Source organism: Asterias rubens, chromosome 2 (assembly GCF_902459465.1).
Source record: "Asterias rubens chromosome 2, eAstRub1.3, whole genome shotgun sequence".
In the NCBI taxonomy this organism is placed as follows: domain Eukaryota; kingdom Metazoa; phylum Echinodermata; class Asteroidea; order Forcipulatida; family Asteriidae; genus Asterias; species Asterias rubens.
The window spans coordinates 14,447,148-14,567,715 of NC_047063.1; the positions used below are offsets into that span (position 1 = coordinate 14,447,148).

General features: G+C 38.1%; 3 protein-coding genes across 5 annotated transcripts; all 3 read right to left on the reverse strand.

Annotated features, from left to right (window-relative positions):
• Positions 1 to 4,078: 4,078 nt before the first annotated feature.
• On the reverse strand, positions 4,079 to 20,541 carry LOC117307194 (leucine dehydrogenase-like). 2 transcript variants are annotated; one of them, XM_033791871.1, is made up of 10 exons: positions 19,947 to 20,541; positions 17,681 to 17,787; positions 14,409 to 14,530; positions 12,158 to 12,283; positions 10,826 to 10,918; positions 9,965 to 10,068; positions 9,293 to 9,388; positions 8,303 to 8,446; positions 6,562 to 6,651; positions 4,079 to 5,351 (listed from the first exon to the last, which is right to left on the reverse strand). In XM_033791871.1, exons 1-10 carry the CDS (start codon positions 20,496 to 20,498, stop codon positions 5,172 to 5,174), a joined length of 1,614 nt encoding a protein of 537 aa, XP_033647762.1. In that variant the 5' UTR covers positions 20,499 to 20,541; the 3' UTR covers positions 4,079 to 5,171. The 2 variants fall into 2 exon arrangements, with proteins under 2 accessions (XP_033647762.1, XP_033647763.1); XM_033791872.1 differs by lacking the exon at positions 14,409 to 14,530 and adding an exon at positions 15,595 to 15,716.
• A 3,624-nt stretch (positions 20,542 to 24,165) lies between these two features.
• On the reverse strand, positions 24,166 to 99,276 carry LOC117306171 (WASH complex subunit 4-like). The gene is made up of 37 exons (XM_033790887.1): positions 99,190 to 99,276; positions 96,936 to 97,075; positions 93,286 to 93,339; positions 86,437 to 86,502; positions 85,446 to 85,491; positions 83,514 to 83,581; positions 81,632 to 81,714; positions 80,756 to 80,798; positions 78,971 to 79,074; positions 77,254 to 77,374; positions 75,815 to 75,932; positions 74,887 to 75,014; positions 59,516 to 59,679; positions 58,622 to 58,739; positions 57,528 to 57,653; positions 56,132 to 56,239; positions 55,905 to 55,946; positions 53,397 to 53,445; positions 52,758 to 52,813; positions 52,381 to 52,460; positions 45,483 to 45,588; positions 44,826 to 44,942; positions 43,710 to 43,878; positions 43,088 to 43,242; positions 41,866 to 41,940; positions 40,309 to 40,503; positions 34,172 to 34,325; positions 33,496 to 33,562; positions 32,453 to 32,539; positions 31,434 to 31,497; positions 30,699 to 30,782; positions 29,605 to 29,701; positions 28,495 to 28,589; positions 27,131 to 27,217; positions 26,636 to 26,732; positions 25,334 to 25,399; positions 24,166 to 24,604 (listed from the first exon to the last, which is right to left on the reverse strand). The coding sequence occupies exons 1-37, from the start codon at positions 99,245 to 99,247 to the stop codon at positions 24,552 to 24,554; spliced, it is 3,540 nt and encodes a 1,179-aa protein (XP_033646778.1). The 5' UTR covers positions 99,248 to 99,276; the 3' UTR covers positions 24,166 to 24,551.
• Positions 99,277 to 101,369: 2,093 nt separating this feature from the next.
• Positions 101,370 to 114,239, reverse strand: LOC117307268 (calcium-independent phospholipase A2-gamma-like). Of its 2 annotated transcripts, none has more exons than XM_033791977.1 (9): positions 113,879 to 114,239; positions 111,862 to 113,168; positions 110,523 to 110,672; positions 109,474 to 109,625; positions 107,684 to 107,950; positions 106,321 to 106,381; positions 104,560 to 104,751; positions 103,306 to 103,504; positions 101,370 to 102,806 (listed from the first exon to the last, which is right to left on the reverse strand). In XM_033791977.1, exons 2-9 carry the CDS (start codon positions 113,101 to 113,103, stop codon positions 102,553 to 102,555), a joined length of 2,517 nt encoding a protein of 838 aa, XP_033647868.1. In that variant the 5' UTR covers positions 113,104 to 113,168; positions 113,879 to 114,239; the 3' UTR covers positions 101,370 to 102,552. The 2 variants fall into 2 exon arrangements, with proteins under 2 accessions (XP_033647868.1, XP_033647867.1); XM_033791976.1 differs by having other exon boundaries at positions 111,862 to 113,171.
• Between the last annotated feature and the right edge of the window lie 6,329 nt (positions 114,240 to 120,568).

Sequence of the window (120,568 nt, forward strand, 5' to 3'; positions counted from 1 at the left end):
TTGGTAAAGATTCCAGATACAATCTTTTGGGGCTAAGTCCGACTTGGCATCCTCAGGGTTTGCTTTAAAACACAAAATAAACATAACTGAACACAGAAACAACACTTTTAAAACATACAACAAACTGAAAACAACGGTTCTAAGCTTACACCCTGACAAACAAACAACAGAAAATGTTTTTATTTATTTAAAATAAAATACAAGAAAAGTTGGCATGAAAAATTGTGCCATAGTCTTTTCTAACAGCACTAAAAAATTAAATGTTAAAACTTATATAATAAAAATAATAGTTATTAATAAATAAAGACACTGGACACTATTGGTAATTGTCAAAGACCAGTCTTTCTCAATATATGCATAAAATATATTTGACCTCAATTGGTCGTCAAAGTTGCGAGATTCGAATGAAATAAAAAACACCCTTGTTGTGTGCTTTCAGATGCTTGATTTTGGGACCTCAAAATCTAATTCTGATGTCTCGAAATCAAATTCGTGGAAAATTACTCCTTTCTCGGAAACTATGTTACTTCAGAAAGAGCTGTTTCTTACAATGTTTTATATACTATCAACAGCTCTCCATTACTCGTTACCAACTATGTTTTTATGCTAAAAAATATTTGGAGTAATTACCAATAGTGTCCAGTGCCTTTAAACATATGAAAGGTGGGGTCATTGTTTTTTGTTTGGTCAACGATATGCTGATTTATAAACAAAATTAGCAAGAAAGACACAATTAAAGTCACCTGTTAGTTTGACTTGAATACAATGTCTAGGTTTGTTGAAAAACCGACAAAAACTTTAATTTTCATCACCAATGTTGAATCCCTATAATCCATCCATGTACCAACTGCATCTCTTGCCGTATGAAGGCAGCATTCAATTGGAGACTTTCCAACGCTAGGTGGCAGCAGACATACCGGGTAAATTTCCATTGTTTACGTAGTTCTGAACATGCGCATAATTCTGAGAACAATGGATTTACCCGGTAAGTCTGCTGCCCTCTATCGTCCCAGAAAGTCTCCCATTGGATACCAAGCACATTATAAAAAATTGCCTAGAGGTGATCTTAAGACATTTTTTTAATTACATACTTTCATCGATTCCTAATTGACAGTGGCACTTCAGATGAATTAGTTTCGCAGAGTACTACCAGTACATCTTTGGAAATCTTTTATAGGCTAGTATATAGTATAGGTTTTCTCTGTCAAATGAGCAGGCAATTTCATTTTCATGCGTTCGAATTAAAGCTGTTTTGCCTCTCCAGTTGTTAATGCATTACAAATTCAGAATTCGGCCATTCAATTTCGTTTTGAGTCGAGTCAAATTCCTTTAGCACTCTGTTCAATTTAGAGTATCATCATTCTTTCTAGTGACAAACACGCATCAAGAAGTGTCTGCAAATTTGAATGCTGCTTTGATAAATGTTTTATAAGCTGAATAATTATTGAAGCAACATTACATTTGACTTATCATTAAACGAAATCGAATGACCCTTTTCAGTAGCATTCGATTTTGCGCAAAAAATAGCTTGGCATTTAAATTGGCTGCTCATTTGCCCAAATTGACCGAGAAAACCTATAATACACAATTTGTGTTCAGGATTATTACCCAAGGTTTTTTTTTTTTATAGGCCACAGGACAAATAAAGTAAGTTTCACACACTATTTTACAACAGTTTTTTAAAAACATAAAAAAATCCAATCATCTACCCCAAACAAAAACTTTTATCTTAGGAAACACATTAAATCTTCCAGTAATTGTTATTTCTGAGTTTGACATAATGTGAACTAATTAATTTAATTAACGAACAACTTGAATGTGTAATCATAATCATATTTTGATGATCGCCTGCCATGTAAAATTCAATTACTTCAACTTGATAATATTTGTTCAAAAAATTAATGGGAATTAACATTTTATTTGAAACCTTCTAAAACTTTCAATTTCTTTTCTTCTTTGAACCATAAATTGTGTTAATGTTATGCAATATAAATGTGAACAAATTTGTAATTGTCAACAACCAATATCTGCACTTTGTGTGACCCAGGTATACATGAAATAACAAACTTGTGAAAGTTGTTGTTTTGGAGATCAAAACCAATTGTTTCTTACTAATTTTAGGGGTAGTTTACCACTATGACCATCTTAATACCATCCAAGTTAATTGCAAATCTGAACATTAAATGTTTGCAATCTTACCAATGTTGTGCACCCCTTTAAAACGTTTATTACATAGAAATTTTTATTTACGAGATTAGTATGATTTTGATTACGTAACTCTACAAAAAGAATAAAACCATTGTAATTTTCCTGCTTTAAAAAAAGGGAAGAATTACAAACATGTCTGAAAGTAATTGTCCTTACTTTCAACTGAGTTGAGTAGGGCTTATGTCTATCAACGTGTCTGGGCTGCAGGCATGCGAGGGCCCCTTTGGCATCCAGCCACATCAACCCACTTGACAACGCAGCACAGCCAGAGATAGGAAAACCAGAGGGGCCAGGAGAAAAACCCTTGTGGTACCACCGTTGTGTGGGGTATTAATAATAGTCGATATTTATATGGCGCTTTATACACACGAAGGGCGTCTCAAAGCGCTGAAACATTTAGTATTTCCTGCAAGGTATGTGGGACTAGGTTTTTGAATTATGAGATCTACTCCTTTTACATAGCACCATGTAATGGTTTACTACATGTAGGTGCTGTGGCACAATATGCCGCCAATCCAGCCAGGAACACCGGGGCGAACCCCTTCTCTTTACGGTAAGTGCACTGGGTTCTTTTACGTCATTACACAACACACGGGACCAGCTTCTTTACGTCCCATCCGAAGGACGAAGCAATGGTTAAGTGTGTTGCTAAAGGACACAAGTGGGAACTAATGCACAACACTACTGACACATGGTCCTAGCCATGAATTGACCCAGGGCCACATTGGTGAGGCTATAGAGAGCTTTATCAACTAGACATCTATGACACCCAATGTACTGCCGGAACTCCTCATCGGGACTCCCCGCCGGGACTCCCCACCGGGACTCCCCGCCAGGACTCCCTGCCAGGACTCCCCACCGGGACTCCCCACCGGGGTCCAAGTCTCAAGACTTAGATGACCTGTAGTACTGTTCATTACCGAGCATTAACACATTTTGTTATTCTGTTGACCAAATGAAACTCTTCATGAAAACTAACAGTTGAAATCCTTCATCATTTTTCTGCAATTCTCCTTTTCAAGGACTAGTCGATATTAATTTCGGGAAACAGCAAAGAAATTGAACTAACAAAGATCTACAAAAATATATGCAAGCCTGTTTTAAGAGAATAAACTTGCAGGTATATATGCAAAAGTGTCACTTTTATGTGATATTGCGAGGTTGAACGTTTGCACTTGCTAATATTGATATTTTAATTTTAAGGTTGTCTTTCTTTATTCACTAAAATTTACTCAGCATTTGGTCATGTAGTCTCATTGGTAGGGCATCAATAAGATTTCTTTGAAAAGTTCTGCGAACAGGTAAAATCCCCAGATAAACTGAGTATCTTTTTTTTTTGACTTGGATTTTATATGCTTCTGAATTTTAATATAAACATTTTTAAGATGTCCCCAGGTTATGAGGTGTATTGGCAAATAATCCAGCACACTGAACTGAATGTTCTAGTGCCAGTTAATTAGACTATGGTTTTAATCTTGGCCTAGTTGGTATTGCTGCTTGAGAATTTAAACAGTGAGGAACTTTCCTTTAAGTGTCCACAAAATAAGACCCTGTTTCCTCATTTTTTTTTTTACAGTGTTTTCTTTCAATGGATAGTCAAAAATGTGATAGTTATTTGAGTGCACTGTGCTTTTAGTGGGCAGAGACAACAACTGTCCAAACACAAAGGCCCAATTTCATAAAGCCTGCAAGCACAAAAAATATGCTCAGCATGAAATTTCATCCTTGATAACAAACAGAATTACCAACCAAATTTCCATTTGTTGCATATTGCTTGTTACTGATAATCAGCTGTTGCTTGCTTATCCTGAAAATCAAGTGAACATTTGGTTGGTAACCCTGTTTTTATTAAGAAATAAATTTCATGCTACGCAAATGTTTGTGCTTACAGGCTTTATGAAATTGGGCCCTGGAAACCAAGTCTACCCTTGCAACAATTTTAACCTCACTCACACTCTGTTAATAACATGTATCGTTCACACATCTAGACTGCAATTAACTAATCAATTTTGGTAGCCATGTTTGAGAAAAAGTTTCCACTTCGAACTTAAAGAGCATGAGTACAGAGTCAAGTGGATAGAGACCGAGTGTGCAATCACAATGTAGTGTAATAATAAAGCTTTCAATTAGGTCAGAACCCACTTTCCTTAAAGCAAGATTTGTAGCTACGATAACAGAGAAATATACATCAGCTAAATTGTATTTCACCATGTTAACAGTGTGTGTACATGCCCGCAATGGAATTGTATTTCACCATGTTAACAGTGTGTGTACATGCCCGCAATGGAATTGCATTATATTGTCCCTCGTCTACTTTCACGAATGGCTGAGAAGTTGGTGTGTAACTTCCTTCACATAAAGGGGCTCTGTCATCGTGATCAAAGCAGGCATGTGGCTATAGACAAATCCAGGCGTGCAAGTCCTGGGCGCCGCCATGGGCGCCGCGCGCCACTGCTGCGGTGTACCTGTGCCTAACTTTGTGCACAAAGACACGAGAAAATCGTTTCCCTTTTCACTTTTTATGGAAATGTAATGTCTTCCTCGACAATTTAAGCATTTTTCTGACATGGCTGCATGTAAAATGACGATTTACTACATTGTTAATTTTTTTTTTAAAATTAAGCACAGAGTAAAATACTGAAATTCTGACAAATACTCATTTTAGTGACTATTTTATGCAGTTTCCGCGTCTTTTCCCCAAACTCACCTAAGACATGACCGTTTTCAAGATGATTCGGTTTCAATTTAGTTGCAAATATTTCTGGTCAGTGATCTAGATTAGTATATCATGATGTCCTGGCAAGGAAATTGTGTAAGTCGATGAGGAAAACATTTAATTTCCATAAAGAGTAAAAATTAACATGATTTCCTCATGTCTTTATGCACAAAACTAGGCACATGTACACCGCAGCAGTAGCGCGCGATGCTCAACACATGTGCGCCTTAAACACTGCTCCTTGAGTCTATACTTTCTGCAGATGCCATTTGTTCTCCACAAGTGAATCGATGATTTGTTGACTACGATGCGGCCATATTGGATGTAGATCCATGCTGAGTTTGTCGGCAATGGCGTTGGCTGCTTCCACTGGAGTGATGTCCTCAGTTGCAGCCTTTTTCAGGATCTTTTTGGTCATCAAGAATATCTAGTACAAGAAATATGTAATAAAAGTTGGTTGAGTTTGAAGTTTATTAAATAATGAGAGGAGACATTTTGTACCAAGGGATTTTATTATATATTTTTTTCAGAAAGTACTATAGCCAAGAATCCAAATGATGTCAAGAAAGGAAGTTTAAAGGCAGTGGACACTAATGGTAATTACTCAAAATAATTATTAGCATAAAACGAGTAATGGGGAGAGGTTGATAGTATAAAACATTGTGAGAAACGGCTCCCTCTGAAGTGACATTTTTTTTGAGAAAGAAGTAATTTTCCACGAAGTTCATTTCGAGACCTCAGATTTAGAAATTGAGGTCTTGAAATCAACCAATTAAAAGCACATATCTTCATGTGACAAGGGTGATTTTTTCCTTTCATTATTATCCCCCAACTTCGACGACCAATTGAGCTCAAATTTTCACAGGTTTGTTATTTTATGCATAGAGATACACCAAGTGAGAAGACTGGCCTTTGACAATTACCAATAGTGTACAGTGACTTTAAGTTTTAGATATGGGAGGAAACCCCATATATTTATTACAGGGAAAACTCTTGCAGTGGGTAGGGACTGAAAACCCAATCCAAATACATGAAATAGTGCCCCTGCAGGATTTGAACCGCAGTTCAAGAGGTGGAAGGTGAGGAAAGATACCACAACCACAACCCCACGGTAACCACTTCCTCAATTAAGGATGGTCTCAAACCAACTTCAAAAACCATGATATCCTGAAGGCTTTGAGAACACACCTTAAAAACAACTTTTAATTCTGTTGAGTATTGGAGTATACTTGCCGAAAATACAAATGAGATCAATCTTTTCTAAAAGTGCTTGCTCAAATAAAAACTGTTTATACGTCAAACTGTGTAGATGGCTTTTACTAATTCTGGTCTTGAAACAAGACTAGTCCTGTGATAACTTTGAGCTATATGACTTGCGATCTTATGGATTCTCGCATAGCCCCAGAGAAAAAGAAAAATAGATAAATAAAACTAAATGATAAAAGTAAATTTTAGCCCCACCAGTAATACCATTATTTATTTCTATTCAGAAAAATCTGTCAGATACTTGTTCTACACGATTACCTGTGAAAAGTGGGGGAGACAATATAGTATCACTGAGAACTTTAACAACAAACTTGCAAGATCAATTGACTTGTTATGATTTCTTTAACCTTCAACGTCTGCTTTTGACTTACTGAGTTCTCCCACTCTCGTCCAAAGTGCCTATTGATGGCAGGATCATCCGGTAGTCTCCCATAGGTTTCATTCGCACAGTTGACAATGCCCTGGAGATCCAAGACACAAATGCAAAACATTCAGTAATTCATTTCAGTTTAGTAACATTTATTTGATACCCAAAACCATCCTACATTTTGAACAAATTAGTTCAAAATACAAAATAGGGGGATCACTCAACTACAAGACAGGAATGGCAAATATCTTGTTTAAGAAACCCAGGTTTTACTGATCATAATAATAATAACAATAATAATAATATTTATTCGGGCAAACACATTTACAAGCACAAGTCAACACATTCAAAATATTTTAGAAAAAAAGTAAAACAACAGTGGGGTGCCCAGGACAGCATAAAAGTAAAAAAAAAAAAATTACCATCGCCAAAAGGCGTATGTCTCCAGACTCCCAATAAATATATTAAGGCAAGAAAGGGCGTATAAAAAAGCACAAAGGATAATACAAATCACTGAACAACTATAAAAAGCAAACAAGCATGGATATACACAGATAAACACATAAAGGAGATACTTTAAAAAGCAAGTATAGACATCAATATGGTTTTGAGCTTACACAAAAATCATGACACAGCTGGGCTATTTTTGTTAACTTTTTTAACTGCAGCTTAGGCTCTGGCCCCAGCTTAGTCGGCTCCATCATCAATTTTGGAGCCGGGTACATTCTGCGCCGTGTTTACAACATCAAACCAAGCCCAGAGCCAGAGATAGAGCTAAAGCCTAAGGGTTGCAAAAGCACCAAGGGGTCGATTCCACAAAGAGTAAGGACTAGTCCTATGAGATATCAACAACTTAAGGCTAGTCCTAAGTTAGGACGAGTAACTCGTCCTAACTCTAGATAAGACCAGCCTTAACTCTTTGTGAAATCAACCACAGGTCTGTTATTAGATTGTACAAGTTTCAATAAACACCCGAAGTGTGCATTTCCTTTCCTTTACAATTAAGAACAATGATGTAAGAGTTCAAGGGTTAAACAATAGATCTAATACACACAAGATATGCAGCTTCTTTTGGTCATAGAAGCTATGTGTAAAAACCAAGCATCAAAGCCATGTTTTGTTACTCTAGGGTGGGGGAGTTTTGAGCCCTTTTCACACGAGCACTGATAACCAACGTCCTCGGTTACGGGCGCCAACTGTCTGGCACCACGATCGTTTGGTATTTCACAGCAGTGTTTTTCCAAGTACCATTTAGAAAACCATAGAAAATGTATAAAAAAATGACTTGGAGTAACGATGATACGATCAACAAAAATGATCGAGCTGATCAACGTCATGGGGACTGAAGACGTGCAGAAAAAGATAACCACAAAATATGGAAGGCTGTCTCAGAAAAACTTGAAGGTAAACATGAACAGTGCCATGGAAAAATGGACGTACATGTACTGGCAAAACCGCAACAAACACATGACTATCTGAGGCACACAGCGCGTTCTGCGCAGGCAGACTCCGACAGCATAACCAGGGTCCTTGGTTGAGAAGTTTCACACGTCCGATCAGTGCGATTATAACGCAGTTTCGATTTGTTATAGTCGGTCTCGATAGTGGTTATATTTAGTCAGGATCGTTTGCTATTTCATAACTAGGATAGCTTTCACACGAGTGGCTTTTGCTATTTTTTATCCTGGTAGCAAGAAATCACAAAATTTGTTGGATCAAAAGCTCCGGTGTGAAATGGGCTTTACCATTCTGTTAGCCAGGTAATCCACGATGTATGTAATCCCTCTCTCCTTGAGTAGATGGTTATCACTAGGGCAGCCTAACTGATTGTTTGCAGCTCCACATACAATCTTAGCTTGTATTGTGGGAATCGTCTCTCCATTCAAAACCTGTGCAGTAAAGACAAGTCAGAAGTTTCATTTGTTTCCACTCTTAAAGTTAAAGCACTTTGGTAACAGCAACAGTAAAAGTGACTTTGGAAACATTTCATTATATCAGTTATCCAGGGTTGAGAGTCATTGCTGACCAAAACAGTCTGCAACAAGGATCTAAATTTAAAGACACTGGACACTTTTGGTAATTGCCAAAGACCATTCTTCTCACTTGGTGTATCTCAACATATGCATAAAATAAAAAACTTGAGCGTGAAAATTTGAGCTCAATTGGTCCTCAAAGTTGCGAGATAATAGTGAAAGAAAAAACACCCTTGTCTCACAAAGTTGTGTGCTTTCAGATGCTTGATTTCGAGACGGTTTTACCCTGCAAGTCTACTGATACCTAACCTAGCTGAAAAACAAGTCACTGTTTTAGCCAATGAGTAGCTACTTTACATTAAAATACTTTTGCAAGAAGAATGAGTTCAGGGCTTAACATCGGAAAATGTCAATTCTGTACATGACTTGCGAGGACCTCTTTCTGTGAATGATAGTAGGTCAAACCTTGTGGCCGTTTGTGGCCACTACAGGCATTTTAGCACAAGCTGCTTGTGGCCTCATTGGCAGAAAGTTGAGGGCTTTGGTTTGAATAAGTAACTAACTCATTAACCATAGCAGATTTCCATGAAGCAGGCAGGAAGTTGAGGGCTTTTGGGTAAATAAGTAACTAACTTATTAACCCTAGTAGATTTCCATCGCCCGACCATCGCGGCTATAAACCGGCCTTTAAGCAGGCAGGAAGTTGAGGGATTTGGTTTGGGTGAATAAGTAACCAGCATTGCTTCAGTGGTGGACACTCACATTGCCGAGGGCACATGGTGAAATGATATCACAGTGATGAGCTAACACTCCATTGTCATCTAACGGTACTTTCTCAACCTGTAGAATATCAGCCGTCTGTACAGAAATACAAGACAAACAAATTGTGTTAATCAATGGTGATGTTTACTAAGGCAGTAGAATGGAATCACTACTCATTTTAAGGCACTGGACACCTTTGGTAATTGTCAAGACCAGTCTTCTCACTTGGTGTATCTCAACAACAAATCAGTGAAAATTCGAACTCAATTGGTCGTCAAAGTTGCGACAGATTAATGGAAGAAAAAAAACACTTGACGCACAAGTTGTGTGCTTTAAGATGCCTTGAATTCGAGACCTCAGCAGAGGCGTCTTATTTAATTCAAATATTCCAGTGATAAATTACTTCCTTCTCATAAACTACGTTACTTCAGAGGGAACTGTTTCTCACAATGTTTTATACTATCAGCAGCTCTCCATTGATCGTTGGGTTTTCCCATTATTTTCTCCCGACTCTGATGACCGATTGAGCCTAAATTTTAACAGGTTTGTTATTTTATATAGTTGTGATACATTAAGTGTGGGCCTTTGGACAATACTGTTTACTAAATGTTGTGCGATTGCTTAAATAGCATATCCACGAACAATTACTTTGATTTTGGGCTAACTGCTTACCCCTGGGAATCTATTCCTCATATCAGTCACTCTGTTCATGTGACAGTCAGTCACATAGATGTGAGACACCTCTTTCTTCAAAAGCTCCTGGACAATGACGGTAGCTGCTCACAAAACAATTAGACAAATGAAAATTAGTCATCAGCCAAAAAGGCCATAAAGGTAATGGACGTCCAGGAGAAAAAAATGGCAAAAGCTTGCAAGAAAGATCGGAAGATTAAAACATCAATTGCTACACAGGAATGTACTTCTTGTCAGATCCACACCTAAAATATACCAAGTTAAAGACGGAACCACTCGAATCGGGACAGTATCTTAAATGATTTATTCTAGACAGTTTTACCCCGTTGCATTCAGATTCCTATCTCGAGTTAGGACGAGTAACCCATCCTAACTTAGGATGGGTTCAATTTGTCCTGACGTCTTTAGGTATGGAACTGAACTCATCCCAAGTCCTAAGATTAATCCTAAATAAGGAAGAGTTTGGTGAAATCGTAGCTGGCATTATAGTTGGTCCTTGGAAAAATTAGGAGCTGACCTACATGCACACATGGTGTAGGTTTTAATAGAAATTTCAGACTATTTAATCATTATTTCTAGAATTTCCAAGGGCAAAACAAGTTAGAAATTAAACAAATGTAGGAAGAATATCACGCCTGTATAAGACGCTTGCTGCTGCTATTGTCTCCATAGGGTTAATGTTGAAAACCATAGTTGGTATTGACCCATTTCACCTGAAGTCATCATCAGAATAATCTTGGATGCGCCATTTTGGTGGTCAATGTCAGCGTGTGTTATTCAGTGAAGTGCGCATTATTAGGTGACATGGCATTTACGTCAATAGAAGGGAGGTGAACTTACAGACATTACCAGCTCCCTGTATGCCGATTCTCTTTCCTACGAGAGAACCCATACATAAGAAATCTAGAGCTCCTTCCATTGCACAGATTACTCCTGTCAAGAAGAGATGAACAGAGACAGTTTATCAGTACGTCAAACAAAGCACATATTCCAGGCTCAATACTGCACAGAGGCAATGGGAGCTCTTGAGACCATAGTAGACGCCAAATCATGTCAAGACATGTCCAAATCAATCAAGACGTGTTTTAATAAACCATTTTTGCATTGAATTGAAAAAAAACCATCAGACATTTTCTTATGTTCTCTTCGCCGGGAAGGCTTTGATAATCCAAGTGTCTTGTTATGTACACTTTTCTTAATAATTAACTTTTTTTTCCATTGTTCAGGATATGTTTGGTCATAGTTAGATGGTGCTTTTAATTTTGTATTATTATTTATTGCAGTTTTTTCCATGAAATTTCAGAATGAAAAACATTCAATTTTACCACCACTCAAATTCATGAATTTCCCCCGTTTACACTAAAACTAGGGCATATTTTGAGCTATTAATGCATTCAATTTCTTTCAGTTTCTCCTGAAGACGAGCAGAGTATACTGTTGGAGATGTCAAGACCAAACCGGCTCTTTTCAGAGCCACCACTCCTTCCAAAGAGATTTTATTCATGGTTGTACCTGCAAGTTTACTATTCATATTTATGTTTATAGTTTCTCTTACATTCAATTTCATTTTTGATGCACACATGATTTCACTTTTTTCATTCAGATTCATTTAAGTCATTCTATGGGTGCATTCGTGAAGCTTCCCTGGGTGTACCCCGCGGTGCTCACTCGGGTGAGCCCCTGACAAGAGCTAATCGAGCGATCACACTTGCCCTCTCGTGGTGACGGCATGCACCTCAGGTCACCCCAAAGTGACCCACTCCACAAGCAGGGCACTGGGGGCTGACCCAGGTGAGCCCGTCAAAGCTATTCGAACGTACCGGGGCAGACCGGGGTCGACCCAGGGAAGCTAAACGATTGCACCCATAGTTATTTCTAGGCATTCAAGGTGTTCTTTGGCCATTCTGAAGTTGAATTTCTACTAGCTATTTACACTTCATGAAATTGAATTGTTGGCCAGCTCTTGCTGTTGGCTTTTACTAAATTGAATGGGTCTCGGGGCCTATTGAAAAGGGGTGATCTTATTTGACCAGTGAATGCTAAACTGGTTGAATAAAATTACTCATTTTCAAAGTTGAATGCACGGGGCATCCATTTTCAAATGAAGTAATGAATGGATTGGTGTTGAAATTGGCCAGTAAAACCTGTGTTATTAGTAGGGTAAAGCCCTACCTTTGCCAGTGGCCACTGAGGGGTTCCCAGAGCCTCCCTTTTCCTCAGAGATGCAAGTCGTGTAGCGGGTATACATGTGAACATTGTCCAGGTCTCTTACGTTAAGACCAACATCCTCTGCAGCAACTGCAACAAAAATTATAGTTTGTATGAAATAGAGTAAAAATCTGAAATATGAAAGGGATGAGAATGCATGGGGGAGAAGGCAGCAACCAAAAAACGAACATACAATATAGAAAATAACTTAAACAAAAAGGGAAATGCAAGAAAAGATTTTGCAAGTATTATTTAAAGGTAAAAAAATTAGTCACTTTGTAAGCATTGGAAACTATTTTCATCTCACTGAATTGTACTATTGGTCAACATCGAGTTATTAGAGACATGATTTGTGCAAGGTACTATTATTCAAGCTTGAAAATTTTTCAAGTTTGTGTTTGGAGTATACCCCATGCATTTGTGTCATCGTTGAGGTCAACCATGCACAACTCTCTGCAAATGATAGGTCTTCATTGGCGTCAGTGACAGCGTTGTTTTGGACATGCGACCTCTACAAGGGGTCAATACAATATAATCAAAGCTGTCCGTCTATTTCAAAACATGGATTCTAATAAGTATAAATCTTCTTTTAAATAATTATACGTGCAAGTGTTCCACTATTGATTACTTTGGTTGTAGCAAATGACACAAGCTTCAAACCAAACACAGTGTGCAGGAAAAACAGAAGTGTGAACACAAAATAACATAGGATGCTAAAGTTATTTTCTATAACAGATGCAATCATGCAAAGAAAAAAGAAAAAAGCAAGAGCCAAGCCACTCCACAATAATAATAATCATAGTGCACGAATCAGCAAGTGTCATCATTGTTAATTCACCCTTATACCCACTTATAAAGGCACTGGTAATTGTCAAAGACAAGTCTTCTCACTTGGTGTATCTCAACATAATATGCATAAAATTTGCATGAAAATTTGGACTCAATTGGTCATCGATGTTGCGAGAGAACATTGGAAGAATAAACACCCTTGTTGCACAAGTTGTGTGCTTTTAGATGCCTAGACTTTGAGACCTCAGCTGAGGCCATTTATTCAATTCAAATATTTTAGTGAGAAATTACTTCTTTCTCAAAAACTACATTACATGTACTTCAGAGGGAGCCGTTTCTCACAATGTTTTATACTATCAACAGCTCTCCATTGCTCGTTACCAAGTCAGTTTTCATGCTAACAATTATTTTGAGTAATTACCAATAGGATCCAGTGCCTTTGAGGATAAACCATGTTTAAATTGAAATTGTGTCCATACTGAACCGTGAATTGCCTATTTTGATTGGGGGAAAACTTATATCCAGTAGTTTTCCAAAGAGTATAGTGCATACAATTTATCAGTTTGTACTCAAAAATTGTGTGGGTTAACAGAATATTAAAAGATAACAAACCTAGGAAAAAAATTGATGTTCAAACTCTGTTTTAATTGAGGAAGATGCCTCTACATTTTTTTGAGGAAAAAACAAACTTTTAAAGGCAGTGGACACTATTGGTAATTACTCGAAATAATTATTAGCATAAAACCTTTCTTGGTGACGAGTAATGGGGAGAGGTTGATGGTATAAAACATTGTGATAAACGGCTCCCTCTGAACTGCCATAGTTTTCGAGAAAGAAGTAATTTTCCACGAGTTTGATTTCGAGACCTCAGATTTAGAACTTGAGGTCCCAAAATCAACCATCTAAAAGCACACAACTTCGTGTGACAAGGTGTTTTTTTTTCTTTCATTATTATCCCGCAACTTTGACAACCAATTGAGCTCAAATTTTCACAGGTTTGTTATTTTATGAATATGTTGAGATACACCAAGTGAGAAGACTGGTCTTTGACTATTACCAATAGTGTCCAGGGTCTTTAAATGAGTGAGTTTCTTAATGTGTGCAGAAATTAAAACAAAGCGCTTTGGAATTTCTTGTGTCCGACTATTTTCAGCAACAGTTTAAATAAATTCAATTCGTTTAGAAAAAAACAAGCAATCTTTGAAATGAGTGAGTTTTTAAATGTGCGCAGAAATTAAAACGAAGCACTTTGGAATTTCTTGTGTCCGACTATTTTCAGCCACAGTTTTAACATTGTTATATTTGTTTAAGGAAAACACAAGCAATCTTTTAAATGAGTGAGTTTTTAAATGTGTGCAGAAATTAAAACAAAGCACTTTTTTGAATTTCTCGTGTTTTCAAGACTATTTTCAGTCAAGCCCCGTACCAAGGCATCCGTTCAGGCTGGACAGAAAGCAACCACAGTCTGCCAGAAGAGATGACCGTGGGTCAGAGACAAGTGATAGACGCTCCCTCGGCTCGCATACTCGAACCACACCACCACCGGCCCTTCATATGGGAGGAGGATAGAGAGAAAGACCAGGTAGAGATGAGGGGTTAGAATGTAGGGGAAGGAGTAGGGGTAGGTTTAAGATGGGTTAAGATGGAGAATGGGTCCAAGTGGTCGGTATAGAAAGAGTAGATTAGAGGGAACAGAAAGAGATGATAACAGGCAGGGGGGGGGGGTGTCTGTTAATTTTTGTACAGGGAATTTTTGGTTTGTTTTTTAGTTTTTTTCCAGAGTGAAATATGAAACATGATGTCACTGGATTGAGAAAATAGAATTAGCTGTTGCAAACTGCTTACCAACCAAAGGACCTATGATACATGTATATATCCATACACAAAATATTTAATGGCCTGACTAATCGACCCTAGTTGCGATAACGTGACCCTCCTCCTGACGGTCGCCAGGCGGCCGTCGGGAGGAGGGTTTCGTTATCACAACCTAATCGACCCTAGCCGAGAAAGACTTTGCGTGGAACCATCATGCCATTAAGTATTATTTATTTGTTTTGATTTTGAAAAGGAGGAATTGTTCATCAGTCAAAATAAATTTCAAATTCAAAGTGGTTTGGATTGAATATCATCGGAAATCAGGATTGAACCCAAATTTCCTGTACAACGTTTACAGACCCATGTAGACCAAAGATAACTCAGAGGATCTGTTAAGATACTGGAAGGGTATAAAATACAATAGCATTGTGAAAATTGGAAAATGAATACGACACAAAATTGAAATAAACCTAGGAGTCTCTCTTTTATCTATTGCGATTCTCTATGTACAATACGTGCAGACTGATTATCGTGGCATAACAAGATACCATTTCAAACCATCGTTACTGTTTCAGTACCACTCTCTTCCATGCATGGATTCGCCATAACCTGATTACATCACACGCCAACAAATTATAACAGTGTGCAAAATGCAGTAACTGGCTCCACTCTAAAATGTTGTAAAACGGTGGTAACTACAAGGTGTGTACATCACAAGCATACACTTTCTATTACTACTTTTATGCCCATTTTGCTCAACTGAGCAGTTTCCGAAAAACATGTTTAAGTTGTCATACCGTAGCAACCATTTAAAGAGGACAAAAAGTCCCCATAATCAAAGAATATCTTTGAGCGGGTGTTTGGATCCAGATGTTCCCCAAGACGTGGTTGTTGAACGACCCCTTTCCCTCCACCAGCCCTGTGAGGATGGAGATGTCAAAATATGGTTGCCAAATGTAGAACAAAAAGAAAACAAAATAAATAAAGGGGAAAGCTTCTGTTAAATAAATCGGCAACAAAAATAGTGATATGCGAAATGTTCACTTCTTGGTATAACTGTTATTGTTGTATTGCAAGTAATAATCTTCTGGAATAAGTTTTCCTTTTTCCTTTTTTTTTTTAACTGACTGAAATGAAATCTAGGCTATACATTTGATGCTCATTTGCAGGCAGCACATGTATGTGAAGTCCACATCAGGGCTCAAATAGAGCTGCTTAAAAAAAACAGCTTAAAATTTTCCTGCTCAGCAAAAAGGAACAGGATACCAGTACACAAATGGTACATGTATGTGGCATGGTATTTGGCTGGTACCCTTATTCTTGTAAGCATATTTGTTGTGCTTAGCTACTGTTGGGCCCTGGGAAAAAAATTAATAATAATATGATTTAGGTGTAAAAGAAAGTCAAGAGATGATAGGAAAAAAGAGAGTTATGATTGAGTTTTTGACAAATGAACAAACATTGTTGATTGTATTTATAAACATTGTGCCCTGGTCGTAAAAGAAACAAAAAATGGATATCAGTGTGACAAAAGAACAGAGAGTTAAATGCAAAGTGTTATGATCAGGTTTTTGACAAAATAAACATATATGGTTGATCGTTTACAAAAATCTGTACGCCTGAATGGTTGGGCTAAATGGGAAATGCATCCATGGTGATTTTCTTTAATATGAGAATGCATTTAAGGTTTGCAATGGTGTGAAATACAACTCCCGTGATGGTGATGCGTGTCAGTCGTCGTCAATCTATTGTACAGAGTTTGTAACTGATAAATTGATACAACTGACACATAAGGGGGCTGGGTGGTGGGGGGGGGGGGTGTAAATGGTAAATTATTGAGCCCTGTAAATGTGATTGTGTTCTGTTGCATTTACATGTTGTATTCAATTTAATACCAATAGTCTATTGCATTGTGTTGCATAGTAGGGTAGGGGGTCTAGATATGACAGATACAGTACTTTTAAAAGTCCCCACCAAACTTTCAATGCATACAGCAAGGTAGGTGTAACCATAGAGTGGAGGAAGGTCCTTCTTCCATTGTCCAGTGCCAATGGCAAGGCTAGTATAAATGAACACGAGCCCAATTTCATAGAGCCTGTGGTAAGCACAAAAACTTGCCAAGTACAGCAAAAATACAAATATTGGTTAGCAGATAGAAACAGGTCACCAGTCAAATTCTATAATTTAACCATACATTGTTGTGACTGGTGCCCATTTTTTTGCTAAGCAAATCAAAGCAGTGATTTCCAGCTCTTAATGAACAGATTAAATGTGCTCAACATTTTTTCCTGTTAAGAAGAAGTTGGCAGAAAACCAGTCACCAGTGGTACAGATTGTATGCTATTTGGCTGGCAACTTAGCTAATTGTTGTGGTTTTAAAAGCGGCTCTATGAAAGTGTTCCAGTTCTCAGTTCACAATACAGAATCCTTTGTATGAATTTAGCTATAGCTTAGCACTTAACAGGTCTGGTCCTGACTTTCATTGTATTGCATGTTGGTGCATTTAGTATGGTACCTAAAAACACCCTATAGGTCTAACATAATAATTATGTTAATTTTGTTTTTTTTACCCATAACCGATATGTGTGTCAGCACTTTATACTCAGTACTTTCCCAAGTCCTGTGAAAAAATATCACAGGCATGTTACTCGGGTGGGATTCGACACTGCACTTGGTAAGACACTGCTCTAGAATCGCAAGGGTCATGGGTTCGAATCCCACCCGAGTAACATGCCTGCGATATTTTTTCACAGGACTTGAGAAAGTACTGAGTATACAGTGCTAACATGCATCGGCGTACGGGTAAAAAACCGTTATCCCTGATGCAAATTTAACATCTCGTATAGTATTATTCTGATGGTGGTTAGGTTTAACAGATATTACCATAAACCAGCCAGAGCTGACTTGACTCCCATTCCTTGACCAAGCCGCAGTCCGTCCCTCAAGTACTGCTCCATGGTTGTGTAGTCCCATAGTCGGATACCACCACACTGGTTGACAAGAGAGATTCAGAAGAATATAACACATTGTCAATGTCAGTTTATATAAGTATTCTTTCTCAGGTCAAAATTCCAGTTGAACCTAGTTAAACTGTGTTTAACTGGAACTAGTTGAAAACCAGTTGATAAACTAGTTAAACACAGTTAAAACCAGTTGGTTTAATATCGAAAATGGACAGAAACCAACTGGTTTATAATTTCAACCTAGCTGAGCACAGTTAAACCTAGTCCAAACCAGTTAGTTAATATGGAAAATGGACGAGTAGTTTGGTCCCTATCCAGTTGAACCAGTTGACCCCAGTTAACTAGGTTCAACTGGAATTTTGACCTGGGTTATCCTGTCAAAAACTAAGCCTGGAATTACACAGAGATCACAGATGACATGGCATCTGTTGCCCTGGTCTTGGCCTTGTTGCCCCTTCAAAAGATCCCAATAGACTTTTAAGATTTTAACTTGAATTGCTAACCCTGGTAAACTCCTGGGAAATGGCCATCAGGAAATAGTTACCCCTGCTTGAGAATAGGGTTTCAAAGCGAGATAACCTAGGTGTTTGAATCGTGGGTGTTCATCCTTCTTTGAAAATATTGCATAGGCTTGAACTGAACATGGAGTTCTGGGCAGGATAAAAAAAAACACAGAAATTTCCTAGGAATTGGCTCGATCCGTTGTGAAATAGGCTTTTGAACAGAAAGTTTCAAAAATGTGTTTCTAAATTCTATTGTACTTCACGGTGCCTGGCTACAGATTGACCTGTCTCCCAGTGTTAGTTATATTATAGCTAGTCTAGACAGGCTTGTAAAAGTTGTTAATACCTGCAAATTGCCATCATCCCAAAGGTTATTGCTTTGGTGCCCCTTGAAATCTTCCAATGTAAACGTTCAAGGAATACATGCCTTGTCCTTGTTGTACAATCATAGAGAAAGGACATATCGGGAAATGTGAGACCATGATTAAGATTGTTAAATACCTTGGAACAAATGTGGTGATATAAATAATCCCAGCAAAAGACACAAAACCACTATCCAAACAGTGCATGCGACCTCACGTTGTGATATGTGACTATCAACAAAAGTGGTGGACACTCATCCAAGGAAGATCGTGATTGGCTTAAATTTTGAAGGCCAAGTTTATTTATTATAGGCGAGTTACTGGACCCAACCAACAATGATTTTTAACCTTTAAACATTATCTGGCATTTTCATATCCAAGTTTAAAATGAATTGCGTGGTCCAGTAACTCAGATAAGTTAACTTCTACTACCCAGTGAAGGCCTACTAACTATTAACTATTATTATCTAAGGTGGGTTTGGTAGAAACCATGGAAAAACTTAGCTCCACTTTTGTGTCCAAGGATATTCAGCTTGGCCAAAAAGTGGGGCTAGGTAGAACTCAATTCTTCTGTGATAAATGATGTGGCCAACGCTTAGGCCCAGTTGCTGTGGGGCGCTGTACTGCTTTTTTTCAAAATTTGTAATTGGCGCTGTGGGCCTACTCCTTTTTTTGAAATTTTTCATTTTTATTGGTCGTATGACTGATGACAAAATTCAAGAAAAAAGAGTACAGCACCCCAGTAACTGGGTCTACAGTCTAGCCAACGCCAAAGCCTGGTCAACTCGGCGGTTGAGACAGCTGGACGATTCGGACAACTCGACTGACGGTTTTTCAACTGTCAGACAACTCGATTTAAGACCAAGACAAGTCGGCGGATGGCCGTGACGGGGGCTCAGCACAGTGCGCGCACAGGGCCGGGAACGGGGTGGGGGGGGGGTAGGTTAGGGTTTAGGGACAGGGTTAGGCTTAGTTACGATAACGTAACTCTCCTCCCGACGGATGCCAGTTGGCGGCCGTCGGGAGGAGGGTTACGTTATCGCAACTAGGTTAGGCTAGGGTAAGGGTTAGGATTAACAGGTTATTCATGTAAACATTGTCAGTAACGGAGGTCGACCGTTCAACCGTCGACTTGTCTTGGCCATCCGTCAAGTTGTCTCAAAGTCGAGCTGTGTCTGACTGAACTGTCGAGTTGTCCGAACGGTCGAGCTGTCTCAACAACCGTTGAGTTTTCCGAACCGTTGAGTTGTCTAACATCCAAAAATACATTCTCATGAAAACATTCTTGCTGTGGATTGGTGTGGGACAGTTTCTTACTTACAGCTTGACCCCTGTTGGTCCTCCAAACGAATGCACCCAGTAAGCAACCCGACCGCTCTCCAATCTCCAGGAACATCGCCTCATGCTTGTCATAATCCACCCGGTCATTGCGAGCAAAATCCCCCAGCTCAGTCAGCTCTGGGTGGGACACCCGAACTTCGCCGGTTTTCCTGTCGTACACGACAAAACACCGCCGAATCTTCTTCTCATTCATGAAGTCGACAAAGTCGTTCGGTTGGAGGTCAAGCAGGGATTTGCTTGCTTTAGCTTCTTCCTTAGAGCGTGCTGTTCCTGATAAGGATAGACTCCGAGCAGACAAAATCGACCTGAATGGTGAAGTTTTAGAAACAGAACTACCTCCACCATGTTGAGTGCTTCGAGGATTCAGTGAGATTTGTCCCGTGACAGACGCACTAGCATAAAACCTCTGAAAATACCCCGAACTAAACTTGAAACTCAAATGTTTAGTTTGCCTCGTGTTGAAAAGAAATACGTTGGAAGCACATGTTGTTGCTTGCCTTAAGCCGACTGAAAGACGACGATAATTTAACATTTTTATAGTTTGCGGGGCAGATAGGTCGAGCAAACGAGAGTGATTCGCGGCTTTTTGTAAAAAAAGAACAAGAAAAAAAGGCAGCTGCCACTAGAGGGCGCTCGACCACTTTTCTTGAACAAAAAGCAGGAATTAAAGGGGCAGTGTTGTTGTCACCGAGTAAATGTTATGGTCATTAATGTTTGAGCATGGTCTATCAAAGGACATAATTTAATGCCAACAATAATCCAATACTGGTAAACAATTAAACACAAAACATCTTGTTTGACTGGAATTAAAATATATTTATTCTAACCACTCTCAAAAACTATGTAATTCATTTAATTGTGTTACTTTAAGGTTTTGTGAGCATTATATAAATCATTTATAATATAAACATATTACACCTTGTAATAGATCATGTGATGGAATGGATGATGTGATACACAGTAAAACAGTTACCATGAAACCTGACATGATTCAGAAATCAGGTTCAAGACAATCCAAAAGTAAGTTTAATAAAATAATGATCTACTTTAATCAGCAACTTATAAAACAAAATTCAACTTTTGTGATATTCATTTCTGAAAAGAAATAATGTATAAAATAACTGTGTTTACTATTTTACTATTTTGAAATGTGTTCTGTTCAGACAGTAGGCTTACAAATATGCAAGTCAGAAACCACCTTCATTTCGCAAGTAAAGGGAAGGTAAAGTTTGGTAAATTACTACAACTTCCTTTAAGGAAGCACTGCAGCTGTTTGTATAACCATTCTAATGAATGTGGCTTAAAGACACTGGACACTATTGGTAATTGTCAAAAACAAGTCTTCTCACTTGGTGTATTTCAACATATACATAAAATAACAAACCTGTGAAAATCGGTTGAGCTCAATCGGTCGCCGAAGTTGCGAGATAATAATGAAAGAAAAAAACACCCTTGTCACACGAAGTTGTGTGCTTTCAGATGCTTGATTTTCGAGACCTCAAATTATAAATCTGAGGTCTCATAATCAAATTCGTAGAAAATTACTTCTTTCTCGAAAACTATGTTACTTCAGAAGGAGCCATTTCTCACAGTGTTTTATACTATCAACAGCTCCCTATTACTCGTTTCCAAATAAGGTTTTATGCTAATAATTGAGTAATTACCAATAGTGTCCACCCTGCCTTTAAGACTGAGAGATTCAACAAAGTTCAAATCTGATAAAATTTGCATTCATGAAATGTTTCTCAGATTGTGTAGTAAAATGAATCTTTCATAGGCTAGTTTGATTGTATACCTACATTGATATAGGATTCAAACAACCAAACACTTCCAAAAACCAAAGATATACTTTGACTTGTTGTTAGCCAAGGAAAAAGCAATTTTTGAAAAGTCCAACAATGGAGCAAAAAGGGAAACAAAAGAAGGTCTTTCATTCACAACAATCACAAAAAGTTTGTCCAATCAGTTTTAAGCGGGGCTGTATTTCCAGGAAAAAACTTTTCTAAACCAAAAATTAACAGTTAACAATTAAACAATTATATATTTGTTAATAGAAATCACATAAATTGGCAAGTTTTAACTTAAACGTTTTAAACACATCACAAACAGACTGAATGAAAAGCACTTTTTTCCTTCAGCATATTTTGCTTACTTTGGGTTTTTAATTATACTTAGCTGCCATTGATTAGAAAAATATCTCAAACAACTTTGTGAAACAGTTTTTCTGGATATAGTGATACCTCGATAATGGCTTCTCAAATTGTTGAACTACAATGCTCAACTTTGGTTTAACTTTAATCTTAAGTCAGTGGCAAATCAGTGAATGCTCAGTTTCCTCTTTTAGTTAAAATTTCCCGATGTAAAAATTCCTTTAAAATATCTCATTAAGTGGTAATGAGCCCTAAATAAATTTGCATGCAGTGGCCATGTAGCATGCATCTTTCATCTTTCATTAATACTGTAAATTGATACTTAATTTTTCATTGTACATTACTGGGGTGATTGAAAGCTGCACTACCGAAATGACAATGCAGCTCAAGAGGTCTTGCAGAGGTGCACGAAACACTGTGTGGAGAAATAGAAAGCTACTCTCTGACCATTGCATCATAGACATGAAAAAAAGAACGACCCCTTAATAATCAGAGCATGAATCTCAATTTGGGGATCAGTTGGCTTAACGATAACGATAACGACGCAAAGAGAATGCATTCTATAGGTTGAATGAGTGTGTGCGTATTCTGCGTGGAGCAATTCAACCAATAGAATGCATTTCCTTTGTGTCGTTATCGTTATTGTTTTATCGCTGCAGTGTGACTCGGCCTTTAGTTGTTTCTTTTCCTGCCTTCCACCTCTGTGGAACCCGGTTCGAATCCCACCTCAGACAAGAGCCTTGCATGTGTATTGGGTTTACAGCCCCTACCTGATTTAGTTTCCCCCTTTGTGGTTTTCCTCCCACATCTCAAACTGAACATATCTTCTCGTTTCCTATTCAATCTGTTATTGGCTTTAAAAAAAATAAAAAAAGCCTTTGGCCACTGGTTTCACACAAAATGGAGTCTGTCCCTAGCTGCAAAAGTATGACCCTAGAGCAATTGAAATGGATGACAGATAAGGCAGAAAGTGGATGGACAAAAGGACTTCCGTTCTAAGCTTGATTCTCTATTGTCTATAAACAGAACAGAGAATATACGCTCACTTGACCCCTGACAAAATAAAGTCAATCTTAACAAGTAAATTATATAATGCTCATACTTTTCATACATTTCATTTCATACTAACATGTAGAGGTCTCATTTTGTCTAGAATCATGAACAACAAGTTTTGAATTTTCCTCAACTTTTCAGTTTATTTAAACTCTATTTCAACTCATGAATAACCAATCAAGAACAGCTCGAATAGTTCCCGCCCAAATGTGCATCCTGCAAGCTCTATTTAAGCTGCATCACAACCAGCGTCCAGGCATGGAACCCGGGTTTGAAAAAGGACATCCGCTTATTGTAAAAGGTACAAAGAAGAGCCAACAAACTTGTGCCTAAAATCAAACACTTGACATACCAATTTATGGACATACCAAGACTGATTGTATGCGCTCAACTTGTACAGCCTAGAGCAGGGAAGAGAACGAGATCTAATCGAGACGTTCAAAATTCTGAAAGTTTTGGAAGGACACGAGCAAGCCGCTTCTTCCAACTAGCTGAGACAGATACAAGAGGACACAGTTTGAAGCTGTTCAAGCCAAGACTAGACAAGTCACTGAAGTGCAGATCTGACTACTTTTCGCAGAGAGTAATAAATCAGTGGAACAAACTCCCAAAGTATGTGATTGGAGCGAAAATCTACAAATGCCATCAAAAACGAGCTTGATAGACATTGGAAAGATATGGGGTATTTAAATGCATAGCCTACCATTTTCCATCAAACTGTAAGTGTAAGTGTAAGTGTAAGCAGTCCAGCTTTCTCCCGAAGATGAGAAGAGTATACTGTCAATTTTGAGACCAAACCAGCTCTTCTCTACGCCAACACTCCTCCCAAAAGAGAATTTACACAGGGTTGTAAGCTTATTACTTTTAGTTACTTCTTATTTTACTGAACTGTGAGGTAGTCATATGCCTTTTTTTATTAATTGCAAAAAATAGTTAATGGCATGAAGTTTCGACCCTAGCAGAGTCTTTCTCAAAGGCTAAACGACAACACAACAAACATGAACAGGTAACTAAGTGAAACATAAGCAGTGAAGTGGAAATACATGAATGGGGTTATTGAATTGAATGGTTTTGTTATTTGAATACAACACCACTGTTAGAAAGCATCAAAGATTAAATTTTCTTCATTCGTTTCATTTGTTTAAAAGTCATTCTTTTCTCCGCACTGATATTGTCCAATTCAATTGAGTACACAACTGCCTTGCTAGAGACAGTTACGCCAAAAAAAAAGAAGGTATTTGAGCAGCCCTTTATAATTTCACTTGATTTTCCTTATTTCTCAGACTGATGTTTTCACTCTCTGAATCTAGCGACTTTCTAAGCTTGAAGCCAGGGTTATCCCAGACAGTCTGCAGCATCAACAATGGTCTCTCCTGGTGCAATTAGCTGGCCATGATGGCTGGCAAGGAGGTCTGCGGTGCTGCTTGTATGGCCGCTGTAAGAAGAAAACAAAATTTGAAATTTGTGAAGTGGTAATAATGATAATAAGTCAATTGATGCTGAACAAAAACAAAATTTACTATAGAGTGGGACTTAAAACAACAACCTCTGGATTAACGTGCCAGGGCTCTACTTGCTCAGCTATCTGGTCCTATGTTGTCAATTGGTCTCCCTATTTTGTCAATATCTTTGTTTGAGGTGCCAGTCAGAAGCCATATCACCGTTAACTGCCACACCCAATTGATCACTGGGATCACACCCAAATTATTACCTGGGAAGCGGATTATAAAGGCGATGCGACTTTTTATTTAATTTGTCTTTGTTCAACCCCAAATCATTTAAAAAGCATCAATTGGAAAGACGTTTTAAAAGTAGAGTATAATGATCCACACAAAAATGCCTCTAAGGCAATTTAAATTGAATTTTTATCTTATACGTCATGAACTAACACGGCATGCCATTTTGTGGAATCAAATTTTTGACTCCACGAAATGGCCAACCGTGTTAATTCGCAAAATAAATGGAAAACAACGCCATTTATCAGTGAGTTCTACTTTTAAAACATCTTTCCAACCATACCTGTATGTATTTCACAACAAACAGTTTCAAAAACTTTTAATAGACCAACTCATCCGATCCAAGGCAACGAGTTCCTTTAAAAATTTGTTCCCCAGATTTTCACAGTGTAAAAAAGTGCAATTCTAATATAATTCATTCAAATGACCTTGATTATTTTGTGCGTCCGTCAGGGCTGCCTGTTCAGGTGCAGAGGCCTGCTCTCCTTGAGGTTCTGTAACAAGAGACAACCAAATTAATGTCTTACAGGCTTGATTAAAACACAACTTTACAAAATGAAGCCCGGTTCATACTTCCTGAAAATTAGAAAGCGAATTTGAAGTCACAGCCCTGTTTTTGCTGCGAATGTTTCCGCAAGAGTTGAACACATTTCAACTGTAGCTAATTATTTGTTGCGAATTTGTGACGTCAAAATTCTTATCGCATTCGCATTCGCAGGAAGTATGGACCGAGCTTAAAGGGAAGGTACACGTTTGGTACCTGTCAAAGACCAGTCTTCTCACTTGGTGTATCCCAACATAAGCATAAAATAACAAACCTGTGAAAATTTGAGGTCAATTGGTCGTCGAAGTTGCGAGAAAATGATGAGAGAACCAACACCCTTGTTGGATGAATTTGTGTGCTTTCAGATAGGAATAAAAGACTTCTAGCTAGAAGTCTTTTATTATTCTAGTGAGAAATTACCTCTTTCTCAAAATCTATGCTTCTTCAGAGGGAGTCGTTTCTCACAATGTTTTATACTATCAGCAGCTCTCCATTGCTCGATACCAAGTCAGTTTTTAAGTTAATATTTGTTTTGAGTAATTATCAAACGTGTACCGTCCCTTTAAGAGGGTGCCCTATGGATACCAGTGAATATCAGAGATTAACACAGCCCTCAATGATTTTTGGTCTCGGACTTCCAAGTTTGGACAATAATACCATCAAACACACTGCCATGTACTCAAAATCAGTTACACAAATTAAAAAAAATGCTAAGTTCTCCTAGTCAAGTTTTCTTCTCACTTTCATCTTTATATTAAAAAAACAAAACTATATAAATTCTATAAAAGTGATTTCTCTGGATGGTGTAGAGATCAATTATAACAAACCAAAATAAACTTACTAGGACTGCACTAGGTGTAATCTTAAATCTAATCACTTCAAATCAAATCACTCCCAATGGAATCATTCCATATCAAATCACTCCAAATCAAGCCAAATCCAATCACTTCCAATGAAATCACTCCAAATGAAATCATTCCATGTCAAATTACTCCAAATCAAGCCAAATCCAATCACTTCCAATGAAATCACTTCCAATGAAACACTCCAAATTAAATCACTCCCAATGCAGTCACCCCACATCAAATAACTCGATAGAAAATCACTCCAAATATAATCACTCCAAATCAAATTGCTTTGAATCAAATTACAAAAATCTTCATTGATTGCCAAACTAAATACTAACCTTCTTTATCTTTATCTTCTTGCTCCTCTGCTGCCGACTTGTCCGCCCGGAAGAAGATACGAGCGCTGCTAAGACTGTAGTACAGCAAGTCAAACTCCTGCAACAGACAGTGTAAGGGTAAATGGAAGTGGTTGGCTGTAAATTGCCCTAGGAAAGTTACCATGGCTGGCTTTGGTGTAATTCTACCGTGCATTCCCATCTGGACTTGTACTCCGCGACATTGCATAGCATTTTTTAGGATGGTCACGGTAGGTTTACAGTGTGGAGGTGGTTCATATTGGACTTTTTAGCGACCCTGATAAGTTACTGTGGCTGCGGGGAAATCTTCCGCAACCTCTTTCGGCTTGTTAGTTTTACATCACGGTCGCGGTAAGTTGACAGGGAGGTCATTTTACCATGCATCCCCATTGGATTTAACTTTGTTATTCTAAAAAAGTTGCAGTACTTTTTTCTAAAAAAAAAGTCAAATGGGAACACGGCTTAAGACTTGGTTACCCTCTGATATGTGTCGAGTCTCTTGATGGTCAAGCTGACAGTCTGTTGGAGCTTCTCATCACCAGCCTGCTGTTTCTTCACAGCCTCCTAAGTACAAAATCAGACTATTCATTTACCATCTTTTCAAAGGTAGGTTCAATCAGCTGTATTTTTTGCCGCATGAGGGTGAGCTCAAGAGTTATGTTTATCACTTTTGGGGGTATACGCACAGTTTCAATAGGCGTTCTGTTACTTATGTTGCCCTGTAGTTTTAAGTTGCTTTAGAGGTGGGTTGTATCGGCTCCTTTAAATGTCTTATTGTCTGTTCCAGTCTCTAATAACTGTTTTGGGTATGAATGAATATACCCCAGAAGTGATTGAGAGCGCCCTCACGTGGTCAAAAATATGGCCCATTGTTTTCAAACTCAATGTTAAAGAAACCGTTGTTTAAATTTAGGGACCATTTAGATTAGTCAAATGTTTGTAATTGTATTGACCCACCCACTCCTAAAGTATTGCCTCAGATGAACCAGATATTTTAGATCAATAAATGTCAACATCAGTAGTTGTATCAGGCTTAAACAAACAACTTTGTAGGTTAATCAAGAATTAAATTTACAATCTTACTCTTAGACAGTTCAGAATTTTTTTTGGTGTGAATATATATTTATATATTATATACATCCTTGCTGGTTATACAGTAAGAGTTTTCCTCCCACATTTCAAACCAAACTTTGATATTCATTTCTTTTGACCAAACCACCCACAATTTTGAAAGAAAAAAACCCACAAAAATCACAGTTTTTAAACAATGACAATTCTAAATAGCCATTAGTATGAAAGCTTTCTGATTTAGTTAACACTTGAAGAAAAAGACTTTCTGTAAAACAGTTCCCTCTGAAACAAAGCTATAAAGTACAGTGTATACAGTGCTTATTACACAATTGGCAATGAGGTTACTAGTGTACGTCTATTCCCCGAGGGACTGTGAGTGACCAGAAGAGGGACCTATTTCCCTCAGCGGTAGGTCCTTTTCTGATCACTCACAGGCCCTCTGGGGAATAGACATACACTAGGTAACGAATTATGCCAGTCAATATGTGATTTATAACCCATCTTGGTCTTAAACGTGAAATAAGAACAGAATTCTGGAAAAGAAAGGAAGTTTTGAAGTTGCTGTTCACGGTTCACGTCAAGAGAGGGCGCTGTAACCAGGCACTATTTTCAAAGACTAGTGCCCGGCGGGCACTATTCCCGCAAAACACGCGCTAGCAATCACTAGACTATATTAGTTCACCCCATGCGACCATGTTTAAGCCAACCAGAATACAGAACAAGCAAGAGGTGTGTTATAATGTACAATAGTGTTGCAGTAAATTTACTACCTTCTCTTTCTGGTACTTGAAGCGAACAGAATGGAACCAGTGAAGAGAGTCAAATTCTTGATACTGGTCCAGCAGTTTCAAAATGTACGCCACTCCTGCAATACAAACAGACAATGAATGCAAATAAATATCCTCAGGCCGAAAAATCCACATTTCCGTCATGCCTTGCATAAAAATGAAAATACACACCAACGATAACTTAACTTAACTTAAATGCATTTATAAAGCGCTTTAACACTGTTTCAAAGTGCTGTACAGTCAAGAAAAACATTAAAATGCAGGATTAAAAAACATGAGAAAAATAGCAATATGTTTTTTTTTAAAATTTACAACAGTTAAAAAAGTAGCAAGAAATTAGTAAAAACATTGCAATACAAACAATCATATTACACAGAATAAAACACAAAATAATAAGCGTCATATAATGATGAACACAATATCATGAATCTGTACTGCATACTGCATTATCCATAAAAATAATATGCATTGCTTGGAGTGTATTTTAAAATTTAAGGACTGGGCACTATGCATTATGCACAGTGCGTGAGGGACACAGGGATTTAAGGCCAAAATCTTGATTTTTTTTTATTTACTCTTTTTGAATTCTGTCAGGATGATAATCACACAGCAAAATAAGTTTTTTTCTGAGGAGTTCAAAAGATGCCATGATTTGAATGATCTTAGAAATAGTCACAAAGTGTTAGATTTGAATGATCTTACAAATAGTCACAAAGTGTTAGATTTGAATGATCTTACAAATAGTCACAAAGTGTTAGATTTGAATGATCTTACAAATAGTCACAAAGTGTTAGATTTGAATGATCTTAGAAATAGTCACAAAGTGTTAGATTTGAATGATCTTACAAATAGTCACAAAGTGTTAGATTTGAAACCCTCTAAGGGTTCTAAATTGGTTCCCATAAAAACATGGGACATAAATAATGTACAATATAGAGTACTTAAATTTTCACAGGTTTGTTATTTTATGCATATGTTGAGATACACCAAGTGAGAAGACTGGTCGTTGACAGTTACCAATAGTGTCCAGTGTCTTTAACAACATTTGACAGTGTACAGTTGCAGAGTGAGAATCAGGAATTATGTACAAACCCATAGCGAATCCATCATCAGTGAAGGCTGCTCCAACCTTGTTCTTCTTGCTGAGTTTGTCCTTGCAGTTGATGGCATGTTCAACAAAGTTTAGCGTCTGTGGAGGGAAAGTGTCGTGATAAAAGATATTTCATTGTTAGTTTGAGTAAAGCTATCCACAAATTGGTATCCTTTTGTCTGAAAGGCAGTGGGCGCTAATGATAATTACTCAAAATAATTATTAGCACAAAACCTCACTTGGTAACAGGAAATTGGGCGAGGTCGATCGTTTAAAACATTGTGAGAAACGGCTCCCTATGAAGTGACATAGTTTTCAAGAAAGAAGTAATTTTCCACTAACTTGATTTCGAGACCATAGAATTAGATTTTGAGGTCTTGAAATCAAGCATGAAAGCACACAACTTTGTGTGTCAAGGGAGTTTTTTCTTTTATTATTACCTTGCAACTTCCGCATACCACAACCATATACAGATTACATAACACATGGGGCATGCACTTTGGGAGATTTTTTCAAGGAATTTGTTAAACCTAAGATAAACACCAAGTAAAAACATTCTGATGACCCTGTGTCAATTCAACCTACTGAGGCCAAACTTCCAAAATTTGAGAACCTTGCTTAAAGCCATTATAAACTTTCAGTACAGAAAAAAAAAAAAAAAAATTACAGATTTACAAATAACTTACAGGGTTTATAGAAGGTAATGGTGAAAGACTTCTCTTGAAATATTATTCCATGAAATGCTTTACTTTTTGAGAAAACATTAAAACAGTTATCAATTCTTGATATCGAGAATAACGAATTTATTTTAAACACATGTCATGACACGGCGAAATGTGCGGAAACAAGGGTGGGTTTTTCCCATTATTTTCTCCCGACTCTGATGAGAGATTGAGCCTAAATTTTCACAGGTTTGTGATACACGAAGTGCGGGCCTTTGGACAATACTGTTTACCGATGTTGTGCGATTGCTTTAAAAGAGTATAAAGGCCATGTTTCAAATATAGTTGAAAAAACTATCGTTGTGTTTAAACAAAAAAAGGGAAGGGGGGATAGGTCATGAGTGGAAAGGACTTAGAACCGTGAACTCTCATACCAGTGGTGGAAGGATCATGAAGAAGTGGCGTAAATGCATGTTTTTGGAGCTGCGGAATTCAGGAGCAAACACATCAACCAGCATCTGGGGGAGTAGAAATTTAAAACATTACAGAAAAATAACTTATAATGTCATACATGTATGAGGCCAAAGCTGAAGGCTAGCGAAAAGGGTAGAATTTGAAAGAACAAAAGAACATCTTTACAACACTGTCCTCTTATATGTATATGCAAATTAATGATGCAGAAACTGGAACCGGTTACCTAGAACCGGTTGCCTGGAACCAGTTGCCTAAAAACGGTTGCGTAGAACAGGTGGCCTGAACTGGTTTCCAAGAACTGTTTGTCTGGAACCAGTTGCCTGGTGGAACTTGTTTCCACAAACTGGTTGCCTGGAACCAGTTACCTGGAACCAGTTGCCTGGAACCAGTTGCCTGACACCGGTTGCCTTGAACCGGCTGCCTGAAACAGGTTTCATGGAACTGATTGCCTGGAATCGGTTGCCTGTAATTTGCCTCATGGTTAACATGGGATGACCCTTACTTTACATGTGGCTTATGAGACCCACAGAGACAAAATAATCTAACAGACAAACTGAGAACAACTTCATACCAATTTCCATCATATCTTGTTTCAGAGTTGTAACAAGTTTACTTTAAAGTTCAGCACACCCCAATTATTTCAAGCTCACATATCACTGGATTTCCAACTCATAGAATCGCAGTTAACACCATACCTTGAAATACTCAGTTCCTTCAGCAAAGTTCTTGGTCAGATTCCCAATAACACTGTCAAGATTGCTGAAAATAAATAAAGCCAATATTTAGTGTTACCAATGCTTTCTTAGTTCTACTTCTATGATTGAAGTTAATAGACCTATCCATTAGGCTCCGCCCACGGCGCACGTGTGAGCAAGAACACGTGCGCCTCTCTAATGCCATTCTGCCCAACTCTGCCGCGCGCACTAAGCAAACGCGCACGCATGTCGGACCTTAATTTGTCTGACTTCTGGTTGCGCAAATGGGTTGTGATTGGTCAATATGTAATGGGGCGGGGCTTAATGGATTAGTCTATTGCTGACAAACCACAGTGATGACCACAGTGTGACAGTGGTAAACTATAGACCGTATTGAATATGACGTCACACGGCTCAAATATCTGACCTACAAGATGGCGTCTGTGCATGTGCGTGTGTGTGCGTGCATGTGCCGTAGAAATCAAATCGGGAATGTTGCGTGCTGCGTGCTTCGATGATGTAGGCGTTTGGACGTGCATACGGTTTGCCCTACAAGATGGCGACTTTTCACAGCAAAAAGGGGTTTTTCAATACGGTCAATAGACCTTACGTATTGACATCATCATGCCACCATCGCAAGCCGTGTTGGCATTGGACTTTTTCTTCCGTTGCCCAGCAGAAACTTACCACGACTGGCTTCAGTGTAACTCTATCGTGCGTTCCCACCTGGACTTATATTCCGCTAAGTTTGCATAGCATTTTACAGCGTGGTTGTGGTAGGTTGACAGGGAGGTCAGTCTACCCTGCGTCCCCATTTTATTTAGTTTTGTCATCCAACAGAAAAGTCGCAGTACTCTAACTAAAAAGTCCAATGGGTATCCGGCTTTAGAGGATTTCAAGAACAGGTATGAATGTGTGCAGGAAAAATGTAACCTTTGGACATGAAGAAGAAGAAAAAAATCAAAAGGAGACTAAAAAAATGCAACCTAGAGTAGCCAGATAAACAATGCATTACTCACTTAGCAGCAACCTTAGCTTCTTCTGACAGATGCTCCTCTGATACTAGTTCCTCAAACTGGATAATATCCTCCAAGTCCGGTACAAACCTATCCACAGTTATTGAACAATTCAATCAAATAGGACAAATTACCAACATTTAAAGGATTTGGGTACTTTTTACAAAATGTCCATATATTTACATGTAACTTGCAAGGTTTGAAGATAATGATAGTAGAAAGCTTCCCTTGAAACATTACTTATTTACTGAGGTGCTGTAGTTTTTTGAGAAATGAGTAAAACAAGTCACAAAATAATTTTCGTCTCAGTGAGGCGAAAATTATTTTAGCAATGTAAAAACGTATCAACCAGTTTATATGATATTACACCATAACATATCGTAACTGTTTTTACATGCTACATGCAAAACTGAGACAAAAAAGTATTTTTGTGACATTGTTTTACTCATTTCTAAAAAGCTACAGCACCTCAGTAAGTTATATTTTAAAGGAAGCTTTCTACTATCATTATCTTCAAACTGCGTAAGTTTAATGTTAATCTGTGGACATTGTGTTTGTGTTAGAAAAAAAGTACATAGAACATTTCAACATATACATGATATACAGGGCCCACCAGGCTAGTAAACTGTGCGTCTTAATTGCACGCAGGAAGTTTTAGGTGACCTGATTTTAAACAAAAATGTATATTTCTGATGTAATGGTAGTGACCACAACAAGTTTAATGCTCAAATGAAAAGCAGTAAACAATAAACTAAACCATTAAAAAAAAGGAAGAATTATGAGCAAGATAAACAAGAAGGCTATAGAAAGGTTGCAGTAACACAATGTAATGACTATCTCTTAATGAGTTGGGGTGGTTCTGAAAAGAACCGTTGGTTACAACTAGACGATTCGATCAGTAGGCTCTGATCGTCTTCTGGAGAAAACGAGAAGGTTGCTCAAGGACACAAGTACCAGTATGACCAGGGATTGAGTCCACTGACAAAGCCACTCAGACGTGACAATTAAACTGCTGTTAATGAACAGAGTCAGTAAGGTTTCCTTACCTGATTGCATTGCTGCAGCATCGCAGTCCACCAGATCGGACCATCCTGATGTAACCCATGGCATTCCCTATCACAATAAACACACAATAAACAGAATGAGTTGTGCTTGATTGCTTTACACAAAAAATTTACGCCACACGTAAGCTCCTGTGTCATGCCTATGTTTAAACACTTTTTACTGTGGTTTATATCATCCGTTTGAAGACACTGGACACTATTGGTAATTGTCAAAGACCAGTCTTCTCACTTGATGTATCTCAACATATGCATAAAATAACAAACCTGTGAAAATTTGAGCTCAATTGGTCGTCAAAGTTGTGAGATAATAATGAAGAAAAAACACACTTGTCCAGTTGTCACACGAACTTGTGTGCTCATATTTTCAGATGCTTGATTTCGAGACCTCTAAAATTCTAAATCTGAGGTCTCAAAATCAAATTCGTGGAAAGTTACTTCTTGCTCGAAAACTACATCACTTCAGAGGGAGACGTTTCTCACAATGTTATATACTATCAACCTCTCCCTATTACTTGTTACCAAGAAAGGTTTTATGCTAACAATTATTTTGAGGAATTACCAATAGTGTCCACTGCCTTTAAACACCCCCACATGATGCCCTCTCGACCAATCAGCATAGATAAAGTGACTTAAAGTAATTATGAATGAACTTTCTAACCTATTTGGCAGATGAGGTTTCGGAACTGATCGAGGTAGCTATCACCGTCTGGTGTCAGACCAAGCTTACGGATCCCCTTGTTGAATTTATCCGCTCGCTCAAACGGGTACATCTGGTGGATCTCAACTTTGTTCTCCTTGAAGAAACGCAAATCCTTAAAAACAAAAGAACATTTTATGAAGCCATATATTTACTTTTTAACAATAGTAATTAGGTCAAATTCTTACATAGCACTTATCGTACACGAGGGCTTCTCAAAGCCAACCCTAATGAAGCTCTATATTTTGTTTATAGTAATATTAATTACGCAGCTCTTACATATAGTGCTTTATCACACCTGAAGGCATTTCAAAGCTTTTTTTTAATTCTTTATTTATCCTGAACTGTGCAAGTGCAGGTCTTAGAGAGATAAATTGAAAGAAAAGCAACCTTCGTCACACGAAGTTATGTGCTTTAGATGCTTGATTTCGAGACATCAAAATCTAATTCTGAGATCTCGAAATCAACCAAGTTGAAAGTTACTTCTTTCTTGAAAACTACGCTACTTCAGAGGGAGCCGGTAATATTTGTATAAAAGTACAAGTTCTCATGGGAACAATAAATGCCTCTTGTTAACGGCTAGGGTAATTGTTATGGCGAATATTTGTATGCACGAATAAAATGAACACAATAGCTTTTCAAGGCTTTTGTCTGGCTCAATGCTCATACTGATTAAATGCGAAGGCGTTTCATCATCATTAGCTTCGACAAGTCAACTGTGAAGTGAGAATTAATAACGTTCTATAACAACTAGATATATTAACAAATGCGTAGGCCTACTAATGCCTATCGAGTTTTCTTTTGATGTTCCTTTTTTTTTACAAACACAAGCTAGCGAGGTTTCCTCGTACCGCACACAAGCTAGCGAGGTTTCCTCGTACCGCAGTAGCTCTATGTACCGCATACAGTGTATCGCTATATGCGGCTGGGCGGTACAGTGGCTAAATGGTTAAGAAGGAAAAACTGGTACTTGTGTAAAATTTGAGAGAGAAAAAGAAGGACAAAAACAATTCCCACCTCCATCATCTACATATCATTGTGCAAACATGAGCTGAAGAACACTAGCAGGATATATATTTTTCATCAAGCAGACTTAATGGAAATGAAACGAAGCTTTTAGCTTTTATGTAAATTATCAACAGCTTGACCATAAAACCTTTTACATCCAGTCATAAATAGTAATTATTTCTAAGTATCTTCCTCAAGGCCATGATAAACCAAGCGAGGAGAAATGAACCATTATTCTTCGAACTGGTACAAAGGGCACGAGCCCTCTAAAATAAGCCACGGTAGTCTCAAGTTACATTTTTAACAGGGGGGGGGATTACTTTCTTTTTTTAGTATATCATAAAATTAAACCCCTGGTTGGTGTGTCACGTATGGTATTTGAGCTAACCAGTCATTTAATAAAGGAATCGTACCAGGTCATTGGAAAAGAGCAATAGTAAATCCCTGTCCCTAAGATCAGACCAGCATTTTTGCATTTCAACTCAGACCAATATCGCTGACGAATCACACACAAATCCATCAAAATACTCATGGCAATAATACAAACAATAACATAATACACGTACAATAACCAAAAAAAGAAGAAACTAAGAAGAACTAAGCTAAGAAGAAATCCAGAATATGTGGTAGAGAAATACAATACAAATGCAATAAATGGCGATCAATACTGGCACGACCTTCAAAATGTTAGGAACTATGACAACCCCAAATTATCTGTGAGGTATTGAGGGACTTTTGTTACTTTAGAATTTTTGTAGCTTTGTCTGTTTGTTTTCTTTTAATACCGTGTCTATTTTCTAAGGCTGTCATTGCAGTTTCATCTTCTCCATTAAGGTTGTCATCTTTGTTATTTCCTCCAGAATATCGGTCAATTACAATTGCTTTTATAGTACATCTTCCTTAAGTGGTTAATTTAAACTTGGTGCTGGATATAGCGTTACTATATTAGCTTTAAGCAGTAAACCATGCGGGAAACTGACTAGGTTTTTGGGGTCTAAAAAGAAACCAATTGATTTTGAACTTTAATGTGCCAGTACTCTACCAACAGAGCTGTGTAAACCTAATGTGGGCGGTCTCCCTCTCTCTTTTTTAATATCATAACCTTTGGTGTGATCCTTGGCTATTACTGTAATTGTCTCTCTGCATAATATGCGCATACTGTTTATTTGTTAGTTATTGTATGCCTATGTGGTTTAAGGGTTTTCTGTAATTTTTGTAATTTTTAGTATTTTTTAGACTCTATTATTATAATATTAATTACGCAGCTCTTACATATAGTGCTTTATCACACCCGAAGGCATTTCAAAGCTTTTTTTTATTCTTTATTTTTCCTGAACTGTGCAAGTGCAGGTCTTAGAGAGATAAATTGAAAGAAAAGCAACCTTCGTCACACGAAGTTATGTGCTTTAGATGCTTGATTTCGAGACATCAAAATCTAATTCTGAGATCTTGAAATCAACCAAGTTGCAAGTTACTTCTTTCTTGAAAACTACGCTACTTCAGAGGGAGCCGTTTCTCACAATGTTTTATACTATCAACAGCTCCCCCATTACTTGTTACAAAGTAAGGTTTTATGCAAAAAATTATTTTGAGTAATTACCAATAGTGTCCACTGCCTTTAACCCTTTAGTCCCTGCACCGCCAGAGTTTGCTGAAATCCAATTTCTCAAGATTCTTGCAGTAAATTACTGGAATCGTAGTTCAAATTATAAAAGATAGCCATGGCTTAATGTGTATGCACAATTTTTTACCCTTTCGGTAAAATTTGTATATAAGTACAAGTTCTCATGGGAACAATAAATGCCTCTGGTTAAACGGCTACGGTAATTGTTATGGCGAATATTTGTGTGCACGGATAAAATGAACACAATAGCTTTTCAAGGCTTTTGTCTGGCTCAATGCTGATTAAATGCGAAGGCGTTAATTTTCGACAATATCATCATAAATGATGAACAGTTTTCTGTTTACTAATGAGCGTTTTATTTTTCGTAAGAGCTAAATTATTTCATCATCATTAGCTTCGACAAGTCAACTGTGAAGGGAGAATTAATAACAATCTATAACAACTAGATATATTAACAAATGCGTAGGCCTACTAATGCCTATCGAGTTTTCTTTTGATGTTCCTTTTTTTCTACAAAAACAAGCTAGCGAGGTTTCCTCGTACCGCACACAAGCTAGCGAGGTTTCCTCGTACCGCAGTAGCTCTATGTACCGCATACAGTGTATCGCTATATGCGGCTGGGCGGTACAGTGGCTAAATGGTTAAGAAGGAAAAACTGGTACTTGTGTAAAATTTGAGAGAGGAAAAAGAAGGACAAAAACAATTCCCACCTCCATCATCTACATATCATTGTGCAAACATGAGCTGAAGAGCACTAGCAGGATATATATTTTTCATCAAGCAGACTTAATGGAAATGAAACGAAGCTTTTAGCTATCATGAAAATTATCAACAGCTTGACCATAAAACCTTTTACATCCAGTCATAAATAGTAATTATTTCTAAGTATCTTCCTCAAGGCCATGATAAACCAAGCGAGGAGAAATGAACCATTATTCTTCGAACTGGTACAAAGGGCACGAGCCCTCTAAAATAAGCCACGGTAGTCTCAAGTTACATTTTTAACAAGGGGGGGGATTAATTTCTTTTTTTAGTATATCATAAAATTAAACCCCTGGTTGGTGTGTCACGTATGGTATTTGAGCTAACCAGTCATTTAATAAAGGAATCGTACCAGGTCATTGGAAAAGAGCAATAGTAAATCCCTGTCCCTAAGATCAGACCAGCATTTTTGCATTTAAACTCAGACCAATATCGCTGACGAATCACACACAAATCCATCAAAATACTCATGGCAATAATACAAACAATAACATAATACACGTACAATAACCAAAAAAAGAAGAAACTAAGAAGAACTAAGCTAAGAAGAAATCCAGAATATGTGGTAGAGAAATACAATACAAATGCAATAAATGGCGATCAATACTGGCACGACCTTCAAAATGTTAGGAACTACGACAACCGCTCAGATTTTCCCCCAATTATCTGTGAGGTATTGAGGGACTTTTGTTACTTTAGAATATTTGTAGCTTTGTCTGTTTGTTTTCTTTTAATACCGTGTCTATTTTCTAAGGCTGTCATTGCAGTTTCATCTTCTCCATTAAGGTTGTCATCTTTGTTATTTCCTCCAGAATATTGGTCAATTACAGTTGCTTTTTTAGTACATCTTCCTTAAGTGGTTAATTTAAACTTGGTGCTGGATATAACGTTACTATATTAGCTTTAAGCAGTAAACCACGCGGGAAACTTACTAGGTTTTTGGGGTCTAAAAAGAAACCAATTGATTTTGAACTTTAATGTGCCAGTACTCTACCAACAGAGCTGTGTAAACCTAATGTGGGCGGTCTCCCTCTCTTTTTTTTAGCATCATAAACTTTGGTGTGATCCTTGGCTATTACTGTAATTGTCTCTCTGCATAATATGCGCATACTGTTTATTTGTTAGTTATTGTATGCCTATGTGGTTTAAGGGTTTTCTGTAATTTTTTGTAATTTTTAGTATTTTTTAGACTCGCAAGTCGAAGTGAATTTCACTGTATATGTATTTATATGTGATTTTTGGGGTTGAACAAAGAATTGACTAGAGTGTGATTCGAACCAAGGACCTCCGGATTAACGTGCCGGCGCTCTACCAACTGAGCTATGTATTTATATGTGTGACAATAAAAAAAACATTTGAATATATGGCAGTTGGTTGAATGGCTTCTGAATGGCACCCCAAACAAAGATATATTGAACAAATAGGAAGACTGCCTGTCCTACTTCCCCAAACACTTAATTTAAGTAAGAGTTACAACTCTTCATTTCATTTCATTTATTAATTTCACAGGCAAAAATTCAAGCACAGACAATAAGAACAGTAAGAAAACAAAAACAAGAACATACAATACAATTACAAAAAAAGCAGCACCCCTGAAGGATTTAAAAAAAGTAAACTAAATTACTATCGAGTTAATCTCCTGATGCCACAATTTACGAAGAGACAAAAAGGGACATTACAGATGGACATTATTAAAACATGGCATACAGTATAAAAATATAGAACTAGACAAGCAGTTAAAACTATAAAAGCACTAATGGGCATTAAAAATACAAAATCGTTAAAAGAGAGATTCTAGTTAATTATGCAAAAGGCACTATAAATTTGAGAAATAAAAAACAGCAGCAAGGTATTCGAATGGGCAAGGCAACTAGAAAGTTAAACTGTTTTGGTCAAGGGGACCTCCTCGCCAGGGACTAATAAATGATTCCTGAGGGAATTTGTGAAGGAGGATAAACTATGGATAATTGTATCTTTAATGCAGGCCGGTAGTTCGTCCCATAATCTAGGGAATCTTGATGGACAAATTTAACAGATTCGATATGTCTACAATTAATGGGAATTAGAGTGTCCGTGTCAATGTCAAATTTGTTATATAAACATTCAATAACAAACGTAATTGAAAGGAAATGAACCCTGTTGATTAAAAGAGGCAGACCCAGCTTGACACACCTGTCAGAATATTCAATTTCATTTACAGAATCAATTAAAACCCTTCTCGGCAGACCCAAACAAAAACGGGTGAATCGCCTCTGTACCTTCTCTAGCGTTTTTTGCTGAGTCGAAAGAACAGGGCACCAGACTAAAGCTGCGTATTCAAGTATGGGTCTGCTAATTGAGCGATAAAGTAAAGTCAGAATGTAAGGGTTTCTAGTTTTAACTACTCTACCAATAAATCTGTTGAGTCTAGTGGCTTTGGAACTCTTAATTAAATTTGTTCGCATTCACAGGAATTAGTATGAACCAAGCATAGTGCTGACAAGTTCTCATAGAACAAATCTACACAGCAAAGAAAATAGACACAAGGGCCCAATTTCATAGAGCTGCTGAAAATTGGTTGGTAATCCTGTTTTTATCAAGGAAGAAATTTCATGCTAAGCAAATTTTCATGCTTAGCAGCTCTATGAAATTGGCCCCTGGTGTTACCACAAACTGATACACATTGATACCTCACCATGCAATCCCTCAAAACCCTCACACATACCTTGATGAGCCTAGACTTGATGTGTTCATCGTACATAAACTGGGAGAAGATGAAGAACTTCTTGCGTAGGAACTGATACGTGAAGTTGACTGTGGTATTCATGATGCCTGTGCCGTGGGTACGGATAGAGTTAGCAACATGTCGGATGTTGATGGTGTTAAGATGCTTGTTGTTGCTGGAACGTTCCACAAAGATCTGTCAGTAGTGTTACAAGACCAAGGGAGTGAGTCATAAGAGTGCATCCAGGTGTTGAAAAGGCTTAAAGGAACACGTGGCCCCCTGGATCGGTCGAGTTGGTCTTTGAAAAGCGTTTGTTATGATATGCATATGGGCAGAAAGATGCTGTAAAAGTAGAATACAATGATCCACACAAACATGCCTCGAAATTGCACGGTTTGCCTTTTACCTCGTCGACTAACACGGTTAGCCATTTATGGGAGTCAAATGGCCGACCATGTTAGTTTGCACAGTAAAAGGAAAACCACGCAATTTCGAGGCAAATTTGTGTGGATCATTGTGTTCTACTTTTAAATTATCTTTCCAACCATATGCATTTTATAACAAACGGTTACAAACGCTTTTTTTATAGACCAACTCGTCCGATCCAAGGCAACGTGTTCCTTTAAGATAGCGGACATTCATAATAATACGCAGCAGATGATAATGAGCCATTATTGCGTGCTGCCATAATTGGGTGAGCACTATTGCAAACAAACAGCAGAATGCAAGACTTACATTGATTTATTAAAACATGGCTAAAGGAAAAGAAACATAATCAATAAAAATAATAATTTATTTTTGCTATAGCGTCTTACATGTACATAAAAACACAAATCTTAAAATGCTGTACATACATAAATACATACATATAGGGCATTTATATAGCGCCACTACATCAAGAACGCAGCGCATTAGATAGGATATAGAGAATGTTTGATACACTTTTTAAATGTTCGAAGAGAGTCGGATTTCCTGATTGAGGGGGAGAGTGCATTCCAGGTGTGTGGAGCAAAATGTGAGAATGTGCGACTTGAGGCCGACTTAAGAAGCTTGATTGAGTTAGGTTCCATGAGGCGAGTAGTGTCGGATGCTGAGCGTAGACTTGAGCGCCCAGGCCGATGGAGAGACAGGCAAGAGGATAAATAGCCAGGTGCTGTGTTGTTGAGGCATTTATACACATAAACCAAGATCTTGAAGGTTATCCTCTCCCTAATCGGCAGCCAGTGAAGATCTTGTAAGTATGGTGTGAAGTGGTCATGCTTTGGGGCACGACAGACAGTATTTTTACATATTATAAACATTAAGCTAAAAAGAGATAAGCAAATTACAGCAAACATACATTGTACAATAAGAAAGACAAAAACAAACATTGAGATACACCAATACAAGACAATCAACAATATCATACCACAGAAAAGGCAATAAAAAATGCAAACATGTAAAAGAATGCCACAAAAAAAACCCAAAAAAAACATTTCCAATCTGTGGCATAGGGTGTGATTGTGTTCCCCCTCCCTGAAATCAATATTAAGTTATAATAATGGTGAGCATTTTTACCTGATTGTTGACATTGTACAGATACTTGGACACAAATATATGAATATTGCGCATTATCTCCAACACGTCCAATCCCTGTAATGAGAAGAGAACAAGTAAAACATGAAATTTAACATCTTTATATGAATGATATTACCATCATAATACAAACAAGTTTGGCGGCGCCCTCTATCTATGAACAAACGCATAACGAGGTGCTGGATAGAAGAAAATTAAGAAAAGCACACATTACAAGATACTTGGATAATTGCTTTTATGGTTCATTTATTAATGCTAAAACATTTCATTGCTCAGCGAGGTACATGCGTCGCTGCTGCGTGCGTCGTGTTGGTTATTGCCAAGTTGCCCTCGACTCAATTTTGTATGATAGGTCAGCAACATAGGCTACGCGCATGCAAGCTACCAAGTAAGTTGGTCATGCATTGTATAAACATTGATTTCAAGCTCAACGACTGTTGCTAAATTGATTGATTTTTATTGACATGATGTACATTTAGCCTATCACTTTTCTCGCTTAATAGTGGCCATTTTTTATTGGCTGGTTAGCTGTCACTTTCGTTTTCCTCCACGCTTACGCACACTGCTAAAAATGGTATCCTTGAAATGTGTCACTCCCTAGAAACTTTTTCTAGGGAGTGACACAAGAAATATTTTCTTAAAATAAGATGTTTTTCTAATTTCAAGAATACCATTTTTAGCAGAGCACAAGTCAAACAATTGATCACTTTCACCCCTTAATTACCACATATAATCATAGCTCAAGTTATCAGGGGCGTTCACTGATCGTGTATTTAAAAAGAACAATTTAAAAACTTTCATTTCGTCACAGTAATCTGCTCTTTACAGGATGTAGGTTTGATTCCCATATTTGTCAATCTTTTTTAATTGAGTGGGCAATAGGATAGTTTTTACAATGAAGTCCAAAGATTGACTGTTGCAGTCGTTTGGAACGACTCTGGAGCGTCTTGATTTCATGAACCCAATGTAAATGTATGTTAAGTCCGCCTGTCTGAACCCAAACTTTATTTGGGTCGACCTAGAGTCGCGCCTTATCTATTTGGTTTGGTGCGACTCCTCTGGCTCGCCTGTCTGAAATGGGTGTAAAGGCCACAGTTTTCAGGCCTCAGCGATGACTATAAACTGTGTTTTTTAGGATCGCACGTCAAGATTTCCATTGCGTGACCGACCTATAAACCGGCCTTAAGGTAAAGTAACTACTGACCTGTTCTAGGGTCTGTGTAGGGAGGTGAGCCTCAGTCATAGTCAGAGCGTACTTCTGCGATGCCAGATTCCGCATCTCCGCATAGGTCTTCCAATCATGCAGGGCAACTGTCGTCAAGTTGTAGAAAGTCTTATCCAGGTAGTGGGTCACAGAAGCTGCAAACAATCAGAAGAGCCAGGTCTCTCATCATTCATTAGTCAATTTGTTACTGGTTGTTAATTGTGAGGTTTGGGGGTTAAGGGATAAGGAGTAAGGTGGGTTGTGGGCTCAACCTCTACCCTCGCAGGTACCCATTTATACCCCTGGGTGAAGAGAAGCAATTATAGTAAAGCATCTTGCTGGGGGACACAAGTGTCATGACCGGGATGCTCTAAACCACTCGACCATGACACCCTCCTTTAGAGGGACCTTTTAAGTTTTTTGTAAACAGCTGTTTATTTTTTGTATCAATGTATGTTTTGTTTTTTATTCATTTTTTTAATTTGCGATAACAGTATGTGTCATATTGATTGCAGTTTTCAAACCAAATGGAGTGGTGTAACTTCCTGGAAAAATAATTTTAAAACAGCCATTCATTTTCAAAGAATTGGATAATAAAGTTTGAAGAGGGAGCAGTTTTTACCTTTGATATCCAAGAAGTTATTGAAGAAGCGTATGGGTCTCATCTTGATGAAGTGTGAATTGTCTTGAAGGGGGACTTTGAAGGGATTACGACTGTCCAGCTGGAGATGGTTGTGTATTGAAAGGCGGAGATCTGTCTCAATGGCACGGCACAAAGGATCAAGAAGATGCTGAAATAAGGAAATAATAGGAGCGTTTGATTAGCTTCCCCTATTGACCCCACAGTGCTCACTTGGGTGAGCCCCTGACAAGAGCTTATCGAACGATCACATTTGCCTCTTGTGGTGACGTCATGCACCTCAGGCCAGCCCCCAAGTGACCCGCTCCATAAGCAGGGCACTGGGGGCTGACCCGAGTGAGCCCCTGGAATGTGTCTGATTTAGCGGGTAATATTGGGTGCATTCAATTAGCAGGGCACTTGGGTCTGACCTGGGTGAGCCCCTAGAATAACGTGTCAAAGCAATTCAAACGCACCGGGATCAACCAAGGGAAGCTAATCGAACACACCCATAATTATTTAATTACCAAGTATAAATCTACAAATTACCAAGTAAGTTGTTGTGGTCATTAATGGTTGGAGTATCTACCAATCTATGACCCAAACTTTGTATAAAATTGGGAGGTTAGGTAAAGTAAAGTAAAGTCTGAACGGCTCATAAGGCCGGTGTTTATATCAATTTCTTTGACTTTCATTAACTGAGAATATTTCTGTCCCCCTGGACAAGATGCCACTACATCGCAGGTTACTCCCCAGCTCTCGCTGGTACCAATTTGTACTCCTAGATGGAGAGAAGCAATTACGAAAACGTGCCTTGGTCAAGGACACAAGTGTTGCAACTGACCAGGCCAGGGGTGGATTTCACAAAGAGTTAAGACTAGTCTTATCTCTACTTAGGATGAGCTACTCGTCCTAACTTAGAACTACCCTTATGTTTTTAATATCTCCTAGGACTAGTTATTAGTTAGGACTAGTCCTAACTCTTTGTGATATCGACTCCAGGACTCAAACCCACATCCTGTAAAATACAGAGCTTGAGTCCTCCGCCCTGAACCACTCAGCCACGATACCTCATGGGAAGGTTAGGATTGAGAGATGTCTACTCCCCCATGGACCCACCTCTTTAAACTGAGCATTGATTTCTTTGTCGAAGGAGTCCAACAGCTTCTGAGGGGATTCCAGATGCTTACACTGGACGATCGGTGGAACGCAATCTGCCAATGCACCAAACATGTACTGCAAGACCACGGAGAACATACCAACAGTTAGTCATACTGGATTATTTACATACTGGATTCAATTTCGATTCAATTCAATTCAATGAACATTTATTTCATGTCGACAATAACAATTTAAGCATACACTAGAAAACAAATATCGATGAATATAATAATGAAGGGCGGATGCAATGTATAGAATTTGAAGATAATGACTACAAAAATTTACATATTAGTCAACATGCAGGGAAAAAATTTAAGCATAATGCTTTTGTATATTTCCTGAGACAGACAAGGAATTGGACGACAAGGACAAAAAAACAACAACAACCAATGAGCCAAGGCAGTTTTCTTCCGGGTGGGTATGTACTTCATATCAACGCAAATATGAGGGAAAATTCTACAAAAAAATCAGATTCAATGAAACACTACTGTTGCTGTTCATGATACTGTCTAATTCTTAAGAATATATTGCCCACACTCAAACCCACACTCTGCTGATCAGAAACACCAAAGCTCCAGTGCTCTTAACTACCCGGCAACAAAAACGTGTACTTACATGAAGGCGATGTGCATCCACAGCATTCTCAAATCTATCAGCCAAGTAGAGGGGGAAGACCACACGATGCCAGTACAGGAAACTACAATCACATGCCTCCCTGAGCCTAAACAACAAATATACAAGCAAATTAAAAAGAAAAGAGTAAACTATAAAATAGTAAACTTGCGGGTACAACCATGCAATCATTACATTTTGAGGGAGTGTTGGCTCTAAACAGAGCCGTTTTTGGTCTTGAGGTCTCGAACAGTATACTCTCATCTTCAGGAGATGTTTTGAGAAGTTTTTGATGGTTTTAAACTGATATTCAATATACAATTTGAATCCCAAAACAGCAGATTAGAGGTCCTGCAATGATCCACCAATTTCCCCTTGCTAGTCTTAAGTAACCCTTAAGTGGTGGATTTGGTGGGCGGGGCTTAATTAAATAGAACATTGGAGATGACATTGTAAATTTTCAGAGGCAAGAGACCTAACAAAAAAAAACATACAAAACTGCAACTTTGTCGGTACCAAAAGCTGTTGCTTCAACAGCATTTTACTCTTATTCTACTTTATACAACTAGAGTATAGGTTTTTACACTGCATCTTGAAAGCTACATACATTGGTGAACCATTACACCATCGTCACAATTTTGGTTGCCCAAAATTTGGAGGAAATACTCCATGTGCATTTTACATGCTTGCTATGATTCTAATTTGCATGTGTGAATTAAGACTCCCAAAATAGAAGCGTACCGTAGTATACTTGTAATATTGACTGCTTCGAGTGCTATGGTTAAAACTATAACTCCCGAGGTGATCTCCGGAGCGTTCTGTTTTCCCGAGCTAAGCCGAGGGAGGAACGAAAGGGTCTGGAGATCACCGAATTGCAATCAGATTGGGCGATTTGGGGCCTTGAAATTTGTTATGAATTGAATATCGGTGGAAAGGTGTTTTAAAGGTCGAGCACAATGATCCACACAAATGTGCATAAAAATTGGGTTTTTTCCTTTTACTTTGTAAACTAACACAGTCCGCCATTTTGTAAAACCAAAGATTTGACTGCATTAACTGGGGGACCGTTGAAAGTTCTTAAAGTTAAAGGAAAACCTCACAGATTCCAGAGATGATTTTTTGTGAAAAATTAACCATTTAGCCACTGTACCGCCCAGCCGCCTCTATGCAGTACGAGGAAACCTCGCTAGCTTGTGTTTGTAGAAAAAAAGGAACATCAAAAGAAAACTCGATAGTCATTAGTAGCTTGTGTTTGTAGAAAAAAAGGAACATCAAAAGAAAACTCGATAGTCATTAGTAGGTCTACGCATTTGTTAATATATCTAGTTGTTATAGATTGTTATTAATTCTCCCTTCACAGTTGACTTGTCGAAGCTAATGATGATGAAATAGTTTAGCTCTTACGAAATAAAAACGCTCATTAGTAAACAGGAAATTTGTCATCATTTATGATGATATTGTCGAAAATTGACGCCTTCGCATTTAATCAGTATGAGCATTGAGCCAGACAAAAACCTTGAAAAGCTATTGTGTCCATTTCATCCGTGCACAAAAATATTCGCCATAAAAATTACCGTAGCCGTTTAACGAGAGGCATTTATTGTTCCCATGAGAACTTGTACTTTTATACAAATATTACCGAAAGGGTCAACCATTGTGCATACACATTAAGCCATGGCTATCTTTTAAAATGCGAACTACGATTCCAGTAATTTACTGCAAGAATCTTGAGAAATTGGTTTTCAGCAAACTCGGGCGGTGCAGGGACTAAAGGGTTATACTCGAATTAAAAAACACCTTTCTAACAAAATTAATTTCATGACAAATGCTTTTATAACTCAAAGCGGTCAATCCGAAGGCATTGGGGCCCCTTTAGCTTCGTCATTGGCTAGGCATAACTACAGAGGCACTGGACACTCTTGGTAGTTACTCAAATAAATTATCAGCATAAAACCTTACTTGGTAATGAGTAATGGGGAGCTGTTGATAGTATAAAACATTGTGAGAAATGGCTCCCTCTGAAGTAATGCAGTTTTCGGGAACGAAGTAATTTTCCGCGAATTTGATTTTGAGACCTCAGAATTAGATTTTGAGGTCTCGAAATCAAGCATCTGAAAGCACACAACTTCATGTCACAAGGGTGTTTTTTCTTTCATTATTATCCCGCAACTTCGACAACCAATTGAGCTCAAATGTACAGGCTTGTTATTTTATACATATGCTGAGATACACCAAGTGAGAAGACTGGTCTTTGACAATTACCAAAAGTGTCCAGTGTCTTTAAAATATAATAATCTGGATGTATATAATGCTCACTCCTGCAGAAAATTTATCAAGGTGCCTACACAAAAAGGAATACAAATGAAAATGAAGAATAAACATAATTGTAGTTAAATAAAACCCAAATGTAAGTCCAAGTGAACAAGTGTATTTTTAGTTCCCTCTTGAAGTTGATTAGTGATGGTAGTTTGTCAAGTGAGACAGGGAGCTTATTCCACAGGGCAGTAGCAGTTTTGACGAAAGCACGGTCCCTGTAATAAATTGATCTTGACCTAGGTTCTACCGGAAAGAGAACTTCTTTTGTAGTAGAATACTGGATTTATCAAACATACAATCCGGTTTAAATCAATGTAACGAATTGTTACAAATAAACACACAGAGGCAAACTGAAAAACTACAAATATTGTACTTCTCTGTCCCATATCAAAACGAGGCTGTATTTTTCTGTAATCCATGAGCACAAAAACAATAATGAATTTATATTCATTCAAACTGGATGCCTAACTTTAAAAAAAAACCACATCATGCAGAGTTAGAACAGAGTTTGATATCTCGTTTCTATGGATAGACCAATCAGAATTGAGCAAGTTTACTTGAAGCTAACAATAAATGCTTCAGCTATTTCAAAAAAGTGTTGTAAATTCATAAACTGCTCAATGTTAAACTCACATGAAAATACACTCAAAATTTTGAACACACTTGCTTTTAAATTAAAACGACAGCAAAATATTGTTTTAAACAGTGAGTTTAGATTTTTAAAACCTTTTAGTTTCACTGATAAAAAAGTTCATACCTGTACAAATCCTTACAAATAAAAAATGGTTTAATCTGAAAGGACCACTTTGCATAGTCACCTGTCACTGTCATCAATCAAGATGACTGACTCATGATAAAGGTGTATTATCCATACCATGCATAGCCTTGTCCAATGCTCTTTCACCCAAGCACCAGCGGCCCACTCTGAATTCGCGAATTGTATAGATACTATACTGCACGGTACACAGTACTTGATACCGTGGGGCCGAAGCTTGCTTTTCAAGGTTTTAAGCTCGTACAACAAGGCCGAATCTGTTGCAGTTTCGTTTGTACAAGGTTCAAGAACCCTGAAAAACCATGCTTCGACCCCACGGTATCAAGTACTGTTTTTCCATGCAGTATAGTTTCAGTTCGTGAATTCAGAGTGGGCCAGTGTTTGCGTAAAGAGCCTTGGACAAGGCTACACCATGCATAACCTTAACAATCACTTTTGAACCAAAGAGTATTATTACAATTACATTATTTTGTTTTTTCCGAAAATTACTTGACTTCTTGCTTGAAAAGCCTTTCTGTAGTGTATCATTATGCTTTTCCAGTAAATTAAATGAATCATAAAACATCAACTGCCTAATCTCCCACTTGATTGAAAAAAAAAGATCAAACTGTTTGTTTATATTATTTTCGAAAGAATGCTAACACTTTCTGCCATGTTGTCCTTGAACTTTGTCGATGTTCAATTTGCACATAAACCACAAACAATGTCCCGAAGGTCAGTTCAACTAACCCTAAAGACAAACTTGCGAAAAGTGCAATGAACACGTGTTCCAATGGAGATGAACCGAAGACTCCTATGTTTACTGTGAGAACAACGGGAATCCATGCAGTAACATAAGCAACAAAGTGGACAACAATGTACACAGTGGTTTTGTTGCTTCCCTTATCCTGCAGTTGAACTGGTTCCGATACCTGACGATCGACCCCGTCTTCTTGTTGTGCGTCACTGCGGCGGATGTGCCCTAACATCTGCACCTCTGTTTGAATTCTTCGTTTTTGAGTCTTGGCGATGCGCACAATACCAGCGATGAAACAAGCGATACATATAACGAGCGGAAACTCTGTTACATCTAAGACCACAGATATGAATATGCTGAATTGATTGTTGCTGATAAGTTCTTCGATGTACAATTCATCTACTTCAAAGCAAGTCAACATAAAGATGAACAAGCTCAGACCTGGGATCAGCCAAATAATCCAGACTGCGACGATAAGCTGAACACATCGTCTGTTGGACATGAGACTGAGATATTGTAGTGGCCGGGCAATCTTCAGGTAGCGATCCGCTGCTATCAAGGCCGCATTCATTAGATAACTGGAAAGTAAACTTAAACAGCAGGACAGAATTGAGGCAAGGTTCAGTACTGAATGCTTCTGAAAGAACACCTGGAAGACATCGCCTATCCAGATGAAGCAAATCCCGATGCAAATCTCACATACGCAGAGACTCGCAAGGAAATAATTTGACGCAGTGTGAAGTCTTTCCGTGACTGCAATGCAGACTACAATCCAAAAATAGATCAGAATTGTTGCTACTCCACTCATTATACACAAAACCGCACCAATCCAGCACAATGTACATGACATTTCAGTTGTAGAAGAAAGTGACGCTGTTGAGTTCTCCATTTCAATCTTTTTTTAATAACAGTCCTTTATATTTCAGTCTAACCCAAAACATACTTATTTGGCTATCAACACTACTAAGACAGTCAACAGCACTTGGCCTTTCTCTTCACAGTGTTTTGTTCTCTATTTTGGTCTCCTCATACGGTGAAACAAAAATCCTCTTCAGTATTTTTTCCTCAAACAATGGTGACCAATAATCAGAGCGAATGAAACAACAAACCAGAATGAACTTTGATAACATCAGCTGCCAAAGAAATTGAAGTTGCAGCCTCAATACAGTACATGCGCAAGCTTTCAACTCATTCAACAGGTCAATTATTCAACACATATGCATCACAGGGCTGGTGTAATCCATAAATAACCTTATATGAAACAACTTCATCATTTATTTACACACAAACTTACAATCAAGTGAACTATTGTCTCCAGTAGCGATTAAAAATAAATTATTTTTAACCACTAATACCTAAATATATGTCTACTTGCAAATAACAATGTGAACGTTATACAGTAAGTATTACAATTTATATAGACAGTGCGAAGGAAACACAACAAGTCAAAAAGGCTTGAAAACGTATTCCCATTAACCAATCCAAGTAAAAAAGTTACACACATGTACAGTGTACGCAAATCCCACCACCCCCAAAACAGTAGCAACATTATCCCATTAGGCCCCCCCCAAGCCCTACCCAAAAGGAAGATAACAGTTACTTTATAAATAGAGTATTTTGCACAAGTTACTTTACCACAACTTAAACTTGTTGGAATGCTTATACCGTCATCCAGCATTTAAATCAGTTAACTGGTCAATGAGGAGAACTTTACAATCTAAAAACTTGGCAATCTCAAAACTCAACTTATAATAGAGTGGAGATGAGATCTTTAAAAGACCTTAACCATGTGTGGCCATTTTGAATTTTTCTCCAATCCAAATCATTGTAACCAAACCGAGGATGGAAGACTAAAATAGTCTGATTCCATTTCTTTTTTAATGTATATTAGCATTCATTATTGGTGATGGATACTGGGAACATGACCAAGATGGCGGCAGTATGATAAAGGTCTAATAACGGCTTAGTTCTTATGAACTATGCTATTAAGATATTGTTTAGAGAGGTCGTTGCGTTGATCATCACTTCCCACCCTCATCTAATATTCATATAGCATCCCATCGTATAATCCTATCGCAAGGACTGCACATACAAAATTAATTGACATGCCTCAATTAACTTTCCATCATCACCCAAGAGTTACCGTTGCCAAGGAGTCACACCATCAACGACAACACAAAAATTAATAAATGCCTTATACATTTATATTGATGAAACAAACTCGGCCATCAGAAAGAATTGTCTGCAAGCGATGTCTTTCAAATACAAAACTAATGACAGTGGCGGCCACTTGGTCACCGAATATTCAGTGAAAACAGCGGCAGACAATTCTTACTATTTGACAGATTTTGTGTCCACGATTGTTCACTACAAACACGCATTCGCAAAACAACATGGTGCTGGCTGGCAGCAACTTAGTTCAAGAAGAGAGATGAGCAAGTGGACTCTTCCCATGAAATATGCTAATGACAATCACGCATGCGTACAGTTGGCAAACGCCATAGAGTTGTGCACTAAGGAGACGTGCAAACGTGTCTGCGTCATGCAGTCATTAGCCATGTACAAAACAGCGCAATGTTTCCTTATTTTTGGTCAACCAAACTATTAGTGCGTACGCGCTTTGTGCAATTTACATATTTCATGGGAAGGGTCTATTGCACCTCAAACCCCTTTTTTCTATCAAACTCACATTGAACTCAAAGACCACAAATTTGAAATAGAAAATCAAATGGAATTTGAATTTAATCCGGAAGATTCTCACGTCTGTTTTGTATTTTAACCTATTGATGGACAAATGGAGACTGGTCATAGGAATGGGCCCAATTTCATAAAGCCTGTAGACACAAAAACTTGCTAAGCACTGAAAATAGAAGTAGAAACTGGTTACCTGCCAAAAGTCCACAGAGTTTACATTGTTGTGACTGGTGCCACACCCATTGTTTGCTTAGCATAGAATTTGCTGAGCAGAATTTTCTGCTCACAGCTGTAAAAAACTAGGCCCGATGACAAACAAACAGACAAACAAACAGACAAACAAACATGTGATAAATAAATGACAAGAGGCAAAAACTCACTTTTCCCTGAAGTCACTGACGAGGAAGAGTTTGTTCATCGTGGTTCGGTAAGATGCCAGTTCATCCTCCTTAAAGGCTTTCTAAAAACACAACCAACAAATAATCTTCATTCTTTCATATATTCATTTATTCATTTATTCATTTATTCATTTCCATTTTATGAACCAGAAATTGTAGACTTAAAATATTCATTTTACAGAGACTGACAACAACAGAGAATTTCTGAGGTTACGACCCGAATCTTGCTTCAGTTTGTAATGTTAACCACTTAAAGTCATTTTTCTTTATTCAAAAATTTTCTGGACTGGCCTCTAAAGAAAGACGGTTTATTATGACTGGAACAACTTTGGATTACCCTCAATTTATTGCTCACTCACCATTTGTGTGCCGACATGCAGTGCAAGATTAGCGATCAGTCTCCTCTCCTTTGTAGCTATAAAACACAATCAAATAAATGCAAATTAAAACAATTGCAATCGTTCCCTTCTTTAAAAAAAAAAGAGAATCTTGAACCATCTTGTTCTAAACCTTTTCTTAACTAAGGATTTTGTATGGCAACAGGCTCCCGGTAATCTCCAATAAAATATTACAAAAAACAGTTAAGTTTTGTCATAATTTTCTTAGGGATAGTGAGTTACAGCTGGAAGAGTATCTCCGGTGCAGCCAAAGTATTATTTCTTAATGCATTGAGTGCAGTTTAGCCCTTCCATGGTAAAACCACCCGACTCAAAATATGACATTTAGAGAAAAGCTAGTCAAGAAATGAGCTGTTTTGCCGTAAAAACGGGACGAAAGTATATAAAGAGGTCGAAACAGGACATAGTATATTCAATCCATACATAGTAAGCCTCTAAAACTTTGCAATGAAAAAAAACCACCTAAAATTACCCAGAAATTATGTTATTTAAGAAACCAACATTTGTTATTACTATTTTGCCATAGAAGGGCCAAGTTGGTTGCTTCAAAGAGCCTGACAAATTGGCCCTGTATGACAAGGCCTTTAGGGTGCGACTTACCCGTCCCATTCAGAGCATTCTCTACAAGTACCAGTGCAGACAAAGCATCCTAGACAGAAACAAATTAGTTTCCTTGAAAACAACATACGTTAAAGGATTTGGGTACTTGTTGTAACACAAAACACAATGTCCACAGATTTACATTAAACTTTTGAAGACAATGATAGTAGAAAGCGTACCTTAAAATATTAGTTGCTGAGGTGCTGTGGTTTTTGAGAAATGAGTAAAACAGCACCTCAGCAAATACTATTTTCAGGGAAGCTTTCTACTATCATTATCTTAAAACTGTGTAAGTTTAATGTAAATCTGTATACATTGTGTTTTTTGTCCAACAAAAAGTACATAGCCCCTTTAAACTCATAAACTCACTATGAGGGTTGGGTTTTCAGTCCCTACCCGACTGCATGGGTTTTCCCTGGAACCATTCCCTGGGTTTCCCCCCACATCTTAAACTCGAACGTCATTCCTTGTCTTCTCTCCTGGGGTAATACTAGTACTAGAGTGATTCAGTTTGCTTTTCTGAGAGTTCTTAAATAAATGAAAACTAGACATTAGGTGTTTGTGAACAAACACAAAGCTGTTCCGTGTTCTTTTGCTTGGATTATGTGCTAAAATGACCAAGGAGTCTATAACTGAAAACAAGTTTGAACATGTTGAATAGTGTCTTGAGTTATGGTGCCACTTCCGGTTGACCCGGAAGTAGAGGTAGACATGGGGTAACAGTAACCCAAGGCTAATCTCCAATGCCAAAGGAGTCTCTAACTGAAACAAGTTTGAAAATCAATATTGTCCCACTTTGGGTTGACCCAGAAGTAGAGGTCAAGTTGAGGTCAAGGTTTTTTGCAATTTATCTCCGAAACCAAGGAGTCTATAACTACCATCAGTCTAAAAATCGGCCGTGTACTTCTTGAGATATGGTCCCACTTCCGGTTGACCCCGAATTAGAGGTCAACTTGAGGTCACGGTTTTTCAAAGTTTATTTTTAACGCCTTAGAGGTCTAAAACTGAAAAAAGTTTGGAAATCGGTTGTACAGTACTTGAGATATGGTCCCACTTCCGGTTGACCCGGAAGTAGAGGTCAACTTGAGGTCACGGTTTTTCAAAATTAATCTTAGCTCCAATCCCCAAGGAGTCTATAACTATCAACAGTCTGTTAAACGGCCGTGTACTTCTTGAGATATGGTGCTACACAAAATTCCCAATTAAATATGCAAATATGGGTCACGTGGTTAATTAATTACGATTTTTTAATTTTTTTGGGGGTCGGTGGTTTGATGTTTGATCGAGTACGATTTGATTTCACAGAACTCTTAACCACCAAACTCTGCGCTTATGATCACCATTTTCCGCTTACTGTGTTTTTAAAACATCATCGTGTCATGCATGCACACAGGTTATGTTGGGCTAACAATTGAGGAAAAGAAAAAGCAACATTATCGATATAAAGATAAGAATCTAACTTAAATATTACAAAAATAAATATTTTTATAGTTTTGGGGGATAAAAAAAGATAACGTAGTCGAAGGAGATTCGAACTCGCAGGTATCAGATATGTAATCGCGACTGATGACCACTAGGCTATAAGGGCCAATGCATAGATTGAAGGTTTACATGTGTATATTTATCAACAGAGTGGATTATGATCCGGCGAAATAATTCTTGTTTCATGATTTTGCGAACATTGTCACTAAATATGAACTGCTAACGCCTATAACTATTAAGTAGGGTTGATATGTAGTATTAGATGCCTTTTAAACCCATATTTAAATTACGCACGTTCGTCCCTGACGACGCCACCTCGGAGTCTAAATTTGACATTTTTTCACTCATTTCTCAAAAACTACAACACCACAGCAAGTAATGCTTTTAGGGAAGCTTTCAACTGTCATTATCTTCAAACTGTTTAAGTTTAGTGTACATCTTTGGACACGATGGTGTGTCGTCGTCGTCGAAAACCCCTATTTAACTACGCACGTTCATTTGAACGAAAATCTCAAACCTTCGTACTTTGTACAAGCGTAAACTAATGGGCCCGGAAGCCGGTTAGAAAGTAATATGTCCTGAACGATGGTAGGAAAACAGAATGAGTAGACTCCTCTCAAGAAGTCACAACTCATGATAGGTACATACTGAATTGTATTTACCATAGAGAATGTTTAACAATAACATGGAAGCGACTGCATCCAGTTATATTCAAATGCGTAGACTCATCTCAAGAAGTCACAACTCATAAAAGGTACATACTGTATGGCATTTACCAAAGAGAATATTTAACAATAACATGGAAGCTTATGTTCTAAGCTTCAATTTGGTATATGATTTCACTGTTTTGAAGTTATGCTCTAGGAGATTAGGTTTAAAGAAAAAAACGTGTGCAATTGCTATGGGTTTTAGGCGGAAACAAAGAATAAGAACAAAAATTAAAATCTCGACAGAAACAATACCTGTTCCGACGGTAGGTCGGAATAGCTAATAAATAAAAATCACATAAGTAAATTATAAACTTACCAGTCTCTTTTCGCTGTACTTCTTGTCAGAAATAATACGTTTCTGTAGGAAGAAAAAATTGAAGCAGCAAAAATGCCAGTGACTTTTTTAAAGTTGAATAAAACCTGGATATTTAGCACAAATAGACAAATTAATAATAAATAGTTGAAAGCATTATTCAATCTTTGAAATTTACAAAATAATATATTTGGTTTGCAGAATGGGTGTTAGAAATAATATAAACCAACCTTGGCGCCATTGACGAGTGCCAATGCTGTAAACTGTAGGTGCTGGATGATATGAGTGATGGATTCAGCTACTAGCATGGTCCTCCTGTGGAATGTGTGCTCAATGGACTGCCAAAATAACATTCACAAGTATAGAAATTAGAAACATTCTTAACTATACTATACTGTTGATGGATGTGTTGTTATTTTTCCCAATCACTCAACTACAAATAGACTTGCTACAAAAAGTACTCGCACTCACTTATTCATCTTCTAAGGTACTCACACTTAAGTTCATACTTAGGTACGTGTACTCCCACTTAAAGGAACATTACAGAATTGGTTTGTGCTAACAAAACAGTTGCTGGCAGTGTAAGCACTTTATGTAATCCACCATATGCATAGACTGACAAACTTGTAGAAGTTTGAGATCGATCGGCCGTCTGGGTCACGAGAGAATAGTGACAAACTGATTACAAATTTTGCATTGCATCGATGCCAAAATAAAAATGAATAAAAGGCTCACTGAGCGATAAACTCGAAGTTAGATTATTTATTTCGCATCAAATATGACATTTCAGACAGAAATATCTCAAGGGATGTTTTCTACTATCATCATCATTAGACCGTGTAGGTTTGATGTAAATCTGTGATCTTCACAATGTTTGTTTCTTCCAATAAAGTACTAAAACTTAAGTACTTTAAAATTCAAACTCAAGTACTCATACTAAAATACTCAAACCAAAGTACATGTACTCAAACTCAAATAACCATACTATGGTTTTCATACTCAGGTGCTATACTCGAGTGCTTATACTCATGATCAAGAACTCATACCTAAATACCCATGCTCAGGCACTTAAACTTAAGTTGTCATACTAAAATACTCAAGCACTCAAGCACTCAAGCTAAAAGCACTTAACGGCAAGGCTCCCCACTACACCTCAGAACTACTTCAAAATTACACTCCGTCAAGGAATCTTCAATCCAGTTCCATGACTTCTCCTCATTGAACCCAAGTCTCGACACTCATGGAGTGGCATGTTTTTCTCTGGGAACTCTCTACCAATTGATCTTATAGCTCTTGTCTTTGTACCACAAAATTCAAATATTTTCTTCATTTGTTTTCCTTCTTTGTCACAGGTTTTCGAAAAACTTATGTTGTGCCTGTTTTGTTTTTGGTTTTTAATGAGGCTTGAACACCCAGCAGGGTGGATAAGTGCACATTACAATTGGTTTTTATTGTTACACTCAAACTCGGACATTATCAACAGCTTTAGTGCTCTTTACCAAGCACGTTTTTATGGATTAAATACCAAAAGTATACCCTCTCTTTGAAAAGAGTTTTTGCGTTGTTTGAGTTTGAGATGTCATACACAAGTAGTTAAGTAATCCCAACTATGAACAATGCGCTTACCTTGAGCATTTCAATGAGTCGACATAGAGCCAACACAGCTGTCTTGGTCATGGGTTTGTTCATGTGTGCATGAAGGTTCATCACAGTACGCACTAGGTTGCTGATATTGAAAGCAAACAGCAAACCCTGAAATAAATTAAATAGTGAATGAATGGGGATTAACAATTACATTGAATCAAATCCCAATACCCTCTCATTGACAAAAACTATGCAACAATGAATTGTCACAGTTTAAGATGTAAAATGACATGGAAAGGGAAAGAGGTAGACAGAGCAGAAGATGTAGAGATGACATAAGAGTATATGCAGGAACAACATGGACCAGAACTGCAAGAAATAGAAATTAATAGTGTTTACAAGAGGATGGCTTACACTGGATGAACACAACCTCATGATGATGATACAGACATACAATAAATAAAAGCTGCAGGCACCAGGGTTAAGGCTGGCTCACATAGTAGCAACAAAGACCCAAACAGAGGGTGACAAACCTGAAAATCCAAAAAACGTTGGCAGCAAAGTGACGGCAAAAGGGGGAAAACCAAAATTCGCTGACAGGTGGGAACGACCTTCAGCGACAATACGACGAAACGAATGGCTGCGGTAGGGAAATGGGTCTAAGCGAGCAAACACGGACGTTGTCTGGCATTGAGTGATGATGTCTCAACGGAGCCTGGCAACAAGGAATGAGGTCAGACGGCAGGCAGCGGAATCGCTCGCGACAAGGAATGCGGCTGATGGTGGGTTGCAGCGACGATGACGCGACTCAACGTCTGACCAAAGCCTGTGTGTGTTTGGGTCGGATAAATAGTCAAGTTTGGCTTCCCCACTCATTCACTCAGATAACAACTACCAACGAAATTGTGCAACCTCACAACGACTAAAGACGGAATCGCATAACATGGAAACGCCAAGCGACTGATAATTGCGGCCGTCTGCGGTCGCTAGCGAATAAGTCAGCGACAATTGACGGCAACACACGATGATTGGTGGCAAATTAAATACTGCAGTTCGCAGCTTAACGTAGCTTGCCAAACCCTCCTATTCGCCATAGTGTGAGCCAGCCTTTGGGTTACAAGCGAAAACAAACTTACATGAATGAAGAGATTGCATTTATGTGTGAGATCCTCCATGACTGTATTTGCTGATGTCAGACTGGACTCCATCTTTATCATCCATGAACACACCTGCATGTAGTATACCTGCACCTCCCTGATAAACAAACAGACAGTTTTAAGTTCACAAGTTCTGGATAGGTTGCTCTTTTTATCGTAAATTGTTGCACAATTTTGTTATAAACCATTCTTTCAAAATACAAATCTCAAATCAAAAAAGTTCTTCTACATTGTCTTTTTGTTGAAGCCTTTGTTATAGGTACATTTATTTATTTGTATACATTTGTGTTGGTCGCCCATAAGAACAATCTTGTCATGTACTTTGGTTATATCTTGCCACTTTTCTTTCAACACTTGGTTTACTTTGGACTTGTAGGTTTTACAAATCCAGCAAATTTTTAGAATTTTGTGTGTGAAATTGTTTTGACCCACCCACCCAGCCCAATTTTAAGTTTTAAAATATTGAATGGCTTCATTCACAATATAACCTTGTCTCTCACATCAGTAGCTTTCCTGGCTTAGACAAACATCTTTATTTGTAGTTTAATCAGGAATGAAATTGACGATCCAGGCCAGCTAGGTGTTTTGTTTTGTTTTCCTCTTCCTTTTTTTAAAAACTGTATTTAGATTTTCCGATTTTCTCTTGAACCACCCATCCACAACTTCAAGACCTCCTTTGAATGGGAATGCAATACAAATTTTGACGTCACAAAATTTGTGTTTTCGCAGCAAAAGTTTCACAGGAGTTGAACACAGTGCAACTGTTGCAAATTATTTGTTAAATTATTTGTGACGTCAAAATTTGTATCGCATTTGCATTTGCAGGAAGTATGAAGCGGGCTTTACCCGTCCTCTTTTTGGACATTGCCTTACCTGACTAGGCTCTGGCTCTTCTGCTGCAGGTAGGTCTGGGTGCCAAGAACCACAGACTGCTGAGACTTCTTATCAAGAAACCGGGAAATGTGTGGAGACAGACTCTTCAGGAGAAACTGGTTAGCTGACCATACTATGTTGGCAGTCAGGGTCATGGCTGGAACCTGCGACAAGACAAAGAAAGAACATTCTTTAAGTCTTGATTGAGAAAGACTCTGCTGTGGGTCGAAGTGCCAGGCCAAACTATTTTTTTCTTCCTTCATTTATATCAAAGGTCCTTTTGGTTGGTAGGCAGTTTGCAACAGCTAATAATATTTTTCAGAGAAAGAACGTGGCACAAAAGTCAATACAATGAATATGAACAAAGTAAAAATAATCTTTTAATTAAGAGCACCAGACTCAAGCTCATGTTTCTGACCAGCACAGTGTGAGTTTGAGTCCGGGTTGCGCCACTTAAGTCCTCTGAGCAAGATGTTTTACCATAATTGAATTGTCCCTTTGATGGGACATTAAGCAATAGGTCCCATGTACTGGGGTTTGCAATACGCAAACGAACCCAGAACACTTTTGGTGGAAGAGTAGGGGTTATCACCCATTGAATTCTTCTGGCTCACATACCAAGCACTCTTGGTAACAGGTTTCCTAAGGGAGCTACAGATAATACTTACATGTATCATAGTTTGTTAACATTCACCAAAGGTTGACTTGCATCAAGAACTTTTTTTAGAACAAAATTTAAATAGCTCTAGCAGACTACACTTTTAAATGGACTTATAACAGATGCTGGATTTTACAGTTTTGCTAATAATAAAAGGGGACTCCGAGCTCTGACTGACAACAAATTATACTTTATTATATAACACCCAAGCAGATCCTTGCCATTTGATTGGAGGATTGTCCGTCACGTGATAGCAAATAAAAGTACCATTGCACGCTGAGTCACTCACCGTGCTTTTTCGTTCCATCCGAAAAGTACCATTGCACGCTGGCAGCGTGCAATGGTACTTTTCGGATGGAACGAAAAAGCTGAGTAAAAACATCACTGCGTGCGCGTGTCTTTGGTAACGCAGCAGTGTTACTGCAAGGCATATTAGTAACATTACTAGCATTCGGCTTCTACAATTAAAAATTGTAGGCCTACGCTTTGTTTGTTTTGAAAGTTGTATCTTTCAATCAAAATGACAAAGATCTACTTGGATGTTATATAAAACAAATAATGAATGTTTTTCATTTGTGCAATGGTGCGAAAATGTTCATTCGTTGAAAGCTGGAATGTTCCATTCAACTCGGCTCCGCCTCGTTGAATAGAACATTCCATCTTTCAACTCATGAACATATTCGCACCATTGCACTCATAAACATTCATTATGTGTATATTATTGCACTGACTAAATACTGCCCTCTGTTGCTGAGTAAGCTGTCACATATTGGCAGTACACATCAATGACCACTTGGGCCTTAAAGGCAGTGGTAAGGACACTATTGGTAATTACCCCAAATAATTAGCATCAAACCTTACTTGGTAACGAGTAATGGGGAGCTGCTGATAGTATAAAACATTGTGAGGAAAGGCTACTTGCCCACAGTTTGCGAGAAAGAAGCAATTTTCCACGAAGCTGATTTCAAGACCTCAGAATACAATGTTGAGGTCTCGAAATCAAGCATATGATGAAAGGACACAACTTCCTGTGACAAGGGTGTTTTTTCCTTATTAACTCGCAACTTCCAACGACCAATTGAGCTCAAATTTTCACAGGCTTTTTATTTGATGCATATGTTGAGATAAACCAAGCAGTGAGAAGACTGGTCTTTGACAATTACCAATAGTGTCCAGTGTCTTTAAAACATGTTTAGGGTAGATAATTACAGCATGGAGATATCACAGCAATGTACACCCTAGACCAGTGGTGTACTGTTTTGACATGAGCTGGCCAACTGATGTATAATTGCCTATTTAGGATTATTAAAGCTTTTGAATTGAATTGAATTGTAACTGGAGGGGGTAGGGGGGCACAAGGGGGAATGTTGCCACCCCAAATGATGTCACTGTTTCCCCAAGGCCACCACCCCACCCCCCATTTAAGCGGTAACTTCGAGATTAAACGTTTTCATGAAATCAATGTACATGTATTGTAGGATTGTATGACAATGTATTGCTTTTTCATCCACTTCAGATTCTTCTTTTGTAGTCCATACAAAAAGAGCTATAGCTTTTTTATTTAAGAAAAAACGTAAACAGAAATTACAGTTTTAATTGGCCACAGGTGCCCCCCCCCACCCCCTCTTTGCCCCTCTAAAAAAAATGTTTACCTCATTTTGGCTGCTGCCCCGACATGTCTGAATGCACGTTTAGTTTCCCATCAACACACATATTTCTGAACTCACACTCATTACCTGTGTCTTTCAACCCGTCATATTTCATTGATCTCCTTGTCTGACACTAATGACATTGATGCTTGTAATTGCATTCACTAAGAGCCTTAATTGCATTCAATGGAAATTAATTTCCAATTTATTCTACTCTGTTGAAGTTTAAAGCTTGCTGCAATATTATTCTCTTTGGGAAAAGATACTCTTAAAAAGTATTGATGACCTTTTACTGATTCTTTTGACTTGAGATGGACAGGTGGAAGTTGGGAACCTGTCAGTTGTTTTGAGTGTGATATGTGATCTGGAAGTTTTTCCAACAGGGCTTGCTATCATTCGGTAGTATTATGTGCGCGGCGCAGAGTGGAGCAAGGGATCGCGATAGGAGTGATAATAATAATAATAATAATAATAATAATAATAATAATAATAATGATGAACATTTCTAGTGCGCCATGTCTGTCAATGATGACACTCCTGGCGCAAAAAACAAGAACTCTGCTAATACATAATGACACAAGACAACTAAAAGTTTGGAGGCAACAACATCATTTTGCACCAAGGCTATATGGTAGTATGTAAAGCAAGTACATGCACACCACAAAACAGTGCACTGTCTTGGACTTTTGGAGTACATGTACATTCAAGTTTATGCAGGGAATATTGGACATGTGAATACCTGTTTGTACAGGAATATTGGACATGTGAATACCTGTTTGTACAGGAATATTGGACATGTGAATACCTGTTTGTACAGGAATATAGGACATGTGAATACCTGTTTGTACAGGAATGCTGGACATGTGAATACCTGTTTGTACAGGAATATTGGACAAGTGAATACCTGTTTGTACAGGAATATTGGACAAGTGAATACCTGTTTGTACAGGAATATTGGACATGTGAATACCTGTTTGTACAGGAATATTGGACATGTGAATACCTGTTTGTACACCAGCTTAACTTGGACTCTATGGTCAGTGTCAGCAGTCTTAAAATAGACCATGATAAAGAGGTTTAACCAAGTGCACCATTCAATGGTTGAGCTTGGGTAGGGCAGTGCATGGAGGATTTATTCCTCCATGGGCAGTGTAATTACCTTCAAATGTTAATGCAGAATTGAAAGGTTTGGGAGAATAGTCCTTCAAATAACAGCCATTCAAGAGTTAGATGTGAATGGTGTGTGGGTACACCGGCTGACTTACATGTATGCCCTCTGAAGTCCAATTAAGCTTAATTGTGTGTACTCCATTGTTTGATTCCTTTTAGTTTACCTACTACTCGCTTCATGTCCATCTCTTTATGTCCATCCTTTTATCCCCCTCATAAGCTGATCCTCACAAATAGGTCAAAGTGACTATTCATGTCCTCACTCTATGGCTAAATTAGTTCTGGCCTCTTTGTCCTGAGCTCAAAGACCACAGTAAATGCACCACTGTGCCCTGGACACAAAGGACTCTTGACTTGCCCAGCAGCATGGATGCCCTTAGTGGTCTAATATGCAAATTACACTAGGCTTTGTAGAGTAATGTACCTTTTGGATAGAAGACTTGGCTTCTTACTCTGCATGAAATGTTCATCATGGGCATGCCAAGATGGCATAACTTCTGAGAGATGTTGATCTGCACTGTCCATGGAGATATAAAGACACTGATGTGTACCTGAGAGATCCTGATCTGCACTGTCCATGGAGATATAAAGACACTGATGTGTAACTGAGAGATCCTGATCTGCACTGTCCATGGCGATATAAAGACACTGATGTGTAACTGAGAGATCCTGATCTGCACTGTCCATGGAGATATAAAGACACTGATGTGTAACTGAGAGATCCTGATCTGCACTGTCCATGGAGATATAAAGACACTGATGTGTAACTGAGAGATCCTGATCTGCACTGTCCATGGAGATATAAAGACACTGATGTGTAACTGAGAGATCCTGATCTGCACTGTCCATGGAGATATAAAGACACTGATGTGTACATGGGCTGCTCTTTGTATGACCGTACCATCAACAAGCTAACATACTGCAGCAACTTCTGAATTTCATCATGGATCAAATAACAGTTGCTTCATTGCTACCAACCCAGACTCCAGAAGATACAGAAATACTCCCGCTTGTACAAATTGCTTCTAAGATCATAGGAGGTGTCACAGTCCTGATTCATCTGTGGATAGTTGCATCAGTGGCCTTCAGTAAGAAACTCCACAGTGTCTCAGATGTTCTACTTGCCAGTCTAGCTGTATCTGATATAATGCTGGGCATAACATTGATATGGGCATCCAGTGCATTTTTTAATTGGTCTGCTGAACGCCCAGTGTGGAATCTGACTGTATTTGCTGGGTATTTACATTTTACCATTGTCAGCTATTTTGTGAACTCTTGCGCCGTGGTGTCGGACCGCTACTTTAAAGTCGCGCGGCCAATGAAGTACATCCGACTGGTGACTAAACAGACCGGCGCCACGATTGTGGCGCTGATTTGGGGACTGTCTGTGGGATCTGGATGTCTGATGTTTGCTTTGTTGCAGGACACACTCAGCACAACCACTGCCTCCCTCCAGCGCATCCTGGATGACGATTCATTTGCACACACAAACTTCATCGTCATAAACATTACGCTTCTTCCGCTGTTGACAACCATTGCCTGCTTTACAATAGCCCTTTTACACATCGCCAGGAAACAGCAGTGTAAAATCAAGCAAGAAATGCTAGTTCTAAGTCACCTGCGATCCAGCACACATCACTCAGAAGGAAACCTCCCCAATACAAGATTCATAACAAATCAAAGCAATCTAAAGCGTAAAACCACTGTTTACTTCATCAGTAATTTTTCAGCTTTCATTCTGTCATTGCTGCCGATGTATTTGACCCTTCACATCACCGTCTTTGCTCAGGTTGAAATGAAGGTATACCTTCCCCTCTTTGGTGGCTTAAGTATGTTGACAATTGTCCAGTGGCTACTGGGGACTGTATTTCTAGCTTTCACGCAAAGAAAACATCGGCAAGTTTTAAGAGGAGCAGTAAAGGCAATCAAACTCAAATTGAGGGCAGGTCTTTTCTGTGAGGTTTGACAAAATAATGACTGATAACGATCATAATTCCCAATATTCTATTTCATAATTCTTTTTTTTTTTAACATACTGGCCTATCAGACAGATGTGAAACTAAACCTTTTCTTTTGAGGGGGGGGGGGGGGGGGTGCAGCATTAATTTTTTAAAAGTTTGTGTAAGTTGAAAGCTGAAAAGTAAAACAAAATGGAATCAAATTTGCCACTTTGAACTCTTCAAAATTGTTAGACTATGAATCAGCCTCCTAGTCAACTTGAAGGCACTGGACAGTGGACCCGTTTGGTAACTGTCAAAGACCAAACTTTTCATCTAGTGTATCTCAAAGTTCGCATACAGCATTAAACCCGTGAACATCTGAGCTGAATTTGTCATCAAATTATAATAAATGGCTTCAGTTGAAGTCACAATGTTTTACACTAACAACAGCTCTTTATTTCTCATAACAAAATTACCAAAAAATTACCAATAGTGTCCAGTGCCTTTACAGAGTAAACAGTAACTGTTGAATAATGACATGACATTTCGACCCAAGGTAGCTAATCAAATGCACCCTTAATTATACGTTCAATATTTGTTTTATGACTCACGCATGAATCCTTATCATTTGAAGTTAATTTCACAAAAAACCTGACTGATTATTATGTACATAGAAATTTGTAAACAAAAATATTGCAATTGTCCGATCACAAATTCTCAACACTGTATGTATTCCAATGGCTAATTTAATGACAGTAATTCTTCGTTTTTGGAAGGGCAAGTGCACCAAGGCATTTTCTCCTTGGTAAAGGGCACCCTACATGTATGAGTAAATTGTAATGCTCTACTGGAGCTCAAATTCAGCTCAAATTTTCACAGGTTTGTTATTTTATGCATATGTTGAGATAAACCAACTGTGAAGGCTAGTCTTTGACAATTACCAATAGTGTCCACTGCCTTTAAATGTGCACCAGTATGTTTTTAAATAAAATCTAGCGAGCGAACAGATGATAGTGCTCTCATAAAATTTTTGGTAAGAAAAATAAGCTTGGTAATAAGCTTTCTATAAAACGCGGTGTAAACATTAATCATGCCACCCCAAGCCAAAATACCACAACTTATTTTTAATTTTTAATTATAACAAAAAGAATATTTGCTTCATCCCAAATGTGACTCAAATTTAAACAGATCTTACAGAAAATGTCCTGTTGCTTTGTAATATTGACTCTCAATGTACTTAGGAGCCAACTCGAGGGTGTTACAATGTCTGAAGTTGACCGTAAGGGAGGGCAGAATGAAACCACTCAGTTGAAATAAATTGTATAGGCCTAAAGGACTGAAATAACTTGGGTATTTAAAAACTGTTTTGTAATCTACAATGTCCGGTGGGGTGCTTCAACTTGTGTCTTTATGCAAACAAATTGAGGCTACAAAGAACAGCCGTACATCCGTACTGTAAAAAAAAAAACCAATCTTTTCCAGCGCATGTATTAATTATCAAGTGAACACTTCCTCATTATTCATTTGCTGAACTGGAAATTTTGCCAAAACCATATGAACAGCAAATCATGTGAAAGGTTTGTACAAGTTGAAAGTTCAATTGATAAGATGGGAATATTTGTCATTTCAAACTCCTTCTGAATTTGTTGGATTGTGAGTCAGCCTTGGTCTCTGTGAGCTTAAAGGCACTGGACACCTTTGGTAATTATCAAAGACCAGTATTGTCTAAATTGTGTATCCCAACTAATATGCATAAAATATCAAATCTGTGAAAATTGGGATTCAACTGGTAATCGAAATTGCAAGAGATAAATGAAAGAAAAAGCACCCTTGTTGTACAACTAATGTGTGTTTTCAGATGCCTAAAGGTCTGAAGACACTTAATAATTGAGTGAGAAATTACCTCTTTCTCAAAAAATACATTACTTCAGAGGGAGCCGTTTCTTTTAGTGCTTTATACTATTAACAGCTCTCCATAGCTGGTTACCAAGTAAGTTTTTATGTGCCTCAAAGGTACACTTGGAATGAAGTGTAACTCTTCATTAATAGTATGACATTAAGTTCTTAGAAGCCATGTTATAATAGTCTTGCGATTCTAATTCTAGAGTTCACAAGTTGCAACCTAGTTTTATCTGAGGATGATTCTATTGAAAAAATGTTCAAAAGAGATGATACATTTTGGTTTTGGTGGTGGATTTTTTGAGAAAAAGGAAAAATATGGAGAACGGAAAGTAATACATTAATTTAAATGTAGTGGGGGGGGGAGAGAGAAAAAAAGGCAAGATGATAAACGTCTTCTCTCAATCACGACTATTCCACTGATTGGGTAACTGCATTTTGCTCAGTCAAAATTGATAAAGTAATAAAATAATGGTTCCATCTCAATCAGGAATCCAATTTACGAAGCTTTTAAGGAAAAGGTCCAGTCCCTCTCTCTGTAATATTGATTCACAATGTACTTAGAGGAAGCTTGCGCAAGGTTGCTACAATTTCTCAAGTCAGCCGTAAGGGAGGACAGAGAGAACCTGTCAGTGGAAATAAATTGTATAAAGGGCTGGAATCTACTTAAGCCTTTTAAAGCCGTTTTGTAATCTACGATGTCCGGTGGGGTGATGGAACTCGTGTCTTGATGGAAAACAGTTCATTTATGTGAGGAAGGAAAACAGCGAACTAGAGTCAGTCAACAAAAAGCAGCAAGATTAAATTCACATATTAAGACTAGGAAGAACAACGGTAATTCATTAAAACTATATGAAAGAAAATCTTCCAGAGCGTGGACTGATTATCGAATGAACACTTCCACTTTCAACTTTGTAGTACAATATGGATCAGACAACAGAGATTTCAAAGTTTTCAACTTTGACCCTCAGCGATCATTTCAACAACAGTGGAACTTCACACCCACTGGTCCTCATTGCATCCAGTACCATCATCTCTGTGACTATTCTTATTCATCTATGGATCGTGATGTCCATAGTGATCAGCAGCACGCTCCATAGTGTGTCGAATGTTTTACTTGCAAGCCTCAGCTCATCTGAGATTGTAACTGGACTGACAAGCTTCTGGTCCATCACCAAGCTCCTCAACCCAGACCAAGAATACTCCATCTTAGACCTGGTCTTATTTTATTGCAGTATACATTCAGTGATCATCTGCTACGTCTTCAACTCTGTTGCAATAGCAGCAGATAGATATTTCAAAGTTTCACGCCCGATGCAATACCTGCGTCTGGTAACAAAACGAACGTGTGCGGTTGTTGTCGCTCTGATGTGGTGTCTGGCCTTGTCATGCTGGATTTTCTTGTATGCCATGGTGCAGAATAACGACGTCGGAGAGAAAGCAACTGTTCAAATTTTAATGCGAGACTCTTATTTTCATTTGTCAGTCATCATCATGAACTCAACTCTCTTCCCGAGCATCATAATCACCTTTTGCTTCATCACTGCTCTTATACACATAGTAAGAAAGCAGCAACGAAGAGTGCAACAGGACATACGAATGCACCAACGTCTCAATCAGAATCACCAGGGTCAAAACTTCCACGACCCACCCTTCGGCAACAATCGGTTGCAAAGAAACCCACATCGCAAGACAACCATCTACTTCATTGTCCATATGTCTGCATTTGTCATTGCTTGGCTACCTGCGCAAGTGATTATGCACATCAGTCTTTACCATCAATTGGACTTCAAAAGTTTTGCTTTTTTGTTAGTCGGTTCTTTGATCCTTGCAAGTGTGCAAATGTTTGCTGGGACCATTTTTCTGACGTTCATGCAGAATGAACATCGACAAGTTTTGCAGCGAGCTTTTCGGGTGATGAAAGCAAAATATAATCAAATTTGTTGCAAATGAGACAGACACTATACATTGTACATGTTACTAGGTTACACAGTGTGATGAGCCAGTGGTATAATGACATGTTTGCTGGCTGGGTGCTGCTATTAATGAACAGTGGCCAGCAGTAGTTGGTACTCGCTGTCATCTCACTAAAACATGGATGGGTTTGATGTTCTTCAGAAGATACTGTGACAGTTGTTTTGCTGTTTTTCACCAAGAAGACACTGTAATCAGCTGAAACTTTTAAATATGAATATATATTGTATGTATTTCTATAATTTTGCCAATTGCACAACGCGCAGTGAACTTGCACGTGCGTCTCTCTGAGAGTCGAAACATGCACAAAAGATAGCTAACAGATTTACAAGTGCATTGGCGCTTAAACACATGTACCATTCTTTTGTGCACAATTTGACCCCCCCCCCAAAAAAAACGCGTGCAAGTGTCTGCGTGTTTTGCAATGTGTCTATAATTAGCATTCCATGACAAAAAAACAGGCTAATGTGCATGTATGACCCTTCTGTGAAACATAGATGACAAAAGAACTACTGCAAATGCATTTTGTTGTCTCAAAAATCTGCTTGTTCTTAAATTTTTATGTGACATTTTCAGCACAAAAATTACTAGCTAAAGTTTGTTAACTTACGGCAAATAATAATTATTATTTTGGAGTGGAATAGACGACCTCGGGATAATATAATATATATATTTTTTTTTAATGCATTGTGCATGAAATTAATATATTTTTGAGCCTATAGCAGTCTAGGTACGTCCACTAAAGGAGTGTTGTACTTCCTCCATTTGTGCCCTAATTATTCAATTTTCCTTAAAGACACTGGACACTATTGGTAATTGTCAAAGACTAGTCTTAGTGTATCTCAACATACGCATAAAATAACAAACCTGTGAAAATTAGAGCTCAATCAATTGTCGAAGTTGCGAGATAATAATGAAAGAAAAAACACCATTGTCACATGAAGTTGTGTGCTTTCAGATGCTTGACTTCGAGACCTCAAATTCTAAACTTGAGGTCTCGAAATCAAATTCGTGGAAAATAACTTCTATCTCGAAAACTACTACACTTCAGAGGGAGCCGTTTCTCACAATGTTTTATACCATCAACCTCTCCCCATTACTCGTTACCAAGTGAGGTCTTATGCTAATAATTATTTTGAGTAATTACCAATAGTGTCCACTGCCTTTAACTGTTATAATTGTTGTTATATAATTTGTGTGTTTCAGGTTATGCAAATGGAAATAAACCAAAAAACATCAATAACAAAACTTTTCTTCATATGGTAAATTTCAGAAAAACTGTTACTAATTAAAGTTTATAACCTATACTACAGCAAACAATAATCGTAAACTTGGGTATCCCTGGGTGAATGGCAGTTACATATTGGATGGCTTCTGACTGCAACCCCTAAAGAAATATATCAGCAAAAAAGGGAGACCGCCAACTTAAGGTTAGACATAGATAGCTCAGTTGGTAGAGCGCCGGCATTTTAATCCAAAAGTCACAGGTTTAAATCCCACTCTGGTCAATTTGTCTTTGTTCAACCTACAATAATTATACAAAAATAATCACGGTCACAACACTTGAAAGACTAATGAGAAATTGATTGGGAAGTGGAGACAACTTGCTTTCAAATCACCCTAGAAAGATTCATGTGAATAAAAACAAATTAAGAATCTTTTTTTTCTGTCTCTCTCTTTAATTTCATAAATGATTCGAAAAAGACCCAAGTCAGTCAACCACTCAGAGGGTTACACAAGAAGCTTCCATCGGAGCAGACCTAAATTGATTAACAAATCTTTTATGAGCTAAATGAATCTATTACAGGAAATTGGGGCGGGGGGGGGGGGTGTCCATATAGTGGGACAATGTAGGTCACTATCACTATTCATTAAAGTCCGGTCCATTACGGCCTCTGCACAATCAATTTTTATATTAAAAGAGATAAGACTGGAGAGGGCTGGCACTGTTGAGAGGGTGACTTAAAAGGGTAGAGAGAAGGACGTGGCTGAAATAGGATGATCTCTTATGGAGAATTAGGGAGAGTGACTGCAAGGCTTAAAGCAAGAGTGATTCACAAGGCCATGATCATTTGACATGACTGCGTAATGTACTTTTATTAAAAAACCTTTCAACATGTAGAATCAGGTTTTCTTCAGTGCGGCGTGTTTTCAAACTCACTGGAAAGGCCATGATCGCATTGGTGCATGGGTGTTGCTGATCTTACAACGGTTATGATATTGATAGTGTCCAATGCCTCTGGCGTAACAGAATTGAATGGATTTTGACAGCGTAAAGTATCGACTACAAATTACTTGTTGAATGTTTCACAAGATTATGTGCACGATAAGTTTTGCAACTGTTCACATCTACAAACCTACATGGAGGAAGATTTGTGGACAAGGGACATATTGTGACATCTACACCATCTTGAGTACATCATCCAATGTGTGAGGACAGTTAACCCCAGCACAGGCATGATATTTGATCCTCAGATGAAGAAAAAACATATCTGAGTAAAGAGGTGAGCAACATACGACATGGTGAAAACTCTAAAGGCCAACGTGACGACGCAAAGATAATGCATTCTATTGGTTGAATTGCTCCACGCAGAACACGCCCACGGTCATTAAACCAATCGAGGGTGTGCATTTTTATAGCTCTCCTTTTCGTTCCCGTTATTCGGGGCCTGTGTGACCGGGCCTCAATAGACTCTTCAGGGCTCAAATAATTTTTCTCTGATTTTTCCTGAGAGCAAAATAATCAGAAACCAGTCTAACGTAGGAAGACTACAGTAACCCTTAAAGGAATGCCAACAGAATAACCTAAACCATGGATGATAACCCAACGACAGCAGATTCAGCGATAGTTACATCATCAGGGGCTGATGATTGGCAAGTCACATATAAACCCTTGTTTATAATCGTAACATCAGGAGTAACTGGCTGTGTCTTAATCCTTACCCATATTTGGATTATCTTATCAATAATCATCAGCGCCAAACTCCACACCGTTTCCAACGTCTTACTAGCTAGTCTAAGTCTTGCCAACATTCTAGTTGGAATTCAGAATTTATGGAGTGGCTATATGGTATCAGATTTATCCAGGAAACATTCGATCCTGTATATTGAAGTATACGCTGCATGTCTACACCTAGTAGTCGTATGTTATCTCCTGAGCTCGCTCGCCATTGCAGCTGATCGGTATTTCAAAGTCTCGCGACCGATGCAATACGTCCGCGTGGTTTCCATGAAAAAGAGTGTGTTTGTTCTGCTTCTGATCTGGGGACTATCGATTGCTTTTGGGATGCTAATTGTCACGCTGTCAGGACTCCAATCAAATAGACCGGAGTATGCTGCCATCACGATAATGGTTGATGATAAATCTTTTCAAATAACACTAATCTACTTGATGAATGCCACCCTGTTACCAACGATCCTAGCGATAACTGTGTTTACAGTTGGTCTTGTACACATAGCTCGGCGACAACAACAGCGAGTTAAGCAGGAGATGATAATGCTGGCACACCTACGTCCGAACCAACTCAACAGAGGACAGCACTTGGAAAACCATCACGTAAGCCCTGATCATTTACCGGGCAACATACATCTTAAGACAACTGTTTATTTCATCGTTCATTTCTCTGCTTTTGTCATTGCTTGGTTACCAGAATACACACTCTCGCATATCGTATTCTTCAATAAGCTCCAGTTCCAAGACGTTGTTGAACTGTATGGTGTCTTCTTTTTACTAACGTTGGCACAGATTTTAGTCGGTACAGTGTTTTTAACTTTTACCCAGCGGGAACATCGACAGGCTTCTGGAAGATTATTTGGAACAATAAAACTCAAGTGCATGTGCAGATAAAATTACTTGACTTCAGATTAGTTGGAAATACTTGGAACAGACAACAACTTCACTTCAGCTATAACAATGAAGGTAACCCTACATGCTATTTTAAAATTACTGTAATGTTTCAATAACTGTTTTGAAAATATCCACAGAGTATTGACCCCTTGCACGCGCATCACGCACGGCGACTAATGCCACGCTCACGATGTTGGTGGGCAGTTAGGTTTACGTGTATTAACACCGCGTCGCCTAAAATGCACACTTTACTGCATAACGCGCAGCATAGAGTTGTATATGAAAACACACAGTGAAATTGCCCACCAGTATGGCGCATTCAAGATTTTTCTGCTGATGACGTCAGGTGAAATGGGTCAATTGGCTTCTATCTGATTTACCACACAGTGCTGAAAAAACACAGTGCTGAAAAAAAACCTTGTAAAAGGAAGTCCAAGGTAGCATTTTTGGTATTTCATTGTTGTTCTGGAACTACTCATTGAAAGCTGACAATGAAATAGTAAATAAATAAACTCAAAATAATTTTTGTTACTACTACAAATATAAAAAAACATAAGAATAAAATGAATTTACAGAAAACTTGGTTGGGATTTGACCCCTAGCATTCTAGGGTTAATGTCTGGTGCCCTAGACCTCCTAGCATGCTCAGTGCCAAAGGCCCAGTTGTGATTCCACCAATAGCATCGGGCACAAATTCCCCTGATGTGCATATTTCATTAATTAAAGTTTTGTTGTTAATCTGTTGTTCAAAGGGGTACATCTAGTTGCTTAACCCAGAAAACATAGAGATTCATATCTATCTAGGATCAGTTTGATAATGATTTCCATCAGTGCTTTTTGAAATCGTCTAGATGTTTAGGTTTTTAAATGTACATGTATGGTATTGTCAATGTTTTTTTTACTTTTAAAGTATTGATCTTGTATGCATTTGTTTAGATTCTTAATAGTTTTGCACAGTACGATAACAAGAATTTCAAGTTGATTAATCAATGTGACCAACAAATAAAAGGATGGCTGAATATTATATTTCATTTTATGTATGCAAAAACGTTAATAATGACAGATTGAAATGGTCTTTGTATGTTTTTTTCCCCAACCCTTCAAATGCTTTAATCCTACGAATTATCAATATTTCAATCCTATACACAATAAAACAAACCCATGAATTTTTTTTCTTCTTTTGAAACCCTTCAAATGCTTGCAGCCTAATTTTCTTGCTAACCTATGAAATACACTGACCCTTAAGCAAATCTTTCTGCTTCAGTTAGCACAAAAATGTGCTTACTATTAAGCAGCGCAATGGAATTGGCCGGCTTGAGCTTCACATAGATTGTATGTACCCCCCCCCCCCATATCAGAATTATTAACCTCCGCTCGTAGAGACCTGGGCTGAAATGGAAAAGCTCTTGTAGATTATGTGGCATTATATAACACCCAAGCAGATCCTTGCCATTTGATTGGAGGATTGTCCGTCACGTGATAGCAAATAAATGTACCATTGCACGCTGAGTCACTCACCGTGCTTTTTCGTTCCATCCGAAAAGTACCATTGCAAGCTGCCAGCGTGCAATGATACTTTTCGGATAGAACGAAATCGCTGAGTAAAAACATCACTGCGTGCGCGTGTCTTCGGTAACGCAGCATTGTTACTGCAAGGCATATATTACTAGCATTTCGTTTCTACAATTAAAAATTGTAGGCCTACGCCTTGTTTGTTTTGAAAGTTGTATCTTTCAATCAAAATGACAAAGATCTACTTGGATGTTATATAAAACAAATAATGAATGTTTTTCATTCGTGCAATGGTGCGAATATGTTCATTCGTTGAAAGCTGGAATGTTCCATTCAACTCGGCTCCGCCTCGTTGAATAGAACATTCCATCTTTCAACTCATGAACATATTCGCACCATTGCACTTATAAACATTCATTATGTGGTACTACTTCATTTATCACTGACACAGTTTACCTAGCCAGAAAGCTGGACCAAGGTGACAGGGGATTGCACAAAATGTAAAGACCCACTTTTCTCAAAATGTCATCAGATGTTTTAGATGCTGACACTGGAAGGTTATCGAATACAATGGCAATTCACACCATTTTAACCTGAGGTTGGAGGCTTGTAATGTTTTCTCCACTCACATGAGAACTCTATCTATTGGAAAAAAAGAGTACATGCCCAAATTGTGGTCGTCATTTCCCTTCATCTTTATCAAGAACTAGCCCCTTCCTTACCTTGCGGTAGACGTCCCACAGAGACTTGAACATCTTCTTGTCGATGACCCGAAAGATTTGGAAGTGAAGTACGTACAGACCACAGATGCCTACATACTGAAGCCTCTGGTGAATCTCATTAATCTCCCCTGAGAGTACAAAGAATCCACACAATAATATAATAATAATAATATCGAAGTCTTATATAGCGCACGTATCTACCAAACAAGGTACTCAAGGCGCTGAGTATGTACAAACTTTCAGAAAGATAGGTTATTGCAGTGATGAATTCTGAGACCCAATTATTTAGCACCTTATAAGGGTTTACAAGGTGCTACGGCGCATTAAGCAGCCACAACCAGGAACACCGGGGCGAACCCCTTCTCTTTTCGATAAGTGCACTGGGTACTTTTACATGCGTTACACAACACATGGGACCAACGGCTTTACGTCCCATCCGAAGGACGAAGCAATGGTTAAGTGTCTTGCTCAAGGACACAGTGTCATGGCTGGGGATTCGAACCCACACTCTGCTGATCAGAAACACCAGAGTTTGAATTCGGTGCTCTTAACCGCTCGGCCACGACACTTCCACAATAAGCCAATGCGAGTTAGATTTGAATATTGTCTGGTACAATGACTGAGCGTAACTGCCATGATTTTAAGACAATCTGAAACAGACGTGCTCAAAAAAATTAACAGTCGCAAGAGTAAAGCAATTTCAACTTGCACGACATGATCCCGACAGTCGGGAACCAATAGCAGGCGCACGATTTATCAGTTGTTGTGACCTGAGCATATTTTGTCTGCGTGTTAGCGACGGCTTAAGAAAATCGGCTGTATTTCTAAACTGAACATTTCTCCTCGCGTCCTATTCATTCTGTTATTGGCGCTAATTGTGTAGTTGCATGTGTATTAAGTAAATAAATAAATAAATAAAGCAACCTACCAATCTTTGGCTCCACCTGAGTGAACATGGTACGGATATTGAAAGCAAACTCCTCTGCAAAGAAGGAGTTCTTGGACACAATGACACCATTATCGTCAAAACCTTGCTCTACACAATTCTGAAAAAAAAAAAGGGGAAAAAAACAAAAATGTATAGGCAGTGGACACTATTGGTAATTACTCAAAATAATTGCTACCATAAAACCTTACTTGGTAACGAGTAATGGGGAGCTGTTGATAGTATAAACATTGTGAGAAACGGCTTCCTCCGAAGTAGTTTTTGAGAAGGAAGTAATTTTCCACGAATTTGATTTTAAGACCTCAGAATTAGATTTTGAGGTCTTGAAATTAAGCATATGAAAGCACACAACATCATGTGACAAGGTTGTTTTTTCTTCCATTAGTATCTCACAACTTCGACGACCAATTGAGTTCAAATTTTCACAGACTTGTTATTTTATGCATCTGTTATTAGATACATCAAGTGAGAAGACTGGTCTTTGACAATTACCAAAAGGGTCCAGTGTCTTTAAACAGCCCTATAAAATACCCTAGCCGGTTGTCTTTTAAAATGTGTTGATGAGCAGCCATTTCAGAAAATGTTGTTTAGGCCCTCCTTCCTTTTTTTTAAAAAAGGCAGGACGCTTAACATGTTTGTGTTTTTTGGCATTGCACAACACACAGAACCTACAGCTTTCCATCAAATCCAGAGGGACACCGATTGATTATTCTTTTACTTCAATTATGTGTCGAACAAAGATAAATTGACTTAAGAGTGATTTGTACGTGAGACCTCAAGAAATATGCTAGCACTCCACCAAATGAGCCGTCTAGACCTAGGATTGGCAGTCTCCATCATATTTCTTATATATTCACTCTACTTAGATATACATGTAGACCTCTTTTAAAGAATTGATTACCCAAACTGTCCATAGCTTGAGTTTAGTATGTACAGGGGTGGCTACCTAGCCCTAACTTAGGACTAGTCCTAGGAGATATTAAGTATGGCTAGTCCTAAGTTAGGACTAGTCCTAGGAGATATTAAGTATGGCTAGTCCTAACTTAGGACTAGTCCTAGGAGATATTAAGTATGGCTAGTCCTAAGTTAGGACTAGTCCTAGGAGATATTAAGTATGGCTAGTCCTAAGTTAGGACTAGTCCTAGGAGATATTAAGTATGGCTAGTCCTAAGTTAGGACTAGTCCTAGGAGATATAAAGTATGGCTAGTCCTAAGTTAGGACTAGTCCTAGGAGATATTAAGTATGGCTAGTCCTAAGTTAGGACTAGTCCTAGGAGATATTAAGTATGGCTAGTCCTAAGTTAGGACTAGTCCTAGGAGATATTAAGTATGGCTAGTCCTAAGTTAGGACGAGTAACTCATCCTAACTCAAGATAAGACTAGTCTTAACTCTTTGTGAAATCCACACTAAAAACACCTACCTGAAAAATCATCCCATCCAGAAGCTGCCCTTGCATGCCCATTAACAGCTTCTCAAAGGGGCGTAGTTTGGACTGTTCCACTCCAAAACGGGTAGGGTTGTGATGAACAGATTTCAGCATTCTGCACAAGAAACAATGCATTGTTTTGTTTTTTATTGGTGGTCATTGGTTAACACTTCCTGAACCAACATCAAACTTTTTCAAATAATAAACCACAAGGGAAACTGACTGGGTACATTTTTAAATGATTTTGGATTGAACAAAGACAAAAGTCAATTTTTCTTTGTTCAATCCAAAATCATTTAAAAATGTACCCAGTCAGTTTCCCTTGTGGTTTATTATTTGATATCTGATATAAAAAGTCGCATCCCCTTAAGGTGATCCACTGTCTGCCGCTTCCCAGGTTGTATCGTTACCCGGGTGTGATTCCTGGCTACACGACAGTTTGTGGTTGAATGGCTTCTGACAGGCACCCCCCGAACAAAGATATTGACAAAATTGGGAGACCACCAACATAGGGCTAGATAGCTCAGTTGGTAGAGCGCCGGCACGTTAAACTGGAGGTCGTTGGTTCGAATCCCGCTCTAGTCAATTTTTCTTTGTTCAATCCAAAATCATCAAACTTTTTCGGTAGACTTTTCCTTGGCCATACAAAAGAAGTCATGGCTGGACATTGCGAAACACGTAAGGCTTATCAACTGCAATAACTAACAACGCTTTTGTTTTGAAGTTTCGTTTAAGGGACAATATGCAGGGGCATAACTCAGTCAGGGGAAGGGGAGCAGGAGTCAATAAATGAATAAAATAAAATGGCCCCCAGGTGCAGCACCCTTATGTAATATGAATCATTGATTATTATTAATATTAGTTTTATTAGAAATGCCCCACTATATGCAGGGGCATATATCTAAGGGGAAGGGGAGCAGGAGTCAATAAAGGAATAACATAAAATGGCCCCCAGGTGCAGCACCCTTTTGAAATATGAATCATTGATTATTATTCATATTAGTTTTATTAGAAATGCCCCACTATAGAAAAATGATGCACCCATTGTGCCCTTCAACATAATTTATGCTGCTGGATACAAAACCTCATCACCTGGGCCCAATTGTTTGCCACTTTAACACGCAAAGTGGCCAAGCTCTACATAATATGCTTACCAGATCGCTTACATGTGTGTCTACCATTCCATATGTAAAATCTATGACTGGTATCTTACTCATTTATGCTTAGCAGAACATTTCTAGGCAATATTTGCTGCTTTAAGGCAGTGGACGCTGTTGGTAATTATTCAAAATAATTGTTAGCATAAAAACTTACTTGGCAACAAGCAATGGAGAGCTGTTGACATTAGAAAACGTTGTGATGAACGGCTCCCTCTGAAGTAACATGGTTTTCAAGAAAGAAGTTATTTTCCACAAATTTGATTTCAAGACCTCAGATTTAGAATTTGAGGTCTCGAAATTAAGTATCTGAAAGCGCACAACTTCTTGTGAAAAGGTTTTTTTTCTCTCAATTATTATCTCGCAACTTCGACGACCAATTGAGTTCAAATGTTTTCAGACTTTATGCACATGTTGAGGTACACCAAGTGAGAAGACTGGTCTTTGACAAGTGTCCAGTGTCTTTATAAAACAGCCCTATGAAATTAGGCCCAGGAAATAAATCCCCCATTATGGGACGATTAAGGAATTGTTATTGGAGACATTTCTCTTACCTCTTGTAGAGAGTCCAGTGATCTTTGAGAGTTGACTGGTTCACTACAATCTCATCCAGTGTGATTAGAACACGCAGCATGTCACCAAGGTGCTCATACACCGTCTGTATTAAACCCAAACATTGAAAGAGAATAAGCTCATTTGGTATTTATGTGCCATTCATCTACATTCTGTGCCCAATTTCACAGAGCTGCTTAAACACAAAAAGTAGCTAAGCACAACAAAACTATGCTTACCAGAAAAGGATTACCAGCCAAACTACCTTGTAAAATGCATGTGACTGGTATCCTGCTTATTTTTTCTAAGCAGAAAATGTTTAAGCAATAGTTTCTGCTTAAGTAGCTCTATGAAATTTGGCCGTGATCGAGAGAAGATGCGCCTCAGAATAAGTTTAGTCTTAGATAGATGGCGCTTTATAAGTTTTAATTATTATTATTAATTATTATTATGTGACAATGTTTAAACAAGCGATATAAACGGTTAGAAAAACATGACCTGACATTTCCAGATCAAATGGGGGCGCCAGAGAGAACAAACTTCACAGCCTAATTTAAGTTGATAGGTCACATATAACAGTTTAAAGCATGAGAAGCTAATCAGTGCTCAACACTCAACATCTAAATAGAAATTCAATTTGTTCTCAACTCTAAAAGGGTTTTTTCGATGGTAACTATGAAATGTATTTATAAATGGGAATCAAAGCGTGCTGAATTGCCTTTAACCTAGTGGCGTAAACCCGTTGAGGCCAGCAACTTCTTGATTTTTTTTACTGAGACGACTTCGTCTCGGAAAAAACTATCAAGAAGTAGGCTTAATCATATCAAACATCTAGGTGAAAACGGGAAAACACAAAGTATACAGTGCTTTTACACACATGGGGTTAAACACAAACAATAATCTTTATCCCCATTTTTGTTTGTTCCCTAGGCTCCTTTTATGAAATAATGAATTAACTTCTTAATACAAAACTTCAATGACAAATTTAGATTTTGTAAATGTTAAATGGCTTCATAATATAAACTATACACTGAAGAACAAAGTAATGCTACAAATGAACCAGATATTTTAGACCAATATCGGTAGTTTTTAATGGCCTTTCCTGTCATAAACCATGTAAACAGACAACTTGTACTGTGTGGTTTAATCAGGAACAAAATTGATGATCCTGGCTAGCTGTTTATTTTTTAATTCTTCTTGCCTTTATTTTTGTTTAACTGAATTTTGATTTTCAGTTTATTCTTTGGACACTTCCACCCACATTTTTGATGATAAAAAATGTCATTTGATAAACATTGACTTTTCTGGATGGCCTCTTACTAGTACCAACAACAAGCTTTTGAATATTGCTGAGGTGAATATTGTTCCTTAAGCTCATTTCATACTTAAAAAAAAAAAAAAATCATTCTTTCATCATGATGAAAATGTCAAAAATACAATGCCTCGCAATATATCAGTATGAGCATTTGGTGCCATCAACGCCTATTGTGTTATCTACATAAAATTAGTTATCAAAATCATAAAGAACTGTTGTCGAGAGGCAATTAGTGGTTCTCTTATAAGTTATTACTTGAGAGTTATGATTACCAACCATGAAACGAGCCGTTATTCAATGGCACTATTAATGACAAGGACGGCCAATAATTAAGCCCTTTGTCATGTTTGTGAAACATGAGTCTGTCAATTCACTGCAAGAGTCTTGCGAACAATATGGCCCACTTTCCAGCCATTAGTAAATAATAAATGAAACACAAATAAAATTTGTGGCGCGTCATTAGAAAGCTTACCTGCAAGTGTACATGGGTGACGTCGATGATCTTTGGAGCTGTTCTGTAGAGGAATTCAAGGATACAGAATTAAATAACTAACAAGACTGTGGAGCTCTGAGAGGGTTGGTAAAATACTGGTCTTCGGTTCATCTCCAGCTCAGCACTAGGTCCTTATTACATTTATTAAAGGAACTTTACAGACTTGATATTTGCTAACAAAACAGTTGCTGTATAAGCACTTAACATGTATGTAATACACCGTAAACATAAACTGAGAAACCAGTTGAAGTTTGAGGATATTGATCGGCCATCTTGGTCACGGGAGTAGAGTGAAACTAAACTTGCAAATTTTGCATGATATCGATTAAAATAAAAAAAGAATAAAATGCTCACTGAGCAATAAACTCCAAACAGGAAATTAGTTTTTCATTTATTTCTCATCCAATATGATACTTCAGACATAAATACTTCAAGGGATGTTTTCTACTATCTTCATCATTACACTGTGTAAGTTTAATGTAAATCTGTGAGCTTAGACAAGTTTTTTCTAACTAATTCTGTAATATTCCTTTAATTCATAAAACTCAGATTAATTCCAGGTTATTTGAGCGTTTATTGATTGAAAGGGTTCTCCAAGCTAACTGTGTGTCATGAGAACCTTCAATTGTAAGAAACAATTTATTTTGGATTTAATAAAGAATTTATCTAAGTGGGATTTGAACATTCGAAATAATGTGCCGCCGCTCTACCAACTGAGCCACCTAGCCCAAATGATAGTGGTCTTCCTATTTTGTCAGTATATTTATTTGGGGTAACAGACCAATATCTATTGGGAAAAAAGTGAATCACTAAATCGAATTTGACCTTGAACACCCAAAAAGAACTCAAACCTACTTGGCGTTGTTGTACAGCGAGGCCAGCTGATGTATGGTGCCTTTGATGACTTCATTACAGCGGTTGACAAAACAAGACATTTCCTGTAAAAGGGATAAAGCAACATAATCCATTGACTTAAAGATTCGTGTCACATGGGGCAAGTTACAGGCAACCACTGTCACAGTCAACCTGGGACCACTGTGCAGTGAAAGACACTAAGCAAGTGATGAATGATAGGCTTTTTGACAAAGGTATTGTATATAATTTGGTTTGTGGTAACACTGTGTGTGTCTACTTGCCAGGTCAATTATGTTCTTTAGAAAACTGTCTTGCTTTATATTCTACTACTGCGGAGTAGATTTTCAGAATTCAAGGGACTTCTCAGTTCTGAAAAGAACTGTCCTGCTTATTATTAACTACTACCTGGGCTGGGGGTTAAAAATCGGCTGTGACTACTTTAGCTTGTAGAGGATATTAACTGCACTACAGGCGGAGTGAGTTCTTAATTGGTCTAAATGTTTCGACTAGCTAGCTCTAGTCATCGTCAAAAGTATTGTATTTACAATTTCCAGGCAGTCTCCATCAGGCCAAACATTCACATCAAATCTCAAATTAATGTATTAGGAACAATAAGATGCTAACATAGAAATGTATGTTGTACTGCCGAGGTGTTCCTTGTGCAAGAAGTGCAGTTTAGTTGCCTCCAAGTTTCCTGTAAATGTTGTCATTGTGTGACAAGGCCCTACGATCAAACTCTATGGTTTTAAATCATAAATTGAGGACTTCTTCTTGTCCTTGAACGGTCTGCCATTTTAGGAGTCAATCTACAGTCGCTTCACAGGGCACTGTCATCGTGATTACAGTAAGTCTGTGGCCAGACATTAAATGCTGAACTCTTACCCAGTTACTGCAAATGTGGGCACGATAAAAATGACAGCGCTCTTCAAAGCTTTTATTTGTGGTGTGGCGATCAACAAAAGTTTGAAGCAGACTATGATAACGATGACAACATCCCTTAAAATTGTGTGGTTCTCCTTTTACTTTGTGAACTAACAAGATATTGACCCATTTCACCGTCATCAGCAGAAAAATCTTGAATGCGCCATACTGGTGGGCAATTTCACTGTGCGTTTTTATATTAACTCTATGCTGCGCGTTATGCAGTGAAAGTGTGCATTTTAGGTGACGCGGCGTTAATACACGTAAACCTAACTGCCTACCAACATAGTGAGCGTGGCATTGGTCGCCGCGTGTGATACGCGTGCAAGGGGTCAATAGAACAAAATTGTGCCTCCACAAAATTACGGACTGTGTTTAGTTAACAAAATGAAAAGAAAACCACACAACTTCCGCAGATATTTGTGTGTGATTATATTTCATAACCAATGGTTTTGTTTATATAAACGTAGCCAAAGGCAATGTGTCCCTTTAAAATATGTACTACAACATATCACAATTAGGTTGCAAAATGGCGCAGCCAATATCTTTCGGGGTGAATTGGTTCCATAGTTAGGTTATCATTCTTAATGTGTGTGTGTGTGTGAGGGGGGTGGGGGGGGGGGTCCTCTGTGATGCTACACAAATACAAGATGCTTGTTACAGTTGAATTTTAGCTAGTTACAGCCATGCTTTTTGGCCCTTGGAATAAGGAAGGAAAACATGATACAGGCTTTAATTGACAATTAAAAACAAGATTCACTATTTTTTTCTGAGAGCAGAACAAAATCAGAAATCAGATATTTAAGTATTTTATTTATTTATTTCTTGTTTATCCTGGGAAATCCATTCAGTAAGAAAAACTCACTGATCTCCCATGGATCCCAGCTAATAACAAACTACAGAAGTGAACTTAAGATAAAAATATTACAAAAAGTAGGGAAAATATCATGGCCATAGTTACCTGAATGAAGGGCATCATTCGTCCCATTTGTACCTGGGCTTCACCTTCCTCCAAGCCAGTCTCAGGCTCTGTGAGACACACAACAAACACAAGTTACATCTCGTTCAAATGTTTGAGTAGTTATTATAAAAGCTAAAACTCAATTTGTTAAAACTGTATTAATTAATATCAGTTTTTCTTTATAGACATAATTTAAAATAACGATTTCATTTCAGAAAAAAATTACATCTTCGTTTGCCGAGACTTGCAGAGTCTTTTTTCCAACAGGCAAACCCACCATTTCTCTCATTATCATTATCTTTGAATGAAGTAATTGGCAGTCATAAAGCTCAATGGTTATTATATTATAGGTATTTAATTTTGACATTACCTCTAAACATACTTAACAAAATGATTGTTTTGTATTCCCCTCCCCCCCCCACAAAATTAAGGGGAATGGGACGAGTGCAAGGGGAGCTTTACAGATACAGTACAGCCATTTGAACATTGTTGATTAAAAGAAATATAGTCATTTGTAGTTATGACAAATCGTCGCTCGTACCGCGGACTAATCAAACATTACAAAACATACAACCAAAACATACAAAACACATACCCACATGGCAAGAGCAGAAAACCCATAAAAGAACAGACCGAAAACATGAAAGACCCAATATGACAATTATTTGACTAAACACTAGGGAGGCAAGATGGGTGAGGGGGAGGGCTGGATCACTTGCTTGACTTGGACTTTGAAGGCAGAGATGGATTGGTGGAAAATGTAGATGGAAGGGTTGGTTTGGGTGATTGAATTAAAGGAACACGTTGCCTTGGATCGGACGAGTTGGTCTATAAAAAGCGTTTGTAACTGTTTTTTTGTAAAATGCATATGTTTTAAAAGTAGAATACAATGATCCACACAAGTTTGCCTCGAAATTGCGTGGTTTTCCTTTTACTGTGCGAACTAACATGGTCGGCCAATTATGGTTGTAAAAAAATTTACTCCCATATTCTATTTTTACAACATCTTTCTACCCATGCATTTTATAAAAAACGGTTACAAACGCTTTTCAAAGACCAACTCGACCGATCCAAGGCAACTTGTTTCTTTAACCATTTAGCCACTGGACCGCCCAGCCGCCTATCGATATACTGTAGTGGTAGGAGGAAACCTTGCTAGCTTGTGTTTGTAGAAAAAAAAGAACATCAAAAGAATCCTCGATAGTCATTATTAAGCTAATGAAGCTAATGATGGTGAAATAATTTAGCTCTTACCCCAACAACACGCTCATTAGTAAACACAAAGGAAACTGTATTTATTCATCATTCATGATAATATTGTCGAAAACTCACGCCCTCGCATTTAATCAGTATAATTATTGAGTCAGATAAAAGCCTTGAAAAGCTATTGTGTCCATTTTATCCTTACAAAAAAACATTTGCCATAAAAATTACCGTAGCCGTTTAACGAGAGACATGTATTGTTCTCATGCGAACTTGTACTTTTATACAAATATCAAGGTTCAAATTGTGCATAAAAATTAAGCTGCGGCTATCTTTTAAAATTTGAACTACGATTCCAGTAATTAACTGCAAGAATCTTGAAGTATAGTTTTCAGCAAACTCGGGCGGTGCAGGGACTAGAGGGTTAAACAGGGAGGTGAGGCGGTGTATGAAGCACGTTGTAGTGGCACTGACCCTGTTTTGGGGGACAATGAACAGACCAGGGTAACGGAGGTTAGGACGGGGAACTTTAAGGGGGAAAAGAGAACAAAGTATGATAAAGTTACAGTTTTCAGAATTGACACATTGAAAAAGAAAAGTCAAGTCTATAGTTTGCCTACGACTTTTGAGTGAGGCAGTTGTTGCCAAGGAAACGGATGAATTTGTTTTGAATACGCTCAATACGCTTCATTAAAAATGAAGTAAAATTTCCAAAATTGTTATCGTTACCTCCTTCACCATAAAACATGACCCCTGGGTAGAACTTTGTTTCAGCCTACACATAAAATGGGGAAAAAAACAAAATTAATGATAGGAGTACACAAACAAATTCTACTATCTACAATGCTATGCAATCTTACAAAAGGGGGACGTGGCCTTTAACGGCAAAGTCTACATGTAGCTTAGGTTTTTCGAACCGTTAATTGTTTTAATCCTATGTAAATGAACATGTACATGTACACACTAAAACCAACAGCTAAAACAGTAGATTATGTTGTGTTTTTGAGTTATCGCCAGAAATCCGGAGCGAATATGTCCATGCATAAAGAATGATCCCTCAAAAGCATACACAATCTCAGTTATCTTTTTACATTTAACCACATAACTTCAAGGTAAACTGTTCTCAAAATGCTTTATAAATGTACTGTCAAACGCTGGCACTGCAAGTTACTAACCCAAAAATTGTATTGCCGCTATTTTTAAGACTGATTACCAAACATATCTTCCCTTTAGAAAGCTAATTTATTTTTCCAGAACGATCAGGGAAATTCAATTTTGGTTTATTTTCAGGGAACTTTCTGCAGAATCAGGGAGAGTTGGCAGGTCTGACACTGTGGTTGAAATATTCTTTGCATCTCACAATAGTATTGACTGTAATTTTTCATTACATTACGGTTGAACTTTTTGCGCCAATTTTTTTAACATTACTACAAATAAGCCACTTCAGAATGTCAGTGGTGCATGTCTGTTACTGCTGACAACGGATTTTGTCTATCTCCCGTAACCTAGTGACAATACCCGCTGGTATTGTCAAAAGGTTATTGGAGATAGACAACATGCGTTGTCAGCAGTAACAGACATGCGCAGCTAGAACTCCAAAGTGGCTTATGACACTAACATTGACCTCTGCTTTTACAAATGCCACCAAAATCGTGACCCTTCAACTCCACTTTTCACAGATTCTTCATTCCTGATGTATCATAACATTAAGAAGTCTTACCTCATGTTTAAGTTTGTTCATCTCACAGCACAGGCTAGCAAACACTGTCATCACCTTGTTGAAGATCTTAACAAGAGAAGATGAAAAAACACACATCAAAGCAATTAATGAAAATAAATAATCATGTTTACTTTCCTGTACCACCGCACACCAACTCCCTAAATCTGGTGGTGGTACGGGCTCAAGTCGTGCTTTTTAACCCTTACCCCTTGGGCCCACTACTTATAGACCAATCCGACGAAACAAATTTGGTAGCGCCCTCTATTGAAAATTACCAACTGCGGTGTCTTTTTGTGCACAATCTAGGCATTGAAGACACCGCAGCAAATGGGGCGCGGTGCTAAACACTTGCGCGCCGGGTGCTCAACACTTGCGCGCCCAGTGCTCAACACTATGGCGCCCAGTGTGCGCGTCGGATTGGTCTATATGGATCAATTTTATGGAGCCGACAATCTTGCATACAAATTTTATTTTAGAACAAAATTGCAGGATACTAGTCAGAAATGCTGCCTTTTACATGGTATTTTGGCCGGTAACCTGATTCTGCTAAGCATAATTTTGTTATGGTTAGCTATTTTTGTGCTCAAGCAGCTCTTTGATAGTGAGCCCTGGCAGGGCGACCTCAATTCTCCGAAACCCTAAGATAAGATTGGAATGCCTGGCCTTGTGATAAGCAATTGTGTTTGGGTCTACAGCCCTCAGTCTTTCCGAATCCTTCATTTTGTCAAAGAGGAGATAGAAGAGTTTGGGAGGGTAAGGGTTAATACAATCCCAAATGAATGAAGGCACACGACTCAAACTTACAGACGCAACCAGGATTGGGTTTATTTCCCCTTCTTTTTTCTTCACAATCCGATATGTATGTTTCTTCAGCCATTGATTATTCCCGTAATTATGGGTGTCTTCACTGTGTCTTCAATGCCAAATGAAGACACATGTTTTGCATCTTCAAGAGGGCCATGCCTTCCCTCTTGGCAAAATCTGGGTGACTACTGCTACAACGTCACAACCCAACTCTTCAATTTCACAAAGGCGAGAGAAGGGTGCAAAGAATTTGGAGGATTTTTAGCCGTACCTCAACATGAAAAAGAAACAGAGTTCATAGTGGACCTGATCCGTCTGGGTATTGCCGGTTCTCCAGATTTTGGCAAAGGTTGGATCAACTGTTTGGAAGAAGATGGCACTTGGCAATGCTCTGAGGGGGGTAAGGTCATAGAGTATCGTAACTGGGCATCAGGTCAACCTCAGAGTAATGATGAGTCCTGTGCCATGATGCAAAAACAGGCTACTGGTACTCAGTATGGGAAATGGCAAGATAATGACTGCCACCGTTTTCCCTGTTATCCGTTGAATAAGCATTATTAATGGTACTTTGCTGCAACCTTGTGTTGTTCTGTCCATCACCTAACCTTGGTGTTGTGCTTAAGGAACGTTACAGAATTGGTAAGAAACAAAAATCATGAAACTTACACGGTCATAGTAGAAAACATCCCATTAAATATTTCTGTCTGAAATGTCATATTTGATGAGAAATAAATAATATAATTCCGCGTTTTGAGTTTATCGCTCAGTGAGCGTTTTATTTTTGTTTGTTTTGGCATCGATGAAATGCAAAATTTGTAATTGGTTTTTCACCATTCTCTTGTGACCAAAATGGCCGATCGATCTCAAACTTCTACAGTTTTGTCAGTTTATGTATATAGTGGATTACATAAAGTGCTGACACTGCCAGTTACTGTTTTGTTAGCAAAAACCAAAAATGGGAAATGGCATGATAATGGCTGCCAGCGTGAGTTCCCTGCAGTTTGTAAGAAACGTTTTACACCTCAACTTCATGTCTAATTCTCTCATCAAACCAAGTAGAAACCGTCAAGACATCCAAATTGTCTCATCTAACTTAAACACCAAACTCACAGCAAATCAACCTGAGATTAAGGATTGCTTTAAATTGGTACAATGGTCTCCCTCCATGGCAGTATCTGATGATGTAGAACATTGACAATCATCCAAGGCTGGAACTATACACTGGAACCAGAGGCCAGTGATTGTAGCGATGGGCCAGTAACTGGTAGTCATGTGTTTTTCAATTGGATAGTACCACCTGACTTTAGTCACTTACTGTACATTAAAGATTCTCATATTAACCCCTTGCACGCACGTCACAAGCGGCGACTGTGCCACGCTCACCATTTTGGCTGGCAAAGGTTAACTTGTAAACGCCGCATCGCCTAAAATGCGTACTTCACTGAAAAACGCATGGAGCATGCAAGATTATTCTGATGATGACGACAGGTGAATACGGTCAATAATGACTTTGCGTCTGATAAATGTCTACTGTATTCTATTCTAGTATTGAAGTTTTACTCACTTCAAGACAGATGAGATCAATCTTCTCTTAGTGCTTGTTCAAATAGAAACAGTTCATTTGTAAAAACTGTGTACATAGTTTTCTTTTCTTATTTGATTCTGTCCTGGGCCCAATTTCATAAAGCCTACGTAAGCATAAAAACATGCTAAGCATAGACAAATCTTGCATAACAGAAACTGGTTACCATCCAATTTTTCATAAAGTTTACATTTTTGCAACTGGTGCCTCACTACACTATTAAGTTTTGCTTTTACAATGAAATTTGCTACAAGCAGTATTTTCTGCTTGAAAGGGTTGGACACTATTGGTAATTACTCAAAATAATAATTAGCATAGAACGAGTAAAGGGGAGGTGTTGATAGAGGTTAAAACATTGTGAGAAACAGCTCCCTCTGAATTAACATATTTTTCGAGAAAGAAGTAATTTTCCAGGAATTTGATTTAGAGACCTCCGAAATAGATTTTGAGGTCTCAAAATCAAGCATCTGAAAGCACACAACTTTGTGTGACAAGGGTGTTTTTTCTTTCATTATTATCTTGCAACTTCGAGCTCAAATTTTCGCAGGTTTGTTATTTTATGCATATGTTGAGATACACCAAGTAAGAAGACTGGTCTTTGACAATTACCAATAGTGTCCAGTGTCTTTAAAAAGCTTCATGAAATTGGGCACTGTAAAAGAATTATGTGCGAGCGCTGCATTCTTGTTAGTTTGCAGTCAGCAACAATTCTTGTTAGTTTGCAGTCAGCAACAATTCTTGTTAGTTTGCAGTCAGCAACAATTCTTGTTAGTTTGCAGTCAGCAACAATTCTTGTTAGTTTGCAGTCAGCAACAATTCTTGTTAGTTTGCAGTCAGCAACAATTCTTGTTAGTTTGCAGTCAGCAACAATTCTTGTTTGTTTGCAGGCTGCAAAAATTTGCTTTGATTATCAAGTTGAGCTGTTACCATCTCATTAGCTTCACCAGCCAGGAGAAACACAATTTCATAAATATTGGCACTATTCATGTTTTTCTTCTTAAATTTGATGATCAGAATAATCACTTAAAGGAACACATTGCCTTGGATCGGTCGAGTTGGTCTTTGAAAAGCGTTTGTAACCGTTTGTTATAAAATGCATATGATTAGAAAGATATTTTAAAAATAGAATATAATGATCCACAGTCTCACTGGAAATTGCGTGGTTTTCCTTTTACCTTGTTGACTAACACTGTCGGCCATTTATGGGAGTCAAATTTTTTACTCCCATAAATGACCGATCGTGTTAGTTCGCAAAGTAAAAGGAAAACCACACAATTTCGAGGAAAATTTGTGTGGAAAATTTGTGTGGATCATTGTATTCTACTTTTAAATCATCTTTCTAACCATATGCATTTTATAACAAACGGTTACAAATGCTTTTCAAAGACCAACTCGACCGATCCAAGGCAACGTGTTCCTTTAATTTGCACTTTTGTATTTTCATAAAGTGGTGACTCCATATTCGCCATTTTGCAGCTACAAAACTAGGGTAAAAGCACCGGCCTCAAGATCTGGTGTTTCTGAGTGTGGGTTCAAATCCCCCTTGTAACACTTGTGTCTTCAAGCAAGACACTTACATTATTGCTTTGTCCTTTGGAGGGGATGTACAGCAAGCGATCCTGTGTGTTGTGTAGTGCACGTAAAGAACCAAGTGCACTTATCGAAAAGAGAAGGGGTTTGCCCCCGATGTTTCTGGTTTGATTGGCTGCATATTACACCACAGCACCTTGTTTAAAACCATTACAGGGTGCTATGAAAATAAAATAGGTCTCATACTTCAAAAGGAAGATTTGCATACCGTGAAGGTAAAAACTGAACGCTGAAGCAACTCGAGCCTCACTGAGTGACGGATTCGATCGCTATATGAAGCCACTATTGTTAAATATTATAAGTGTTATAAAATTTTTTAGGGGGCACAAGGGGATGCATCACTTTCTCTAGAGGGCACTTCTGGCCAACTAAACTGAAGTTAAGGCCACTTTCCATTTTTCTAAAAGCAAGCCCCTTTTCAGTGCTCATTTTATGTAATTTACAATTTATTATAAGATAATCTGACGTAGATGTAAAAACAATCAGATAGTCTGCCTGTAAATAGACTTTAAGGTTACGACATAAAACCTTAAAATATGTAACATTTTATTCTGGTAATTTTTAATCTCAAAATTTCAGATTTTAAATGGAGGGGGGAGGGGGGGCTGGAGCATATGCCAAGCAACTGCCTCTATAGTCTGAGGAATTCATGCGGTAACTTGTGATTCTGTACCCGATCTTATTCAAATTTAACACCCGTTTCAGAGTGGGCACTCCAGAGTCGCACCGAACCAAACTTTAAGTACATGAAAAGTTTGACGTTTGAAACAGTTAGGAGCGACTGGACGCGCTACAGGTCAAAAGATCAACTGTTGCAGTCGTTTGGAACGACTCTGGAGCGCCTTTGTTTCAGATGTTGATCTTGTCATGAACCAATGAAAATGTTATGTTAAGTTCGCTCCGAATCTATTTTGGTTGGTACGACTTTGGTGCGTCTAACAGGTGTTACTCACCAATTGCTTATAAATGGGATATATTGCTTTCAGATTTGAGGTTTTGGGCAATAAAAAGTGTTTGTCAAATATTTGCAAAGGTGTTATTCTTTTGTGTGTTTATGACAGAATACGCTCCAACATTTTTCGACTCCACAAAATGGAGTACCTTTAACTGTATGTTCCGTAAGTTGTATTTCCGGTGGCAAATTTGTGCTTTTTCACACATTGCAACACACTATTTGTGTTTTAGAGCATAGGTTCAAGTCTTAAAAAAAGGAACCATTCTAAATAGCAAAATTGTACGAGATTTGACGACAATGGGCTCCTTGACTAGCTTTACACGGCTACAAAGTAGTGGCTAAAGAAGCAAGTTTTACTGACTCATTCAAACACCATCTCTTCAATTTCTCAACACTCCAATCAGCACCTTTATCATTCAGTTCACTTAAACCAAATAAACCAAATGAAACCCTTAGAAATCAAACTGTATGTTTTGTTTGATTCGGTTGGACTAAGGAGTAAACTAATAGAAGACAACTAATCAACACTGTACACTTGATCAAGCCATGCATACCACCATCATCAGTAGGCCTACTAGTAACAATCAGAGTCCAACAGTTTTAGTGGTTGTTACAAGTCATCCGCTCAAGGGCTACAACATTGTTGGTGCAGTTTGTATGCATAAATTGCATGGTATTGCATACTTTGGAGCTCCCAGTAAACGGAGTTTATTGGTCGAGAATGGTCTCCATTTAAGAAATTAGCAAAAAGATACAATCATTTATTTGCGACTTTTTATTTTTGTTTTTTAAATATGCGTTACACATTTAAAAACCTTTGATTATGGATGAAGGTGCAACTAACAACCTTATAACGTAGCACTGAGTCAACAATTCTCAACAGTGTGGTCATTATGATTAGTGTGTCATGGCTGAGCAGTTCAAGAGCACTGGACTCAAACTCTGGACCCAATTTCATAAAGCTGCTTTAAAAGCACAAAAAGTAGCTAAGCAGAATAAAATTATGCTAACCAGAATAAGATTACCAAACAAATTACCATATTATCACATGTACCATCTGTGACTGGTATCCTGCTAATTTTTTGCTTATAGCAGAAAACTGTTCAGCAGTATTTTCTGTTTTAAAAAAAAGCAGCTCTATGAATTGACCCCGGTTTCTCTGATCAGCAGAGTTTGAGCTTGAGTCCCAGTCTTGGCACTTATAATTGTCTTTGAGCAAGACACCTAGATATACCATTTCCTTGTCCTGCAGATTGAACATTAAAGGAACACGTTGCCTTGGATCGGTCATGTTGGTCTTTGAAAAGCGTTTGCAACCGTTTGTTATAAAATGCACATGAGTAGTGAGATGTTGTAAAAGTAGAATACAATGATCCACACAAACATGCCGCGAAATTGCACGGTTTTTCTTTTACATCGTCGACTAACACAGTCGGCCGTTTATGGGAGTCAAATTTTTGACTCCCATAAATGGCCGACCGTGTTAGTTCGCAAAGTAAAATGAAAACCAAGCAATTTCGAGGCACATTTGTGTGGACCATTGTATTCTACTTTTAAAACATCTTTCTAACCGTGCATTTTATAACAAACGGTTACAAACGCTTTTTATAGACCAACTCGTCCGATCAAAGGCTACGTGTTCCTTTAAGCCATAGGTCTCATGAACCAGGGTTGGTAGTGCATACAAAAGAACCCAGAACACTTATCATGGACGAGTTCATGTAAGGGTTAAGCATGATGTTTCTGGTTCACACAGCAGGCACCCTTGTTTACAGGTTTCTTTAAGCTTGCGAGCTACAGTTCACTTGTAATGCATCTTTGTTTTCACAACCAGAAAAAATATGATCATAAAAGAAAGTGAGGATTAAATGGAGAGAAAGGCACCATCTTCAAATTTGTATAAAGATAACTCTCTCACCTTATTATCTGTCTTGATCAGTTCCAAGATACTTGTCTGCTCGTAGGGCAGAAACTGCGAAATGAAAACAAATGCAAAAAAAAACATATGAATGAAGTCAAAAAAGGAAAACTCAATTTCAATTTTCGATGTTCTCAATTGATAGCCATGCAGCAATCAATAACAACAATTAATTTACTTTCCAAAGAACTGTTTTTTTCATCAACTTGTTTTACGGCCTCATCACTTTTAAATTCAGAACTATTCCCTCTTGGGATGTAATGCAGAAATGCCATAAATAAAGAACAAAATAAAGGCAGGGGTGCAAAGTAACTGTCAACAAAAAAGGTCTAAAACTAAGATTAAATTTCAGCAGGCGTTGACATTACACAATTTCAACCTCATAAGTTATAGATTTCAAAGAGCTTCTACTAGCACCAGAGAGATAGACCAAGGTGCATGACATAACAAGACTGGAGAAGAGAACAATAGCTATTGGTTTTCTTTTAACACTACCCCCCCCCCTACGGCCCCTACTCCATAAAGTCTAGTAATGGTCAACACACAAACTACAATTAAAGGCAGCGGACACTATTGGTAATTACTCAAAATAATTATAAAACATAAAACCTTACTAGGTAATGAGTAAATGGGAGAGGTTAAAACATTGTGAGAAACAGTTCCCTCTGAATTAACGTAGTTTTCGTGAAAGAAGTAATTTTCCACGAATTTGATTTAGAGACCTCAGAATTAGAATTTGAAGGTCTCGAAATCAAGCATCTGAAAGCACACAACTTCGTGTGACAAGGGTGTTTTTTCTTTCATTATTATCTCGCAACTTCGATGACCAATTAAGCTTGGGCGATATCACGATATTATCAAATATCGCAATATTAATTCGGAAACGATTTCGATTTTGGTTTTAATCAAAATATCAATATATCGCGATATATCGCAATAATTGCGATATCGATTAAATATCGCGATGTATTTGCTAGCTGAGACATCTTGCACCCCATAGGTTTGGAGTAAAACCAGAAGAATAGGTCATTAGAACACCTCTCTTATGCTATGACTGTCTCTTCTACAACTTTCACTTGGAGTTTGAAGACTGATGATGTGAAATTTAATTAATCGCGATTATATCGAATATCGCGATATATTGTCGGCGATATATCGTGAATAAAATAAATCGATATCGCCCAAGCTTACGACCAATTGAGCTCAAATTTTCACAGGTTTGTTATTTTATGCAGATACACCAAGTGAGAAGACTGGTCTTTGACAATTACCAATAGTGTCCAGTGTCTTTAAAAACAAAGCAAATTTTCTTGCCAACTCCAAAAAAGCTCAAAAGTTTACATCATCACTTTACATTCTCTTTCTTGTGGATCACAAACCAAGCTTTAAAAAAAATACACACGTAATTAAAACTGTGTTTGCCCAGTACCCATGTGCTAAACACTGTATACTCAGCACTCTCCCAGAGTTCTGTAGAAAACACTTTATTAACAAAAATCCAGCGTAGACATATTATTTGGATGGGATTTGAACTTTGCCATTCTGGATGTCTACCACTAGAACACCCAAGCTTGCCCAAAAGCTAGACGTAGTTTGAATCTTATAACATAGTGCCTCAGCAGGTTTGAAAAGCACTGAATACTGAAGACTCAGTACTTTCACAAGTCCTGTAAAAACAGAAAATGGTACCCACTGCTAAAATAGAGGATTTGAACTGCCTCTAACTACCAAGCACAACTAATATTCTTTTCATATCACTACATTTTATTTTGATAAATAAAACATTTAACAGGCATGATATTTGATATTTGGGAAACAAAGTAGGGGAATGGGAGACTTTTTGAGTACTCTGCCACTAGAGGGCAGCAGACCTACCAGGTAAGGGTGCACAACTCCTATAGCAAACAATGGTAAATGCTAACAATTCAAAAATACTCAAAAAATATTTAGAAGTCTCTCAGCCTCTTGAAAATTAAATCAGATACATTGTCACACAACTAAACTTCAGATTTCTTCTCAATTTTTGGTAGGTCAGCATTTTGGAATTTTTGCTAATTATCCTAGAAGAAACACTCCTAAAAACTCATGCACACCTCTTGTTATCCTTGGGGAACTCGTGTCCAGTACGTCCTGTTCCAGAACAGTTTAGTTTATGCTGGCAATGTGTTATGAAAAACAAAATACAGTTTGGCTAAATCTAAAATACAAAATCAAAAACACAAGGTATTTTGTTGACATTACCTGGTGAAGAGCGCCCTCTCTTGGTGATTGGCAAATAGTCTAAAGTTTCCCATTGTATTTAAGAGTAAAAGGGCCGACTTACATACATTTGTTGTACATGTGTAGGCTTCATACTTGTCAAGCTCAAGCTACATTGTATTTAATCACAGTTGTTCTGACTTTTCCAAGGGCCAATACAAATGAAAATATTTGAAAATCTCTCATACTTCGCAACATTCGCCGTGTCTTCGTAAGCGTTCGTATCAAATTCAGAGCGATTACCCGTCACGCCCCATCTCCTTACGAAGATCGGTCAATTTACAAACCGGTTTGTTTAATTCAGCAAATGTTGCGAAGACGGTCATTCGCCTCGACATTCGTTAGCATTGGTAAGCCATTGTTAACGTCTGTAAAGCATGCGTAAGCTGTGGCAACGTTCGTAAAGGCACTCGTAAGGCGATTGTAACCTTCGCGGGTCCCCTTTCTTACAAATGTGGTGTTGCTGTTTGTCAAACGAACAAGTGGCCAGAGCGAGATTCGCCCCGGTATTTATAGCAATCGCGGAAATTAGTCAGAAGATGGCAAGACATTGGCAACGATGGTAAGACATTCGTAACATTCCTAAGTGCATTATTAACATTTGTAAGCCCTTTCGTAAGCATTCGCAAGCATTCGTAACATTCGCTAGCAATCGCTTCATTTCTTTGAAATTGTTGGTAAGCTCAGTCACGACGTGCGCAACGTTCGTTGCCTATTTGTAAGGCATTGGCTAGCATGGTTAAGCGCTGGTAAGCATTCGTCATATATTGTTAAGGAGAGGTCGAGGGACGACCGAGGGGTCACCAAGATGAAAATGAATATTCATATAACATCCAAGCATTGCATTTTTCTGTGATATTCACCATCCAATCGCAATTGTTTGGCGAATTCACTGCGAATGTTAACATTTTTATTCGCAAGAATTTATTCACAATCGCAAGAATATTCGCCACATTTTGATTGAGTGATCTTCGAAAAGAGGTGGAGAATGACTAGTGAACGTTCCGAAATTGTCACCAACGCTTACGAAACACGGCGAATGTTGCGAAGTTTGAGCGATTGTCAAATAATTCCATTCGTAAGCCCATTCGCTAGCATAATTTCCCTAGTGTGAGAGTAGCATTAGAACGACACAAAACACAAATATCCACAGATTTACATCAAACTTACACAGTTTTAAAAAAAAGTGAAAGAAGGCTTCCTTTAAAATATTCCTTGCTTTAGTTTTTGAGAAATGAGTAAAAAATATTTAAAAAAAACTCCATTCACAGCGAGTAGGGATTCAGGACATGGCCAAAAACTTGATCTACAAAAGGTATCAAAACCCTAAAAAAAGAAGAAGAAAAAGACAGGCTGACCTAAATAAAGTTTTCCATTGGAAGCAGACTTACTTGCAATGAGACAGGATCAAGAGTGAAGTCCCAAGCATCACCAATCGAGCTATCCAAGGCATCTTCAATGCCCTTCAACTGAGTAGCGTAGTCTTCAAGGAATTTCCCATACCTCTTCAGTTGTACTTCCCCAACAATTTCTGTGAGGAAGACGCAAGTTTGGGAGTTAGAAAAGAAAACATGGTCGTTTCTGCACCTACATGTATCACTTGGACACTTGAAGACAGCACACTCACTGACTGGGTAATGTTTTAGTAGAATCTATAGGGCTTGAGTTTTACACTGGACCACAGGCTCGAGGCCAGTGAATTTACATTTTGGTCAAGTAAACTCAGGCTTGGACAAATCCAACTGTCCTTTTAAAATAATTTTACCTCTCTGTGATGTTCAAGTAAAGCCAGGTTCATATTTACTTCCTGCGTATTTGAATGTGAAACGAATGTTGACACCACAAGGCTGTTTTCACAACGAATGTTTTTGCAAGAGTTGAGCTCTGAAAGTCAACTGTTGCGAATTATTTGTTGAGAATTCACTTCGCATTTACAGGAAGTATGAACCGGCTTAAATGTTTCACTTTGAGTCTGAGTGGTATCTTTTAACTCTATCGTGTCATACATATAGTACTCTCAACTATGGACTAAGATTAATCTTCCCTTAGTACTGGGTCAAATAAAATTCAAGCCTGATTGATGATGGATATAGTTTTATTTTATTTTATTGAAGTCCCATAGCGCACGCACCAAACAAGGTACTCAAGGCGTTGAGTATCTATACAAACTCTCAGAAAGGTATAGGTCATTGCAGTGATGAATTCTGAGACCCAATTATTTAGCACCTTATATTATAAGGTATTACAAGGTTTTATAACCCTATTAATAGTGCAAATATGCTGGACTCCCTCAAGAAGCAGAGGAAGACCAGCATATTGACTCTTTGAGCTAATTACTCCTAGAACTATGAGTCTACTACCACGATTGACCCCACAAACGATGATAGTGGAATGAACGAAACAAGTGGAACGAACCTCATAGTTCTAAATAAGGAGTAGGGGCAAACCTTGATGGACATGCTTCTAAACTTGTTTGATGCATGTTTAATAAAAGGACGTTCTTAATAGTTAATCACACTGGGCCATTGATTTCTTTGTCAGCAGGGAATGTTAACGAGCGAGGAGCGCGTCAGTTGATAGGATGACTGGTTTCCTGATCTTGCTATTGCAGGGTATTGACTAATTGCTAGTCCTAATACACAAGGTCCTACAACTAGGTCACGCATGTATACTATAGTGGGACAGAGGGTTATGTTATCGCAACTAGTCATGTAGGTACAACTATGATCACATACTAACTAAGTAAACCAAAAAGCATACGGTATACCTTAGCCCACTTCGATTGAGCTGTAGTGTTAGTGTTAATGGTTTTCTTTTAACATCTGTCTCACTCTCATCACTGTCGCCATTCACCAGGGATGAGACCGATGTTATAAAATTAAGAGAGCCATTTACAGCTCAAACAAGTGGGCTAGGTATACTTGGTTGTCATGGTTGTGTTTATGGTAATTTTGACCTGACGGCAACGCAAGGATAAAATATTATATGTAAAAAAAATTGTTTCAATAAAGGGTCTATGTACTTTTTTCCTAACACAAAACACAATGGTGAGTCACATTGTGTTTTGTGTTGGGAAAAAGTACATAAACCCTTTATTGAAACACAATGTCAATGTCTACAGATTTGCATTAAACCACGGAGACACAGTGTGAAGATAATGATTTGATAGTAGAAAGCTTCCCTTGAACTTGTGCTATAGTTTTTGAGAAATGAGTAAAACAAATAATTTTTTTCTCAGTTTCAGCATGTAAAAACGTATTAATTTATTATGCTATGTTTATCATAACTGGTTAATGGGTTTTTACATGGTAAACTAACCCTAAAACAATTTTCGAAAATTATTTTGCGACTTGTTTTACTAATTTCTCACAAACTGCAGAACCTAAGTTAGTAATATTCGAAGGGAAGCTTTCCACTATCATTAACTTCAACCCCTGTAAATTTAATGTAAATCTGTGGACATTTTGAAAAGGTACCAAATCTTCGGCAATGACTGCTTTTTCTTTTGGGGGCGTGTGTGTTCAAACGGTTCACTCTAGTCTTGCACAGATAGCTTTGTCCGACTGGACGAGTTACTGTCTGTAATCATTATACTTCCCCTCCCTCATAGAATTTTTCTAATGCGTTCATTTACTAAGTACTTACTCAAAGACCCATCGTCAAATTTGTCGAAATCCCAACCGGGTTTTCCTTGGGTTGCCATATTTATCACGACTAAAGGTCACGGACGTTGATCCCCCATCCGTCGTTTGACAATAATACTAGTGGACAAAAATCACGTGAACACATCTTTTCGTATAGCGCCCTCTGTTGACAAATTGTTAACTCATCTAGAGGCCGTTTCACTCGCCCCAGCTAGCTCGGCTCATTACAAGAAATCTAAATTTTGATTAAAATAACAATAGGAGATAGCCTATAGATATATAATTTGTGTTGTTCATCATTATCATCATTTAGGCTGTGTTCATCCAATGAAACATGTAGCCCTCCTCATGTAAATGCCATTTATTTATAGTTTGTAGTTCTGGTCCATGTTCAACCTGCATCTTTCCCTGTCCTTTGTTGCCTATCTATTACTCTTGTTGACAATCAACTGTCATTTCTTCGGGCAGTGTGCCCAGCTCATCTCTATTGCTTGTTTTATTGTCCTTATGAATCGATGTCTCTTGAAGGCAGTGGACATTATTGGTAATTTTAGTGAGGTAGAAATATAGACAATTTTTGTTTACTCAAAATAATCATTATAAAACCTTACTTGGTGACGAGTAATGGGGAAGAGAGTTTGATGGTATAAAACATTGTGAGAAACGGCTCCCTCTGAAGTGACACAGTTTTCGAGAAAGAAGTAATTTCCCACGAATTTGATTTCGAGACCTCAGATTTAGAATTTGAGGTCTCGAAATCAACCATCTAAAAGCACACAACTTCGTGTGACAAGGGTGTATTATTCGTTTATTATTATCTCGCCGCAACTTAGACGACCAATTGAGTTCCAATTTTCACAGGTTTGTTATTATATGCATTGAGATACACCAAGTGAGAAGACTTTGACAATTACCAATAGTGTCGGCACAGAATGACTGTTTTGGCCAAATAAACAAATCTTTGGCGATTAGAAGTGAGGATTGAAACATAGACAATTTGTTTAGTTGGTTGTTTTAATTAATATTAAATTTAAAACAATTGTTTTAATAATTTATTCCATTCCAAAACGATTTTTTGTTGTTTTATTGAGATTTAGTTTCTTATTAAATCAATGCACAATTGTTTGGTGGTAAATAAACCACTGTTTGTGTTCAAATGTGAATACAGTAAAATGTTAACAAACATTTTCAAAAGTTAAAATTTATAATACTTTCTTCTTTAGATTTGTATGCACATGTGACAGCTGCTGTTTCTTACCAGTCAATAAAAAAACACTATTTTAATGTTTTTGTAAACATAAATATAATATACACATTTCCCTGAGAGAGCAAGTTGTAGGCTATGTCAATGGCCCAAAATTCAAGGACCTCTAAGATTTACATTTAACTTACACCGTTTGAAAATAATGATAGAGGAAAGCAACAGTTTTATACCCAACAAGTTGAATTTGGGAAGCGTTACCGCCTAATGCTTCTCGGATTGTGTGGTCCTACCAGAGATTATCCTTCCTGCGTGGACATATTCACTCCGGTTATTTGGCGATATCTAAAAACAGCGACCAAAAGCAGCATTCTCCCTTATTCAATGTCATGCAAAATGTGTAATTGTTTTTCACTATTTTCTCATGACCCAGATGGCTGATCGAGCTCAAACTTCTGCAGGTTTGCCAGTTTACATGGTGTATGTATATGGTGAATTACATAGAGTGTTTACACTGCCATCAACTGTTTTGTTTTGCAAAAACCAGTTCTGTACTGTTCCTTAAAGCTCATGCCACACTTGCAACTATTGTAACATCTCACACATGCATGCACACACAACCCTTGAGCATCACAAGCAATTTGAATAGGGGTAATAAAGAAGCGACTCCGTCTTAAAGGCACTGGACACTATTGGTAATAACTCAAAATAATTATTAGCATAAAACCGTACTTGATAACGATTAATGGGGAGCTGTTGATAGTATGAAACATTGTGAGAAACAACTCCCACTGAATTAATGTAGTTTTCAAAACCTCAGAATTATGAGGTCTTGAACTCAAACATCTGAAAGCACACACTTTCGTGTGACAAGGGTGTGTTTTCTTTCATTATTATCTCGCAACTTTGACGACCAATTGAGCTCAAATTTTCACAGGTTTGTTTTTATATGCATATATTGAGATACACCAAGTGAGAAGACTGGTCTTTGACAATTACCAATAGTGTCCACAGCCCAGTGTCTTTAAACGGCTGTTTAAAACCTTGCAGTGTTTTGGCCTTGCTATAAAGGATCTCGCATTTAGCTCAATCCTTTAATGCACATTCACAACCCTGGCAATTTTAAACGATTGTTTTGGACCTCATCGCCGACTCTTTTACTCTCTTAATTTCAGACTAACTCTGTTCTTTAGGAAAGCTGGCAGTAGTCGACATCGTATTCTTCTAGAAACATCAATTTAGGTTTGTGACCAAGTGAATATTGTTCATTTTTAAGTACTGCCAGAGTTTCATCAAGACCACAGCGTACTTACTTTACCCTGATAACCACTATTGTATGAATATTTAAAATCTTAGCAAACCTCGAAAACTGTTCACACTTATTTTGATTCATTTTTAAGTTGCAGCATTTAAGTATATTGCAGTAAAATCAGCTGCATTCCTGAGAGTCAAAGTGTCAGAAGGTGCCAATCTCCCATTCCAAATCCCAAATTCCAAGCCAGAGTCTCCAGGCCCAGGGACCATTATCATAGAGCTTAAGCACAAAAAATAAGCTAAGCGCAACAAAATTATGCTCACCAGATTAAGGATACCAGCAAGAATATCATGTCACATTTACCACTTTGACTGGTATCTGGCTTATTTCTGCTTAGCATGTATCTGTTAAATTGTCTGCTTAAGCAGCTCTATTAAATCTGGAGATCCTTCCACATTCAAAATATCAAATCTATATATACTCCTCAGCTCTTGATGCAAAAATACCAAACAATTTTGATCCTCTTCAAAGACACCATGTAGATATGCATTAATTTTCTCAAAGAAATCCCAGTCCAGGAGTCTCTGGGCAAGCCTTCTTGTAGGATAAACACCACCAACCGACAGCATACGCAGCTAGTTCAGCATTCTGGAGATCTAAGCATCATAGTCTTCACAGGTCAGCTATTGTGCAGACTTGCTCAGTATCTTGGGCAGGTCATCTCTTGGGATAGAGCACAACCTGCCAGCACCGTCCAGAGCTCATTTAGTATCCTGGAGATTCTTCTCAGCTCTTGCTGCAAGACTTACTTGGCAACGGAGTCTCTCAACAGGCAGATTGTCTCTCGGGATAGATCACAACCTGCCAGCACCGTCCAGAGCTCATTCAGTTTCCTGGAGATCCTTGTGTCATCGTCTCCTAACCTCACGTTGCACCTGTACCCAGTCAAGGAGCTTTTGAAGCCGAGTCTTCTCCCGGCTTAAGACCCCACTGACCTGCTCCATTTTCAGCTCATTCAGCTCCAGGTAGTCCCTGGCTTCCTCCTGCATCTGAGCAATCTTCTCAGTGCGGTTCTCATCCAGTAAGAAGTCCTCCGTGATGGAAGGGTTGAAACGAAAATACGCCCCACTCGGCAAAAGATCTTGGAGTACTGTGTGTACAGCTGTTGGGGAACAAAATGGGATAGCTTTAGCTTGTTCCACTCTCAGACAACACAAATGGCGCCTTTGAATGGTACCATTGCAGATACTTTGCGCCTTGTCAATTTTATGTTATTATTATTATCACTTTAAAAAGATGATAACACATTTGATATTCTAGGGAGAAGAAAGCAACTGATAAATAAAAGTAAACAATACTCCAAGGCCTTTTTTTAAACTACTTATTAGTTTATGTCACACAGTATCAGACCCTTGAACACTAACAGGGTCTTTCAAACAGGACACAATGAAAAACAAACCAAGGGACCATCCCTGCTTTTTGTCAACTACCAGGCAACTTAATTTCTTTTACAGGGTTGCCAAAGAAGTTTACAAAAGTAGGAGTTTTTTCAATGATAAGTTACCGGACACTCAAACAGAAATTTCGAAATGACGCGCTGCTGCTACAACGTCTACAGGACCACTGATAAGGTTAAGGAAAGAGCTTGAAGTACTACTCACACTCAGTGTCCGTGGCACTCATCATAATGTTGGTGAGTTTCTTCTTGAGGCTGCTGTACTCAGGCTCAGCGATGTCATCTGATGGATCATATCTCCCACATCCCATGGATACCACACACTGGATAGGGGTGTCCGGCCATAGCAGGCGACACTCATGAACGGCGAGAGCACTTGGGTTATTTGTCAATACTCCGCCATCCTGTCATATAATAATAATAATAGTAATAATAATAATAATAATAATAAATTTGGCAGGTGAAGGTGAAAGTAGTACCTGGGTCGGTTGGAGCGCTCGGCACCATTCCGAAAGCACTGGGGAAACATCTGGGCGAAATAGGGACAAATGTGAGAATAGATCTGTTGCAGAATCGAGGAGTTATCGGCACAAATGAAAATATAATCTTTCTTTGCATACTGTGATAAGATGAAATAATAATAATAATAATAATAATAATAATAATAATAATAATAATAATAATAATAATAACAAATCTTTATGTAGCTAAAATATCCACCTAAAACACGCTCCAGGCACTTTAAAGATGAAATGTAAAACAAGATGAAATAAACATGCAGATAAATACAAAACTGTAAACAGGAACAGGAAACTAAACAGGAACATGGAAGTGTCGTGGCCGAGCAGTTAAGAGCACCGAATTCAAACTCTGGTGTTTATGATCAGCAGAGTGTGGGTTCGAATCCCCAGCCGTGACACTGTGTCCTCGAGCAAGACACTTAACCATTGCTTCGTCCTTCGGATTGGACGTAAAGCCGTTGGCCCCATGTGTTGTGTAACGCATGTAAAAGAACCCAGTGCACTTATCTAAAAGAGAAGGGGTTCGCCCCGGTGTTCCTGGTTGTGGCTGCTTAATGCGCCATAGCACCCTGTAAACCCTTATAAGGTGCTAAATAATTGGGTCTCAGAATTCATCACTGCAACAACCTATCTTTCTGAAAGTTTGTATATACTCAGCGCCTTGAGTACCTTGTTTGGTAGATACGTGCGCTATACAAGACTTCGATATTATTATATTATTATTATAACAGGAACTTTTTATGAACCACTTAAAAACATGAAAATAATCAAATTAGTGCAGTCATAATAAAACTAAATGAATTTACAGGGTGCTTTGTCAACTGATTCAAAGCACTGTGCAGAGATCAAAACAAATGATTTTTGAAACATGGCCTTTACAACCTTACATAACAGTGCTTGGTGTAATCATGCACTGACCACTAAAGTTTTCCCATTACCTGAAACACAAAATCATCCAGTTTGAATTCTTCAAAATAGCCGGGTGCCGCAGATGAAGCCCGTGCTGCCTGCCACAGCTCATACTTGCAGGAGCCTCTGTAGTGAGACTGAACACCAGATGGTAAGTTGTAATTGCGAAACAGGAAGTCCTTTATGCAACCGATATTCATCATCGCTGCAACTGCTGCCACCTACAAAGTACAAATAATCACACAGATCCAGAGTACATTACCTAATTTAATAGATGTTAAATTTGCATCGGGGATAAAGAATATAATTAATTTTTGGTTTTTACCCATATACACCAATGTGTGTAGCACTGTATACTCAGTACTTTCTGGAGTCCTGTGAAAAAAAATCACAGGCATATTACTCGGGTGGGATTCGAACCCACGACCCTTGCGATTCTAGAGCAGTGTCATACCAATTAGACCACCGAGATTGCCCGGTAGCTACATTACATAATGAATCTGAAATGTGACCATCTGTCTAATACTAATAGACCTTTCTGTTGCAACGTTCACAGCCCAAATTTTTGCCAACAGAGGTTTGAAAACTATGGAATGCCATTCATGCAAAACAAAACAGATTTCAACTGTTTGTAGCAATGTTACACAATATTCAAACATAGTGTTGAATTTGTTGAAAACAAAACAACCAACTATGGGAGGTACTTTATTTAATTGAAGGTTTGCAGAAAATGTTGAATTTGGTTAAAACATGTGCTAATACAATCAAGTGTAACATTCGGCCATTAGTGCCTACCAGCTTACTTGGGGGGGGGGGGGGGTGGGGGGGTGGAGATTTAACAATACAGTGAGTTTCCCCGGGAGAGAACATTTGCAGTAATAACCTTGGGAATTTTTTTTGTATATAGTTGTTTAGTTGTAGTATGCGGAAATAAACAAACAAACAGACCAGCTAATCTGTACACATTTGTTTGGGTGACATGTTTTCTTGGCTGCAATAAAGGAGAGTGTGGGTTCGAATCCCGGTCGTGACACTTGTGTCCCTCAGTAAGACACTTCACTATAATTGCTTCTCTCCACCAAGCAGTAAATGGGTACCTGTGAGGGCAGAGTTGGTGCTTGTGATTGATTAGCTTAGTGCGCTACATATTTGGTGGTACAGGCTGTATACTCCCCAGGGAGCTAAGATGGTTTAAAGAATGCTTTAAGGCCCAGTGACAATAATGTTGAAGTGCCATGAGCGTCACTGCGTGACGGACCTGAGCGCTATATAAGCCACAATTAATATTTTAATTTCCATCTCTGTGTTATGATTGGTCCGAGATGATGTAGAGTCAGCTAGCAAGCAGTTTTGACAGTTTGCATGCAACCCTAACCTGGTACATTGGTACGGGTCCAGACATCTGTTCAAGGCTGGTATTCTGGCGTAATTCATGAGCCTTAAGGTGTGACATCAGATGACATCAGAAGTCTACATCCAACTAGACTGTGCCCCTGTTTTTATCAGCAAGGATAAAGACAGGTTCCAGCTTCTCAGATCCAGTGATACCATTGGATACAATATTGGATAAATGTGCACAGTGACATGAGCTTTCCATAGATGCCCAAACAGTTCATTCCTGTCACGTCCGCAATAGAATTGGACTGCGTATCTCTTTCAAAAATGTATGGGGGTCAAAGGTCAAAACACACGCCGGTTTGCCCGCGGTCTCTGGCATTATTCACAAGCCTTGAAATGTGACGTCAGATGTTCAGGCTAACATCCAACCAGCCTCATTGAAATACACTCACCTTCGGGCATGTTGCGTCCCTTGCTGTTGACATCATTGGAATATCTCCCAAAGAATGTGTCCTGGAATTATAACAGAATTGAGAATAACAATGAAATGTGCATGATGATGTCTAATCATGATTTACAAACAAATCAATTCAGCAGGCTCTTCAAGCTGCTATCGGATGCTAAAGATTTTTGACTGCATTCTTTTTACCTGTTCCTATGTTATGTGACATTTTATTTTAGTTTCCAATTTAATTCAATCAAACAAACTTCCCTCTGATAGACTGTGAAAGTCTTGCACTAGCACAATTATGTTTACTTCACAAACCAAAGTAGTCCCAAAATGTTAAAATAGATCTTTTGTCATTTTTATGAAAAATAAGGACAACAAACTGAATAGAATACAAAATTAATAATAATCTAAAATAGGATAAGTATTTATAATTTGAGGCATTTCATGGTGAGGTATCATTATATATTTGGTTTGCGGTAACACCATGTGTGTATCTACATGTTCGGGAGACTTCTCAGTTTAAGCAGGACAGTTCTTTTCAGAACTGAGAAGTCTCCCGAACAATCTGATAAATCAACTCCGCCGTAGTAGAACAAAGAAAGACAGTTCTCTAAAGAACAAACTCTACCTGGCAAGATACATACATGGTGTTACAGCAAACCAAATATATAAGATAAGTAGTGGATCATATTTTAGCCAGCTACAAGCCACAAAGATTGCTTAAAAATGGCTCATAATTGTCGTTAGGTAGTGCAATTAGCTAAGTTTCATTTTATCTTTTGTCCCTAGAAACTATGAAGTACTTAATTGGACATGTTGAAAGTCTCGCTGTTATAAAGAACAGGGGCGAGAGTTATTGATGACAAAAACAAATTACAAATGTACTTGAAACTTGGATCAAGATCATAGGAAATGTCTTCAGGCCTGGTATTACAATATTTTTTAAGGGCAAGGCCATGCATTACCATAAGGGGCTGACAACAGCGCCCTCTGTTGCTCAATGGATTGTGTTAGACTGGTGTCTTGTGAAATCGGGCCATCAGATATACGGACTGTGGATTGTGTAACGCAGGTTTGCACTAGTGTGTGAGACTGCTGAGTAGAGTTCACTGGATATGTTGTTGGCCGTAAGCAGTCGGCCGAAAACTCATATTTTATTAATAATAAATAATGAACTTGGGTTACAAAAAGGCCACGACGGCCAACGGGAAGAAAGTGCACAGCAGTTTTGGCAGTGAAAATGTTTTTTTTCAAGGGCACACAGCCAGCTAGGGCATCGAGCCACTGTGTAACTCCAGGCCAATCTTTGCTCTTTATGTCTTCATGAAATGGAGCCCTGAAGTGTCAAAAGTTCATTCTTATACCTGAGTATCTTGATCCAGCCCTCCGTATCGTAGAAAGCGTGGTTTAAGAACAGTTTGCTCGTGCCAAGGAGCGTGTTCCTCTTAAAGACATCTTGACTCAACTCTCTGTACAGCTCCTCACACTCATCCAACGTAGCGCCATCAAAGGCCAGGAGGAAGCACAACACTGCCCCTGAGCTGACGCCTATCATGTAATCAAAGAGCTCTCGAATTGGTTTGTTGGTCCGCCGCTCAATCTCGCGGAGAGCTTCAATTGCAATCACACCTCTATGAAAAAAAAGTATTGAAAAGTGTTATCATGAATAGTAAAATTCATGTTGAAAGGATTGAAGTTGTGTGTCACTGATGTCTGATTATGTTTCGTAAATATATTATGTTGTCATGAACAGTCGTGAGCGACACAAACTGGTAGCCACAACTATTCTTGTAGCACGATTAACAAGATTAAAAAACTATAGTCACGACTCAAAAAGCAGTCAATAGTCGTGACAATAACACGAGTCCTACAAGTTGCCCTGGCTTAAAGGGAAGGTACACTATAGGTAATTGTCAAAGACCAGTGTTCTCACTAGTTGTATCTCAACATGTCGTAAAATAACAAACCTGTGAAAATTTAATCTCAGTTGGTCATCTGAGTTGGGATCAAATGATGACAGAAAAAACACCCTTGTTGGACGAATTTGTGTGCTTTCAGATATAGGAATAAAAGACTTCTGGCTAGAAGTTGTTTAATATTTTAGTGAGAAATTACCTCTTTTTCAAAAAACATGTTACTTCAGAGGAAGTCGTTTCCCACAATGTTTTATACTATCAACAGCTCTCCAATGCTAGTTACCAAGTCAGTTTTTAAGTTAATACTTGTTTTTAGGAATTACCAATCATGTACCTTCCCTTTAAGGGTATGGCTACTTTTTGGAACACAAAACACAATTTCTACAGATTTACAATAAACTGACACAGTTTGAAGATAATGATGGTAGAACGCTTCCCTTGAAATATTTAATCCTTGATGAGGTGCTGTAGTTTTTGAGATATGAGTAAAACAATGTTACAACAATTATTTTCGTCCAAGTTTTAGCATGTTAAATGTATTGACCAGTTATGGTATGCACGTTTTACATTGCTAAAATAATTTTTGTGACTTGTTTTACTCATTTCTCAAAAACTATAGTACCTTATTTTAAGGGAAGCTTTCTACCATTATTATCTTCAAACTGTGTAAGTGTATTGTAAATCTGTGGACATTGTGTTTTGCGTCCTACAAAGAGTACCCAAGTCCAAGCAGAAGTAAAGCTTATTTCATCAACAAATGGAAGGTTTGGCATAATGGATTAGAGTGCCATATTAAGGTGCCGTCATCTTGGATTTTTTTTGCAACCAAATGTATTCAAACCAAGGATAGAAGGAAAAGATAGTCTGGTCCCTTTCACATGAGAAGAATAGAGGAGCAATTGTCACTGCTGTATGACGGGTACCTCACATAGATGACAACAGCATGTTTAAGGTCTATGGGCTTCCCTATAAAGACCAAGCAGTGGAAAGAAAACCTGCAACAGGGCTCTCTCTGTGATCCAAATCTTCAACATAAATTATATTTGAAACACAATTTTTTATGTGAACAAATCGAAACGCCCATGCGTGGACTTGCTGAGGACGACTCTCAGCCAATTATAGCTCTTCATTAGTGAGGGGACTATTTTGGGCTTGTAATAATTATGAAAGGGGTCATTTCATGTGCTTGGAATTGTACACAAGAAATATACATGTATGAAACCTTGACAACTGCTTACCTTGTACCGCCACCATCTACTGATAAGATTCTGATGCCACGCCCCTTTACTGGAGGTGCATATCCCAAGAGAGCCAGTGTCTCATGAACCTGCTCCGTCAGCGCCTTATCCCAGGAATTCTGGATCTTCAACAAGGATGGAATCAATCGCTCCTGGAGGGGGGAGGGGAGGGAGGATAGGAGGGAGGATAAAGATGAATAGTTGTTTTCTTTATGACCTGCAGTTGGGGTTGAAATATTTTTTAACATCATACACACATTTCAACTAAACGTTATTCTCTTCAAATTGTTATCTAAGACCTTTTCGCAAATACCCATTGCGCAAGCGCTAACAATTGAATGAGGTGCATGGTGGTCTAGCCAGGGCTCACACTTGGTCAAAAGCTAGACCAGCATGCACCTCATTATACACACCTAAAGCGCGCATACCGAGCGAGTATAATGCAAAAAGGTCTATGGATTGTGGTTGCAGACTCCCAGTCTTTAGGGGAGCTCACAAAGCAAAATGGCCGACGAGTTTTAGAGGATTGAAAATAATGTATTTACATTTATAGAGAGGATAAAGATAAGAAACGTGTCAACAATAAAAGGGACTTCTATCGTTATCCCTGAATAGTGTCTAAGGCAAACACATTTTTAAAAGAAAAAAAATGTCTCATTCAATTACTGTTTGTTTAAAACCATTTATGGAAAATTGGGAAATGATTGTACCATTTATGACGGTTTTCAAACTGTTCAACATTCCAATCCTTTTTTAGAGGTATTTGTTCAATGCAATAGGGGGATCAGGTTGGCTCAGTGGTTTCTTTCTCCGCCTTATATCTCTGTGGACCCCGATTCAAAACCCCCTTCAGGCCGGAGCCTTGCATGTGAATCCGAATTTCAGTCCCTCCCTAATTGCGTGGGTTTTCCTATTGGGGTTTTCCTCCCACATCATCTTATACTGAACATTTCGTCTCGTTCCATCTCTTACTGCACTTATTGTAATTTTGGATATGTAATTTAAAATAAATTAAACAAAATGTAAAGAAAAGTAAAAAAAGCACATACTTTGACAGCAACCTCTCTTGACTCCGGGTAGAGTGTCAGATGAGCAGCTAGTTTTTCCAGCTTCAAGAGTCTTGAAGAGTTACTTCCAGCACAGCGAATTCCAATGGCAAGATTCTTTGTCCGGTCGTCAATGCTGGCTTTAGAAATAACCTTTCAAACAAAACGCATAGTAATAATAATATAAAGATAGCAAAACAGGGCAATCCAAAAACTATTTATAAGAGGGTTACAGAATTGGTACGAAGCAAAATCGTGAAGATCACATATTTACATAGAACTTACACGGTCTAATGATGATGATAGAAAAAAACATCCCTTGAAATATTTCTGTCTGAAATGTCATATTATTTTGATGAGAAATAAATAATCTAATTTAGCATTTGGAGTTTATCGCTCAGTGAGCGTTTTGTTCATTTTTTTTCTTCCATCAATGTCATGCAAAGAGTGTAATCGGTTTTCCTATTGGTATTTTCTCGTGACCCAGATGGCCGATCGATCTTGAACTTCTACAGGTTTGTCAGTTTATGTATATGGTGGATTACATGGAGTGCTTACACTGCCAGCAACTGTTTTGTTACCAAAACCAATTCTGTAATGTGCCTTTAAATGGCCACTATGTCAACAGTTATCAAACTTCACCACACAAATTTGCTGATTATCAAGTAATAAACCACAAGGGAATATGACTGGGTAAATTTGTATTAATTTTGGGTTGAACGAAGCATTGGTGCGTACTTCTCTCCCACTGGCTGCCAAAACCTTTTTGTGGACAACAAAAACATAGCAATTTCGATGGTGATTGGTTTCTTTGTACGACAATGCCTTGCATTAACAGATATTTCCCTTTTTTATCTTCAAAAACATTGTTGGTTTTGAGCTGTAAAAACATTGCTGTTTTTGAGCAGAGTCTTTGTAATAAAACCATAGCTTTGGCCGCCAGGATGGTGGTCAAACAATGGAAACATGTGTATGTGTAGGCGCTTTGCACACTCTAAGCCAATGACAGGTTTTCCTTTGACCCCAGTGAGGGCGCTGCTTCGGCTAGTGATGTCAGTCATATATGCGAAGCGTCTATTGACCCCTTGCACGCGCGTCACACACAGCGACTGTGCCATGCTCACCATTTTGGTGGGCACATAGGTTCACATGTTAACGCCACGTCGCCTAAAATGCGCTCTGCACTTAATAACGCACAGTGACATTGCCCACCAGTATAGCAATTAGATTATTCTGATGATGACGTTACGTCAGGTGAATTGGGTCAATTGACGATCTTAAAATTGGTCTCTTCAAGCAAGCATGAGTCACCCCATCTACAATGCAACACACCAATACTTACTGGCTTCATTGGTTTTCTTGTAGCTTTCTTAGCTGCTACTTCCTCTGCCTCAATCTTCTCTTTCCTTCTCTGTGCCTCCTCCCGTGTCTCCCTGGCAGCCAACACCTTTCTGGTGACCCCTCCTTGTTGCATCTCTCTTGGCTCAAGCAATGCAACATTCATTTCTAAGATTGGACTGGTCTCAAAGTCAAACTCGTATGTCTCTCTGCTTTCCTTCAAGGATGTGTTGGTGTCAGCTCCGCTCTTTTTATCTTCACTATCATTCGATGACACCATACCAGGGAAAGACTTCATAACATTTGGAGAAGCAGCCTTGAGGGAGGGCTTCTTGCTGTGACCTCTTGATCCCTCATCAGTCTTTTGATCTGATTCATGCCCATCAGACTGCACTTCAGCTGTTACCTCGAAGCTCTCTGGTTTGAATGCATCAGCGTCTCGTGGCTTCCGATTGCTATGATGTGGGTGATCCACCTTTAACATTGGCTCAAGATGTACTACACCATCGTCTTGGTGGCCTTCTTGCAAATTATCTGAGGCTGGTTCTGATGTGGAATTTTGTGGAGCTGTCCTCCTGAACGGGACTTTCATCCGATTGAGGCGGTCCTGTAAGGAAGGTATATTGATCCAGAAATCTGGCTGTGTGTATGACACCTCTGGCTTTCTTGCTTGAGAACTAGCTACCTCCCCTTCTGTTGACGATTTTTCAATACCTTTAGGCAGGTCTTCATTAGACCCACAATTCGGGTTCAGACTCTCAACTTTGCTATCAACTGAATTATTGTTGTGGTCTGACGCTGTTGAGCTTTCATGACCATCAGAATCAAATGTCTCATCACTGAGAACCTCCTTCCTGTCGCTCTTCACAGTGAATTTAGACTTGACCTCTTTACCATCAGATGATGTCTGCAGCGCATGCATGCTCTCTAAGAATGCTTCCCTGGAGCTGTGGAGACTATCCTGTACCCTTGTACTTGCAGTTGTTACAGATTCTCTCAGATATTTGACTCTATCCTGGAAACTTAATGCTGATTTCTGTTTTGCTTTCTTGACAGTTAGATCCTCCGGTTCAGTGGTCTTTGAGGAGGAGGAGGAGGATGACAATGACCTGTTTCCAGACGGACCTTTAGCAGGGTTCAGGGTTGGTCCTCTTGCTCTTAGTTGAGTGCATCTACACGTGATGATCCCACCACCATGAAGAGATAGTTGGGCAGCAACCGCCACCCTGCAGCAATTAAGTGACATTCTGCAGTGTCACTCTGCAATGGTCGAGACACTCTGTAAGACAACTCCTCAGCTCATCCACTACACTTCTTAAAAAGAAAGAAAAACATTGAAAAAAGGGTTAATATACCAGTTGGCAACATGCGTATTATACAATATTCCCCAAACAAGTTTTTGTATTCCTGCAGCATGAGCATGTTATGATCAATTTACTAACAAAAAATGCAAGGATAATTGGAAAATATTACAAAAGTGTGAGGAACTTCTTTACCACCGCTTTTGTATTTATAAGAGGGATGGAGATGAGGTTGCGTGTGATTTTTTGAGAGTTTGGTCAGGCGACGAGTATGTTTACGTCATTCTTTCTTTCAGTGTTCGGAGACCAAAGTCTTGCCTCATTGCAGTGGCGGATAACTTTCCCAGTGTTAACTTAAAGGCAGTGGACACTATTTGTATTTTAGCATGAAAACTTACTTGGTAATAAGTAATGGGGAGAGGTTGATGATAGTATAAAACATTTGAATTTTGAGACCTCAGATTTAGATTTTGAGGTCCAGAAATCAAGCATCTGACAGCACACAACTTTGTGTGACAAGCATGACAAGCACAAGGGTGTTATGGTCTTTGAAAATTACCAAACGTGTCCAGTGTCTTTAATTAATTAAATCATGGAGGCCGAGGAAGGATAAAGTTTTAATCCTTCCTCCATTCATTCATCCATTCATGCTTTTAAATTTAAAACCAAACGAGAGGGTGAATTCGATATTCATAATCATCTTTTTCAAGCTGCCTTTACCTCGTTTGAAATTCAGAATCCCGAAGCTTGAAAATGTGGTCAGCGTAGGCTGTGAATTTCACGCTGTCTTGACGTTAGATGCCGAGTAGTTTTGTGTCGGGAATTCTCCGTAAGCAGTATAGTCACAATAACAACAACACACCCACAGCACAGCACAGTTATTTATGTTTTATTTTTGAAGGAAGTTGTTGTTTTTTTACTTGTTGGAGCGCAATCTTGAAATTTGCACAATCTTTTGATTGAGCTAATACAATTTTGAGACGTTTTGTTGCTTTGGCTTTTGCCGCTTGTTTTCATCACCGATGATAATGGAGATGTAAACTCTTGTTGATCTTTAAAAACAATGAATGAAATGAAAAACAGGGATTTTCATCCCACTGTCTGTGCTCAATCCTAAAATTCCACAGCCGCAGAGCATGCGATTGCGCAATCTCGAGATTGCGATCAACGTACACAAGCCACACAGTCATCGTACATGTGACAACCATGATGTATCGTACGATATGGGAGGGGCCACATTTCGGACTTCTGATTGGTCGGGATGCCCCCATAATAAACCTTATTTACATACGTAAATAGTGGTTCGGCTGCCTCATCAAAGATAGGAATGTCTTGTCTGAATCCTTATGAAACTTATATTCAGACAGCATAAATCAGCATACAATTAGTATTTAACTATAATGCTCACCTTCGTAAAGAGTTGAAAAATTGACATTTCCGACGTATTTTGTTCAAAGATTGTGAAAATTTCCTTCACGTAAAGTCAATCACGATATGAAAAGAAAAAGCAAATCGCCATCTTTAAATTAGATCCGGTTATTTTTACTAATGAACCGAGTGAAAAACTAATATCAATCCGCCCTACGAACGACCAAAACGAACAGCGCCCTCTAGCAGCCAAAACAAATATATAAATAAAATGAATAAATAAAAAAAATAGCGCCCTCTTGCGGCAGAAAAATATTTATTTGAATATCCAGTAATTTCGGATAGTTGGCCAGCGGTCGGTTAACCGAATACCAAATTTCACTATTCGCCCGGGTCGAATAGTTACATACATGTAATACATTAGATACATGTACTACATGTACAGGGCCAAATTTCATAGAGCTACTTTATTTTCCCTGATAAAAACAGGATTACCAATACACACATCAGTGTGAGGGTATGGCCGCCCTCTTGTGTGCATCAAAGCTGTTTAAACCCAGCCTCGCTACCGTGAGACCCAGGTCAAAATTCCAGTTGAACCTAGTTAAACTGGGTTTAACTGGAACTAGTTGAAACCAGTTGATAAACTAGTTAAACACAGTTAAAACCAGTTGGTTTAATATGGAAAATGGAGAGAAACCAACTGGTTTATAATTTCAACCTAGTTGAACACAGTTAAACCTAGTTCAAACCAGTTGGTTAATATGGAAAATGGACGAGTTAGGTCACTATCCAGTTGAACCAGTTGACCCCAGTTAACTAGGTTCAACTGGAATTTTGACCTGGGGACGCGTACGCGTCATATCGATACCTCTCGTCACTAATGCTGATTGGCTCAGGAAATAGTTATGCATTAGATGTCAAGTGCGTGCGCGTGTAGTTTGCATGCAGATCACGCCCGCGTTTTTTATGACAAAAACAAAAACATTCTTTTAGACGAAAGACATGCGTGCGCGCGTAAAGATTGAATACATATGCCCATTATTGGCTCATTTAAAAGGGGATGCTAGCATACAGCACATTTAAATTTGCCAATTCCAAGGGTTATGATTGAGCAGGGTATACTGGGAAAAAATTGCACGGTGAGATCGATCACCCCTGGGAACGAGGTTGGTTTAAACCCAGCCTCGCTACCATAAGCCTTTTTGAGATGGCGGACACAATGCTACAACACTAAGGTTTGGGTAAATTTGTGCGTATTGACAATAGAAATAGAACGTGTGTTATTTAGTAAAGTGCACATTTTAGGCGACGCATCGCGTGTTTACACGTAAACCTATTGCCCACCAACATGGTGAGCATGGCATCAGTCGCTGCGTGTGACGCTTGTCACACGCAGCGACTGCAAGGGGGTCAATACACACAAACCAAATCATGTCCGTCATACCTCAAAAAGGCTTCTGTGGGCAGCGCGCCGTATTGATACCTCTCGTCACTAACCCCTGGGAGGGATGTACTGGGAAACAATGCTGATTGGCTCAGGAAAACGGTTATGCATTAGATGTCAAGTGGGTGCGCACATGGTTTTAAGATATTTGGATGTTGATTACACCCGTGTTTTTTATGCACGAACATGTTTTTTAAAAACAAAAACATTCTATAAGACGAAAGACATATGTGGGCTCATTTATGACTCATTTAAATGTTGGTTGGCAAACGCCATAGAGTTGTGCACTAAGCAGATGCGCAGTCGCATCTGCGTCACACACCCATTAGCCGTGTACAAAACAGCGCGATGTTCCCTCATTTTGCCAACCAAAACGTTAGTGCGCACGCGCTATGTGCAATTTACATATTTCATGGGAAGGGTCTATTCCAGGAGTGCGTTTTGGCGACCCAAACCAAATCCCAACCGAAGATGCGAAAAACGCTCAACCATGCAATGACCAATGTTTCTGGTTGGGGTCGCCAAAACGCACTCCAGGGGTTATGATCGAGCAAGGCATGCTGGGAAAAAATGGCGCGGTGAGATCGATCACCCCTGGGACAAGGTTGGTTTAAACCATTGACTTGGCCCTGTCTTTATCCTCAACCTTAATTTTAAAGGAACACGATGCCTTGGATCGGCCGAGTTGGTCTATAAAAAGCGTTTAAAACCGTTTGTTATGAAATGCATATGGTTAGAAAGATGTTGTAAAAGTAGAATACATTGATCTACACAAAAATGCCTCGAAATTGCGTGGTTTTCTTTTTACCTCGTCGACTAACACGGTTGGCCATTTATGGGAGTCAAACTTTGAGTGTTACTTGTGTGGATCATGATAATCTACTTTAAAAACATCTTTCTAACCATATGCATTTCATAACAAACGGTTTCAAATGGTTTTTATAGACCAACTTATTCGATCCAAGGCAACGTGTTCCTATAATTTAAATTCAGATTAATTCAATTTACCTTAACTTAAAGGGAAGGTACATATTTGGTAACTGTCAAAGACCAGTCTTCTCACTTAGTGTATCCCAACATAAGCATAAAGTAACAAGCCTGTGAAAATTTGGGCTCAATCGGTCATCAAAGTTGCGAGAAAATGATGAGGAAAAAACACCCATTTTAGACGAATTTGTGTGCTTTCAGATAGGAATATAAAACTTCTAGCTAGAAGTCTTTTATTGTTTTAGCGAGAAAATACCTCTTTCTTTCTCGAAAACTACGTTACTTCAGAGGGAGTCGTTTCAACTACTCTTGAATGCTCATTACCAAGTCAATTTTAAGTTAATATTTGTTTTGAGTAATTACCAAACGTGTACCTTCCCTTTAATTAGTTAACTTTGATCAACTCAGTTCAATTCAGTTTAGTTTAGAATTGTGTACTTTAGTTTAGTTTATTGTAATTAATATAATATTTTGATTTGATTTGATCAGACTGATCAGATTTAATTCATTTCAAATCAATTTGTTTTAATTAAATTAAATTAAATTAAATTTAATTTAATTTTAATAAATTTAACTTCATTTAGTTTAATTTAGTGCAGTGTGGTTTTAGTTTAGTGTATTGGTTTGGTTTAGTTTAGTTTAGTTTAATACAACAAGTTTAGATTAATGTAGTGAGGTTTAATTTAGTTTAATTTAGTTTAGTTTAGTTTAGTGCAGTGCATCGAGTGAGGTGTAGTGCAGTGAGTGAAGTTGTGTAGTGCAGTGAATGTTGTGTAGTGAAGTGTAGTGCAGTGCAGTTAAGTTGAATTTACTTTATGCAAATTTAAATATTCATAGAATTGTTTTCTCCTACAAAATGCAAATGTTTTGGGAAGTTTGTATTATATAGAAGAGTTTGCGGTAACACCATGTAATAATAATCTCTAAATGAGTTGGGGTGGTTCTGAAAAGAACGGTTGGATTAACTTGTATTAACAACATATTTCATAAACAAAAGGATGCATGATTGATCCCATCACATGGACTCAGTCAATAAAGCACAAGTACACAGGTAAACAGTTGCATCTTTAGTGAACTTTATTTGTCATTCAAAATTAAAGCATACTTTTAAAAAATTGTTTTAAATTAAAGAAATATATTGATTTAAACTGCTGAAAGTAACTTTAATTAAACTCAGTTCAAATACCATACTTAAAAACAAAAATATACTTAAACAGGCACATATAGATACTCTAACAAACAGATACTCTAAGTAGACATGAACACTAAATTAACACAGATACAACATCAAACAAACTCTAACTTGACTTAAAACATACACTTAAACAAACTAACAGAAACTCCAAAAACAAACAAACAAACAAACAAACAAACAAACAAACAAACAAACAAACAAACAAACAAACAAACAAACAAACAAACAAACAAACAGACAAACAAACAAACAAACATCCCCTCTAACTAGACAATGAACACTTACAAAACAAGCACACAAATACAAAAACAAAGAAACTCTAACTAAACTAAAACAGACACTAAAACAAACTTACAGAAACTCCAACAACAAACAATCAACAAACAATCAACAAACAAACAAACAAACAAACAAACAAACAAACAAACAAACAAACAAACAAACATCCCCTCTAACTAGACAATGAACACTTACAAAACAAGCACACAAATACAAAAACAAAGAAACTCTAACTAAACTAAAACAGACACTAAAACAAACTTACAGAAACTCCAACCACAAACAATCAACAAACAAAAACTAAACAAACAAACATCCCCTCTTACTAGACAATGAACACTTACAAAACAAGCACACAGACTCAAGAACAAACAAAACTAGACCTAAAAACAGACACGAAAACAAAAATTACAGAAACTCCAACAACAAACAAACAACAAACAAAAAACAAACAAGCAAATAAACAAACAAACAAACCCTCTAACTAGACAATGAACACTTACAAAACAAGCACACACATACAAAAACAAAGAAACTCTAACTAAACTAAAACAGACACTAAAACAAACTTACAGAAACTCCAACAACAAACAATCAACAAACAATCAACACACAAACAAACAAACAAACAAACAAACAAACAAACAAACAAACAAACCAACAGACAAACAAACATACCCTCTAACTAGACAATGAACACTTACAAAACAAGCACACAAATACAAAAACAAAGAAACTCTGACTAAACTAAAACAGACACTAAAACAAACTTACAGAAACTCCAACAACATACAATCAACAAACAAAAACTAAACAAACAAACATCCCCTCTTACTAGACAATGAACACTTACAAAACAAGCACACAGACTCAAGAACAAACAAAACTAGACTAAAAACAGACACGAAAACAAAAATTACAGAAACTCCAACAACAAACAAACCACAAACAAAAAACAAACAAACAAATAAACAAACAAACATCCCCTCTAACTAGACAATGAATACTTACAAAAACACACAGATACAAGAACAAACAAACTCTAACTAGACTACAAACAGACACTTAAACAAACTAACAGCAACTCCAACAACAAACAAACAAACAAACAAACAAAAAAACAGACAAACATCCCCTCTAACTAGACAATGAACACTTACAAAACAAGCACACAGAGTCAAGAACAGCTCTAACTAGACTGAAAGCAGACACTTAAACAAACTTACAGAAACTCCAACAACAAACAAACAAACAGACAAACATCCCCTCTAACTAGACAATGAACACCAAAACAAGCACACAGATACAAGAACAGCTCTAACTAGACTGAAAGCAGACACTTAAACAAACTTACAGGAACTCCAACAACAAACAAACAAACAAACAAACAAACAAACAAACAAACAAACAAACAAACAAACAAACAAACAAACAAACAAACATCCCCTCTAACTAGACAATGAACACTTACAAAACAAACACACAAATACAAGAACAAACCATGAACAAACAAACTCTAGACTGAAAACCGACACAAAACAAACTTACAGAAACTCCAACAACAAACAATCAAACAAATACTTTTACAGTCTCTTAAATATCTTCCAATTCTGTTGAGAAACTTACTGAACATACAAATGAGAATGTTTTCAATGTTGCTTGTTCAAATTAAAAAACATTTCAAGTGTTTAAAGGTGTATAGGTAGCTTGATTTCTCCCGCTTCAATTCTGGTCCCATAAAAGAAAACAATTTTAAGCAACAAGCTCTGCAATCTTGTGGATCTCCCCCCCCCCCCCCCCCTCTGTTTTCAATTCCAATTTAGCACATCATTGTATAGAGGAGAAATTCCTTTTTGAGGTCGCCATTGTTTAAGCTCAATCAACTGGAACCACTGGAACACTCATGAGTACCCATTCTTCAGTACAATTTCTGCATAGTCTATAGTGAGATTTGATCTAACATCAAATGAGTCACGATTCACCTTGTACAAAAATACATGAAAATGTATTTAAAATAGTCAGAACAACATTTTGTGTGGCCGAATATGCCAAAGATCCGCTCAAGGGCACCTGCACATTTTTATTGAGTTTTGCATACTAGATGCTCTTTGGTGAAATCTAAGGCATAAATGAT

Excerpts from the sequence above, each read along its gene's own strand:
- LOC117307194 (XM_033791871.1), bottom strand. The coding sequence starts at position 20,498 with ATGTTAAATTATCGTCGTCTTTCAGTCGGCTTAAGGCAAGCAACAACA. Across the intron at positions 10,919-12,157 it reads CTCAGTGGCCACTGGCAAAG|GAGTAATCTGTGCAATGGAA; the intron begins GTAGGGCTTTAC and ends TCTTCTTGACAG. Across the intron at positions 10,069-10,825 it reads ACAGGGAGCTGGTAATGTCT|CTACCGTCATTGTCCAGGAG; the intron begins GTAAGTTCACCT and ends TTTTGTGAGCAG.
- LOC117307268 (XM_033791977.1), bottom strand. The coding sequence starts at position 113,103 with ATGTCACTTAATTGCTGCAGGGTGGCGGTTGCTGCCCAACTATCTCTT. Across the intron at positions 104,752-106,320 it reads GGGACGCAACATGCCCGAAG|GTGGCAGCAGTTGCAGCGAT; the intron begins GTGAGTGTATTT and ends TGTACTTTGTAG. Across the intron at positions 102,807-103,305 it reads GAGTGCCACGGACACTGAGT|CTGTACACACAGTACTCCAA; the intron begins GTGAGTAGTACT and ends GTTCCCCAACAG.
- LOC117306171 (XM_033790887.1), bottom strand. The coding sequence starts at position 99,247 with ATGGCAACCCAAGGAAAACCCGGTTGGGATTTCGACAAATTTGACGAT. Across the intron at positions 58,740-59,515 it reads AAGAGCCAGAGCCTAGTCAG|GGAGGTGCAGGTATACTACA; the intron begins GTAAGGCAATGT and ends TTTGTTTATCAG. Across the intron at positions 26,733-27,130 it reads GACTCGACACATATCAGAGG|GAGTTTGACTTGCTGTACTA; the intron begins GTAACCAAGTCT and ends TGTCTGTTGCAG.